At 38.9% G+C, this 120,610-nt stretch overlaps 2 protein-coding genes across 3 annotated transcripts; one reads left to right on the plus strand and one right to left on the minus strand.

The window, feature by feature from the left end:
• Positions 1–37,668: 37,668 nt before the first annotated feature.
• On the minus strand, positions 37,669–97,727 carry CTPS2 (CTP synthase 2). Of its 2 annotated transcripts, none has more exons than XM_066176883.1 (19): positions 97,529–97,727; positions 95,912–96,117; positions 93,960–94,130; positions 93,573–93,673; positions 91,672–91,788; positions 90,901–90,984; positions 88,283–88,363; positions 86,780–86,931; positions 86,396–86,528; positions 84,316–84,404; positions 83,473–83,567; positions 82,582–82,644; positions 81,940–81,983; positions 53,394–53,490; positions 51,548–51,603; positions 50,733–50,829; positions 49,294–49,438; positions 40,866–40,976; positions 37,669–39,282 (listed from the first exon to the last, which is right to left on the minus strand). In XM_066176883.1, the coding sequence occupies exons 2-18, from the start codon at positions 96,093–96,095 to the stop codon at positions 40,907–40,909; spliced, it is 1,779 nt and encodes a 592-aa protein (XP_066032980.1). In that variant the 5' UTR covers positions 96,096–96,117; positions 97,529–97,727; the 3' UTR covers positions 37,669–39,282; positions 40,866–40,906. The 2 variants fall into 2 exon arrangements, with proteins under 2 accessions (XP_066032980.1, XP_066032979.1); XM_066176882.1 differs by having other exon boundaries at positions 97,525–97,727.
• A 153-nt stretch (positions 97,728–97,880) lies between these two features.
• Positions 97,881–116,996, plus strand: SYAP1 (synapse associated protein 1). Its single transcript, XM_066176884.1, has 9 exons — positions 97,881–98,094; positions 101,267–101,385; positions 103,665–103,731; positions 105,106–105,179; positions 105,478–105,617; positions 107,166–107,311; positions 111,164–111,222; positions 112,191–112,338; positions 113,880–116,996. Exons 1-9 carry the CDS (start codon positions 97,899–97,901, stop codon positions 114,005–114,007), a joined length of 1,077 nt encoding a protein of 358 aa, XP_066032981.1. The 5' UTR covers positions 97,881–97,898; the 3' UTR covers positions 114,008–116,996.
• Positions 116,997–120,610: the final 3,614 nt, after the last annotated feature.

The following is a 120,610-nucleotide window of genomic DNA, read 5'->3' on the forward strand; positions in this document are numbered from 1 at the left end:
CTACAGAACTCATTTTTTAGGTGAAAATAGTAGTTACTACCTTTTTTATGACAGAATCACCCAGTCCATCAGTATTTATGATGTATGTCAAAGTTCGCTGATAAACCTTTACACTTCATAAATTTTGAACAGTATTTTCACTGGCCACAATATTACACAGTTATAACTTTTACAAATAATATGATCATTTCATTCTTCAAATTGCTCTTGTTTTTTTCTTTAGGAAGCACTGATTAGTGCACTCAAAAATCAGCCTATGTGACTTCACTTTTTTGTTTTTATTATTATTCAGAATTTTTTTTTTCTGGTCAGTGCAAAGGATTTGTGTAGGCTGAACAAACAATGCCAACAAAGTTATCAGAAAGTATTCTTTTCACCCCAATAGGAGCAGCTTTGGGTGCATTCAACTCACATTCCATTGCATCTCCTTCATTTACAGTATGGTGATGGAGAAAGGGAATTAATTTCATACCACTTGAAGCCTTCGCTGTCACCAAGCAATTTGCAACATTTGATTCCCTTCTCCTTGAGTGGCTAAGTTTACTAGCAGTAGTAAAATGTTATTATCTTCATTCTGCTGTAGTTCTAGGCTATACCTGGTCTTCTGAACATACCAAGACCATTAAAACTACTTACTGAAGAAATTTCAAACACATATATACATTAAAATTATTTATTAGATTCAGCAATTTCTTTTCCCCTCCAGCAACAAATATGGCCTTTAGAAAGTAGTATCGTATGAAGAATAAGCTGTCCATTCAAATACAAAGAATTCCTTTGCCCAATTATATTTTTTTCCTATTTGAAATCCATTTTCAGGCTTTATTATCTAATAAATGCCAGGTCCCAATTTATGTTCAGCCAGAGTATTATATTAGCATTCCTGGAACTCTGTCTCACTATTGAACCCTGCTTATTTTTCTTTAGACACAGATGTCAACCTAAATTGATGAGATTCTCCCACTCCTAATAATTGGTATGAAATTTTTCAACAGCCCCTGCACAGAAATTCACAGCCCATGCTGTAATGAGCCATTCAATTTCACATGAAAAGCGAGCAAGAAAATCACCTTCTCCAAAACTAAAATGACATATTAACACTTGCAAAACGTGGTATTGTATCTAAGAGAATGAGAATATTCTCTAAGGCATTGAGCACAGCAGTGCACACAACCCTGTGTGTGCAGTCCCTTGCCTCTCCTCTGGAATGATATGAAAGGCCAGCATTTAAAATTGCTTATTGAACATTTTAACAGAAGAACAAGTCAAAACTGTTCAAGATTGCACAGGGTCTATATACAGTCCTGGAGTTAAGAGCTTGTTCATTTTTTCCTCAGAGCACCATTGTCTTCAATTTATTTTTCCTGTTTTGCTTTGCTATTGAAATGGATTGGACTGCTCTCTTGGGAAAGTGCTTGTGAATACTGCTATGATCAGCTGGGGAGAAAATCACCTTCAGAAAAGAAATTCAAGAGGTTGTTTGGTCCCTGCCTGCACTGGTAGAGAGACAACACTGTCAGATCAGTCAACACTGCTCAGTCACTTCTTGAAATTTTCTGATGAGGGGTACACCATAGTCTCCCATGTCTCTGTCACTACATACCTATAGAGTAGGGGTTTTTTCTCCAAAATCAGACTTATATCTTTCCTGTAATTAAAGTGAACACTTTTTGCCATCTGTGGAAAACAACTGAACATGGAAAGCAATTAATTGTTGTGCTTTTTTATGTTACCTTTAGAAATGTGCGTTAGAAATCTGTTTTGATCTTCACCACATTTATCCTCTCTGCCAAAGACTAAACAAAGGCAGTACTTTCAACATATCCCTCAGCAGTAACATCTTCAAGTCACCCTTCTTATTAATGCCAGCTTTCAACTTTTGGCATGTACTGGCTCACCCACACCTTTCATCTAAGGGATTGAAAAGTCCAGGTGGGAAAAGGCCAAACACCAGAGTGAAGCAGAAGCTTCCTGTTTGGTTGCCAATTCTTTTCAGAAAGGATCCCCTTCAAGGCACTGGACACAGTTCAGTCACCACCACAGAGATTTCTATTGTCATTTGAACTGTCCTACAGATCTCCCCAGCTGGCAGATGCTGCTCCAGAGGACACAGCTCTCCCGTATGTTCCCTTATCCCACAGAGAGGTCTTGGGCATCAAAGGCAGCAGAAGTGACACCATGTTCAGGTAACTCAATTGATTTCTCTCTGTCTGCTTACAGAGCTGGACAAAAAATAATCTTCCAAGATACAAGTCAGCATCAGTTTACTTCATTCATTTTAGAAATTCTTGTGCTTTTGCAGTCCAGACAGATTTCTATTGCCTCATGTAATGCAGGTTAATGCTTCCTGAGGATCTGTGGGTGCAGGAAGTATGATTGCCTGCTCTTCTCCAATAATAAATTAGTTCACTTTTAACTTAGTCTATATATTCACACGACTTACTCTCTGTCTAAGTACCTTTTTGTTGTATGACTCATTCCACAGGCTCTAAATATTGTTAATTATATCAAGGAGTAGTGTCCAACCCCAAAACCAACTTGCATGAAAGTTTTACTGGAGGAACTGGGTGTTAAAATGAGACTTTGCTCTTCATTTGACTGAGTCTCTGTTCTTCCAATTATGCTTATATCATGTTCCTTGCCACCTGTGGTAGCTATGTAAGGATGTGTATGTGGCCTTCCTAATCTCCTTTTGCAGTTAACAAAAAAAGGCAGAGCCTCCAGACTCTAGGATTGTCAATGCAGAAAATGCAAAGGGGCAGGAAGGAAGTTTATACACTGAACCTTTGAGCATCTATAATTTTCTTTATCCCTTGATATGTTTTTATTGTTTCAATTCATTTACTCTAATATTTCACCCATGCCCAGTCCAGATGACAGCAGAATCTAAAATAGGTGTCCCACTTCAGGACACAGATCTTTTACCTCTCACTATAGGAACACAACACAGATGGTCTAAAACACAGCCCTCCAACTGTCTTACACACAGAAATTGAAATAACACACAAAAGACTAACCCCAGCTTTGGGACAGAGGAGCATCCACATGGGTCCAGCAGAGACCCAGGACCAAGTGCTGTGCAGCTTAGATAGGACCAACCTGGACTAACAGTGGGAGCAATACAGATAGGAGCCAGGCAAATCCTTTACCTGGCCTTATAATTGAAAATTTATCATCTTCCCCAATAGAGACAGCTTAGGACAACAACATGTTTATTTTAGGAGTCACTCTGTACCCAAAAAAAAGCCAGCTGAAGGCCATATATTGCTGGATGATAGTGGCTGTAGCAGACTTGTTGGTCCCATCCAAATAGGTTAAAGGGAAGGTACTGACAACATGGATTTTTTTTTCTTTTCTGCTCCTATCCTCAATAAACAGTCACCGGGAATTTCTGCAGGTAGTTCAAGGGTGAGGACTGACTAACCATTTGAGAAATCTCAATGTAAATTTTAAGAGGAAGAGGGAGGAGCTCCAGCTTTCTGACCATCTTCACAGCCTCCTCTGGAGCCACTCCTACAGTTCCAGATCTTTTTTATGGGAACTCTGGAGCTGAATTTATTAACATGCAGAAATTGCAATGTATAAAATTACAGTTTTAATTGAATACTAGCACTGATACAAGTATGTTGCTGAGAAGGGAAATAAGCATTTTGATACTGATGGTGTTGAACTCCATAGTGGGCTGTGATTGGCTAATGTTTTTATACATACAAAGCATACACCATTAGCAAACCACTAAATAAGTGGGGTGCAAATGTAGTTAAAAATTATTGCAACAGAGAGAGTAGCGAGTACAGGCTTTCTGATCTGCACTTAGGCATAAAGACAGCTTATGCTACATGTGAAAAGATTAGCTCTCTTTCTTTACGTGATTTGCCTTTCTCCATTATCTGTAGAATACAAAATTAGCAGCAGGGACAAAACCCTCCAGCATGATTCAGAGAGCTAAGAAAAGCCACAAACCCCCTTGCTAATGTGATGAGTATTTGCATGCAGAGCTGCTGACCGCTTTGTGCAAAAATCCTGATGTATCTCTGCTCACTGCCTTCAGACCATTGCTTCTGTACAGACATGGCACAAAAAGAACTGCCTCACTGAGGTCAGTAATAGTACTCCTGGTGAGTTAAACAGGGAGCAGAGTTTGCCTCAGGTCCTGAAGTCAGTGTGCCTGTGTAAAATTACATCTTAACTGCAAATCTGTGCAGAGGGTAGGACATTTGCATTTTGGTTTACCCTGAAGGAAACCCTGGGCAAGTCAGTGTGTCAAAAGATTGACATAGTTTTGATACATCACAAGTCTGTGGCTGAGGAATGAAGATCATGACCCCACCACACTGCTGTGATCCATGAACAACCCATCTTTCCCTGCTGCAGCCCAGCCTTTAACCAGATGTGCTGTTCTGGTAGGCACAGGATACCCCAGTGTCACCTTACCTTGTAACCCCATTACAAGAGACCCATGTTAAGAAAAAAGCAAAATCATATTTATTGTCACAGAAGGCAGGAGTAGTGTACTTTATTTATGGAACTGGGAATAAAGCTACAAAAAAAGAAAAAAAAAAAAAAAAGGAAGAAGAAAAACTAATTATTAAAGCCACCTAAAATATTTGTCCTCATCTGCTCTGTCAGGAGTTGTTAGCAGATGTGGCTACATATTGATAAGTTCTCACAAGCAAATACCCATGAGAGTGTTATTTTGAAGATCCCTCTTCCTCTGCTCACAGTCCCCTGTTTAGATGTTTTCTTAAAAGGAAAAATCTCTAAATATTTATGAACCTTCAAAATCTGTTCCATCTCTCCAGTATTCCCCTTTTCAACTATTATTGTGACAGTTTGCATCATGTTTCAGTTTCATTTCTTTCTTTTCTCTCCTGCCAGTCAGCGCAGACAGACCCCTCAAGGCTGGTTTTTTGTGTCACTAGTGCTGTACCTGCTGCCCAGAGCAGCTGGGTGGGTCCCAACTGATGTTTAACCACTGAGGTAAATGCAACAAAGTAGGCAATTTTACTGAACTTTCATACTTCTGCTATGCGTTTCCACCACCAGTTCAGACAGGGCTGTGATTTATCATAAAATTTCAAACATTTTATCTTTATTGTTACTTGAAATCCAGTAGCATGACACTAGCACCCAGTTCAGCAAGTTTCCTTCCCACTCAGATAACAGCACTCAAAATGTTCCTTAACAGAAACAGAAAATAAAGTGGAACAACAGCCTTGGGCTGGGTGCAATCTGCCCTAGGCAAGCCCTGGATTCGGGGTCAGGCTGAACAGGCTCAAGCACTGGAAAAAAGACCAGAAAAAAGAACAGGGCTCAGCTGTGTTCATTCATATTCCTTGCCAGGGATGTTTGCACCCTGCAGACCCCCACCTGCCTGCTGCAAATTCCAGACCTCAGACGGGGAGATGTGGACACTGCTTCCTGGTGTACTGTGTGAAGTCTTGGTCTTGAGCACCCAGTGGGATGCAGGGAGGTCACATTGCCCCTCCATGCCTCAGGGAAAAGCATCATTCTGAACCATCATTCTGGTCCAGCAGCCGCCCAGGGATGCTCAAGCAGCCTAGCCATGCAGCAGTTCTGGATGTCCTTCCCTCCACACCAACTCACTGTGTGGAAACAAAACCCATCACTGAGCAGCAAAACAAAGCACCTCAAAACCCTTTCTGCAGGGACTATGTGTTTATCTAATTAGGGCACCTTCCCAATACCTTTGTTTTTAAGTGCTATGGCAACAGGCGGTATGAACATTAACCAACCAAATGGAATGGGAGGGCAGACTTTCAAATAAAAAGAAAGTCCACATTACAGGAGTGGACTGTGCAAAATGACACAAAAGCCAGCAAGTCTAGAATAGATTTAAAATGTGGTATGAAACAGGTTCAAATTTTTGGAGCTAGTAGATAGGGTAGGAGTGGTAGAGGCTTGTCAGATGAGTCTTGGTAAACTGTTTCCCATCTAATTATCTTGGCATCTGGAATTGCTGATGTGTTGGCTGGTCTTGAGCTGGAAATAAAGACTGAGCTGTGTTTTAGCTAGCAATATTTTCTGCCCTATACAGCAACACAGCAAGAGTATAAATGTTCACAAAGTAAAGCTCTCCATGGTCTACTTCATTGGTTTCAACAATGAAACTTATCTTTCCCAGATGACATGCTAAGTCCTCACAATGCTGAATAATTAGTGTACAGTTCAGAAAAAGAGTTTTGCTCATTACAGGTTTAAATTTATATAGCATGTCCATGAAGGAAAAGGATTGAATGCCTATGGATCCAAACACATTCAGTTTTCTTTTCCAAGTATATGGGTCCTATGCTCAAGCAGTTTGCTATGCGTAAAGTTTTCTAAATCCCTTTTAACAGATAAAAATAACCTGATTTTTAGTTCACAGTGTTCCAAGTTTTATCAGCAGAATACTATGTCTCATGTACTCTTCCAAAGTCCAAACACAAATATATGCTGAAAATAAACTCTACTACTTTGCTGTCTCTACTTACTGAGACATCCTTGCCTGGTTTTTAAACTCAAGCTGTTGCTGCATGTTTATGGATTTGAATACAAACAGCATGAAGAGGAAGACAAGGGAGTTTTCTAAGTGCCTTCTGTAAAGACAGTCCTAAACAAAACTCTGGGAAAGACTGACCTTCTTGCAGGTTTGCCTGTTCATTTATCAGAGTTGCATAGTGAAAATATTTTTTCAGGGCGGAGAAGAGATACTGGACAAAGGGAATTTACTCTTGAGGGGTCTACTTTCCCTCTGGGTGAAGTTATTCCACTGTTCTGTTATGTTTCACCTTGCTTCGTCCCCAAGTCTCAGGACTGCTTCTAGAAAAAATGCTGCAAGGAGTGATGACAAACAAAGCAGCACATAAACAGTAAGAAAATATGTGGAATCATTCCCATATTGACTTTCAAATCTGAAGATGAGTCTTAATGTAAAATGATTGGATTTCTTTCAAAATTGGAATAAGCTGCCCAGGGAAGTGGTTGAGTCACCATCCCTGGAGGTGTTTAAAAGATGTGTGGATGTGGTGGTGAGGGACATGGTTTAGTGGTGGACTCGGCAGTGCTGGGTTAATGGTTAGACAAGATGATCTCAGCAGTCTTTTCCAGCCGAGGAGTCTATGATTCTATGTCTTATGCAGGACTGAAAAGGTGAGTAATTTCCAAGGAGGGCTGCTGTGGGCTCCCATCACTTTGAGCAGAACTGCTGTGAAAGGGGACCAGTCTGAGATAAAGACATGCTGAGCAGTGATGTTACCAGCCCACCTGAGCCCTTGTCTCTGCAGCAGTACAGGCTGTCCCAGTACTATTTCTCCTCTGAACCAGAAAAGTTTTCCCAGCCATCATATGTGCTGGGGGATGCTTCCCTGCCAAGACTACTCTGAAGGGACTGAGGCATTTTCCCAAATGAGTTCAGTGTGAGAAGTAACAGTGCCTTCATCAAGCTGTAGCTGTCCCCATAGCTCTCCCCACCAAACCAGCATAACCCTTGCTGGTGGTTCTTGACCTGCTACCCCAAACCCCAGAGTCACAGATCCTCCACTAGAGGAGCAAGGAGAAGTTGCCCTTTTTGCAGCTTTGAGCGAAAAGTGACACAGGTTTCCAGGCTTTCTCCTCCATGCTTCCCACTTCGGGCTAAATTTCCCGTCTATCACTTCTCAGTCTCTGTTCCCCTGAAACAACCCATTTTCCCAGGCAGTGGCTGGATGAGCTGGCGAAGACAACCCTGTGCTTGCTCTCATGCTGAGGTCCACAGGCAATCAATCACTGGAGTGTGTGCTTGTTACTAACACGGATAAGTGCCTCCTCTTTTCCGTTTTCAAATTATTTCAAGCTACAAAAACAGATACCCCAAACCAATCTCTGGATGCTACTTGAGCAGCAGAGCCAGGGCCTGCAGACAGTGGAAGAGCAGCCCCTGAGCTGGTGATGTGGGGGGAGATGGGCTTGGGGAAACCTCACTGCAATGTGATGCTGCATCAGCAAGGATGACCAGGAAGCCCCACTTGAGGAATCTGGATCAGAAAAATCACTTAGCTGTTTTATAAAGACTTGCCCATAGGAAAGAGAGTATTACTTTATACATGACAAACCTGTGGGGAGAAAGAGAAGCAGCCTGTGGGGAAGGACTGTCCACAGCTCTGAGGTGTGGAGGGAGAAGTGCAGGACCAAGAACATCTGAAAGCCAATGGGTTTGCTAACATACCTTCCAGACGTGAAAAATCTTAATGATAACAGTTACCATCTTGATAAAAGAGCCACGTTCTTGAAAAGTCTGAAGGCCTTTCACTGGAAAGAAGCTAAAAGAGGCCTAGGAAAGAGGTTTTTGTACTTCATCAAATTCTGTACGCATTTTTTCTAGTTTTTGTTGAACCTTGTGTTCCCTTCATTTTTAAAACATAAGCCCCAGAATTCTATACTACAGCTTGTCTTTCTTCTAAAGAGAGAAATCGGTTCAAAAATTCTTTTCAAATATTCTAATTTTCTATTAAGATTATTGAGCGACAACCTGAAAAATTAACATGGACAGAAATTTCAATTGCATAGACACAAGATATGGATATTTTACAGGTGTGAAGCCAAATGTAATAACCCATATTATACAGGCTTCCCCGGTCAAACAATCCATTGGAGGGAATGAAGAGGTTATTTTCTCTACCAAATACTTTTTTAAAATTTCTTTTGACAAATAAAAAGTAAGCATATTAATACACATAAATTGTTCTAAATAAATGTAGAAATCTTATTTTCTTCATCTTCCAGATATCATTAATTAGTTCCAAGCTTCTGCCACCTCATACCAATTAATTTATTAATTTTTAAGCAACCAAAGGGAATGGATTTAGATGATACCTTGATATATAATTGATGAGCTCTGTATTACATATGCTTTTGAGTCAAATAGCTGGACCAGCCTGACTGGAATGTTTTTTAGTGAAATGTCACAAGAGCATGTGCTGAGCTATTGCCTATCCACATGGGCCCTGAGGCAGCAGGTCAGGGCAGGGATGCTCAGAGTTGCCAGCATGCTTGGCTTCACATGAAGACAGAAGTTCAGGGGCTTGTCTAGGGATGGTTGCAGTCAAAAATTCTCCATCCTTCCCATCTCTGAGAGTAGGAAGAGAGAACCAAGTGACCTGAGACATTTCCAATGCCACTGGCCAAAACTATAAAGGAAAGTATTTTTCAACTGCCAAATCCTGTCTGGATTTGGTTTTATGTAGCATGGTAGAGAAGGATGGCCTAGAACAAAAAAGAAGGTGAAATTTCATAGAACCACAGAATATTCTGAGTTAGAAAGGACCACAAGGATCATCAAGTCCAAATCTGAAGTGAATGGCCCATGCAGGGATCAAACCCAAAACCCAGCTGGTGTTACTAGCATTACACCATGACTGACTGTACTGCAAGATATCTTCTGTGGAAATCAAAGCCATGACTGTGGATTCAAATTTCACTGAAGAGACCTTTAGACAGTACATTAGAAACATTTTCCTAACACCAGCAACACCCTTTTCAATTTCTCTGCCAGTTCCTCTCCTAGGGAGACTGAAATTTAGCAAACTACAGGGCAACACAGAAATTCTCCCTCACAAATCAGGGTTTGTATTTGTTTGTACTTTGGCACTATTGTCAGTAGTCATACCGGGGAAAAGACACATTTTCTTTTCCACGGACAGGGTGTGACATGGGCCAGGGGCAGTCCTTTCATGGAGAAACCGATTCAAGTTGAATCAAACGGGGTGAGGGAAATTCAAGCAAGGCACTCCACACCACTTAAGAGTTGGTCGCTTTTCTTGGGTCAGGCAAAGAGGACATCAAGGGGATGAGAAAGCTCTGCCTTACCTGTCTTGTCTCAATTTGGCCTGACTAGTGTAGTTTAAAGCAATTGCTCTGTATTAGCCAAGGGAAAGTCCATTAAGGTCACAGGGAACTGGCAATTTCACAGTGTCATGGATTAGATCCACGTTCATTAAGCTTCAGTGGTCTCCACTTGATCTTTCCAATCAGTGTTTGCTCTCACCCTGGCCCCTAACAGACAAAGTTGGTAGAAAACCTCCTGTCATTACCCATCTTTAAGATGATATTACATTTTTCTCATTCCCACTGGCAGAATAAAATATCTGGGAGTTGTTTTGCACTAGTAGCAGTATGAAAAATGTGAAAACATTTTTTCAAAAGCATAGGAACAAACTCCAGCAATTATTTGGCTTTGATTTGGTGGAGGAAGGTACTGATGATCGTATCAATGAGAGCAGATGTTTTCATCTGCAGCGAGATTTATTCTGAATAGTGAAAATATATTAAAATTAAAGAATTGTGGAGAAGGAAGGAAGGAAGGAAGGAAGGAAGGAAGGAAGGAAGGAAGGAAGGAAGGAAGGAAGGAAGGAAGGAAGGAAGGAAGGAAGGAAGGAAGGAAGGAAGGAAGGAAGGAAGGAAGGAAGGAAGGAAGGAAGGAAGGAAGGAAGGAAGGAAGGAAGGAAGGAAGGAAGGAAGGAAGGAAGGAAGGAAGGAAGGAAGGAAGGAAGGAAGGAAGGAAGGAAGGAAGGAAGGAAGGAAGGAAGGAAGGAAGGAAGGAAGGAAGGAAGGAAGGAAGGAAGGAAGGAAGGAAGGAAGGAAGGAAGGAAGGAAGGAAGGAAGGAAGGAAGGAAGGAAGGAAAGATCAGGTTGGTCTAGCAGGACCTGCCTTTCCTAAAGCCATGCTAGCTCAGCCTGATCCCCTGGTTAGTGTGTGATGGTGCTGAAGGTGATCTGCTCCATGACCTTCCTTGTCAGGCTGACAGGCCTCTCATTCCCTGGATCCTCCTTCTGGCCCTTCTTGTAGATGGGTGTCACATCTGCCGCCTCCCAGCCAAGTGGCATCTCCCCAGTTAGCCGGGACTACTGATACATGACTGAAAGTAGCTTGGTGAACTCTTCCAGCACAGGGAGCTGTGCTGACATTACACAAGAACAGGCACTGACACTGTAAATAGTGGAGCAAGGAACTCCCCTTGTAGGAGCAGACAGTGATGTGATTTTTCTTTCTATGTGGTATCTGCCTCATTTTAGGATCCTATACACTCAATTCACTTGGAGCTATTTTATTCCAGCAGTGGGTGTCACACAACTTGCCACACAGCTGTTGTCAATTAATAACAACGGGATATTATAGTAAAATGAACAGCCTATTAGTTCACATCCTGGTTTATTTTCATGCCTCGCTCTTGAGAAAACCAACAGGCAGCTGCACTGTGACTTTGAACTGGTCCCTATTCATTTCCTACTGGGGTGTGCCTGGACACCAAAATGTATTATGCATGCACACCAGCTCAAAGGAGCCTTGTTCTTGCTTCAAGCCTGTGGAAATAATACATTGGATCTGATGGTTATACAAATAGTAGTAATTATGCAGAAATCAGCCCATGTTCCCTTGGTAATGGCACCTCATTAATTTTGCTGAAACCTCCCTAAATTATAGCAATGAATTCTACTGTCAGGTTTGGGTTTGGGGTTTTTTTGTTTGTTTGTTTTTCCCTTTCATAAGCAAATTGTGCCAGAGAAAAGTAAGAAGGGGACATTTCTGCTGGGTTGCAATGGATGAATTTCCCATCAGCTGAAACAGTGGTGGTGAGAATATAAGTTGTGATGTCTAGTACACACTAAAACTGTGCTTGCTAACTGCTGTGGAGAAAGTATTACTTTGAAAAAAAAAATTCAATAATTAGTTCCAGAAGTGGCAGAGTCCAGTTTCCAATGGATTTCTCTAGGCAGTTAAATTGCATGAAGGTGCAGCATGAACTCACCATGTCAGAAAACACGACAGAACACTGTAGGGAGAAAGTAATAATATTAATTTTGACAAAAACTGCTATTACCCAGTTGGGGTTTTTGTTTTCATTAGTAGTAGTTAATGCCAGACAATCTCCTGAGGAGACAACCTTTGACAGAGGAGAGGACTCTTCACCTGGCCCTGTGCATTGTGCAGCTGAAAATCAGCTATAAAACACAACTCACAAGAGGTCTTGAAGACAGACAGAGCATCCCTTGGCTCTTCACATGGCAAGTGATACAATCTGAACTCAAGTTGTCGTAAGAAAATCAGTGGAAATGCAGTGTCTTTGAGACCTTCAGGAGTCTGGCAAATCTGTTTAAAACTATACAGCAAGTTTGAAAACTACTGGTAAGGGAGCTGATGGTGGACATATCTCCACAGCAAAAGATATTGAGCTCAGTTTCTTCAGGAACCAGGCTAATTAGGAGATACACTTTCATTATTTTCACCTTCTATATCAAGTTTTCTTCACATTTTGTCACCCTGTCCTGTTGATGGAGGGGGTTGGTGGGCACCTGGCACCCCCCCAAGGTAAACCCAACCCATTCACTTTATGTTTTCTGTTTTTCAAAAGTCTTTCTCTGACTATTTACTCTGACAGTCTCCATATCCGATAGCCCTTATTTTCTCTCTCTTCTGCTCAGGTGTTTCTTATGTAAATACATGATCACCCATGTTTTTATTAAGCTTTAATTTTTTTATTTGCTTTCTTTAATTCACCAGTTGGGCTACTTAATAATTTTATTTTGCTTTGCCTTTCAAAGTCCATATTAATTCTTTACAAGTGCAACACATTATTCATTTAATTCTTGAGGTACACATATGTCAATGGGGAAACCAGTTGTGTACCACAAGGAAACCTAATCCTAAGTGAGAATTGAGTGTAAAGGTTCATTGTTTTAGGTATGATGCAGATGGTAATAGAATAAGGGGTGGATAATGTCATGGGTTTTGTAAAGAGCATATTATTCTATTCCATCTGGGTGGAGCAGAATTGCTTATCTTTGCTCAAATGGGTCAGTGTCACTTATCAGATGGTGGAGTGCTACTTATCTCTCTTCATTGTTTCACTCCTTCCATGGGAATGTCTTCTGCTAATGGACCATTAAGAGCTCATCAATGACATTACACATTATACTGCACTATTGTAAGTTGCTCCACACAGGGAGGAGGAGCCAAACCATCTTAACCTAGATAAAAAGGAGCCACAGTCCCACTAGGTATCCAGTTTTTCCACCAGATGCCTGGAGGAAGACCGGACCCATCTCACCATAACTGGACCCCTTTTTTTTTTTCAACAGGACCATCTCTACTCCAACAGAACCACATCTGCCACTCCAGGAGGGCTTACTTTGGACTGCTTCCAACACCCTGACCAACAGGTTGTATTTCTGACTCTGTCAGGGTTTTTCTAGGATTTCTTGGTTTTTTATTTGTTTGCTTATTCTTCTGTACTACAACATCTGTGTTTTTATATCCCTAGTAAAGAACTGCTATACCTATTCCCAAAATCTTTGCCTGACAGCCTTTTAATTGCAAATTTGTGATAATTTGGAAAAGGGGGGGAGGGGCTTACATTTTAAGGGAGACTCCAACCCTCCCTGGCAGATACCTGTCTAGCTAAACCAAGACAGATTTATCTAAACCAAGACAACATAGTACTTCCAACAAATGCAACAATAGTCTTTCCTCTAACAAGCTTACAGCTCAGATGATAGATGATAGAAGAATCCTGAGCTGGGGGCAATCATCGAATGATAAGACTTTCACAGTATACACTTGAAAATGAATTGACCACAGGATGTATATAGATCATCACATCCTTGATGGCATGTAACCATGTAATCAGTGTCTGATAATGGCTTCAAGACATCAAAGCAATGAGGTTTTAAAACAACCTTCTTGTTAGAGTTGTGGGAACAACAAAATAAGTCATCATTAAGCTAGAGCCTGGTGTGTTTCTGAATAGGACTGTGAGATGATGTTGCCCGCAGCAGAGGGGGAGTGGATTTTTTTTTTAATTTTACTTTTTTTTTCCCACAGTATTCTTTTTATTTGCTTGTCGTGAACAGGGAGGAAAAGGGGCTTTTTATAGCGTTAATTTACAGAAGGTGTATGTCAAAGCTGCATGCGTGAGGGACAGCAGTCAAGGCGTAGCACCTTGGGAATGTGTGAAAAAGTGCCAGCATGAGATCAAGTGAGAAAGCAGGGTCATTAAATGCCTTTCCAGTACCATGCCCACGTGCACCTATAGTAGCTCCTGTCCATGCCTCAGAGGTGAAAGTATTTGGTTTATTGCACAGGAGATGGACATTGTGCATTAGATTGATCCCAGACTAACCCAGTGACAGCTGTCAATCTGACTTCAGAGCAGACAGCACCTGGCATTGCTAACTTGCCGAACCACATTCAAATAAAGCATAAACTGTTTTCCAAATAAGCAGTTGTTCTAGCTTTTAGAGAGCAAATAAAAGCAGGAGGAGAAGGAAGGTGGTCTGCAGGTCAGAAAGAGAAGCAGGGGCACACGCCAGAAAATGATCTCACAGTTGACTGTGATCTTCTTCTGAAAAATAGTTTCTATTCCATCTGCTCCAGCATATTTGATGATAAATGATACTGCTGGTAGAGTGGCTAGACATCTTAAGAGAAAATTAAAGGGTTTATTTGATTATATGGGGATAAAGCATTTGTGCAGGCAAAGCACAATTAAATATCACGCTCTCTACAGCCCTCAGAATGTTGCTGCAAGGTTAAGGAATTGTCTTTTTCCCTCCCTTGTGCACTGATTGCATTTTGCCTTCACACATGCACATACACACACATGCACGCAGGGTCTGTCAGCTAGCTGGATTTGCCACTTTTCTCCTGATTTGAAATAGTCTTTTCTTACTGGAAAAAATACATTTGTACCACTGCTGATAGCTTCCCAAATACTGGTAGTATTCAGGGAACAATGACAGGGAATGGCTTATTCATCCTGTGTGTTTCTGTCGCTGATCATACCTAGAGACTGAATCCTGTTTGAAAAACAGATGTGTTTCCTGACTGTTTGCCTAGAAAAACAGATATCTGAATGACAAAGCCTGAAAGAGAACCTGTGGTATAACTGTAGTCTTTAAAATTTTTGTTGGATTTTAAATAGGAAAAAATTTTCTGCAGTGCTTCATGGCAGGATAGTCCAGGAGTTTCTGCCCAGCACCTGCTCGATGGCTTCAGAGCCCCAGATCCCAGGAGTCAGACTGTATGGAGTCTATTTTCTCCCTGTTTTCTGCCATACCTGACCTAACACAACTGGATGTTTCATTGTCACTGCACAGAAGCCAGGCAACACTGTTTGGATGGAGTTTTTAAAGCACCTCTAAGTGCTTTGGCACATAATTATTTCTACAAAACCTCTCCTCAGCTTCCCCATTCTGTGCCTACTCCACTGTCCTCTTCAAGTTGCCTTTTGCAGCATGGCTGCTGAAACTTTGACATGGAAAAGGATACCTGCTGTTTCTGCAATCGCTGTCTACCACCCTGCCCATGCCCACCCAGGGAAGCTTGTCAGCTTATTATATTGTCCAGTGGGGGGCAAGGATAGCCTTTGGTCAGGACCCAGCATGCAGGGACCTTTCTCTGAGCAAGCACTTCCAAGCACAACAGCAACACAAATGTATTGACAAAACAGTATTTGAAATAGAAACAGGATTCTGCCACAAATGCTCTCAAGAGCTCCTTTCCTCTCTCTTTTGTTCTGAGGAGTTTGATCTCTCTCTGTGCACCACCTCCACCAAATGTCTTTCACAGCACACTTGGGTTCTGGGTAATTTCAAGAGTTTCAAGTGCATTCCTCCTATGTTTTGAATGCAAACATAGTAGTAACATCTCCTCCTTGATTTTCTTGAAGAGTTTTGTAAGTGCATTTCATAGTGATTTGACTTGCTCTGTATTTCATATTTTTAGGCGTCTTTCTGGCAATAAAGATGTATTTTCCCTCATGAGAGAGGGGGAGACTGTTTACTCCTCAGCTCTTTAGATCTGCTTCACCTTACTCCATCTCTTTCAGAATAGGCCATTGAAATCAGGGTTGGGGAAATACAGTACATTAAACTTTCTGAAACAAGAGAGGAGCAAAAAAATCTGGGGTGTGATGGTTCTAGCATGGGGTGACAAAACACTTGCGCCACATCTTGGTGATGGAAAGAAGGATTCAGCAGCCATCACTGCTGAGGCTCTCAGAGACACTTGTCACTCAAATCTGGAGTTGACATCCACAACCTGTTTCCCAGAGCACCACTGGTGGTTAAATGCATGGCAAACTATAGCATATGTCTCTTAATTCTTGAGTAAAGTACTCAAAATCCCTTATGTAGGGAAATAATGATCCAAACTCCCTGAAGGGAGGGAGAAATGAGGTAAAATGCATATGGATGAGGAAGCAAGAGGACCAGATGGGACAGCCCCTCTGCCAGCAAGACATTTGATCAGTGAAAGGGTCTTCAGAACAATGGTGCAACACCATTGACCTGGGCATCAAACATCACCTTGCTGTTGAGCAGATATTTTGGCAGTCAATTCTGTGGGGAGGTTTTGTCCCAAAAACTGCCTACTCAATGCTTCATGTCTGGAATAAAAGCAGAGAGCCTGAGGGAAGTTTCATCCTCACAGGTTCAAATGCCTTCACATAAAACATGACTGGAGGTGTCATCAAACAAAGTTCTTCTTGTCCAGTCTTTGTCTGATGATCCAGCTTTCCTCTTGCCACTCCAGACTCCACTTCATTTCAGTCACCTAGAATAGGTAATGCATTATTCCTTCATGTTCATGTACAGATAATGGCCCAGAAGATGTAGTCACTATAGTAGCTTAGATTTGGTTTCAGCTCAGCTTTGTCTCAAAAATAATTATGGTGTCAGATCCAGCCAAGCTTAGCTTTTGTCCTGAGTATGGACTTCAAACCAACCTAAGTTACATGTAAGCTTTTTGTAAGGCTGGTTTTGAACTTTCCGATAAGCAAAAGGGCTCTTTGGATACAGACCCATGCCACTGCATCTGCCTTCATTTGAACTGAAATGATCGCTAATCTCTTGAATCTAAAACATATTTTTTGCTTCTTAAACTTAAAAAGTATGGGAAAAAAGGGTCTGTTGACAGCTGCTGTTAGGCAAGAAAAGATCAAAATGTGCTAAAACAGAGTTTCTTTAGCAGTCTCCTAAAAGAATTGAGCCTTCAATTTTTTTTCACCTAGTAAGAATTTGGGACCGTAGCAAAGACTGATTCACACTGTTACTCTAGGCAATTAAGAAATTTTTATGTTTTGCCACTTTTTGAAGTATCTTAAGCCATAGGTAATTCACTGTAGTTCTAACATCTGTCATTTCCTTGGGAATACTTCACTTGTCAGAAATTAAAATGCATTACTGCTAATGAGATATTCTGATTTCAGATTGTCATTTCCGATTCTAAATATAAAAGTAATTACCAGCACATATGACCCCCCACAACTGAACAGTTTTATCATCATTCCCAGAAGTAACATCAGTAGTTTTGTTTTTTCTTGTAAAAGAAAAGCCTTCACCATAATGACACTCTTATAGTCAAGTGGAAGACATTACAGAGATACAGAGGAATGAAATAATTGCATCAGTGATTTTGCAATATTTTCTACATAAAAGAGAAAAAAATAAATACAAAAGGACAGTTATTTAAGTTCTTATGTACAGTCATATAAGGCAGCTTTTGGGTTGGTTTTCAAATGCATGGAAAAAAATACCTAAAAGCAGAGTCTCTGAAAACTGAGTCTCAGCTTAGTCTCTGAAAACTGCAGGCAATGTTTGTGCTACTTGTAAATCTTTATCAATGAATTGTCATTTCTTTCTTCTTCATCATACCAATATCTCACTTTGCAAGCTACACAGCTGTTCATGAGAGACCTTTTAAAATAGAAGCAGCAAATTCATAAACAAGCTGGATTTCAGGGATAATTTTGCCATATGCAAACCTCATATCTGTCTCCTGCAGCACTTTTCCTTTTTCAGGAGATCCCTTAGGCAAAAGTTTGTGTTGGCATTGTCATCCATCTATCTATTTGGCCTTCTCAACCTTGCATGCTCTATATTGGATATCCTGTATTTGATACAGAGTATAAAATGTCTCAGGAGAGAGTCAACAAGTAAGCAGAAATTTATAAACTCTCTCTTTATCTAGAACATGTAGTTGGAATTATCTAAACAATTGCTGAATTTATACAACTTGTACCTATTCTGTAATTTAATTCCTCTGCACAAGTTTATACATTATAACACTCCTCTGTATAGCCCCTTCAATGTTTTACGCATTGTTTTTAGATGAGTATTAGTAATGGTGATTAAATAAGTAAGAACATTTCTTCACTACTTACTACTTGGTACTGAGAAACTGTATTTTGAACAAACTGTTCTGGTTCATTCTAATAGGAAAATATTTCAGAATAAAGCACTGTACTGGATATCCGATCAGATCAATATTCAGAAAGACACTAACAATGTCCCCTTTTCGCATTTTATGCCCATTTGAAAGACAGGAGAAGTTGGTGGATTTTTGCCCAAATTCTTCTTTTCCTGAGGATAAGACCATGTGAGGGGATTAAGAGAGAAAGGATTTTCTTGGATCATCAGATCTAGTCTTCTGTTATCTCTATTAGCCATGTCACACACATTTTTCCATAAAGAGACAAGTATCTATGTTTATTTTTCACTCATATCAGTGAGCATCTACTGGTTAGGAACACTGGGCTCATTCCCACTTGGAAATTATTCTTGTCCTTGTTTATTTCCAGTTGTTCTTGTATCAGCGTTTAGGTCAGTTAAGTGCAGTGAGGTCCTCTGGTTAGCTGCCAGAAAATGGGGTTTCCTTTCTTCTGATTCTCCTCTCCTTCTTGCCCTTGTTCTTACCCCTCTTCAGAAAGGACAGATCATGACAACCACGTGCTGTGTTTTGGATGGGACCTTATCAGTGGCTCACAGAGGGTAAATAAAATGTTTCCAGTGTCTGCTGAAAGTACTCTGCCTGATCCAGCCACAGGCCCCATGTTGGCCTTCCCACAGTTGCATCTCAACCTGCTTGCTCTGCAGCTGCTTAGAATAACAAAGTCTGGCTCCTTTTTCCTTTGTCTCCAGCTGATGAACTCCAGCTCACAGCAGGAGTTTTAGCTATTCAGCGACCTTGTAATTTTGACTTCTATAATGTCATTATTTTTTTATTATGTCAAGATTTGAAGTCATCCTTTTGTTCCAGTACTGTTCCTCCCTCCCAGCTGTTACCAGCAAGAACTTATCAGCATGTTTCTACTTTTTCTGCCAAACTCTAAGATACTTCTGAGTCCCATATCCAGTACCCAAGGAACTCAGTTCTTCTTTTTTCTACTACAGATTAGTTCCCCTCGCCCCTTGCATTTTGCTTATCAGACATTTCCTTAGTTGTCATATACAAATTAACACACAAAACTCCAGCCCTATTAATCATTTCCAGCAAGGAAATGTTTTATATAAGTCCAGGCAGATTGAAGCTATTTCACTCCCCTTTTATCAAAAATTAATTGAATCATGAGGGCTAAGTATTAAGTTAGACTGACACAATCTACTATCAAGAGATGACAAATCTAACGTTACATTTTATACCATTCCCCATCTAGTTCCTTGCCTTCAATTATTCCTTTAGAATTATGGGATGAATATTGCCTAAGTTTCTAGTTTGACTGCATTCAGCATTTTGAATTCAAATTTATTTACGGGAACTGGCATATTTTATCATCAAGTTAAGAATTACTGGATTCACTTGAAAACACAATAGTGTTTAATAATTTGTAAGGCTTTCTGTGATGGAATATGTCTATTTGAGCACCTATTCTGCTGAATAAACTTCTTATTTGCTTTAAAGTACATTACAAAGTCTAAATGAGTGCCATTTCTCCACCGTCATAACCTTCTTCATTTTCAAATTGTCTTTTTTTGTTGTTGATCTGCTCTTTCATTTTTATCTGATCAGTCTAAAGAATGCCTGCTTCTCTATAAAAAGCAATATACAGAGAAAATCCAGGAAAATTGTGCCTCACTCTTTGTCCCATGGTTCTTCATTCTACATCTGAGAAGGGAGTTTCCTCATTGATATTGCAATTCTTAAAATGTTTTTAACTTGGAGAAGTGCTCAAATATTAATCTACTCAAATGCATCCACACAAGCAAGCACAGATATTAACACTAGGCGAAAAAACAGCCAAAAATGTGTGTGAATTAATTGTGAATCACACAGTACAATAGTACATTTGTTTTGTTTTGTTTTGTTTTAATAGCAAAAAAAGCCTTTCTCACTGCCATTCTTACAAGTGTCTCTATAATCACCGGAAGCATTTAGCTTCACATGTCAGAGAACTAGAGGATTTGACCTAGTTGCTAGATTTAAGGGACACAAGACATACAAAGGAAGAAGCTGGAGGTTTTCAAGACAGGATGTTGCCAGGGTTACAGGAATTTGCTCATGCAATCCTCTCCACCACACTCGAACTCTTCCAGAACTTCTTCGTGTGCCTGCACACTGAAATAAGTGCATACAACAAGGTCTTGAGAATGTCATTTCCAGACGAGGAGAAACATAAGATGCTGTGTTTAACACTGTTTTCAGCTCATTTTGTTCCTTATTCCTTATCAACCAAAATATTCTATGTCCAAAAAAAAAAAAAAAAATAGAAAGGAAAAGAATGAGGTGATCTTGGTTTGAGGGAGCTACTCAGGTGGTCGTGACATTTTGGTACTGTTTCCAGAATGACATCGTTTGAGCAGCATCTTAATATTTCATACTGGACTTCATGGTAGTGCTAAAGAGTTGCAGACATGTAAACATACTTGAAAAGTGTGTATTCATTCATATTTCACCTTATCAGTATCCAATCAAAATAAAATATTTGTTATAAAAGAGTACACTGTAAAACTCCTTTAGAGTAAGACAAACATTAAGATTTGAACCATGTGTCGCTTCCCTGGCCCTTCCTGGGCTTACACCACAGGTCCCCATCCCCCATGGCATTCCCTTGCCACTCAGCATCCTGGTCATTGTCACGTCCCAGTCCTGCCTGCCCCTGCATATTGTGTGAACCTCAAACTCACATTGCAGCAGTTTCTCTGCAAACTGGACATGACTCCTGTCATTCCTGGCTTCCTCTGGGACTGTTGGTGGATCCTGCCACTGTCACCAACACACCCCTACTCTGACCCTGTGGGATAATGCCCATTGCAGAGGGTAAACTAAACCTGAGCTCCAAAGGATGACAATTCTGTACAAAGAAAGCTCAAGTTCTGTGGGAGCTGTGTGAGATTGAGTCTTCCTCTCCCTTTCATTCTTCTAGACTGCTCTAATTTTCCAGGTTGGGGATCAGTCCAACTCGGCACAGACTGTTGGGAGCCTGACACAGCTCTGCTGTTGGACTATCCTTTGAGAAAGAAGAATTATGGTAGCATATACAGCAGTAAACCTTGCAAGGCTGTGGAGAGGTTCATTCTGCCTGGGAAGGTGCTTCTCTTGCCATATTACAGCCACCACACCATAGCAGCTACCAATCATGCCTCTGAGCTTCCCTGGGCACCTACAGGGCCCAGGAGAAGCCAGCAGTGTATGAAGCTTGATTTCATCTCAGAAACATCCAAGTAGATCTCTGGATGCTGATTGCCACAGATCTTAGCATAGCACAGGGTGTCAGAAACTAACCTCATTTTCCATGGGTGCCTCATAAAGCATCCCTTTCCTCAGACTGTGCTTCTAGTTCCAGTCATTGCTTTGTTTTTCATGGCTAGTCATTCATTATCCCATTGATTGATGCAGAAAGCTGTGAGGATAGGTTGCTTTTGGCATCAAGCAACTTTAAAAAAAAAATCTTCATTAAGGAAAGCCAGAGATGTGGTTTGTCTAAGGCTCATATGGCCAGAACCAAAAGACCTGTTAGACCCACTAGTAAGGTTGAGACCAGAATTCTCTCGTGTGCTGTATTTTCATTACAAAAAAAAAAAAAAAACAAAAAAAAAACCAAAAAAAAAAAACCAAAAAACAAACAAACAAACAAACAAAAAAAACCACAAAACACCTGAGCAAAGGGTAAACTTTACTTGAGCATTTCTTATCTGGGTTTTTGTGCGAACACTTAGTGCACTTCCCAGCACACCTTAAATATTGAAGGACTCACAGAGAAAGGGGACAGAAACAGGTTCTGCTACAGGCACTCTGCCACTGTGACTGTATTGTGGTGTTACACAAATGTGATCCAAACAGTCCCAGTGCTGTGCAGGCATGTACATCCAAGTGAAATGCAGTGTTCAGAACAGAGGCATTAGGCCTTGCCTTGCATCATGGCATACAGCCCAGCCCAGCTGCTTTTTGCACAACCTGGCCCCAGAGCATCTGGATTCCTGACTCCACAAGCAACTCCTTGTGCTCAGCAGCAGAGCAGAAGGGCAGAACGAGAGCTGTGCATCTGCCCCTAAAGGCAGCTCTCCTGGTTCCCAGCTCTGCCTTATTACAGAGTAGGGTTTCTGTGGGGCATAGAGGAGGGTTTCTGAATCCCTGGAGGAGGAGATGAGGTCAAAGATTATGCTGGAGTGAAAAGCTGGGGCAGGAGAACTCATTGTATGACCTTGAATTGCAGCAGTGTTCACTGTGGAGACACATCACAGGCTCGTCACCTCTCCTTTGTTGCTGTTCCAGCTGAGCACTCAATGTTCCAATTCTCTCATAATCAGCATCAGCCTTTGTGAGAAACACAGAAAGTTTCCCATTTTCTAGATACATCAAAATAATGCCTTGCTTTCATTTTCTTCCTGTAGAGAAACAGAGGGAGAAAGAACTGCCTCCATCTCAATCCCTTTACTAAGAGCCGTTTAGTGCAGCCTTATTGACAATTCTCAGAAAAAAAAAAATCTAGCTCATTGCCTTCAGAACTGAAAAACAGGACAATCAGGAATAGCATAAAATCCACGCTGTCACCACTTTAAAAGCTCTTTACTGGACAGCTCTTAAACCCAGCATCAGAACAGAGGTGTGTCCAGGCAGAGAATGAGTTAAGATGCAGTAGGAGAAGGTTACAAAACCTAGGCCCCTCCATCTCATTTGTTCTGAAGTTTATCTCCATAGTCTTGGACTCAGTGAGTAACTGCAAACACTCACTGAACAGAGATTGTCTTCTTGAAATAAGGGTCTAGTACTGTGTGACACTCAGCACTGGTAAAACCATTGCTAAATACCCCAGCTGGATAGAGACAATGTATGTCTGCTAGACAATAAATATATTTTTGCAAGCATTTCCTATTGGAAGTCTTGAAAATCATGCAATATCTTTACTTAAATACTTGGCTTAGCAACTGAATAGAGACAACTTCAGATATGAAAAGATAGTATCAGTTTGTGGGAACTTTATTTCATGGTCTGATGGTCTTTGGGGCAGCCTTAGAGAACCTGTGCACAAAACAAGAAAACAGGCAAGTAAGCAATGATCCTGACAAATGGCATAGCCACTTATTCTAATTAACTGAATTTAATTATTGGAGTCAGACAAACTGTCTTTCTACAGCTAGCCAACAAAATCAATACCAAGGATTAGTCATAACAAATTTAGTAGTGCTGCCTGTTAGGAAAGTGGCTGTACATTTCTTATTAGAAGACCTGCTTTTGAGCTAAATATTCCTTGCACAGCTTCATCTGTATGAACTGAAATTCCCCATATGTGATATCTAATTTTGACTAATTTTTCCAGAAAATTTTAGCAAAAAGAGTATAACCATTTCCAAGAATCAAAGCAGGATACTGCTTAGCCATGTAACTTTCCAGGACAATTATTTCCACCTTCTTACACTTTGCTTCAAAGGGGGTACTTAAAATGCAGTAGAAAGTGGAAGCTAGCATCAGGAACTGGAACTGTGCTTCCCATAGGGTCTAGCTAAACCCAGCAAAGCTTCACAGTCCTCAGACACTCCACAGATTCTCTGAAGTGTTTGACAGCTGAAATGCCCAGAGGTGCAGCCCTCCCTGAGGACAGTGCACCCATTTCCCTCACTGACGCAATCCAGAAAACCTCTCAACATGCAGGAGCACTGGGAAACTCCCCTGAACAGCTGCTGTGAGTCATTTGGGACCTACCTGGGATAAACAAAGAATTTGTACTTAATTGTACCTTAGGTGGCACTCAAGCAACCCGACGGGGGGACCAGTTCTTTATGAATAAAGGGATGCAAATCAAAATAATAAGAAATAAAAAAGAATGGCCAGGTACAGCAGATTCAGACCTAGACCTGGGACAGGAGGCAGAGGAGCCAAAGGACCAAAAGCTCAAGAACTGGGCCCATGGGAACCTCATGAGGTTAAACAGGGCCAAGTGAAAGGTGCTGCACCTCGGTCAGGGCAATCAACAGTATCCAAAGTAAAGCTGGACGTGAGCTGGCAAAGTGCACTTGCAGCCCAGAAGGCCACCTGTAGCCTGGGCTGCATCAAAACCAGTGTGGCCAGCAGGGCTCCTGGCCCTCTACTCTGCACTCATGAGACCCTATTTGCAATACTGCCTCCAGCTCTGGGGCCCCTGGCATAGGAAGGACATCAGGTTGCTGGAGTGAGTCCAGAGGAGGCCACAAAAATGATCAGAGGGCAGCAGCATCTCTCCCATGAAGGTGGGTTGGAAGAACTGGAGTTGTTTAGCCTGGAGACAAGGCTTTGGGGTGACATTGTAGCATCTTCCTAAAGGGAAAGGTACCCAAATGGGGCTACAAGAGAGCTGGAGAGGAACTTTTTACGAGGACATGTTGTAATAGGGCAAGCAGTAATGGCTTTGAACTGAATGATGGTAGGTTTTGATTAAATATTAGGAAGAAATTCTTGACTGTGAAGGTGGTGAGGCATTGTAACAGGTTGGCCAGAGAGATGGTGGGTGCCCCACCCCTGGAAACACTCAAGGTCAGGCTGAACAGGGCTCTGAGCAGCCTGGTTTAGTTGAAGATGTCCTTGCTCACTGGTCCCTTTTAAACCATTCTGTGATTTTATCTTGAGACAAGCACCCAGATGGTGGCTGTAGTCCATGTTCTGTGGAGGTTTTCACACATATCAGTGTCCTCTCCAAGGTGGTTTCTGTGCAGACAAAATTCCCTCAGTGAAAGCCAGAGAGAAACTTCAATGCAGTGCAATGAGGAACTCCAGGACAAGGGGACTGGAAGGAGGCAGAGGATATGGCACATCACTAGGCAGGAGAAAATCCTACTGTGAGTGATAGTAAAAAGATTAATATTTCTTATAAAAGCAGAATTCTAATCAATACATATTAAAATGTCAGTAAGCAAAATAAACACATTAATTTTATTAATCCTCTTCTACCATGTGTGCTGACTATTCCTGGTCCACAACAGAAAAGGCAACCAAGCTCTATCTAACCAGGCAACAAAGCCATCAATAACCCTGTCAGCACTATGCCTAAGGGAATTGTCTCCTAACCCATTTAAGTCCCATGATCTTAGGAGTAGCTGTCAGAGCAGACCTTGATGATCTTTTCAGGCCACTGGGGAAGAAATAAAATTGAACACTTTATTATCTGGCTTGCTGTGGTTTTGGGCTTTGTTTTTGTTTTTGTTTTTGTTTTTCGTTTCTTATTTGAGAAATCCAGCCTTTCAAGGACTGTCTTTAAAATCTTTTTACTTATTTCCTTGGGTGGGACCTTCAAAGATAAATATAACCATGATCATACATGTCAACAGAAATGACAAACCATTTTTTATCACTTCCCTGTTGGAGAGGAACACTTCTCCATCCCAATGAGGAGAACTGATTGGAGTTCTACTTAATCAGTCCTGTACCAGCTGTTATGTTAATTTAATATTCACTAGAAGACAATTTAACCTGCTCTGGCTTACTCTACCCTGAGGTGGACAAAAAGACCTCATATTTGCTCCACCTGGGGGAGCAATCACCTCTGAAATCATCACAGGTATTTCAGCAGGAGTGATCTGTCTTCAGCCTCAACTTATGTTGTGCAAATTCTTAGTACAAGTTTGTGTCCCAGAGCATCTGTTTGCTGCCAAGATTTAGTCCTAGTAATACAAAAACAAAACAAAACAAAACAAAAAGGAGAGAAAAATGAGGAAAACACAACAGGTGCTGCTGTATTTCAGTAGTTGTCAAACATTTGGGCTGGAAATGTTGGGTGGCATACAAACACTGAGAGATGAACAAAGTAATCTTCAGTCTTTACTCATACAAGGGTTCCCTGTAATATTTGTCTACTATGGGACAAGCTTAGCTAATTTCCTGTGTCTCCTCTCCTGTGAATCTGAATTCTGAAAATGCATGAAAAAAAACCCAGCAAAAGCAATTCAAACAGGAAATAAGTCATGCTTTGTAAAAAAAAAGTGACATAAATTTGCATGGACAAAAAGGCCAGACGCAGGGAAAGCATCAGAATGCAGCACACAGACAGGCAACTCTCTCTCTCTTAGTTTCATCTCAAAATAATTTAGCTTTAGTGTTCTTGAAAAGCAGGTGTCATTGTACAATAGTGAATCAGACATGCAGAGCTGTGACTGATGAGAAGCTCAGCCAGCAGTCCAACCTGGCATCCCTGCTATTTTGCTTCAACAGACAGAGCCCTGATGTATCTGCTACTTGTCTATAGCGGTCATGAAGGCAGGCATTGTCAGTACTGCACCATCTCCCCTCAGCTTCCCTGTCTGCACTGGTGGGAAACAACTGGAGACACACTTAATTCTTAGAGCCTCAATTCATTCTTAACAAAATAGGCTGAAAACCTGAAATCTTGTTTCAATCTATGCTAGCTATCAGATAACCTGATTTTTTTCAGGGCAGGTTTTTAGCTGGCTCACATCTTGGGGAAAAGCCATGGTGCAAGGACTATTCCAGAGCCACCTTTAGGAAACTGCTGCTGTGGTTTCAGATATAGCAAAGGACTAATCCCATTTCAGACAAGTATGAGAGGGAGGGGAGAACAGAAACCCTCTTTCCTCTCTTCATCTCAAATTGCAGCATTTAATGGTGTCAGTAGTGCAGGGGTCAAGTCTGGCTGAGAGCCCCTCATGTAAGTTGTTCCATGTCAAAGAAGAAAACTCAGGAGATAAATACCCAGGCAGGCATCACACCTGTGATCCTCTTCCCTTGGCAGACACCTCTGGCTTTAGGGAGGGTAAGGGTCACCTTAAGGAAACTACAGCAAGGAGTGTGAATAACTTTTTTCCCTATGCTAGTTCATTTAGATTTCCTGCCAATTTTTTTTTCTTTGGAGCATTGTTGTAACACTTTGATACAAGAAAATAATCACTGATGGGAGCTAGTAATTATTCGTTGCAGAGATCACAAGGAGAAAAGAAAGAAACGACAAAACATTGGCTGCAGCATAGCCCATTAACTTAATGCCTTCCAATTCTCCTCAGCTTTCATCTCTTTTTATTTTAGTTACATTTCTGTGTGGCCTTCTGTGGTTCTTGATCCCTTCCATCCAAAAGGCATATATTAAAACTTAGAACTGTGTCAGGCTTTTTCCCAATGAACAATTATCAGAAAAACAAAAAAGAGAAAAAATATGAAAAGTTGACAATTTTTTTAAGTCACTGCATACCCTTACCCCCTGGCTTATCTTACTTCCAGCTCCAAACATCTCCTATTCATGTAACAATCAAATAGGGAATATTTTTGTTTTCATACAATGTGTCTTCTTGGTCTTATTCCAACATGCATTTGTTGTCATCCTTGTAGAAATAAAAAATGCTGCTGTTCATTATAAGAAGATGTACCTTCAGCAGAAAAAAGCCTCATGGGGTTCCTCTGTGTCTGTTCCCTCTAGTCCTAGTCTCTTCCTTTCATCCTTGGGATGAGAATACAGACAGTATGGCTCTTTGAAGGACACTATAGGCTTATCTTTTCCAACCCCAGGAGGCTAAAATCATCTCTGATTAATGCCATAAGGAGTCCTTCCTTGCAGCTGTCTTGATGCACAGATGCTTGACTCTCTCCATAGGACTGGTTTGCTGGTGACAGGAAAGACCTGTGTGCTCTGTGCCCCACCCCTGAAAGCCACCAAATGAAACCAGAGCAAGGATTAGGATATTTAAGCAGCACAGGCTCTCTAACCCTGAGCCCTGTGAATAATGACAAAGTTTAAATGCCAAAGCTCCCATAGCCTCATACCTTTGTCATCATGAACTATTTCACTGTGATAAATTGCCTTCGTGCTTCTGTGTCTCTCATGGCCAAAGCCAGCCCTGATCTAAAGACTCACCAGTATTGGTGACACTCATGCCCAGATTTTCACAGTGTGCTAAAATCTTTGTAATATCTGGTTCCATTTAAATAGATGAGGAGATCTGGCCTCTTAATGGGTATATCATAGTGAGACTAGAGAAAGTCTAATGAAATCCATGCTGGGATATTTCATTATCCTGCAGGCAATAAAGCCATCAAAACAAAGCCATTCATTATCTTTCCTATTAGGGAAGAAAACAAGTGATCTATATAATTTAGATTATCTCATTGTCCTCCCTGTTCAAAAATGATAGCAGCAAAATGAACATTAAAAAAGGCAATGTATATTACTCACTTGTTTCTTTCCACAGTAAGAAAGCAGTGTCTTAGAAGGAAGAATAAGCTTGAGGGCTCAGCTGCATAAAAATTGCCTATTTTACAGCTCATTGCATTTTTAAGTAATATTATAGTGTAATTTGGCCTTTGGGATACAGTTTTACATAGGGTAGACTAGCACTTGCAAATTTTTTTTAATATTCTTTTCCCCAAATATGTTACACATAGCAAAATTCAATATTTGAATTTTCAAATCTGCACTAAGTGGAAATGACTATGAGCATACATGACGGTAGGCTGCTTCTGGACTCCAATTCAAAAATAAAATTGTTTCTGAAGTGATATATTAAACACTTCAGAATTGCTCATCTCTATTGTCTATCTTTTTAAAACAGATTATAGGATCTCTATGATAAGAGCTCTGTCACACTGACATGCCATAAGGCTGTGATTGTCGTAAGATATTTGGGACATTAAAAAAATACAATTATTATAATAATTTTTGTCCTGTTTTCATAAGAAAAAAATGTTTCTGTGACTGCAGCATTTTTTCCCCTTCCTTCCTCAATCTGCCAGTTCTCACAACTTTCAGGAAATTTTCAAACAAATGCAACAAAGAAACATGGGTGTCAGAAATGTTGAATTCCTCCAAACTTCATGGAAATAGGCTAGAAATACCTAGGTAAAAGGCAGTTATTACTGCCAAAAGACACCAGAGAGCTGGGCAAGTGCAGTGGCTACACTGCTGCCAAAGCAAGCCTTGGTAGGAGCACTTCTGGCCTGAAGTCACAGGCAACTGCTCTGGGCTTACCCCTCATCTCTGATGGCAATGAGAATGCTTGAAAAGGATATTTAATGTGCTCCAAAGCACACATCTTCCACAGCTGTCTAAAACACTGGGGACAAATAAAAATAACACCTCAGCTGCAGAATCCCCATTGGTAGCATGGCAAAGACACTCAGTATAGACACTGTGTTTAATTACACTAGATTAAGATTACACTAGAAATAGACGAAGGCAACTGTGGAGTAGGTTCAGCCAGTGTTTGAATTCAACAGGGCTAGGATTTTACATTTAGGGAATGCCTTTTCACAGTTTCCATGGCATTTTAATTTCAATTAAGCCAAATTGAGATTCTAGTCTCCTTGGCTGTGGGAAATAAACTGAAGCCAAAATATGTTGCTTAGAGGCAGTGACTGAAATCAAATGGAAATTCAGAAGAACGTGTCATTATATTGCCCATTTCTGGATGACTAAAGAAAACAGCATATAAAAGAGCAGAATCATGTATTTTACTTTCAGACTGGATTCTCCTACAAAAAAATAGCAAAATTCCCAGTTGGTAGTAAGTACAACCAGACTGTGTGAAAGCAAAAATATTCCAGGTTCCCCCTAATAAGAAACTGCCCCAAAAAGAATATGACCAGCATACCTAATTTTTAAAATGCTCACTTGCAATAAGATTTTTTTTTTTTTAGTAGAAGAAATTAAAACTAGGAAGCAAATAGTGGTATTTTATCTCAGAAGAGGAAGGGAAATTCTGGATTATGCTCTGGAATTCAATTTTTAATAAACAAAAGCATTATTAAATAATTATTAATTCAGGCAACTAAAATGGCTATCCTGAGATAGCACCTCAGTCTTGTGTTACAGATTCGCTGTAATATACAAATCTTTAATTGTAAGTTGGCAGTAGAAGGTCCTTTGTGGTAATTTAGCTTTAAAACAATTAAGTTCTTAATGCCACTGTAGCATAAATTTTTCCTGTCATTTTCAGCTTAGCTGAAAGGAGAAGGCCAAATGTTGCCTTTGGGCACCTGAAGCTGGAAGTAAGGAATGGGGGACAAAACCTCTGCCTTGGATTTCTGGAGGATGGACTTCGGCCCGTTCAGGACACTGGTTCAGAGGGTCCCCTGGGAAATAGCCCTTAGGGGTCCATGGAGGCTGGACATATTTTAAATAAGAAAATCGTGATGGCAGAGGAGCAGCTCGTTCCTATGTGCCAAAAAATAAACCAGTGGGGAAAACCAGTGTAACTAAACAGAAAGCTTTCCCTTGAACTCAGAGGGAAAGAAGAGAGTTTATGGTATTTGAAAGAAGGGGCAGGCAATTCATGAAGAGTACAAGGATGTCCTTAGGTCATGTAGAGAGTGAATTAGAAAGGCAAAAGCTCAGCTAGAACTCAGTCAGGCCACTGCTGTGAAAGATAATAAAAAAGTGGTTTTATAAATACAGTAACAACAAAAGGAGGGCTAAGGAAAATCTGCATCTTTTGTAGACATGTGGAGGTGAATATTGTAACCAAGGGTGAGAAAAAGGCTGAGATGGAAAGGCTGGAAAATGCCTTCTTTGCCTCAGTCTTCAACAGAAAGATGGGCCATCCCGCGGGCAACTGGCTCTGTGAGCTGGTAGACAAGGATGGGGAGCAGAGTAGACCCCCTGCAATCCAGAGGAAGCAGTTAGTGACCTGCTGTGCCACCTAGATGCTCACAGGTCAATGGGGACAGATGAAATCTGGGGAACTGCTGGCCTGTCAGCCCGTCCTGGGTGCTAGGAAAGGTCATGGAGCCGCTCACCTTGAGTGCCATCATGTGGCACATACAGGTCAGCCAGGGGATCAGCCCAGCCAGCCAACACAGCAGCATTTAGGAAAGGCAAGTCCTGCCTGACCAACCTGACCTCCTTTTGTGACAAGTTGACCTGCCTGGTGGGTGAGGGAAAGGTTGTGGATGTGTCTACCTGGACCTCAGTAAACCCTTTGACACATCTCTCACAACATTTTTCTGGAGAAGCTGGCAGCCCGTGGTTTGGATGGGTGGGCTCCTCACTGGGTTAAGAACTGGCTGATGGCTGGGCCCAGGGAGTGGTGGTGAATGGAGAAAAATCCAGCTGGTGGCTGGTTACCACTGGGGTCCCTGAAGGCTCATTATTAGGGCCAGTCCTATTTAATACCCTTATCAATGATATAGATGAGGAAATCAAGTTCACTCTCAGTCAGTTTGTAGATGACACCAAGTTGTGCAGGAGGAAGTGTTAATCTGCTGGAGTATAGGAAGGCCCTGCAGTGGGACATGGATTTTTGGGATGAAGTAGTGTTTTTATTAGATCAAGATATATTGCTGGGAAAAACAAACTAAATTTCAAGTACACAAGCTCTCCTTCAGATGACCCAAAAGTTTGTCAAAACACTTTTAAATAAATATTTCCATTTCCTGAAGACAGTTAATCTGCCATCAAGTTTGCTTCTCTTCTAACTTCACAGTCAAAGTGTTAACTAATGTGCAAAAAGTCAGCAAAGCATAGAGTATTAGTTCAGACAGCAGCAGACACTCATTCTTTTATCAAGTTCACCTTCCTGAACACTACAGCAAATATTACCAGAATTTTTTAAGTCTGTACAGTAGAAACAGAAATGACATAAATTAGCAGCCTTGTAAATTAAGGCTCCTTACTGTTAAAGAACAAAACAAACAGAATGGGTAATGGTCTTTTATCTTTTTCACACTCACATATTCTTCTCACACAATGAGACAACCGACAGATGTTGAACAAATCATCTTGGAAAAAGCAGTTTCAGAGGACTGCCACTGGCACGTTTTAATTTGTACCTAGATTTTTACTTTATACAGTCATATTTTAAGCTATGATCTTGGGTGAACTTTTATATTTGCAGCACTGCAACAATATAAAAAGCACACAAGCATGACCTTTGTGTGATTCCTCTGACCCACCCTGGTAAGCTTTCTGTCAAGTCTCAACTAAAACAATCCCAGGAGTTCTTCTACACACTTCTCAAATCAACAAGCAATCATGTCTTTATTCCCCAGCAAAGTCAGAGCTGCATTACCCTGAGTAAAGAGCAAATCATTACATGTATAGTCTCATCCCTAATTCGCTTAGTTATGCGAGTAGCAAATCTGCTAGTTCATGCTCCTCAGGAGGTCTGATTCTCTCCTGCTCAAAATATTATGCTGCTATCTAACTTCCTGTAGCCAGGAGAGCTCTGTATCTTCAGTGAGTTGGAGAGAAATCTTCGTTGTCAAAACCTTTTTTCTTAAAGCTTGTGTAAAACTGAAAGGAGTTACTCTCAAGAGTGATATCCCTGTAAGTTTGTAAACAAAAGTCTGGCAGAAAGATAACGCACACAGAAAAATTTTTAAATTCTTAACCTGCTTCAAACACAACTATACACTAGCACTGTCCAAACTTTGTAAAAGATGGCACATTATGCTCCCAAGACTAAACACGGGAAGTACATTATCCAGCCACCAGCCTTAGAAGTCAATGTTTTGACTGTTCAAAATTTTGGATGCCTTTTCAATTTCTTAAACCAAGAGACTCAACCAAGACATATTATTAGGCCGGTATTTTAAGAAGAGTTCAAGCTCTTCCAGGCATTGGAACTATGCTGAGAACAGTTTTATGTGTACAGGCAATGTATGTATGTATCCCTTTTTGGGATAAACTAAATTAACATCTAGGGTAGGATAGATGATGAGTAGCATATCCAGCAGAGGAAAAGATAAGCTAGTGCCTGAGGCTGGCACTAGCAGAAGCACAAACTGGCACAGGCTCGTACAAGCCAGCAGGGACAATAACTGGATGGACAAAACAATGATGCAGAAACTTCCATCCATAGGAGAGAAAAAAGAGGGAAGGTGCTGTCACTCCATCCTGTTCAGCCTCTGTCACTCCAGAGAAAAGGGTTCAAGACCTACTTGCCCAAAACCAGAAAACCTCTTTTTTATGGAACTGGTTTAACAAATGGGAATCCTGTGCTCTGCCTCCTTTTCCAATGACAGTTTCTGTCTTCTGTTCAGAATCTATTTAAAATTCATACACAGTCTAAAGACATGGGCTCAGGTGCTCTCCCTCCCTCCCTCCCTCCCTTCCAAGGAACCTCTTGTTGCCTCACCTGCAGAATCATATCCTTGCTATTTTTCCAGCATAGAATCAGTGGGGATTTTGGCAGATGGCCCTGATACTGTTAGCGCCATGAAGATTGGTATTGAGAACTGGTTTTAACCTTGAGGAGTGGGCAGCCCCCAGACAACAGGGGCCTGGCTGCTTCTGAAACTCAGGAGGAAATTGGTCATGCCTCCTACATCCTGGGGGAGTGCTCTGGGAAGCAGATTGTTACTTTTCCATGGAGGGAGGCACTACATGAAAACTCATGATGACAGATTCTGCTGCTGCTGCTGCTGTGTCTTGTGTGGAGCTGGTCCCAGCAAGGGCAGAGAGAGATATTTACCCAAGCACCCACACTGGGGACACACAGGGACAGGCCCCTGGCTGGGCTTCAACAAGAAGGGGTTGCTAAATTCAAGGCTTTGACTAACACAAAAATGGGTTTGAGGCCCAAGAGAAGAATGAATTTTTTATTTTGGAGAAGTTCAGGCTGTCCAGGAGTGAGACTGCTCAACTGAGCCCCCAGAAACAGGGGGGCCAGATATATCTAGCTGATTAGTAACAATGAGTAGATGGTAGTGACTGATTCCCAGTTCAGCACCTACACCTATCAGGACCTATCAGGAATAGAATCATCTGACCAAACATTTGTATGTTAGCCACTTGGGCCGGGCTCTTTTTTAAGGTGCATGCTGAGAAAGAAACAATTCCCCCGGGTAATTCATCTGATTGCTAAGGCTGACGTAAAGTTCCTGGTTTGTCTGCTGAGTACAAAAGGAGCCTGTGGTGACCAGCTCACATATAGGCATCAATATTTAGCTGTGCAGATACTTAAATAAGCACGGCCCACAAGGCCCACAAGGACTATCTGTGATGCTGTATTTTGCAGTGCCCCATTACTCAAGCAGGACACTTATCAAGCTCAAAGACCCAGGACAGGTGACTCCAGGACTGTGCTGGACTTTGGTTTCTGGTCTTACGTGAGAACACATCCCCAGCAACTCAAGAGCATGCTGCCTGTGTGGAATCTTGAGGAAGCTTTCAACAATTTAAAAAAAAAGACGGCTGCTAGGAAGATAGGAAGATGAATACAACACCCATTCAGGATAGCAAACATTTTTGGGTATCACAGGGTATCTCCATGGTTTGAAAGCTTTCCGTTGGCACACACTCACTGGATGCATATCAGAGGGATTCTGTGGCAGTGTTTTTCCCCGGGTGGGTTCAGAACTGAATTATACCAGGTTTTGGAATGAATCTTCAAATTTTATTTCTTCAAAACGATCTGAGGTCTGGTGCACAACAGCTGCTGTGGAAAATCAATCACATGTAGTACGAAGGTTTGCTCCAAAACTACACAATTTCTCCAAATTGCAAATCTGTACTTAGAGAATGAGGACCATGCTCCAAAGGTAGCAAAAGCGATATTCAAACAAAAAGACACCTGAGGTCATATCTTTATTGCTCAGATTGACTCTGTGAAATCAGGGTTTACTGAACCTGCTATTGGATGAGGATATGTTATGCAGAAGCTCAGAGCAGGCTATCCTAACTATTCCTTTAAATATATGGAGTTTTGCATTACGCTTTAATCCAAGACTTGGGTTGGTCCCTAGGTTATCCAAATGATGCTTCTGTGACTTTCACTAGCATCTTCCAACTTTTAAGTTTCTTAAATTATTATCTGAGGCTCCATAGAAGTAGAAAATATAGCCTTGCCTTTTCAGGAGCACTCCTGAAACACAGAATGTTGTCCACACTTCAGGAAAAGCTGGTTTTCTAGGCTCTGATCCAAATTTGTGAGAGCATGTTACCAGGAGTCCAATAAAGCAACCAATTTCTTCAAGTGAATTAGGATGTTACAAGCAAGGCAAATATTCCATATACAAACAAACCATCAAAGTCTAAGATTAAAGTACACAATTTTTACAAGATGAAAGACATTTTAATAGACTTTATTCCAGCAGTAGGTCAGCTAGGTCACAGCAGGATGTTAAATCCTACAATCCATGAGGTACCTTAAAGAGCAAGAAACCAGACAGTACTCAATATGACTTACTTTTATATGAATAAAGAACAGTAGAACTGGTCCACTTCTGTGTTCCATGAAAAGTTAATTCACATTAAAGAAAAAGAAGTTTAAAAAAATGTTTACAGATAAAATTAAGACAACCAGAGACTGGAAAATCAGAATTTCTGGAAGTGCAGTTCAGAGGGAATTTCCAACTGAGGCAACACAGACATTTTCTTTGGACACCTAATAGATGCTGATGTAAATATTCTGAGCCATTTTAGGGGAGCTACACAAATATGAGCCTGCTGCATAGTAGAACATATGCAGACTCCTTTCATGTCATTATTTTAGATGAGCTCTCAATTCATTTCACCCTGTTAGCACATAGTAGTTACCAATTCAGACACAACTGAATATCTGAAAAATTTAGACAGTACCCAATAAAGGGGTAAATATCTGAGATACTAAGTTCATTGTCATCAAAAATACAAAGGCTGCTACCTGAGAAAAATATGATAAATCCTTGAACAAAGTACCAACCTTGTCAACAGAGGGTACAGGGTGAAGTGATAAGAGGAAGAGTTTGTCTGGAAGTTATCACAGAGGTAACAGCTACTAGTACACTTTGCTAGCAGGGAAAAACTAACCACTGTATGGAATAAAATGCTGAGGCACAGAAATACACAACTCCCATGCAGATGTCCCAGGGAAGAAGCCTCCTTCTACCTGCATGCAAGGATGAGGTGTTATTCAGCCCTAGGTACAGAAACAACTGTATCATTTGTTTACTTCCCTGTCATGCTGAGTGAGTTTCTGCAGAATGCTGGAAGAGGCCACGTGCTCTTCCAAGGGCAATGTTATTCTGATTGGCCCCTGCTCCACCTTGCTCCCTTTCTGAGCAGATTTTGGTCACCTCACATATGCAAACAGCGAAGTTGTAGGAAATGAGTTTCAGCCAGTCCCACACATGTGTCCTCAGCCCCTGTTCACTTGGGCTGATCTGGCTTCGCTGCCAGCTCAGAAGTCCTCTGGGGTGTAATCACACTCCCTACTGTCACTGATAAAAAGAGTTTGGGGAGAAACTTTCATTTGCATTGCCATGGCAGCTGTAACACAGCTCTCATGAGGAGGTTAGCTCAGATTAGTAAGTCATTTTTTGCTTTTATACTTGACTCTCCCTTATCTCCTCACATCATTTGGGGCAGCAAGCCCCTGCCCTTGTGATTGTTGACAACCTGCCTTTTCTTTCCTGAAAACTTCCTTCAGCTTCAGGCTGCAATTCCTGCTTACACAGGTTCTTGCAGAGAACTCAACCTTTACTCTCAATGTATTGCTCAAAATTTTCAGTGTCCTCCTGGCAAGCCAAGGCTTAGATGCCTCTAGAGGGTTTCAGGAAAAGTATGCCAGTCCCATGAATCTCAGGTCACAGTAGGCATTTTTTGGTAGTATTCTGAATCAGCAGTCACACTCTCTGATGTTAATATAGCTTCAGAAAAACAGCATCCTAATGCAGCATCTGGCCCACCCTCCCACAAGAACTCCCTGATGAGGAATAGTCTGTTTGGTCAAGCAAATCCTCCTTTGTTAGATCCAACCTCTGCAGGTGTTACACACTAGCACATGAAGGTTATGTCTCCAAGCAGTTAAATAAGGGGAAGAAACCTCAGCTTCAGGCTAGTACACATTAGGTACGTCAGGCAGGTGCTCAAGGACCTCACCTGTAAAGTTGACAGTGAAACAGGGACCCACGCTGCAATACATGACTGGAGACAGTAAGATACAGCTCTGTCCACAGAATCAGTTGAGTGCAACACCTAGCCTGCAGTCCCATACAAACTTGGATGCTGCTCCCCTTCTTTACAAACAAGCACAGCTTCTGGTCCAACTCAACCAAGCCACCAAACTTTCTGTGCCCTTCACTGCACTCCCTCCAGCTGCACCATGTCTCTCTTATACTGGGCAGCCCAGAACTGGACACAGCACTCTGTGTGTGACCTCGCCAGGACTAAACAGGGGGGAAGGATAGCCAGGATTGCCTTACTCGGCCTGCTGGCAACACTCAAGAGGCAGCCCAGGATCTGGCTGGAAAAGGCTTGTTTGCCTTCTTCCATTTCAGCATGTTGCTGCTTCTCTCAGCTCAAGTATGAGATGGATCCCTTATGGCAGTACACTGCTTTTACATGGAAAAGCACTGGCAAAGGTGCTCTTCAGCTACACTCCAGGTTGGATGTATTTTTGACCCCTTTTTTTTTTGATAAATCAGTTTCTCACAGACAATACAACTGTGACATGACTAAATGATGAATTCTTTCCTTAACACCGCAACTCACAATTGTTACCTATGTAACCCAATTGCCACCATGATTCTTTAGTAGGTACCCAAACACTTCCAAATAATACCATTTATTGAAAATGTTTTGAAAATACATTTGCACATTACAGACAATCTTAGGAAATTCTTCACTTTTCACAAAGCAGCAGCCAGTGTCTCTCATTGGGGAAGACATACAGTGACACCAGTTCTGTTGCAAGTATTTCTAAGGCACATATTCACAAACTACTTTAGGAAAGTGCAGCCATAAAAATACATTTTACGTTTCATTACCATTAAAGCTTCTTTTAGTGAAGAGACAAATTTGCTGGGTAACCTGAGATTTCTAGAGCAATGGACAGCTCTCAAACTTGCTGTTTTACAAAGCTGTAGTAAGGAACATGGTGCTTCTTATTTTTGTGCAATATTGACTTTTGATGAATTAAAGATACTTTGCCCAAAACCAAAATGAAACACGATGCTCAAAATTCAGAATTTTTCTTTATAGGAAATGTGTCCCAAGCATCTGGAGCCCATCAGTTACACAGTTCAGGTTCAGCTTCTGTAACAGGTTTGATGATGCCCCACTGCTAATGGGATCCTTACACCCTAATGCTGCCTTGCACCCAGAACTGCACCTTTCACCTTCCTCTTGTGCCCCAGTGGTTCAGGCTCCAGTCCTGGCTTTGCAGGGCTGCCTGCAGTTGTGATGCAGTGGAATAACTTGTGATTTCTAAATTGAAACACATCATTCTGTTCTACTTGGGAATAAGTGCCACAATGATGAAGGGGTCACAGGTTGCAGAAAAACAAGGGTTAACCTTACTTAACTTGCTTCATACTTATTTACTGACATTAACTGAGTGTGGCAGAGCTGGAGCCCAGATAACACCCCAGGTTTATGACTGGTTTTTCTACAACTCACACAAGTGTTAAAACCAGAGTTTAATACATATGAACGTATTTACTTTCTCTCTTACGAAATACAAAAATGAAACCATCTTCTAATATCACTTCTGTAATTCTGTAGGTCAGAATTATGTTCAGTGTTATCCGACTTCCACAGGAAATAGAGCAAATGAATTTATGTGAAATCAAATCGCTTATAAAAGCAAAGTGAAAAAACTTGTATCCAACATTAACTACTATAATCACATAGAGCTGAGATACAGCAACCATTTTTCATTTGTACTTACTGAACAGCAAAAAAAGTTAAAAAATATATATATACAAGCTTATTGGGAAAAAAAACAGAAACAGTTTTCTACTGCTCAATAGTAAGACAATTTTCCCTTAAATGTTTTAGTGCATTCCCCACCTCATCCCCAAGAACTAAAGTGTTTTTTCTTCTGTTCCAAGGCAAACTGAAACCAGTCAAATCTTCCTTCAAATCAAGAAAGCTGTGACTTAGTGAATTGATACATATTCACCTGAGATCACTCCAAAATACAGGACAAGATAACAATGATTAACAGCTAAGGTGCACAACCGTTTGGTAACTTTTGAAGAGAAGCAGCATTTACACAGAATAGGTTTTGCTACAGAACAGTAAAACTGTCATCTGTAATGAGAATTATAGAACATAGTAGAGGAAGAAACAGTATGAGAACTGCAAGCAGCTTACTCTTCTACTTTCTTCTATTCAATATTGTTCTGTTCCCAAGTTTCTGTAACATAAAAAGAGGAGAGGAAGAAAGAATAAATGTAAAAAAAAATCAATTATTAAAAATATTTCATCTGTAACTCAGTTTATTTCATGCTTATGTAATTTTCACTCTAATTTGTTGACTCATTTCAAAGTAGTCCTATGTAAATTCTACAAGTAGATGCATTTTATCTGCATCAAACAGCCTAAAGTGAAACCACAAAGCTAAATATAGTTTACATGTGTATCCAGCTCTGATTAATGGTTTCTAGAGTAATTTTGTTGAATAACAATTGGTATCCACTAGTGACATGTTCAAACAAAATCAGCTGGGGTACTGATAATCACCTAAAAGCATCAGAAAAGTACATTTATCCAAGCACTGAACAAGTCACGCTGCAAAAGTAAACAGAGAACTACCATTCATAAATTCCACTGAGGAAAGCAAGGGCTTTTCCAGAGGGACTGTCCTGTACCCTGTACTGGTCTCAAGAAACAGAATCATTGTGATATTTGGAGGTGGGAAGGATCCAGGTAAGAGTGAAAAGGAACATTTTGTCTACTTATTTTTTGGTTATTTTAGGACAGGCATCAGTACTGTATGTACATGTACCAGGTCATTAAATCACTTAAAATCCTGTTCTTCACTATCATGATTTGGGGATGGATCATTATCTCCAACATGTGGTACAGGAGAACAAAAAAGAATTCATTTGAAAATCAAAGAAGAAACCCATGCATCTAAGGACTGAACTCCAATTTCTAGTATCACCCGCCGCTACTTTGATCAGGAGACCATCAGGGAGAAACGCATCGTTCATATGTAGCCTTAATTGTCTGTTTGGCACAGCTGCTTAGCATCAACACCATGTGAGACGTAATTAGAGGGGAAAGTTGTGCCCTCCTTACAAAAGTGCTCAGAAATACTGAGAAGCTGAATGAGTGTCATACTAGCTCCAGCCCTGATGAATCTGCATAGCAAAAATAAAGTCAGACCAAGTTTCAAGTCCAGATCCTGCAGAGATCAGGTGTCTCACAGGAAATACAAACCCCAGACAAAAAGGAAATCTATGACTACCATGTTTACAGGTGAATATCAACCAATCCAACATCACTCTGGCAAAGTCTATGGCAGACAAAGCTACAATTTTATAAAACCTATTTATATCTCTATTACTTGGCAGATTAAATACAAGCATTTATGTTGGGATGTCTTTGACATATCAATGCACCAGATGCAATTACAGGTGAATGTTAAGGCAAAATAAAAAGTAATGAAGTGATTCCAAATTGTAAACTGAAGCCACAAAAAAAAAAATGTAATTTAAGAATGTATTTTTAATATATCTTCAAACACTAACAAAACTTGGTTTTGTACAGCATCCCACATAAAAGATGTACCCAAAATACTTAGCAGAGTTTAACATCTCAATTTTAGAGTTAAGCAGCAGAAGAGGAAAACAATTAAATGGTACAGACAAGAAAGAAGACATAAGCTCTCAGATAGGACTTGAAACAAATGGGAGAATTAAGTTAACTTTATCTCCTGTTTTAAGTCTAGAATAAATCAGTGCCACAAAGCAGTATCAAAACATTTCAGTTTACCTCAATAGCATCATCCATTTCTGTGCTCTCATATAATCATTTCAGCTTGTGTCAGAATAAGGAAACTCTTTTTCTGGAGAGCTGTCATCGCTTAGGTCACTGTAGCTGTCACTGTTGGAATCAATAAGAATTCAGAAAGAGCTAAGACAAATATTTTATTTCAAGTCCTCCAACCCATGATGCATATGATCAACACTTTCCTCAAATGCAACCCATTTCCAGAAAACTTCTTTAGGCTCATGCTAAAAACATGGTATTTTAGAACACCTTCCTCTATAGGAATGGGCTGAAGTTTGGAGTTAAAACCTGATGCAAAATTATGCTCTACGTGATAATTGGTATGATCAATTTCTTTTTGCTTGACTCCTGTAGATTCATTCTGTACTTTGGTGGTGCTGTGTGTCTATGATCATGGTTAACAAGCCAGATAATAACAGGTATTCAGAGCTAAAATAAAAGGAATTTCTCCCTTATGGTAAAGAAAAAAACCATGGTTTTAGCAAAAAAAAAAAAAAAAAAAACACCAAAAAAAAACCCCACACCCAAAAAAAAAACCCCTACCAAAACAGTTAAGACAACTTTATTAGCTCACAATTCTTCAATTTATACTTAAATTACAATTCTTGCTCTCCTAGTTAGAACACAAATAATTTTCATTGCACCAAGCAATATCCTGACAATTTTTCTAGAGGTTTTATCCCCTTTTGCTGTGTTCTGAGAGAAGCAGAGTGGTTTTCAGAGACCAAACTGCCATGCAAGTGGTTGCTTTATAAGTGGCAAGAACAAAGAAAAAGTGAAGAACAGGAATCACCACAGTGACTGAAAGAAGTGCCCACAAACCACATTCTCAGTGTGATGCTTATTGGGTCTCCAAGTTTATCTTAGATTTAAGTGTGCTTCAGAAGTGCCTCCAGCCTCAACCCCTCCCTACTACACTTCATTTTTACCGTCTGTTTTCCAGATATTTTAATTTCCCCAGATGAGAAGCCAGCAAAGGGAGCCCAGGGAACTGGTAAGTACTTTTGAGCAGCAGTAACTCTGGTCAGTCCTGTGACCCTTCAGAGCACAGGCCATGGTTAGCACAGTACAGGTGGGGATCTCAGACCTCATTGTGTGGGAACATCATGCCAGCCTTGGCTACCAACTCTGTGCCAGCCACTGACTGCTGAGCTGCCTTGTCCCGCCTCCTCTTTACCACACACCCCTACATCCTCCAGGCAACAGGACCCCACTCATGTCATGTTCCCCATCTCTGGGCATGATCTCCTGCTGAGACATCAAGCACATGACCCACCCAGACAGAGCCTGATCAGTGGATTCCAGTGACTGCCTGCTGGGTAATGCCTCAAGGGAGCCATGCAGCCCCACAGCTGGAGATCTTTGATGAGACTGCACTGTGGAACAGTGAACAAACTGCACTCAGCTACTCTGGTGTTCACTACTGAGCACTGCTTTGTAGCCTGAATTTCAGCCTCTCTTCTTTGAGAGAAAAGGAAAACCGAAGAAAGAATAGGCAAAAAAACAGACACTTAAACAGAGTGGGACAGGAGGAAGAGCACCAACATTCACCCCATTTAATTTCTACCTCTGTTAGGAAAGTCTCCCACAGTTACAGCAAGTCACTGTACCAAATTTGTGTAAAACAACATATATATTCTGCCTGTCCTAACATTAAGACTTTGTCTACAGCATTCTGCCCTTTCTTTGAGTGACACACACATTGCTGATGTGATTCTTATAAAGGGTGTGTCATATCAGGCTAGTATGAAATCTCAATTTGATAATTTCATCAGCTGGTGATCAATTACACAGTTCAAGTGAGGAAAGTGCTGTTAACAGTATGATCGAGCATGCCAGATGCACACAGACAAACACAACACCATCAACATTGTACTTACTTTTTTCTGAAAGAACCCATGGAAACATGGAACAAAAATTCAGTATTATTAAAACAGTTTTGCATTTTCACATTACAGCAAAATAGCAAACACTGTCCACAGAACAGAGAGTAAAACTGATTGTAGAGAACACCGTAATCTTATGACAGCCCTGATTTAAGTCCAAAATCTTCAGAGAACTACTTTTTTTTTAAAATTAGCTCTGCTACCCAGTGGCAATCACAGCGCAAAAACACGTCAGAACTCTGTAAACAACCCAGTATGGGAGTCAGATGCTCAAGTAAAAGTGCTCACCAACCAATGAGGTGAGTGGAGAACTGCCCAGCTTCATCTCTTGAAGGCAGTCAGGTGCTGATCCCCACCCAGCACTCCCATCATAGGTCCTCCCTCACTCAATGACACAGGTTTTAGAGGGATTTGCCCACAGAAGTAGTCACACAGCCTGGATGCTTCTGTGATTTCACTGACTTACCACCCAAACTCCTCAAGCCTGTTTTCAGTTTGCCGAAGCTGAGGCTCACTTGGCCACTAGCGCAGAGGCTAAAACATTTACTCAGCTGAAGACAATTTTGTTCCTGTTCCCACACTGCCCAATTTCAGTATAAAATTTGACACCATATCCCAGGGAAGGGCTGTCATCATCACATTCCTGACTTCTGCATCAGCACCTCACAGTCTCCCCGACTTAAGGGCTGCACTATGGCGTGTAAGTCAGTTTTATGTCTCACAAGCAGGACACAGGGCAAGAAAGGTAGGGGAAACACCCAGGTAAGGATCAGCCCTTGGGATTCAGACTCAGATAGCTGTCAGTCTCTCAGTTTCAGCTGCTTGAATGGTATGTCTAAGCACACCCAGAACCTGTGGCATCATCTTAAAAATAACAACTTGAGTTCCAAGGAAACTGGAACTTCAAGACTGAGCCTGCTAGTGGACTTAAAAGCAAACAGGGACTCATGCAACTTGGTATATCTATGCCTGAGTGTTACAGCTTCAAACCAGCACTGGTGTCAGGTTTCTAAGATTTACTCTGATGTCAAACAAATTAGTATCATGTGTAATTTGACAGAAAACCGTAGGTGGCATTAACCATAAAAAAGCCATCTTTTCTCTTTGGAATAAATGTGTACTTTGTTCCAAATTACAATGAGCTGTACACAGATATTAAACACAAAACCCAAATGGATGCTTCGTTCTCACTGTTGGTAATATTAAGTAACATTATTTAAATCTGCTGGCTGTGAAAGTGGTGGTGGTAAGAAATCAAATAAGACCAGCTTTCCTTAATGAACTTCTTTTTCACACTGAGCCAACCACTGAAAAAATACGCTTACATTTGCCTGAGCAAGTTTTCTCTCAGTTTGTGTTCAAATTAATTAGTCGTTATCTTGAGCAGGAGCCTGACACCCACTTCATCCTATTTGTAACAATTCTTACAACAGTGAACGCCAACAAAAAGGAGCTACTGAGCCCATCTGAGGCCACCAGTTCTAAGACCTAACCCCAACAGTGTCGTGGTTTTGTTTTGGGGGGGGGATTTTTTCTTTGTTTTTTGTTTTTGGGGTTTTTGTTTTTGGTTTTTGTTGTTTTTTGTTTGTTTGTTTGTTTGTTTTTTCTTTGGTGGGACCTCGAGTATAAAGTGGCAGCCAAGGAAAAAAACCATAACAAAACCTTATGCAGCGTCACTGCATCTAGTCAGTCACTTTAGTCATTATGATGAATTTTGGTCACTTCACTCCTGTAAAATGGGTACTCTGGGAACATTCTGTTTCTCACCTGGAAAATCCAGATCAATATGCTTTAGAAACAAAGTATTTGGCAGTTTCAGGGGAGCTTTTCTTTCATTAATTTTTAATGTACAATTGACAAAAAACTCCTTTTCCAGAAATATAAGGAATTAAAACAGTTACCACAGTAATGCTATGCCCTGCAAGGAGCCAAGCTAAGTGCATTTCTTCCTCAGTGCAAATTAAAGATACATGAAGTATAGATAAATTAAGTACAGGCTACAGTTGTTTAAGTTGTTTAGCTTTTAAGGGCTCAGCAAAAGGAAATCTGCAAATTATTATCATTTATTTCCCCACTCCCAAAAGCTGAACTATTAAAATTATTATGTCATTAAAACATTATTTTGAATAAATGCATATTTGCACAATAGTTGCAGTCACACATATTCTTGGTATGTATTTTTATGACCATTATTTGGTCATAAAAATCATAGATACCATTTATGGTCACAAAAAAATTATGTATCATTTAAAATTATGGTCATCATCATTCTGTGCTTCCATAAAACATCATTTCATTTGGGAATCCCTCAGCACAAACCCAAAACTCCCCAGTTTTGACCTGCCAGCCACCTGTACTCAAATAATTGGACCTAGGATAATCATCTGGGATAGAGACCAGCAGTTCCCTGCAATCACTGGAGAGAAACAGGCTCTGGCAGTGTGTAATGTATAACTGACCCACAGAACAGTTATAATGAGCTATTTGGTTCCTTAAAGTGCATTTTCACTTAACAACTACAGAAGAAGACTTAAGGTGACTAGCCCAGAAGGGTTTTCACTGTAAGCATCTAACACTTCAATGACAAAGTTAAATGACATAACTAGCCATTACTAAGTACCAGTATGTTTAAGAAAGGATTTCCTTTAAAACTTTTCCATAGTTTTCTGTAGGAGCTCTGAGGGTTAACAGAGTCTTTGATGCCCCAACCATCCCCACCTGGGACCTGCACCACTGGAAGGTCACTGGAGCCAGAGCACTTGCCTTCTTTGGTGACTGTGGTACTGACTCCTGCCGGTGAGGACACCATCCCTACCAGGACAGCTCCCTCCCCCGGCTCCTGGAGTGTCATCTTTTGTGGAGCAACCCCTCTTGCTGCTCTCTTGACAACCTTCAAATCACACTTCCTTCAAATCACATATCTGGATTCGGCCAATGTCATAAGCAAGATGCTGTGGCAAATGTGTTCTTGACTGGGGACAATGTACAGGGGACAGCTGGCACCAGAACATGTCACACAGTTTGTTTTCTGTTCTGTTCATAGGTGCTTTCCTCCACAGCTGATCTGAGAGACAGCTGGACCATGCTAATGCAGTAAGCACCATATGGGCAAATTTTCTGAGTTTTTTGGTGTTTTGTTTAATGCACCATTCCTTCCGTTCACTGGCCACTTTTGTTCCTTGTCTCTGAACACAGCTCATATGTCATCTTTCATTAAAAATTTGCCCAGAACTCAAAAGAGTACTCCGTGACTAGATGGCATTGGATTGGTGCCTCACATTAGCATATTCACTAATGCTTTGCAAAAGTTTTTTTTGGCAGTAGTCAGTGTTGCCCATACTTACTCACCTAGGAACACCTCTCCTTTCCTACATTCCCTCCCTTGTAGTGGATATTTGTGTTTAAATCATTTATCTTTAGCTTCTTATCCTCTTCCTCCAAAGATGTCATTATATTCAGTAGAGATTGCTAAATTCCCTGCATGTTTTTTTTGTTACTTCTTTGTTCTGAATAGTGCTTTCAGCTCCTATTCAAATGACATTATTTGCAAATATAATTAATGCGCTCAGGCTTACTCTTGCAGGCCATTAATAAAGGTGCTGGTCGTAGACAAAGAAGAAATAAAGCCTGCTGATGCTAAACTGGATAAGGGGAAAAAAATAAACCAAAACAAAACAAGCAACATGGCTTTATTGTACACCTGTGGTTTTGCAACCCATATTATACTGTTCCCAAAGATAAGTCAGCTTTTATTAATTTTTCCAAATGAAATTACATAAGTATCAGTAAAAGCCAACAACATTACATGTGAAGTTCCCCTCTTAATCCACTGGTTTCCTATTAAAACCCTTTGTTTTCTCTTATAAAGCACTGTATTCGTGAGTATTGTACACTTTGGGTCTCATGTAGTTTTGGATTTCTTTGTCTTTGAAAATGAAAATATAAACTGGCAACCTACCACCATATTCTCACTTCTGTATGAAATGGTGACTTCAGTATTTCCATGGAAAGGTTTGGAAAAGGTCATGATCAAAAACCATTCACACAGAAATGAAGTGCAGGGCTTCCATAAAGCACAAGAGGCTGAAACCACAAAGGCAGCTAGGGTGCCCGACTAGTACTTCAGGTATAAAAATAACAATCACTGAGTTACTCTGATCCTTTGGTCAGTTCCTGACTGTCTCTTGGTGTATACATCGAAGTTTCTAAGAACTCAATTCCCCCCACAGGATGCATTCCAGTCTCAGACTAGGTGTGCTCATGCCCATGTGGGCCTATGTCTGTAGCAGACTAGGCCTCACAAAAACTTAAGAGACAGCTTATTCACTTTCATTTATTTAGGGCACTCTCCCAGAAGTTGTAATGCACCCTTTAATTTATTATTAGCTTTGCTTACAAGCTAGGGCTTCTGTCCAGGTATCAAATATTCTAAAATTGCACCCTAATTATGGGGCTGTTAAATGTTCTGGAGTAATAGTTTCCTGTTAAGACTCTCATGGTGAAATACGTATTTCCTTTTGTCTCAGGCCTTCATAATTCACTCTCTTTTTAGTGTTTATGGTAGCCTTGCACAGGTAATCTGCTCAGCTTGCTGGTCTCTACAAATTCTCTTGCAGCTTACTTTGCTCTTGTCAACAGCCCGACTACAACTCATGTGGGTGGTGCTGGATGAGGTGTGCAGAAAATCCTCTCCTCAGATTTCTTTCAGCTTTGCTAGGACATGCCTTAGCTTTACAACTCAATGAAATCACCAGCATTCTGGGGTTTAAAGGTTTACATTGGAAATCTTCCCACTCAGCAGGTGGGTATGTTAATATGAGTGTGTGTGCTGTAATTAACACTGCAGTTCCCTCCTGAACATTCTGTACAAGATCTTCTTCTTTTAGCCTCAAAATACCTTCCTATTTCAGTGCTCTTTCTCAGGGGTATTGCTTGACTGCTGTGTAACTAGGCAAACAGCAAAATCTGCAATTTTTTATACTAAGTTTTGGGGTGTGGATTTTTGTCTTTGCTAAGTGTTTAAGATTTGGTAGGAGTTTATTCTATGAACATGAAGAGTTGAGTATACATTTTGAATGATTAATTCAAGTAAGTCTAAGTGGGGCAAATTCAGTAATGGCTGAAACTTTAGGTCAGGGTTAGATAGCATAGTTGTTATAATGCTAAGGGATGTAAATTAGCAGGACACATGCAGATCACTCATTTAAAAAAAAGTAATTTTTCTTTATCTCAGAGAAATAAATAGGGTTATTTATGGGACAAAGCAGTGTAAGGAAGGATATTGAGGCCTGTGAAGAGAGACGAAGTGTGAGTCAGAGTGCTCACCAAGAGGGTAAGACTGAAGATCACTGTGATGGAAGACCCTGTCTTGCCAAGTACCACAAAAATTTGATCTGTGTATTGCACCAGCACACCTTTTAAAAGGTAGCTGATGTTATGACCACTTCTAACAATAACAGGCTAAGCTAATAGGAGTGTTTCAATCAAGCTGTAGTGTGCAGATCAGAGATTCATTCCCTTTGTAGGCATGTCATTGCACAACCTGACAGAGTATATAAAAACTGATATCCACAAAGGAGTAGGGAACCTAAACAGATTGGTCTGGTCTGGTCTGGCTGTTTTCCCATTATTATTAAAACTTGAATAAAATTTCTATTTCTTTCTTAACAAACAGACCTCATTTTAATAGAACACCAGACTCAGGGAAAAAAAAAAAAAAAGCTCAACCCACAAAATTAATAAGTTTGGTGTCTTGTTTACAGGAAAAGCCAAGAGGCCAGAGTTGGATCTGTTCAGTGTTAGTATTCAGTCATTTTATGATATTTTTTTTGTTATTGCACCCAAGGCTTCCCTCTGACTTCTTTATTATTGCTATAATAATAAAATTTTAACTGTTATTAGTATCATTGAAGTAAAGTAAAATTAGTTAACCCTGGCCAGAAAAAACATTGGTACATTCAATAAACCAAAGCCTCTGTGTCCAGGAGACCAAGGACAGAGTTCTGGCTGAACCATCCAGTTCTGACCTAGATCCAAATCCTTCTGTAAGTCTAAAGGAATCCCAACTGTTTTATTTCAGGCCTGTCTCTGAAAGATTGAATTTATCATTTAGCTCCTGCAAAATAAAATCAGCGTTTTCTTTGTTGTTGCTATCATCTTTCAGGTACAACTAGATACGAATTTCACTTCATTGCTTGATCCTCTAGCAAATCTCATTCCCTATGAAGCTACTGTCAATGGAAGTTAACACAGGAGGCCGCTATCTTCATTTGAATCTATTAACAGTTTTTCACTTTTTTTCTGATTGGAATGTGGAGTTCTGGCTTTAGCCCTAATAGCCTCTGAAAAGGAAGAAGTGAGGAACTGTGCTTCCTGCTTACAGGTTATGACAAGCACACACAGCCACAAGTGAATCAATACATGAAGAACTCCTTTTCCTCTTCTGGGCTTCTGAATTGAAGGATGGGATAATCTCTTCAAAGATGTGACTGTCAAACAGCAGGCAAGCAACAAAGAAAGATTACCTCGGAGACAATTTACATCCACGCTGCAGGTATGCATTCAGCGTCCCAGTTGCTGCTAGCAACAATCCAAGGTATGGAGGTGAAGGTTTCATAGGTCTTGAGGAAAATTCTGGATGGAACTGAACTCCCACAAAATATGGGTGATCTACAAGACAGACATCAAAGAAAATTACACAATGTAGGAAGAAGATAGTAGAAAAATGTTTAGGAAAAAACCTTATTGAAGACTTCAGACTAGTGTCCAGAAGCCAGAGCAGCACATGTGAACTTAAGGGTGAGGCAACAAAAAACTTCTTTCCACAAAAAGCAACTAACAACAGAGGCAGAAGGTTAGTAGGGCAAACTAAGGAAAAATCATCCTATGATTCATAAAAACTGAATAATAAACCTGTACCAGCACGTAAGGGTGGGGGGAGAGGGGCACAATTGGAAAAGTCACAAAGTTTACATTTATCAAGTTATTTTCATAGTATTTTGGTTTCCAGTATGTATTTATGCATGTCTATTCAGAACAATATGCTCAAAGCAGGGACAAACTCAAGTTAAATCTGTTAAATCAAGTTAAATTAAGGTAAATGCTGACAGCTTTGTCTAGTCAGGTTCTGAAGGTCTCTGCTGCAAGGATGAAGATTCCACAGATTCTCTGGGTAATATACCCAGTAATGCCATATACTTTGGCTATACTGGATGTATACACATCTCATATACTCAAGCAAAATGAACACATATTGGGACCTGACCAAGAATATTTGAGGATGCTTAGGGAGCAGGACAATGTCACTGTGAAACTGGCATATAGATAAAAAATCTACAAAAGGCCAGAGGCCAGAACCTGAAGGTCAGGAAGACTGGTACAATAAGCTTGACAAGAATCTGTCTTTGGATGCCGGGAGAGCACTGCTTTTCTTAATTCTGACATTAGCAAAGCTTTTCATATGGTTTCCTACCCTTTAAGTTATGGGTAGACCACAAAGTGTGTTAAAAAAATGGCCAGACTTCTGGGTTCAAAGAACAGTGGTGAGTGGTTTGAAGTCCAAGCAAGAGCAGACTTGGAGATACTCAAAAACTTGACTGATACAACTCTGGAGAACCTGACCTATATTTGAAAGTATCCCTGTGCTGAAGCAGAAGGTTGGACTATATGACCTCCCAAATCACTCGATGATTCCACATAGCCAAATCCCCCTGAGCTAGACTTAGGACCTTTTGGAAAAGAAGCACATTTGTCCCACATGCACAGTCTTTGCAAAGTGTAAGACTTTTCCAAACATACTCTGAATTTTCACCCGTTGTAATACACAGGTGGAGTTAGCAGTATCCTCCGAAATGATCTTGGCTGTTATGACAGCTAAATATTGTGCCTAAATGTCGTTCAACAATCTATACTTTATACAGTTCCAATAGATGCAATAAGTATTACAAACAAATAAGACACTCACTCTCCAGTTCAATAATTTCCATCCTGCTCCCTTCTGTATCATGGCCAACAAATTTCAAACCTTTCTCTTCAAAGCAGTGGGTCAATTCTGGGTTCACCTGAAACATTGAAAGCAGTAATTACTGTAGTTCTGTTTATTTTTCGATTTAACAAACAGTAGCACTTAATTGTAATGGTTTTCACATACATACAAGAATGAAGAGAATTGGGTAAGGGTTAGGAACATTTGCTTTCTTTTTTTAACAACTCTGGCATAAATTTGTAAAAGTGGGTATGTTTATTAAATAAAGAGATTAAACAGTAATTTTAGAAGTTACTATGCAACATTCAAAAATTAAAGCCAGGGTCCCTTCTGCTTGCTGCCCTCCTGAATCCAAGCAGCCTGCATTCCCCCTTTTTTAAATGGCTCACTAGATGTACACTGACCTCCCCTTTGACACTGCATTTCAGTGGTTATGACAAAAGCTGTGCTGCAGCTCTTCCTTCAAACTGAGGAGCTCTGCAATGAGCTCATTTCCTTGATGATGGTTTAACCACTCAGTTAATATCCAAACTTTGAGCAGGTTTACCACCATCGCATTCTCCTCCCTTTTAAGGAAAGTTACTACTGCCTGAATCAGTCACAGCATGCACCTATTGATAGGCCCCTTTAGAGACACTGATGGAGTCAGATCCCTTTTGAACTACCTCAGAGGTAACTCCAGGAGTCCACCTCATGTGCATCTCCTTGAATTACAGTATTTTGAAAGTATTCAAGCACCTCATCTCAGATGTTTGCACACAGAGGAGTGGACCCATATAAACGACAATGCTTACCTCATATCGATGCCTGTGTCGCTCCTCTACAAACATTTCATCACCATAAAGCTTCCCTGAATATACAACAAAAGAGAAATTAAAGCCAATGTGTTGCTTTAATAGTTGCTATAATTACTCCTTGTAATTTAAACCTCAAAAAAGTCACATTTAACACATGTTAAACATAACAAGACATTATTCACCGCATTGCGTTTTTTTGTTCTTCCTGAGTGATGACTAGTTTCTTTTAATTTACTGTTACCTGAGTTTATTCAGGATTCATATTCAACATTCCTTGACTAAAAATAGCTTAGGCAGTCTAGAATCTAAACACACTTTAACTAATTTAAATTGTAAAGCTCAAAAAAAAAAAAGTCTGAGTGAACCAGCAATGTAAAATTCCTTCAGGGTTTTACAACAGTTGCACACAGAAGATGCAGGCAAGGAAGCCTTTTAGTAGCATCTGTTCCATTTTAATAGATTATGCATGGCACCTGGCACAGTATCTCTGAAGAAAAAACAGAGAATATTGCTTTTCTGTTTTCCTGATCTCATTACCCAAATGACTCTTGCAGTCTTCTGTGCATCATCTTGAACACTCCACATTTCACAGCAACAAGGAGCAAGTTAAAGGTATGCAGTAAACTAGATTTTAATCATATCTCTTACTGATAATCACAGCTCAAACTTTGCTCTCAATTTACACTAAGGTCATGAGAATTACTGTCTTGCTAGGGGGTTGGTACATGAAATAAACTGCCAAGAATATCTTCAAAAATTGTAGAATAATAGTACTGCCATTTTACAAAAAATGGTCTATGTCTTAATTTTAAGAGACCACCTTTTCAAAACTATTATTTTCATCCAAGTTTTAAAGCATAACAAAAACAAATCAGACTTTCTGATAAACAACCATAGCTTTTCATGATTATTTCTGAAGATCTAAACAGATCTAAACAACTCTTACTATTGGTCAAGAGTTACAACACATGTTAATTTTTATTAACGTTTCCAAGAAGTGTTTAGGTCAAACTTGCACATTGCGATATGCATACGTGTCTCACACACAGGCAAAGTATCACCCAGGCTAGTTAGATCACTAGTATGGGCATCTCTAGAATTGCAGATTTTTCATTAAATGTGCATATGGTATTACAATTTGGTCTCCTGCTGAAGTAGATGTCATTTTTAAATACTCAGAAGGATACATTCCTTAAGTTTCACATAGATAAATAGAGAATACCTCAGATCAGTATCAGAGGCAGCGCAATATAAGAAACAGACAGATATTTACTCAATGGACAAGAAACTACTTTTTACATCTTTGCAGCATCATCTACACTACTACTGTAAAACAGGCTGATTAATAGGAGACAAGTATTACTTCAATTTTAAAATACACATAGACTAAATTAATTTTTTTGTATATTCTGGTTGCTTTTATTTTGTTATCCAAAGCATCCTGTTACAGCAAATAATTTTCCTTTCCTGCAACAGATACTTTGCTTTCCCAAAACAAGACTGCTTCCAGGGCCAGGCTAGAAAATAGGAAGAAAACACTCTGACCTTCCCAAGAACATAATAAATTAAACTGCCATGAAATGAATTTCAGTTTTCTCAGCATTTTACTCATTGTTTTTTTAAAAAGCATTGGACTCTCAGTGACAGTTTCACTGGGAGTTACAGATGTCTCTCATTTTTTTTACACTCCAATTCTCAGTAAATGTAAATAACAGGATCAGAGTAAATGAGCTCAGGCAAGCTGCCACCTAACTGTTTGCTTAAGATTATGGCATTTTTGATTTTCCATGTTACAAAGCTCCTATCCAAAAGGCAAAGTCATAAGACCTGAAAAATAACTTACTTAAAACAGAATTTTCAGTTTTAAAAACAGTCCTCCTCTTCCCCAGTCTCATTGTTCCTCCCATATCTCCAGGATTGTGTTCTGGCATATCAATAACCTGTAGAGAAAAGTTGTTGAGACACTGTTTCACCGTTTTATTCAACAAATAAAAAATCCTAAAACAAACAATTGCCTAGCAAGTTGCATAGATTTATAAATGGCAACTTTATGTATTTTACCTCCAACCACTCCCAGTCATTATTTCTCTTTTGTTTTTCTAATGTTTTGTTCTTCAATACTGCATTGTAATAGACTGACACTGTTAACACTAATAGTTCATGACAAATGTTTTCATTTAATGTTAAGTTTAACAGAAGCAACTTACCAATTTCTTAATTTTTTGGGGGTGGAATAAAACGCCTTTCTTTTAAAAATTATACCAAAATGTTAGCAATAGGATAACTCTGCCCAAAGCTATTCTCTGTGCTAAGACAGTACATAGATTTTTACAAATTCAAATTCATAGACCAAAAATGTCCACCAAGTGATAAAGACACCACCTCTGGACAAACGAAGTCCCTGAACCTCACAGGCTGACAGATTGTCCTGAGTAAATATTCCTGTACACTAGGCCATTTCTTATATTGCTCTTTCTTATGCTAAGAGGCAGAAACAGCTGTGTTATCAAGGGAGAAGACAACCTCTTTCTTGAGAAGTAGGAAGAGGGGAAGGGCATGCAGCAGCAGAGAGAAAAGAGGACACCTGTAGTGAGACGATAATGTAAAAGCAGAGTACGAGAAGAGGTGACTCCAGTATGTGTGTGCTCTTTCAGATTATAGACACAACTAATTTATCACAGGAAATGGAAAAATTACATTTCCCCACCCCTTCACCTCTACCTAAGGGTTTCTCAGATTGCTGAAGAGTTCAAAAAATACTGGGTTGCCTTGTATGAAGAATATGCTGTTTAACATAAAATTAAGGACAAGGATATACAAATACTGAGTTTGAGGACTGAAGCAGATGGGTCAAAGGGCTCCTACGTGGGTCAAGTGAAACCCAGAATGGTGGAATTCAGGGCACGTGAGAAACCACAACTTAGTGGAAGGAGTTTGCTTAGTTTTGCTCAGTTTGAAAAATCCTGAAGGGCCTCACAATCTAGGTCAGAGGAAATCTGCCTAAGAGAGGTAAAATCGTTCAAAATTGTAGAAACATAAGCTGAAGCTTTGACCTACATACTTGTATTCAAATAAACACAAGTGAGGTATGTAATTGACAAAGTAAAGTTCTAAAAATACAAATATTCACATATATGGGTAATCTTGAATGGATTTTTATTAACCTTAGTTTGCCCTCTGAGAGTAATGAAAACAACATCTGATGATCCACTTCATAAAGTGAAGTTATTCAATTTAGGAGGGATGGTGGAAAGTGTTTAACCTTTGGCCTTGTGCCAATGCATTTCAGCTGTGTAATTATCTCTGTACAACCTTATACCTTCAAAATGTTATTTAGAAGCTATATTCATTGTAAAATGTCATGAGCAGGAGTTGTGATCAAACCAATGGGATATTACAGATTCTTCAATTACCTCTCAAATCACAAAGGTGAGGACTGTGCAAGACACTGAGCTAAGCCCCCCTCCACAAATACAAAAAAATAAAAGAAAACCCATTAATTGAATCCTTACTATTTTAAATTTACTGAATTTAATTTATTTCCTTTAATTTAATTTCACTTTTTTCCTGAAGTAGTGGCCAAAAAAAAGAAGATAGTCTCAGAAGTAGAGCATCTGCTCTGCTGAAGGCTTCTATCATCCTCTGGGTCAGACCACCACAGGATGCTACATGCCCTACAAAAATCTGGCTGGAGAAATGGTCTCATAGGGAAAGTTCAGCTGAGTTTCAACACCAAGTGTGTGTGTATGTGTGTTTTCAGCTCTCCATCTTTCCCAATACTGTTAGACTGTAATACTGTAAGAAATGGACAAGGTTTGATATGTTAACTTTTGTCATCAGGTGAAAAAAGGAGCTACTTATGAATTAATACCTTTGGCTCTGTGGCTTGAATGAACTCCAGCAACTGCAACAGCACAGCCCTCAATGTTTATATATTACTTGAGTTTCTCTGCAACAAAGTCTGTGCAAGAAGCTTTTAAAACCAAAGTGGCACTGCTGCCCTACAGCCCAAAGAAAGTAATGAGAATCAGAAAAGCAACTCGTATCAATGAAATATTTTGCCATATTATACAAAATTTATTTGATCAGAAAAAGATGAGCTTTCAAATAGTGGTCATTTTGAACAACTGTGTAACTGAATAGATTCTTCAAAGGGCTTATGCTTCCTGGCACAGAATAAATCATCTCTTCCTATGCATTAGTTCTTTGAAGGGCAGAGAACAGCACAGAACAGGCACCACAAGCAACAAAAAGTATCAGTAGGGAGGAAGCAAGAATATATAAGGCATCAATTAGGTCTTTCTTACCCAAATCTCTGGAAACTGCCAACACTACAGGGATTTTATAGAACATGTATTACACCAGACAGCCAACATGAAATTAAGAATGAATCACTGTAACACAACACAAAGCCCATTCTAGATATAAAGCAGTCTGATCACTATTTAATCACGGTACTAATGAATAGTGACTTCAACTATCCATGAACAGAAATCTTCTTTCAGATATCTACTGCCTGGTTGTTCCACTCTTGCTAGAAAACATATAGAAGCTAAAGAGAAAACCTTTCAGGCCCTGACACTCAACACAGAGCAGCAGAGGCCCTGAAAGCCCCACACGTATCATTTTAATAATGATGCCAGGACGATTACATTTTATCTTTGTCTTGCCTCGTGTTCTGCAATGCCATTTTGAGAAATTAATCTACTCCGGCTACCTTGGCAGGGGAAGGGGAGGGAGTGGGGGGTGTCTGGCTGGGTTTTGTTTGCAGGCTTGGTTTTTGAGGAGTTGGGGAGGGAGATGAGCATTACTTGATTTGAACAACAGATTGCTAAGGAGCTTTGGAAACATGTTTTTACAAGTCTGGGGTCTAGGTTTTTTTGTCTTTTTACTCTGCCCTTGACTGGTAAGCAAAAGATTTATCAATGCTGAGATAAATTACTACACATGTAAGTGCTGATCAAAGCATCGGGAGATGCCACGGCCCTGGAGATTACCTGAACGTGAAAAGAGGCTCTAAACACAGCACACAAGAGACGTGTAGAGGGAAAGCTGACAGGAGCAGGGAATGCACTGACAGGTACTGATGAATACTAATCCCTGCTGAACACAGATATGAAAAAAAATCCAGCAGCACAAACTGACAAGGACTCAACCCAAACTTAAAGAGCTCATCCTTTTATTGACTCTTCCATCATTTCTCTGCAGGATTAGTCAGTACTTGCTAGATTTAATCTGATCAATCAATCACAAGTTCATCAGTAAACAAACCTAGACATCTACAAATGGGATGTTTATCCTAACATCTATTCTGTTTTAGAAACAAGCTTAGTACAAATATTTTAAAGAAAAAGTTGACAACTGCAACACTATCATGGGCATTGAGAGCTTCGGACCTGGCAAGGAAACCAAAATGACAGACTTTTCTTGTTCATTAAAAAGGAGAGTTACATTTTCAGTTACTGAATGAATGTGCAAATATGACATCTGCCTGAATCCCTTGCTCCCTTTTCCCACGGAGATATCCTAATTCCAAGCAAACCCCATCACTGCCCACCCATTTAAAGCACTCTGTGCCCTAGGACTGAATTAACTGTCAACAAAGCCACTTGCAGATTTCACACTACTCAGTGCTCCATTACTCTGACTGAAGTAATGCTGTTTTTAAAAGGATGTCCACCATCATGTGTAAGATCAAAGCAGAAATTATCAACAGCTGATTCATGCAATTACATATTGATATGAGTAACCAGCTTGAAACATTCCAACAAATACCAATTGAAATTTCTTAAAACTCTTTAAAATCCCATTGAATACTACTGTCAACCATTTTTGCAGTTTGGGTGAGCCTCTTCTCCAGAGATTTGTTTCCTATTTTAGAATTAAGTAACTGCCATGGAGCATTTATTTATTGAAGTCTAAAAGCTCTCAAGGATTCTGTCTAAGCAGAAATTCTGCTACAAAATGTTTTGTAACATTTTCTCTAGAAGAATTCATATAGGGTGTAGCTTCTTTTCAAACACTGCTTACTCACTCATAAGCAGAGTGCAATGAACTGAAGAAGTTAATGGAGATGTTGATATGCAAAGCCCATAAAGGTATTGCTTAACAGCATCTTGAGAACTCATTCAAGTTATTCCAAACACATGCCCCAGAGTTGGCTTAAAGACTCAATCAAGCAGAAAGTTTCAGACTGTTAGCATTAGTGAAAGGCACAGGGTCAGATAGTGCTGGCTACAGAAATACACTGGAGTGTCAGTCACACCAAAGGGCAGGATTTGCAATGGACTTAACTAAAAAGAAGGTGGAAGAATGTTTTCAGACTTCACACTGGTCCACCTCACATTATTATAATTAATGACTAAATACTATTTTTATTTCAAAAAGATCAGAAAATCTTTAGCTAGGAGAAATCTTTCATCCTAGCATATACATATTTCAAAAAATCAGAACTTTGTCACTGCCTTTGAAGAGGACTTCTCCAGCTGCGATTCCTAGTAGGTGAAATTTTTCCCTTACCAAATGCCCTTAAATCTACATCAGGTAAATCACAAAGAGGAAGGCATGAAGCAAGTCTGTCTCTCTGAGTATCCTAAAGCAGAGGGAAGAACCTAGAGAGTAAGGCAGAGCCTGGTGCTCTCTTCATCAAACACCCCACCCACAATGGTGAGAGAGGAACCATCAAACACAGCCTGAGACTGTTGGAACAGTAGCGTGCTTGGATGGTCTCTGACTGAGAGAATTACTATATCCGGCCACAGGCAACTGCCACAGAAGACTGGGCCACAGACAAGCCCCATTGCCTAAACCACACAAAGTAGCCACGGAAACATGAGACTGTCCCTGGCAGAGACAAAGCGCAGCAGAAGTTTTACCCTCAAAACTGTCCAGTGTTCTACCCTTGCTCTTCCCTGAGTTATCATGCCTGAGCAAGCATCCATTCCAGTTGTTTCTCATTCATTAACAGACCTGTGCTAGTTCAAACTACCACTATCAGTTATCTCTGCCTTCAGCAAGCAAGACAAAAGGAAAATTGTTTATTTCAAGGAATGTTAAGCAGGAAAACTGATTATTTCAAGTGGTCACTACTCCAGACCTTCACTGAGGAGAATTACTGATACCAGCTTTCAGGCAATACTCAGTGCCATGACCTACACTACCCTAGTAATTCTTGAAGAAATTCTGTTCATCTGCCATAAAAACCAATATCCTCACAGGGAAGATGAGGAGAACTAGCAACTGTTTTTCATCTCACTTCCCTAAAGTAATCAGGCCACCATCAGACCTGTAAGAGAAACTGCCTGGATTCCAACCACTGATTCTTCGCATGGAATGGTGTCACTACCCATTCTGATGTTCTGTCCACCTTCCAAATCTGCTCAGTGATGATTTGGCACCTAATAAACAGGGACACAGAAACTGAGGTGTTTATTTTAGAAAGGAAGTGAATGGGCAACAAGTAGAAAATTACAGATTGACCCATTTTAAATCTTTCTCTAGTTGGAAAGTATTTTTGTTGTAGTGTAAAACTTCCAGCTATATGTAGAGCTGAGAAGAAATCCCTGGAAGAGGTCCTGGATCAGCTGAAAGACACCTGTAAACTATTAATTTTATTTACTGGATATGGAAAAGCATCCTATCAAAAGCTATTTGAATAGAAAAAAAAGACAAGGTACCTTAGTTGGAAAGTTGAAAAACAAAGTTTTTAAGTAAGAGCTCTACTCACAAAAGAAATAAAAAACTGTAAATGGTACCTAGAGTGTGAAATCCATGTCAGTTTTAAGAACACAAACATCTGCATTATTGTGGGTTTGCTTCTGTTTTAAGAGAAATTACTTAATTCTCTTTTTGATTCAGCCTGATAATTCACTTTTACATTATCTGACAACACACATTGGACTGAAGCTAACTTCTAGCAGCTAAGATGATTTCACGAACTAGGTAAAATATTAAATAAATTTTAAATATATATATTATATTAAATATATTAATTTAATGATATATTAATCAGATGCAACAAGGTTTAGCTGCATCTGATTAATATTTCATTAAATTGAGGTTTTAAACTGAAGGACAAAAATATACAATCACACTGGTTGACACTGATACAAGAAAATTCCTTACTTAAAATCTGGAGCAAACAAATGAAAGAGAAAGAAAGGATTCTAGCTCCACAAGTAGATTTCTCTGCTACAGATATGTAGGAAGAAGCCCAGTACCACTCCTTCTAATTAGGGTATTATGCTTCATATTATGCCCAAAAAATCAGTGGCTGACTATCACTTTAATGGCTGACTGATCACCTTTTTAAAGAGACACCAGAATTTAAAATCTGACATTTCTACATCAAAAAGAATTTTCTACTAGTTGGGATAAATTGTTATCTCTGATAGATGAATATTCTATGAAAATCAGCTGAATAGAAAGAAGAACAATGCACTTACTCAGAATAAAAAATGCTAATGTTTAACTCTTTGAAGAACAAAAACCCCATAGTACAAATCCAGATCCCAAGAAAAAGCAAAGTAGTGAGAAAAAAATCTTGAAATGTGTTAAAGACACCACTGAGCAAGCATGTTAAACTGCTGCAAGATATGTTCCAAGCTGTATGTCTTCGGAAAAAAATCCCACTAAAGCCAACTGCAGACAGTTGTGAAAATAAATCTTGATCAATACCCAGTGGCAAAATCTTGTGCCAATCTGATTCCTTTAACAAGCAGCTCAGCTGAGTCCACTCTGGAAAACCACACAAAGCAGACAGCTCATGCCAACCACTGCAACCTTTAATTGAAGCAATTTGTTCTCATGCACAAGTCTACTTTCTTTTCAACTGTTCTTTTACATCTAAGCTGTAACTTTGTAGAAATGAAAACAAATGTAGATAATGAAGGCCAGAGTAGCTCTCATACTAATTAACACTATAGTCTGGCTTCTTCTTACCTTCCACTCCATTCTCTTCTTTGTTTGCATTTTTGCATTTTGAAACAGCACCTCACAAAGGATCACAACCAGGAAGAACAGCGCAAGCTGAAGTAACTGGTGTTGGAAGGCATGCAGGATCACTTTTACTGTTTAAACTGATTCATATCTACCACGTAGATATCTTGAAATATGTTATATGCATTTTTGTAACATCCTCCTTCCCTCTTCCTCTTTGAAAGCTTCTGGTTTGATTTAATTCCTGTTTACATGTCATTGAGCCAGTTTCCTCACCTCTACTACCTACACTCCACAACAAAGCATACAAAATAAAAGGCCCTCTAGAACTGAAGCTGACCACTTAATTACTTAGTGGTCCTCCCACTTAATTTACTAATTTGAGAAATTCTAGGAATGTAAATCTTATGGATTAAGAGCAGAACAGACATATTATAACAGGGAATACCTAGGCAGAGAGCCTCTAGCTCAATCAGTCTAATTTTAAATACTATTCTTTGATAAAGGCTGCATGGCAGCCAGCGTGTCATAAGCCCCACAAAGGTGTATAAGGCTCTGAGGGTTGACCAGTAACCTCTCAGAAATGGCTTTAAAATAATTGCAAGACTGCTCATCAGGTGTGTTTTGAAAAGCAAAAAGGTTTTAATTAAAGAGGAAATAACAAATGATAGAAAACAAAAATAAAACCCATGCAAAGATGTAAGGGAAGCCCCTTTCACCTTTCTAAGGCACCCCAAAAAAGCCCAGAGCACCTCTGTGCTCCTTCTTAAGTACTTAATGTTTTAGGAGGGCTTTTGGCAAACCACCCAGTAGAAAATAGCTGCATTTCTGAGGAACAGCTACAGAGAGCAACAGGCGCCTTTGTCCTGGCACTGGGCCAATCACGGTGAGAGAAGAACAGAAGGTTCTGGTGCTTCTCCAGTAAAAGTCCTGAGGTGAAACTGAAACTCCTTTCCTTAAGTGAAAACATCTTGCTCGGGCGTGGGGGATGCACTGCAACAACTCTTGTCTTCCATTGCATGCCCAGAACAATAAATGTACTTTGACCTATCTGGTCTTTCATGTCTATAACTTTTCCTAAATTACAGAGAACATGAATGCTGGGTATCTTGTTAGGCATTAAGTATTGACATTTATTCTTCTGGAAAGCTCTCCAGCAACAAGCAATGGGATTTTCTTTCCCCCATGAATGCAACAGCAAATTACTTCCATGAATACTTATCCTCCCACCCACATATACATCATAACATTTTTCTTCTGATTCTGGAAAAACTGAACCAAGAGCTGGATATCACATCGTGGTCATCAAGGTACTGTCTTGTAATTCTAGGATTTGCTAAATCCTGTAGTTTCCTATTGTAAACTATATTAGAAAAAAAGATAGCATAGGGAGATAATTGCAAAGACACAACTTTAAACAGATTATCTTAAGTACTTTGGTATTTTCATTACTGTCTATCCAACAACAGTAAACATCTTTTCAGATTCAGAAAACCAGAAAGAATGATATATATTAATATCATAGCAGAGATTAATTACCTTGATTACCTCTGCCAGGCAATTCAGGGATGCTTTGAGACACATGTTCTACATTACATTTAATAGCTTCCTGCTTCCACTTCAGAAAAGCTTCAGTTGGCAAAGACCATCTTGTCTGGAAGACTTTATTCTGCTAAAACACTTATGACTTACAATACTTTTTTTTTTAATTTTCAGGTAGAAACCATGATGTCTTCCTTCTGAGCAGAATCCCTCCTGTCTCATTTTGTCTGTCCTACTTCCTCCAAAAACATAATAAACATCACTGTTCAGATCATAATTTAATTCAGCACTTCTTGTGATCTTCTCCCCCAGCACGTTAACTCTATCCCCTTCAACATGAAATGAGAAGAATGTTTTGGAATTTGCTTTCCTTAACTGTGTTTATAAGGTATAATCAGGGCGCCAAGTTCAGGCACCATTCAAAAGGACAAGCGGCTTGGCCAGTTGCACCCACGCTATGTACATCAAACGCTAATCGCTTCCTCTCCCAAAAGGGCACCAGTGAGCACCACGAGGATGCCTGGATTCATGAAACGAAGTCCAGAGTTAACATGACAGTACAGACATATCTGTGCAGTTCTTGCTTGCTAACAGACCATAAAACCAGAACTGCAAATCATTTTTAGGGATGGAGATGGTACAAACTTTGAAAATATAAACCAACAGGAAGCACTACCTATGAGGAAGTCAGAAGAGAGAAGCAGAGAGGGTATGTGTATGCATATGGAGAACCACTAACAAAAAGGTCAGAGAGGAGGAGGAATGACTCTTCAGATCACTTCTCATTTAATAACAAGATGGTGAAAGCTTATAGAAAAAAAATTACCAATATTGTTTCCAAGAAAGTAACATTTACAGAATCAACTTCATACTAGTGCAGACCAAGCAGGCATTAATTAGCATGACATCAGCTGAACACACCCAGCAGAATTCCTGACACCCTCTGTGAAAAGTGTGGGTGGCTAGGTACAGACTAATTCAACAGATAATACAGTGATCTACTCAAATGCTACAAATGTTTACTGAGCAACCAAAAGACATTGCCACAACACAGACAAAGTTCCAGGCCACATCACCACAGTGACACATATCAGGCACCTAGCACAGCCAACCTCACAAAGGCAAAGTTTTCCAGTGGTGCTCCTAGAAAAATCATTTTTATCCTTCACCTGCACCTCAGATGGTCTCCAACAGCAGAATGAAGAGGCAGGAAACACGGCAAAAACTTTCAGTTTAAAAGCATCTACAGTGCATCACTGTCAAATCCATTGCAGTTCTGTTGTTCAGTGCCTACCTCCCCAGTATGGAACACTGCATTATCAAATACAATGAAGGATGGGAAGCAAATAAATCCAGAATTAAGGAAACAGAAAACCTGATTAATAAAAAGGTCTTCCTTTTGGGGAGCTTTCATAATTTTCTTATACTTCACTTTATTTTTCTTCCATCACATTAATTTCATGGTTGGAGAGGGGGGCTATCGGGGCCAGAGTATTTATTAAAACTAAAACTTTAGCTAATAGCTTTTTGTTTATTTTTAATAAAAAGTAAATACTTCACAATATAATTAACAGGCCACTCACACCTAATAAAAAACACCTTCCCATACAGCCCTTCTACTGATTTGAATCCTTTATTTTTCATTGCCCATGCACTTCTAGGCACATGTTCAATTCCAGTTCTCACTCCTGGGTGTCTAAAAGGCTATTAGGAAAAGGGTGGAAGTCCTCAGCTGCTGCACAGACCTTTCTCTGCAGGTATCAAGCCACTTTACAAAGGCAAGTGTGTTTCATTACCTCCATTTGGTATGGGAAAAATAAGGCAGATTAAACAACTTTTTTTAACCTAGCAGAACCAGGACTTCTGTGATATCAAAACTTGTTCCTACAGTTTAGAAACAAGGCAGCTAAGGATACAGAAACCACACATTCCCAGGTGACCTTCTAAGAAGGCCAGCACCTTAATGTCACTTGGTCCCTTATCTGAGTAGGAGAAACGTCTACAGAAATGACATTCATAAAATTGGAGATTTCATGTAGTTTTCAACATATGACCTCCAGTAATCTATTGAGTTATGCAGGAATCTGTGAAGAGGTAAATTATTTCATGTTCCTGAAGCTTTAGATTTTTGTTAATATACAATTTCTGCTAAACTGTTTCAAGTCCAGTTGGTGGAGAAGATGTTTTGGAGCTGTTATATTCAGCAATATAATCACAGCATTAAGAGATCTGGACAATTCCCCTTTCTTTACATTATCAACTTGCCAAACAGAACAATGGTGAGGAACTAGTTCACTACTTACACCATTTCCCCTGTGTGTGAGAATAATCTCACATAACTTCAGCTGCATAACTTGTAGATAAATAATTTCAGGGAACCACCCAAGTGCTTCTCTCTGCAGGGACCACAACACAGACAGGGGCCAACACTCAGCTGGAGAATCTCACCAAAACAAGTGGCAGCTTGAAATGCTCCCCTAAGCCATGAGGTAAGCAGTGCTGTTCTGCCCTAACATGTACTACACACCTGCACAAAAATGGTTTTGTGAATGTCCCTTTAATATCCAGTCTTTGTCAACACTCTATACACCATCCCAGAGCATCCTCAGTTCATTCTGAAGTGACACACAATATATTGCAGCGTTACCAACACAGACTCGGGCATACAGTTCTCGATTGAATAAAATGTTCTCTGCTTATTAAATCAAACACTGACAGACACTCACCTACATCCACTTCATCCAGAAATATGTTTTGTACACAGCATAAATTTCCCTATTTGATTTACAATTAGTTAAACATAATTCCTTCTGTAAGTACTGGAAAGGGCAATGCTTTTTTGATAATCCAACATGCCTTTCTACTTAGAAAAATGTTTTTTTATGAAGAGAATTTTAAGAAAGGAAAAAGGTGGGAGGTTATTAACAGCAAGAAGGCATTCTTCACAGAAACTAAATGTCCAAATGAAGAAAACACAAAAACTTTTAAGTTTATATATATAAATACCAAATCATTAATACCATCTGCCAAATATTTAAGAAGAAACTTGTAAAAGGCATCAGTAACTGAGAGTCAATTATTTTTATTCATTTTCATTTATGGAGAAAAATGGCATTGTGAAGTTAATCAATTATCAAGACTAAAAGATAAAATAGAACTCATACTCAGAACTATGACCATGGCAGAAAAAACATGAGCATTCTGCTTGTGTGCAGTGTCAAGGAGTTGAATAACATTGCCAAGCTAAAATTCATCTTCAGGGGGAAATCTGACATGCCCATCTCAAATTGAAGTGCTAAAAGAAGTGGCTACAAAACAGACAAAATAGACAGTAAAAAAGCACTGGAAACAGATGGCACTCATTCAATTTTGAAGCAACTGAAGTGTGAAACAGTACCTGTGGTGAATAACTACCCATCAGCCTTGTCACCCAGAGCCACCCAAGTGGCAAGTGCCCCAGTGTAGATACAGAGACTCATAGTCTGAACCACCTGATGGCCATACCAGGCTGATGCTTTAACGATAATGTAGAAGTACAGGGCACCTGGGCAGCTGTAACAGGCTGGGACACCGCCAACAAGGATTTTGTAAAGGGAGAGACAGGTCAAGTCTGGCCAAGCGGGCCTTTGGTCTAGATGGAGCTGTGGTCTGACCCAGTATGCTCTTCTTAAAGTAAAGGTGATACCATAATATGCACTGTAGAACACCACACACATTGCCTTCCTATGATATAATCATAGGTGTGCTTAGTTCACAAGTGTATTTCATCAGCTCAGTCTGGGTTCTAAGAGGAAAGCAGGGTTCTCCCCTTTTAATTCTGTATCTGAAATAAAGGTCCTCTCAGTGCTATTTGTCACTTGACCTTCACGTTTTGCTAGGTTTGCAAGTATGTGGTGGAATGAAGAAAATAAAAAATTATTTTTAGAAACTTTTTCAGTTGTTTGCTTAAGTACTGGCTCTCTAATTTCTCAAAAAAGACAAATATTATTAAATGTCTCATTACTTAAGTTTCAGCTCAGAAAATGCAGGTAAAAATAAGTTGGGTGAGAATATTAAATATATTCATCACATAATGGTGTTAATGATACTAAATCTCAAAAATTGTAATTTACTTTGTATTAGTTAATTGATACTGTTTCTGTATTGTCTCACTTACAATTCAACATTCACAGTGAGAGAAACAGCAAGACAACACAAACCTTGCAAAAACTCTATTTATCGCTACTTAAAATGGATTATTCTGAGAAAGATTAGAGTATTTCTTTGCCACAAGACAAAAAAGTTGTACACAAAGTCAAGCTGTGCAAGAAAGTACTGTCACTGATCTGTGTCATTTGCAGATGCAGCATATCTGCTGTGATTTGTCAAAACTAATTTTTCATTATACACTTTGAGCAATGCTGAGGTTTTGGTGTTTTCCCCAGGCTCTTGGGCAACTGCTGGGCTTCCTTCTCATCAGTGAACACCGAAGTTTAGAGTTTCATGGCAAGTTACATCTCTGATGCCTACACGGGCCATCCCTAATTAGCCAGGCCAAATGACAATGCCAATGGAAGCCAAAGCTAATAAATCTGTATTATTTTTCAGCTGCAATGCAATAATCACCAAGTGTTTCCAGACATATATTTTCATTATTTTCGAATTTATAATTCCAGATTCCTCACAGCCAGATATTAGGGCTTTTTAATACTAGGATCCAACAGGCAATAGAAGATGACTGTGCAGAGGTGCTGAGAAAAATGGACTTTAGTAATGTCTCCGAGGAAAACCAATGTTCCTCCTTTTTAGACGTTTCAGCATAGCATGCACAAGTATCTTGGGGTTACACAGGTCTGTTCCAAACTGGTGCCAGCCTTAAGGCTGAGTTCCACGTGGCATCTGGTGCACTGCCTCACCAGCTAAAGACACTTAAAATTTTCTTATAAAATTCTCTGCACTCCTGATTCTGAATCCTAAGAATTTACTTAAAGCTACATTTTGTTACAGCTAAGCTGTGAACTCCTGTGTATTACAGGAAGAAAAAAACCAAAACAAAGTCCTTTTGTGTTGAAAAGACGACTAGTCACTAACCTAAAATAAATGAAACTGGCTTTAATGTAAATTCAACTTAATTGATAGTTTGTTTCCTTACTAGCACAGCTGAGAAGTGAGTTATGGCTGAGGTGGATAATTTGTTAATTTCAGTTTACAACAAAATGCAAATCTACTTCTTCGAAGTTCTGGTTTAGAGATGTTTAAATTGCTCATTTGATGCACTTGTGTAAACTGAGAAATTCCAAACTATTATGCCTGTTACTTATTGAACCTAGAATAATTCTGTTTTACTAATCAAATTGGGTAATAAAAAAATCTAAAATTAAGTTAGGTATACAAGCACTATCCTTTCTTAACTACAATTTCTGTAAGTAGCAACATCTTAATTTCTTTCAATAGGCCATAACCACATAAAAATAGTTAGAAAACTGATTGCTCTATATTGTTAGTTAGACAACTGCTACTCTTCTCATAGGCCTCATTAGTTCCTCTAATTTCTTCGATTTTCCATCAGGTCACACTCTTACTTGGTCAAAACAGAGGATAGGGAGAGACTTTTCTAGGAGCTTCTTGCTTCCATTGTCTTAAATTCCCATTAACAGAAAGACCTGAAAGTTATTAATGGATATTTTGAGAGTTTTCCTTCGGAAATAATTTAGCAAACGTCTATTATATCTAGATATTAATACATCAAAATGCTAACAAGATGAGGGATTTCTATGCCAAAGGTAAAGCCATTACTTTATAGCATCATTTTTGTTATGTTTCCCATTGTTAATGAAACACACCCCAGAATATCACTAATAATCTGATTTTACATGGCATGGCTCACTTGCAGACTTCTGATTGAGAATTACTAACTTCTGGAGTTCTACTGGTGTATATAAGCACCTCTTTTTCCATTTCAAAGAGAGAGCTGCATAGCTCTTACCACTGTTCGATTTATTTCTCTGCCTCTGCATTTTGTACTGCTGAGTCTGATCAGGCCAGCAAGGGTGACCATCCAGACACACAGTGCTGAAGGTCAAGAAATTGAAGAGACTCAGATGTTTCTACCAGAAAGTGACCTCCATTTCTTTCTGCCTAAGGCCACCTCTCATGGTTGCTGCTGTTTTCCCCAAACTTACCTTTTCCTGGTGGAATGTAGGTGGTTATTATCTAGCACAAGCACCTCCACCTCAGTATTGTGGCACTATCTGAGTAATTCCCTTCCACTTGAGCAGCAAAGTCAGCACAGCTCCAGCAGGGTCACTTGCACCTAAAGGGTCACTGCAGGACAATTCTGTTAAAGACCTCTATCACTGATCTCCACGGGCTTGAACATGGTTAACTGTGCTGAGAGCCCCTGTCCCTACCCAGTGTACATCCACAGAAGAGTGCACACTGGTCCGTGGGGTCAAAACACCACAATACTCATTCTCCCAGCTTCTGCTGTCTAATAGAAAAGCCAAAACTGTTTTAGAGAACCCAGAACTCAGGATTCCCCATCTTTCCCACATTCACACAAAGCAAATCAAAAGGATCTTATCATGTCACCTCACCATCATCTCAAGCTGTAGGCTTTATAAGAAAACTCCACAAACTCATATAGTATCAGATTCCTGTCTGTCAAATCATTCTAAATAAATTCTAAGAATACAAAATGGATTACACCTGTCAAGGACCAAGACAATGAGATACAATATTTCTGACTCACCAGTAGGATTATTGCATCGACAGACAGTAGTCCTGGACTGACATGAGAACAGATTTTAACTATTTCTCCCTAAAAAATATGCTGGGCAAGGGAGTCTCTTAGTTGTATATTTCCCCATTTGAGAGCAGGCATCTCAGTGTCATGTAATCCTTAAATTATGTGCCCATGTGTCTTATTAGATGCACCTTCAGGCCTCTTTTGAACAGTCCATCAGATTTGCATTGTTGAGAGCAACAACAATGCTCTGAAAATGAATTACAAACTTGATTCCACCTCTCCTCATCGATTTTTTCTTCAGGATGAAGGAAGGTTTTTAGATACAGCTGTCACATGTAGAGGCTCCAGGCAACTCCAGTGTCAAAGGACAGCTGAGAAAAGACCTAATCTCATCAGAGAAATAAACTCACTAGTGCCTCTTGTACAGCATTATTGTACTTATACTTTCTTTGCCCTACCTGAAATGCAACCAAGGCCACTCCTCCATAAATTCATATAAGCTTTGCTGGAATGGAGATTTACACATTTTTGATCACTTGAAAGAATTTCAAAAAACAAAACCACGTTTAGTATGGAACAAAAAGGTTTACGGTTTTAGCAACTACATAACTGTAACTTTCAGCTGTGGCAGTAACAACCACATTGCACTGCTGCATGAGTCAAGGTTCACAAAACGGAAGGATAAAACCTATTATTGAAACACATTCTCCCTCAAAACTATCTTGTGCAATATAGAATATCTACATCACAAGGAGTTTCAGCAATAAATTAGTCTGCCAGATGTGTACATATGGCAGCAACAGCTGACACATATAGTTACAATGAATAACACATCACCAATTTAAAGCTGACTACAAACAATGCATCTTATTAAATAATTCATCCCTGTAGCAGTCGCACCCAGTCCTGTTTAGGGAGACACCTTCAACATCTCATTAGGTCTATGTCACAAGGGAGAGCCTGCAAGAGACTCTTGTCAGGATAACCCATATAGCTTAAGTTTAATTTGTGAGATGAGACAACCCTTTTACATGTCACCACTACAGGTTTTACAAACAATGACAATTTCAACATAGGGAATGCATCACCTGTGACACATAAAGGACTTTACAACTCATCCCCAACTCCCATCTGACAGTTCCGTCCCTCAGAGCAATGCCATGTTCTTTACAATGGCTTTAGTGCAGTTTGCTGAACTTCTCACCCATAATTATTTGATCTTTTTCAGAAAGTTTGTTCACTGAATGTTCCTTTTCTCTCAGTCAGTCCTTTGTCTCCTCCTAGCCTAACAGGAAGGACCAACTGACAACACTGAAATGTTCTATCACAATTCTCCTATTTGCACTACAGAGCTAGTTCCCACATCTGCCAGCCACCACACATCTTGGAAAAATTACCTGTGGGTTAGACCGGCTCTCAGTATGCCAACTTTAAAGCCTGTTCCGTTTTGTAGACAGGTCAAGAATGTCAGAAGATGACTACCTGCAGCTGGGGGACTGATTCTCTTCAAAACTCCCCAAAGCCCTTAGAGCTGAAATGAACACGTATCGTGGTAGCAGCAGACATCTGCATCTCCATGGTTTTCATTATTTGCAAATTATCTACAGTACAATGTATCCCATATTTAACTTCAGATCAGCAGAGGAATTGGTAATTTACACAGGCACAGACACATGTACATTCTATCACTAGTTCTATACGAATTCTGCTCTGCTTTTTTACTCAGTAAGAAATCAAAACTGACACCTGTGCAAGATTTCTCTGCAAATCAGTTAGGATTCTTTTGTTCCACAGAGTCCCCAGTCCAGCCCAATTTACTTTAATTGTCCCATTATCTTTCTCCCACATCCCCCACCTTTCTCTGCTACAAAAAAAATAAGCAGAGTTAACAAAGGGCTTTGATCTAGCAATGGATGTCTGTATGCTTGAGATGATGCACAAGCTATTAAGTAGAAATAAGTGAACACTAAGCACAAAGCCACTTCCTGCTCTTTCTTTTCGAGTGCTCAACATCCACAAAGGTATGTTCTCCATTACAGCAAATTTCAGTTTGACAGTAGATATTTCAATACTGTGGCTAGGCTGCAAAATAAGCCTCACAGAGATTCCTGAAATTGCTTTAAAGTAGCTGGGCTTACATACAACTGAGCATAGTGCTGCTACAATAGAATATACCAAAGAAGGTGGAAAAATACTGGAGGGTTAGGGCGTTAACCCATTGCCAGGCAATTAAACAGGATGATTTGAGATAGTCACTGCCCTCAGGTGACAGCCCCACCCCTGTGGAGGGTGCCCTGTCCCTTCCAACAGTGTCAATGAATGGCATAGAAATCCAGTTTCAAACCAACCCAATTTATAGTCCAGCACATTAAGGTAAACAAGCAGCACAGATTCACGTAACATTCAGCCATCAATGGGGCAGGAAGGATGTGACAAGGGCAAAAGACACAGCACCTGGGTTATCATCCCATTTAATCCATCATTAAATGCACATGACTGTGACGCCATGAACTTCACCCCTGCTACCACCATTGTGGTGCTGCCCAAACTTCAGTCATCCCTGCAGCTTGTGTTCCCTTACTCCCAAATGTGACTGGAACTGCTTGCTCCAAATACGACAACAAATCAGTTTACTAGGGAAGTATTCACCAATAGCCAGTTTCGAGTGAATACTGAATCTGCACACACCATCACTGAAAGAAAATGACACAGAACCACCACAGGAACATGTGATGTGCATCCCTAAACAAATTTACAAGACATCACCAACTTAGTCCTCTTTTTGCTAATGGCTTTGTATCTAAGCTAAAATAAAAATGTCAATTCCAAAAGGATACTGTGCTTACTATGACTTCTCTAGACCAAGGCAAACCCAACTGAATTATATCATGAACTGCAGGAATTATATAATTTCATACATGGAAGAAAGAGCAGCAAGACACTGGAACCAAAGTTGGATTGTTGTTTCTATGCTGGAAGTCAGCTTGCACAGATGTCAAAGCTCCAAGTGCTGTTCTTTAGCACAGATAACACTGCTGTCTGCTAGTAACACATCATCTAACAGCAGCAACACTAACATATCTTCCCCTACTTTTGTTCAAATTCTTAGTGAGCAATCAGAATTCCTTACACCTGGATATCATTCTGCCACTGCAGGGCTGTGCTGTATAAGATGGGTGTATTTCAGAATAGCACTTAAATCCTCCAAAGAGATCTTCTGAAAAAGACAATGTACTGGAGCCTGTCAGACTGAGTTCTTTGGCTGATTCCAACACAGAGTTCAGAGACGCCACACAAACTATTGGAGGAGGGCACTGCAAGCTAAATTAGAATGAAGAGGACAAAGAGTCAGGAGATCAAACCCCAAATCCCAGTTCCACCAGTCTCTCATTCAGTCTCATAGAGTACAGTGCCTTGTGAACAGAGCTGATCTGAGGACACTGGATTCATCCCCAGATTTGGCAGACAACTCTTGAGGAAAGCACCCAAATTTCCAGACGTTGGTCTCTCACTTTCCCGGGAAGATGCTTCAGTAAAACTGGTTATGCTATTTTGCAATTAGGTGGTGTTCTTTAATGAACCCTTAGCATATTCACAAGGCTGATGTGCCGAATTCTGAGTTGCGATCTCTCAAAACGCAGCTTTTCCACACCACCAAGCATCTTACTACTACATTTTATACTCAGGGAGGTGCCTTAGGTACAAAAAGAAGTCATTTGAATACTTAAAACAAATCTTGCAAATACTGTAATGTCAACAATACAGATCAGGCACACCAGTTTCCCGGCACTGCTTCCAAAAGGGATAAAGCAGTAAGGATGGTGAGGCTACCACACAGGAGCTGCAGGGAAGAATTAATAGGTGGGAAACAGAAGCCTTAGAAGATCACCCAGTCACGCAGTACTATTAAAATTTGACCACCTGGCAAAGGTGAAAAAAGGGAATGAAAGGAGAAAGAGACAGGTATTTCTTTTTCATTTAGTTGGCAGAAAGAAAAAGAAGACAAAAGGACTTATGATTATCTGATTGCCATGAACAACCACAGAGTTCATGCCCCAGTTTGGTGTATGGGACTCACCCTAACCCATACAATGCACTCCAGGCCACAAGCCCCACTCTTGCTTGCACTGCTACTCCCATTTCCCATAGCAGCAGGAGAGGTTCTGTTAGTATAGACAGCAGTAGCTCCTGAATTTATGTGGAGCCAAAAAGCAAACATAGGAGCAAGTGCATTTCCAGCTTCGTCCCTCAGCTGGACTGGACAGATACTGGGGGCCACCTTGCACCAGTTCTGTGAATTCTAAGCCAATGCTAAGATTTTGCACTGAACTTTAAATTAGTGTATTTGTTCTCTCCACAATCTTGAAATTAAGTGTCAAGAAACTTGACAAAGACTTCTACTGTTAAAAAACTGTAGCTGGACACCTCCCTGTAAAACAACAGGGATTGTCCTCACCAACCAAATGCCTCTGGAACTATTTAAATCTGCCACACCATGATCACCCAGAGAGGTGAAGTGGCACAGCTTTGGACATGGCATCTCAAGCAGAATGGGAAACAACTGAAGAAAGTCAAGAAGAAATTACCAGATCTAAGCAGCAGGTCTCACAAAGGAAGACTAAACTAGCAAGGATTTCTGCTGGTCTACTAGCAGAAAAAAAGGACAGGGAATTTTGCTGATGTGAAAGGCCGTTTTAAGACGGAAGATGTCTGTTCTGCCTATTGGCAGAGACAGGAGAATCAAAGGAGTTAAGTGCAGCAAGACCTGTGGACACACAGTAATACACTCTAACAAAACCCACAAGGAATAGACCAGATAAGGAGGCTGTGGATTCCACATTATTTAAGGCATTTAAGAATAAGTTCAGCAGGCATCCAAGATAAATATTGATGACCCCACTCCAGGGAAAAGGAAATAACTAATTACACGATCTCCAGGGACTCTTCTAATGCTCTTCTGACACTTGGAAGTGAGTGCAAGCACTCAAATTCAAATGGGCTGCTAATGCAAGGTGTGTATCTACATAAATAATCCACCAAAGTTTGCCTGGTTTTCTCAGGAAACCTCCTCCTTACCTGTTATGGAATCCTACACCCATACATCCTCAGTTCCAAAAACATCCCTTCTGCCCCATCCATCTCCTACAGACCCACAAAGCTCTTGGTTTAGAGTTATAAATGACGAAATGACAACTGCTTCTGAAGAAATGATGGACAGGGTGAAAAATCTAGTCAGTGGGACTGGAGTCAAGCACAAAAAAAAATTACAACAGACAGACAGCAGGCAGATTAGAAACCACAAGTAGACACCACAGCCAGAGCCAGCGACTCAGCATTTGCAAAATTAACAATTTTGGTCATGAAGCATCAACCACAGGCTGATTATCAACTCCAGGATGTCCCACAGACCATCAATGGAACATGAATACAACCATTGGAACATTCAGAATGGAACATGCAGAACCCACAGAACACAATACTCAGTTATAAAGGTGTTCCTGAGAAGGAACTGTTTTTCAAAACCTCGCATTCAACCTTCTAATCTAGAACACTTCACTTTTTTTCCATTCACATCATGGAATGTTTTGATTCTTAACACTAGCAACCAAAATTTTATTCCAGAGGAACTTCATCTCTTTCCTGTGCTAAGAAATAGCACAAAATGTGGAGAAGTGTGACTAACTACTCACACAATGACCAAGTAGCTTCTTAATATTTTATTTACATACTTGGATATTTAAAAAAAAAAAACCTATATTTGCCGATTTCCAAAATGCCACTGTAATAACAAATGCTATACATATCACCATAGGAGTCATTTTCACACTTCTCTGAGAGCAGTTCATCTTGAAGTGAAGAATACACAAATTCAAGCAAGAAAATCTTTCCAGTGTCACCTATAAAGGCCAAGTAAATAGACATCAAGTGCAGTGGAGGATGATGACACATTTCCGAGATAAAAGAATAGTACTCATTTCTACTGCTAAAGTATCCTATTCCTTTGATTACTGAAAACACAATAACTAGTGCACTGACTCAATGACACATGCTAGTTTCATAATTAGGGTGGAGCATGCAAGCAACTATAAAGGCTGCCCCAATGTGAGACTCTCACTGCTGGATACATCTGAAAGCTCCAGGTTCTGAGTGAGGTAAGTATAACCCAAATATATTGGGCCTTTCAAATCCTTAAACCTAACTTAGATAATTTCCTTTCTTGGGAAAGTTGATCAATTTCACAGAGGAAAAAACCCAACTCTTTTCATCCAGGTTAAGCATTACTCAGTAAATGGTTAATTAAACAATGAAGAGAGTGTCAGATATAGTTCAAATTTTGATTGTTATTTTCTGTTTTGTTTGCAGTTATTCTTCAAGACAATACCTGAGGAACATGGAACATTTACTCAACGAAAACCTTCTGAAGTATTTTACCCAGTATGCTTTACAGGAGGGCAGCACCAGTGCACTGTCCATTGGTGGGCTGAAGAATCTACTTCAGAATCAATTTGCACAGTACCTGAAGGTAAGTTTCACTCTCATTGTATTCCCAGTGCTTACAAGGAATGCACAAGAAAAAGGAAATACAGGCAATGATGTTCAGAGCAGATTACTGTGCCCAAATGGTTTCACTAAATCCATAATTTTTAAATAAGGTTTGGCTTATAAAACTTCATTTATGTTGATGAACAGTGGCTCCAAACAGATATTTGAGCACAGAGCTTATAACAAAGTCCTATGAAATCAAATGCAAAAAAATCTAAGAGTTGTTCTGTTTGGGTTTGGTTTTCTGGGTTTTTTTTTTTTTTTAATGCAAGCCAAATTTCACCTGAAATATAGTACCTGAATCTTATAAAGTATTTTTCATTTTATCTATATAATTCATCTTTAATCTATAAAATATATTGAAAAGAATCTATAAACCAAGTAAAACAGTAGAACACATTTAAAAGCAAGAGACCTCTGCCAGTTTCTACCTAGGCTAAATTACCACCATCGCAAAATAAATAATTTTGCCATTCCAGAATGATGTCAAGTAAAGAAAAGAGATACCACCAAGCTAGAGAGAGAAATATCCATTTCCTATAGCTAGGAAAAAAAAACAAAACAAAACAAACAAACAAACGAACAATGTTTTGATTTTATATATATTCTCTGCCAAATCCTTCCTGAACTGTGTCAGGACTCAATTTAGATTCTTCTGCCAGACAAATCTTTAAATACTGTGTTTTGGACATCTCACAAAAGCAATTTTTGCTAAAGGTCTGAAATAAGTGGCACTCCCATAGAAAACTACAGTATTTTGAGAACTACAGCAATCCAATTTAGTCATTTCAATTAACATGAAATGGCTCATTATTAACAGACTCCCCAAAAAACCCTAATAAAACACAAAAGGTTTTTTCTTTCCCTTAAAAGGCAGCTTAGAAATTGATTGCCAAAAATTAATAGAAATGTGAAGGCAAATTCAGAAATATAATGCTTTTTATAACACTGAAGACAATTCAACATCATACCCATTTTCCCAAATATGTGGAAATGGAACTGTTTAGAAAAAGCAATACTGATGTTTTCTGTCTGCACCTCAGAATTTTTCAAACAAATTTGTTTGCAGACATTTATGGCACCAAAATAAATCAATATCAAAACATAACAGGTTGTTACAAAACATGCAGAGATGCATGGTAAGAACAAAAGAAAACATTTTATGAATTTAAATTATAACTCCAAATTTGGTTTATATTATTTAATTAGCCTGATCAGGGTTCCTATCAGAATATCCACTGCATCAGGATGCTACATACAGTCTTACCAGACATGACAAATTAAAAAAAGCTAATAATCTAAACTAAATTTAATACATTAGCAAGATGTTTTTAACAGTGAATACAATATTCCTACTAAAGAGGGAGAAAAGGGAGGGAAAGAAACCCCTCAGATGCTTGCCCAAAGCATAGAGAAAGTAGCAACATGTTTTCAAAATGTGCATGCAGGGCCCAATTTAGTATCTAATAAAGGAGTAGGTCTTATGCATATTAATTTTTCCTGGTGATTATGCACTTGCTGCAGCTATTTCACCTGCTCTATTTCCCAGATTCCAAATTCACTCAGAAGACTGAAGTAACCCATCTGAGTAATACTTCATATTTCTCAAATGGTTATATATATCTTTGTTAACATTTTTGGCAGGCAATAACAGACACTGTCCTACTAGTGTAACCAGTCAAACCAGTAAATACAACACCACCACCAACACCTTCAAGCAACACTGACTGTTATTGACTGCATCATTTCTTGGCAACATTCTTCATACAAAAATGTTCATGGTGATCTCACTATTTCTTTTTTTTTCTTTTTTTTTAATTCTTGTCCTACAAAAACAGGATCAATTCTCACTTGATAACATAATTAAATCGTTGGACAAAAATAAGGATGGATCTGTCAGCTTTGATGAGTTTATGATGATTGTAAAAAGGATAACTAGTCCAGGACAGTGAGGCACCTGAAAGAACAAGTATCACTGCTTTGAAGAAGAGCCAGCATTTGTTTACATTATGTGTACATCTAAACCCACTGATTTGTTATTATTTTAAAGCATACGGAATAAAGATTTAACAGATAAGAAAGTACATTTGTATCGTGTTTCATCCACAGTCACCAGCCACACATTCCAGCTAAATTGCCTCCCAACTAGATCAGAACTACTGTTTCTATGTCACGCTACATTTGAGGTGTTATTTAAGAAATCCTGCTTTACACCTGGGCTATTATTTGAACCTCTAAAGAAATACAAATCACACAGTTTTAAAACACACAAAAAGAAAGGTGTAGCACTCCACTTGAGGAGTATTTCCTAGAGTATACTGTCCAATACTCCTCACAGTCCAGTTTCATCACTCACAAAAGATGACACTTCATAAAATAGGCAGTTCAAATTTTTAGAAAATGAAGTACTTATTTTCAATAGCAATGTAACAATGCCAAGTATGATAACCACAACATTAGATGCTCATTTTAAATTATATTTATGTAAGTATGTTCTTTTTTTGTAATAACTCTGTGAATGGGGACGTGTAAGTACACATATAAACTGAGTGATCTTGTTACAGTTTAAGTTCACTAGCCATATTTGGAGCAGTCTTAACCTTTTCATTGCATGATTCCTGTAACAGATGGGTTTTCATGGGCATTATTATTCACTTCAAGAAGAAATTAGTGAAAGAGAAATATGAAGAATAGACATTTTGAAGACAAGTAATCAGTGGATTAGGCACTAGTCCTGCTAGAGAACTTGGAATTTTGGACTGAATTTTAACACCAACATCACCCATTATCTTGATAAATCACTTAGATTGCAGAGTTACTTAAGGACTTAAAGACAGCTTAATTGCAAAGCCTGTGAAGTGCATTCAAGATCTCATGCTACTGTGGTTCCTATCCCTGCATTTACCCTCCATAAAATGGGAAATAAAGTACTCCACACTACTGATGCATGAATAGAAGGCTTAAAAAATATGATGTTTAAACATTATATGATTGTCCTAGCATGCTCCCAGGCCGTTCTTTTACAAAACCCCTTTAATTGTTGAATGTGTTATTTCTTGTAAGAAAGAAAATCATATGTATTACTTTTTTCCTGGTTTAAAAAAAAATATTCTAAATTCACAATAGCTTTGATTTCAAAAGTAAATACACTACATGCACATTATGCTAACAAGGGTCCACTAGCAACTTTACACACAGACCTAAGTATAATCACAGAATTTTAGGATATGCTTTTGCATGCATGAGACATACATTCCTTTTCATCTGTTAGACAACCTTAGAAATTTTGGAATTCAATCAAGTTACTGACATCCCAAATAGGAAACACGGGCACCAGGAAACTAACATGCTTTAATAGTGTCACCTACTGGCAAAACATACTTCTGCATAATTTCTTAAGTATATAGAAAATGCAGTTATTTTACCCAGTACAGTAAGTTCAGGTTCATGATCCTATACAAGGTGTAATTGTTCATGAAGATCAATGATCACAATTAAAATTAACTTTCTTAAATCAAAGGGGAAAAAAAAGGAAAATATTTTACAGAGTCTTTTTCTTCTTCCAGAATAGTACTGGATGCAGTTGCAATAAAACTGACATACTGTAAAAGGATCATTAAAAAAATCTAAGTTTAATAGTAGAGGAAGATGAGGGAAATGAAACAAAAATACTTCTTCCTCCATCCAGTGAATCCAGTTCACTAGCAGTTGAGACCATACAATTTCCCTTTAAAGGAGTTATTTTAGAAATTGCCATTTGCATGAGAAAATTCATACCAAGCTCTACACTCAAGCAAATGCATTACCTTTCTGAACAGCAATCATCCTGCAAAGAATACTAAAAATTTACCTATCATTGTTTTTCAAAAAGGCTAGGAAGTAAAGCAGAAAGCTAGAAAGTATATAATGGGAACATCACCTGCAAATAATCAACCAAGATGAGACCAAGAACTTGGGCTGTTCTCAGAACTAATGTACCTCCCTCATCTTCCTTACTCAACTAGGGCAATGCTCCAAGCTTGGGGGAGAGTGGCTGGAAAGCTGCCCTGGGAAAAAAGGGCATTGAGATACTGGAGTATGTCCAGAAAATGGCAAGAGGTCTGGTGAAGGGTCTGGAGCACAAGTTTGTCATGGAGCAGCTGAGGAAGCTGGGGTTTAGCCTGGAGAAAAGAAGGCCCAGGGGTCACCCTATCAATCTCTACAACTGCCTGACAGGAGGTCGTAGCCAGATGGGGATCAGGCTATTCTCCCAGGCAGCCAGCAACAGGATGAGAAGAAATGGCCTCAAGCTGTGCCATGGGAGGTTCAGGTTGGAAATCAGGACTAATTTCTTCACTGGAAAGGTTGTTAAGCATTGGAATGGGCTGTCCAGGAATGTGGTGAGGTTATCATCTCTAGAGATGTTCAAGACACAAGTGTACGTGGTACTTAGGGCCACGGTCCAGTTGACAAGGTGGTATTTGGTTTAAGGTTGGACTTCACGATTTTGGAGATCTCTTCCAACTTAAGTGATTCTGTTATTTTGTGTAATACTGAGTTACATGAGTACTTGATAATTGTAGTTTTTATTTGCAGCAAAAAGGTTCAGATTTCCATAGATGCAGAGAACAAAGAGAAACACAAGAGACCAAAGTACTTTCTAAGTTCTTTAGATGAAACCATCAACTGCAGTAGTACAGTTCTGAGCACCTGAATGCTTAGCAACTTAAGAAGTGATGTAAGTAGCTGCATATTTTATGATGCCCCTCAGTTCCCCTGCCAAACTACGTGTCATGTTTTGTCTCTTTTTAAAAAATAAAAGGAAATGTAACTACTGCTTCACCAGTACCTTTCTCCTCCCTCTTCAGGTTTTGAAGGAGAGGAAAGCAAAAGAAAAGTACACTGCTTCAGTCCTAAGTTAGCACACAGTGGCATCACAAGATATTATCAGTGCAGATATACTCCAATTAACTTGCTTGGATAATGAAACATCTACATCAGTTTGATAGTTCAAAAGCTTCAGTAACCTACTTCTCTTCCAATTGTTTCTGTTGGTTATACAGAACATCTAAACAGCTTTCGGCACAAGATGGACTCTGCTAAGGCAGAGTATTTAGCAGCTGTAATTATTGGTAGTGCATGTCTCCCACTTGGAATGATTTAAATCTGTTTCTTGCCCAGAACTGACGTGTCAAAAAATCAGATTAAGATGCTGAAATACGACTGTCAATAACCAATTTCAGAACCTTAATACAGCTCAGAAAAACAGAATATCTATTACACATATTGCAATGATAACACTTCCATTGTAAACAAAGTATTAATCTTCTATGACACACACATTCACTCCATTATTTTGTTAACTTTATGTCGACATAATTTTCTCTTTAACATATCTATCTTACTTGCCCTTGAAAGTAAACTGCAAATCTCCCAGGTAAATACCATTAAGTAAAACTGGCACGCAAAAAGCTCTAGAAATAAGGATGCCCCAGAATCAGTCTTCTGGGCTCTATCTTCTTACAACCAAATTTTACAGTAAGCTTTCAACATCTTCCACATTTTACAACATATTGCTATTATGAAATTGACCCCTGCAGTGAAAGAGTACATCTTTGCACATAGTCAAGGAAAAAGGAAGAGACCTCTAACTACGGTAAGGCCACAAATTCGATGCCAAAAGCAAAGTTTACCTTCACTCACCTGAGGGCTTCTCCAAATCCCCCCAAAGTTCTAGCAGCAAGTCTCACCCTGAAACTCTGAACTCTTTAATTTACCTCCAAAAGTTCAGACTAGATTATCTTTCCTATGCAAATAAGCAACTTTGACAAACTGAACAAATACTCTAAAAATGCTCTTATTTGCACATTTCAAACTAAGCAGACATGAAAAAAAGTATGTTTTACTTGCAAATCCCAACCAAATTCTTTTGAAGGAAATTCATACAGAAACAGTAGGTCACTGTGAGGATCCCACCTAATTTGTCACTAGGGCAAATGTTCACATCTCACACCAAGATACTGCTTTCTCATATTAATTTCTGTTCTTTTTTCATTTTCTTAAAAACCTTCTTTCCCTGATCACTTTTAAGTTTTACTACATTAATAATGTGATGAAATCAACTCTAAAATGCTATCATCAGCATACGATGCAGAGAACCCTGCCATATCTGAGGCATTGACATTCTTGTCAAAAGAAAGACCGTAAGATGCACAGGGAGGATGGGTGTAGTGGTTATTTATACTATATATATATAGGAGATATAAGAATTTTTCAACCCATTTCCATTTAATCCTTATCTTGTCCTATAAATTTTTATTTTGGTAATAGACTGTGTTACACCTTTCAGCTCCCTTTTATATTTTATTACCTAGCAAAGCCAACCTAATCATTATTGTCTACCCCCAGCATGAGTTTACACACAAGGAAACTATTAGAAAAATTACAAAAATAAAGCTAAGGCAATTGACAGAAGCAAATGGGCAATAGCAAGAAACTATCAAAAGAAAATATCTTTTTAAACAATACTGAGTAAGGACAGCAGATATCACCTCATGTCCTACCATGTAAAAATATAGATAGATCTTAACACAGAAGTAACTCCCTTTGTCACAAAGATGTATGTTCACAAAACACATGCAGGGAAAAAAACAGTACTTACAACTGGGTTTTTTGTGTCTGGGTCAAATTCTGTAGAATTTGCATCTGGAACAGAAGTTCAAAGTAAAACCAGTACATTTGCTCTACATGCACTACAAACTTGTAACAGTTCTGTGGCATTTCAGGGCTTGTCTATATTTATGTTACAGTCTCACATGTTGAAACTTTGAAGCAAACACAGGAAGCATATGACCTCAGACACCTAAGTTCCCTTTTCTGCTTTCCAAAACACTTCCCTCAGTTCTTAGTTTTAGAAATTCATTGATAAATTAAATCTCTTCATACTCCTACTCCAGCGGCTCTTGTTTGGTCACTCTGGCTAATGAAGGCAAGTGAGAAAACCACTTTTCAGTTTTTACTTCTCCCCACCAGGACACTTCAGAAGACCTGAACTCTAAGCACATGTTCATCTACACTCTTTAGATCAAAAAGCAGGTTTCAAACAATCTGCATAACAGAAAGTTCTAACTCCCTTGCACAGAGAGGCAGCACAGGGTACTTAGCTGAAAATTATCTTGCTGCAAGAGCTAAGTATCTAACAATCACAGGATCTGTAAACAGCTCTAATAATGGACATACATTTCACATAGAGAATAAAAAAGCCTCTTATCAAATCATATTCACACCAGAATACTGAGCTCACCTTCCCAATTCAAACAGTTTCTTGCAAATTCCACAACTGCTAACTGCATTCCCAGACAAACTCCTAGAAGAGAAAACAAAAACTCCAGAATTTCCAGGACAAAGAACAGGACTGACTAAGTACTTGCTGTTCTGTCTTAAACTTGATTGCTTTGAAATTTTGGTATTCATTGCATATACACAGACTTACAAAACGCTAAACCAAAAGTGGCTTCTCAGTGTAAAACTCACACTTCAAATTTGGCAGACTATAAATACATGTGACACAATTACGTGCTTTAAGCCCCTTCAAAGATATTTTATTTCTCTCATCTATTTTACCAATAATTACTGCAATGAAAAACAGAAGCTGAAAGCCTGGGTATATCCAAATTCAAACTCTGCTTCGGCAACTACTCAGACACTTCAAAAAAAAGTAAGAAATGTGGAGTAGGAAGCAAAACCTCAGAGGCACTTACACAAACAGCACTTAGCTTATAGGCCAGATGACGTCTTCGGACTTTACCATAATAACACATACCAGTAAATCAAAAAAACCATTTAATATAGCAAAAGTGGTCCAAAGACACCTATGTTTTCTGCACATTGTTCAATAAAGAGAATTATACTGATATAATTACAATGAGAAGCAAAGGCTCTCCATTTTTGTACATGCAAATTAAACCTTTGCAGAAAGGATTGTCTTTCTTTCCTTCCTCATACAGCATATGTGGTAGAGGACTATGCTCCTGGGGATTCTTTACATGGCAGATAGTCCCAACATCACACATACTTCCCTAAGACAGTATTCCTTCCCTAATGTGGGGGGTTGGGTTTTAGGGTTTTTTAATCAAATCAATTAGCTTGCTATACAACTCCTAAACACAGTAATTCCTCATTCTAATGATCTTACCAAGAAAAGGTTTTTTCTTTGTTCTTGCCCAGGAGATAGCTTGGAGTTTGCCTTCTGTTCCCCTAATTCCAAAACCTCCTGGGACCAGAATGCCACTGTAATGACAACCATATATAAAAGAATTAACATGTAGAATCAAGCCAGCAGAGGAATCCACACAACTTGAAGAAACTTGAGGTTATAACTAAGCAAGCACAATTCACAAACAGCATGTTTTATATGACCATTCAGAAGATAAAGAAACTCTACATTTGGAGATTTGTTTCATCTACCCACCCCAATTCTCATCTGATCAGTATCACACTTCACGGTGAAATTCCCACTGCTTAAATAAATACTTTTCAAATAAACTAGCTAGATATTCACTATGTAAAATCCTAAGACCCCAGGTTTAGATCTTCTAATACCAAAAAACCTAAATGCATCTAGACAAGAAAAAACATCCCTTTAAAAATACAAATTGAAATCCTAGCAATCAGTCTTAACACATTTGCAGTGTACATTTACAAGCACCTTTCACTACGTTGCATGTTTTGACAACTGATCTACACTGTAAAGAAAGTCCAGAGATCCAAAAAAGCAAAACAGCAGCAAAAAAATCAAAACCCTAAACCAACAACCAAAAACCTGCAATTTGTCTAAAGAAATTAAGCAGACTTTTAGGATATATACTGATACTTCAACTTGCTGAAGCTTTTCACCACTCATGCAATTTATCCTTTCACATAAGTAACAGAAGTCTGGATGCATTAAGAAATTATTTGATTTATTGAAGCATTTTTCATCACATGAAATAAATATCGTGGCCTGCATTTGGGATACAGAATGCACAATGTCACTTACTCTGCTTTGCACAGTTTGTGCCATGCCTGGTGATATTTCACTGAGTTCTCTGCTTCCGTAGAACGTTCGAGTTCTGTTGAATCTATATACTAATAAAGAAAAATATGCAATGAAATGGTCTCTTCTTCCACAGAAAGAGCAGCAGACAGTTTATAATCTAAGTGTTAAGAGAAATTATTAAGAGTTTCAAGTGAATTTGTCAATAAACCTGTAACAACTTCGCTGAAGACCCAGTATTTGTTTTTAAGACTGTTTGCTCTAATTGCAGCAATCTGTGCCCTTCCCCTGCACATAGCTCAGGAGCTGTGTCTGCCTACAGCCCTGTTTAGCACCCTCAGGTAAGCAGACTAACTAGAATGCTTTGTAACTCTGAACCCAGGTTACCCTCCTATGGCAACCAGGGCCAACCAAGGAGTAGTGCTGACCTCACCCCGTCATCCCAATAGGATTCCATTATAAGACTGGAAAAATCTGCATTGTCTATGAGAAAGGTGCGTCTGGGGACTCTTGGGTAAAAAGGGAGAAAAACTCATTATGAATGGCCTACTAGAAATACTGCATTAGAATCTGTAGTGTCATTAAAAAGCAAAGCTCCTGATCCACCCCTAGAGTGAAGTGAGGGGACAATGTACTGCACTGGGGACACAAAAGATCAGAGTTTGATTCTGGGTTTTGTCAGTCTTTTTCTCAGATTAACATAATTAACCACATTCTGATGTAGAGTTCATCCTCCATAAAAATGAGATCATCTGAAATGGCAGAACTCACCTTTGTACAGAGAAAGACAACTGGCAAGGAGATTGCTCAAAGTTTCCCAGACAAGACTGCTTTCTAGCAAATACTTTCTACTTTTCCAAACTCCAGAAGGCACCAAAAATACAACAGAAGAATAACTACTTTTGAATGTTGCTATTCTATACTAGAAGAATATTACACAATCAACAAAAAAAGACACGATGATACTGCAAGGTTGGAAAGAGAAACTAATGACAGAGTTAATGGTATTTTCCTTGCCAAACATATTGAGAAGGAGCATTTATCAGTTAAAGAAGCACTAACATTTCATCATCAGATTAAGCAGTTCCTTCAGAGCATGGGATTCTACTGAGAGCCTTTGAGCATAAACACTAAAAGGAGATTTGGACAGTGGGACCGGTGTCTGTTAACATTTCAACACTGCACTGGAGCTCAGCAACCATAAGTTTTCATGCCTGTTAATGCAGAAGCCCCACCAAAATTAAGACCAGCTGCACATGAAGCTTGCTGTGCATTTGCAGACAGGGCACCTTTCACCTTTTTTGCTAAAAGCAAAGCTATTTTTCATATCATAAAAATTTCCCACTCTGCAGCTGTGAGTATGAAACACTACAGTGACACAACCACGTAGGTCAGAAAGGACATGGGGAAGTCTCCAGCCTCGCTACCTGCTCAAAGCAAGTCAAATTAGAGCAGGCTGCTTAGGATAATTTCCAGTCAGGATCTAAAAATCTCCAGGGATCAGTTCTGGCTGTTCCCACTTTCTTGTTTCTTCATGTACACAGAAACACCTTTTTAGAGTATTAGCTAATAATCTTCCCAGGGAACAAAAATAGCTGACCACCTGCCATTTCCCCAAATCCTAATTTTTGTCTTTTCTTTTTTTTTTTTAAGACTGGTACATTTGCCCTTTTCTAGTCATACAATAACTAGGTTGGAAAGGATGTTTAAGATCATTGAATCCAACAGTTAACCCAGGACTGCCAAGTTCACCATAAAACTATGTGTCATGAAAACAAGTGAAATCTACTATGACAGTAAATATAAATTTGCAGATAAAGTCTACTTTTTCATCAGATCCAGCGTTGGGTGACTCCAGTGTTCCTTTCAGGTAAGTTTAGTTCCAAATAAAATAATTAAATCTGTAAACATTTACTTTAAAAAATGAGATGCTTGGCCAGTCTGTATTTATCTGCATGCTTCATCTTCTAATTTTCACATGAATTAAAACTGCCTCACATGATGGGAACTAGTAGATTACCACAGAATGATACAATAGTAGAATCAAAGTATTCCTAAAAGCAAAAGCCAGAAATATGCTCACCATTAAATCCAGTTTGTAATTAATTGCCAGTGCAGAGTGTTCCAGAGCTTTGAAAACAGATGCATAGCAGTCACTTAGTTTTGTGTACTTGCCCACGAGAGCTATGGAACACACCTTCAGCAACCTTTCATACCTGACAAAAACAAGTTCTTCAGTTACTGCACCAAATTTCACAAAAAACCCCCATTTTTAACAATGTTTGCTTTTTCTTTAACTCCACAAAATATCTCCTAAAATTTTGAAACTGCCCACAGTTTTAAACCCAGACCATCCACAGGTGTCAATCAGCACTACACCCAGTCAGTCCAGTCTGGTGACTCCATAGCAGCTAAAACCTAACTTGAATTACAGCACTTCTAGAGAAAGCAGCAGGACATAAAATACCTGCAAGCCATTTTCTTCCACTTCATTAGAAGATCACTTGGCTGGTCATCAATAGGTAAATTTAGCCTCTGTTTAAAATACTTAATGATGCCTTGCTCCTCCAATAGGATTGGTACACGGTAAGTAGAAGAAACATCATGAATAAATATTACCTAACAAAAAAAGGCAGAATATAAAAAAACTTACATAAATTTTTCATAGGAAACATTCATTCTGCTTTTGGATACCACATGCATTTTCTATTCTACATTCTGGCTTTTAAATACCTTCCTTTTGAATGAGCAGGACAGCACAGCTAATATTTAAGGTTCCATTAAATCTACAAGAAAAAAGTTACTAAAAAAGTAAATATGTGTTTTACTTCTCCTTCACACCATCATACAGGCTTGTCAAGCCTACCAATGCATTAGTTTTAATGCAAACATCCAGCCTCAAAAGCACTCATGTTTTCTAGCACTTCCTTCCTGCCCTCTCACAAACCTGAAGAGTATTAACCATGAAAGCAAGAAAACAAATTAAACATAACAAAACAGACCGAATTTGGTTGTGACAATCTCCTAGAAGTACTTTGTTAATGAATTAGGCTATGCAATTATAGAGTACAGTCCATTTAAGGACCTTTTTGTTAAGAACTCACTTATAAACTGCATCCAAGCTGCCAGCAATGAAGTTGGTTGTGCTTGGTTTACCTGACACCACAGAGCTCAGAATCCTGAGAACAAGTGTTCCCTTTCCTGAAGACATGAACAGTAAAGGATACTCTCTTTGTTACCCTGTTCATCACAAACTTTGTACATGTGCATGCTGCCCCATTCAATCTGAAATGTCACATAGCCACTTGCATCTCTTGTACCTTCAGCATTACCCATTACATTGAAGAGTAAAATTCCCTCACTTGCAAAAAAATTAAAGAGCAGACAATTAATCAAAATTAATATCGGAATAGCAATTAATTGCAAAGTATTAAGGGAAAAACCACACATGAATTCTAGAAGAATATATAACTACACAGCAGATGCACCCTTAAAGGCATAAACAGCCTGTTACATATTATCACAGTAAGAGTGGTCATGTGGCTGTCACTATCTGTGGACATAAGCAAATCACCACGCTTTAACCACACTTTGTTCATCCAATATTATAATCACCTGAGACGACTTATGGGTAATAAATACATAATAATAAATAATGAGTAAAACCAGCCATAGTTGTGAAAACTGTACAGTTTTGTGCTATGTATAACAACTAACCATGCATGCAAAATCTCTTTTTATTAGCTTTTACATAACATGTAAAATATATACATAGCATTTAAATTATTAATGGCTGTTTGACATAAAACTTCACATATATACTCCTGATACTCTGAAAATGCTATAGCATCCATAACAGCAAGATAAAAATTATAAAGACAATTACATATGAATGAAGCAGTCAGAAGCTGAAAACAGAAATGCACAGAGATATTTGTATACTTTCCACACATAATATTGAAATACAGACCTGCTCAGGCTCCACATGACAAAACATGGAAATCTTCTCCTTCACAGCCATCTCTATAGGTTTTGCACTTCTGCAGACAATCTGTCATAACAGAAGGAAAAACTTCAAATATTTACTAGGCAAACCAATAGAAGATCCTGAATATTTCATAGAGAAATTTATCTCCTTTGGAAGCAGAGCACCAACAAATGTACCATTTTTTTACTCCTTCCCCTCTTTTGGAGCTCTACTCTCTATCATAGCTCACAAATATCTACCAGCAAGGCAGAAGTAAACCAGTCACCTGCCCATACTGACCAATTTTCATTCATGTTTCATTGGCATTCTCCATAATATTGCTGCCTCATATTCTTCTTTCTTGCAGCTACCATTGTAATACTCTTTGCCTCAAGTCTAGCAGCTCTCTGAATATGATGAATCAAAAAGAATATTGTAATCTTATCAGTAAGATCAGATTTAAATTGAGAGCAATAATATTTAGCTTACATTCATGAGTATTTCAGCATCTTTTTAATTTACACATCATAACAAAAAGGAGGCCAAAGAAAAGAAAACTAATTCATAATTATATGGAGTTTTTACTGGTGCTAGTATTTTGCTGATACATTTAAACCCCAGTAATTTTAGAAAACATTGATAATTTTCAATCAAAGAAAATAATTGTATGCTTTGGTGTTTGTTGGATGGGGTCTTTTTTCACATTATGGAACTCCAGACAACCAGATTAAAATGCAGAACTGCTCTAGGAAAGTGCCTACTCATTACTCAGTCTACTCCCTGAAGTTACTTTGAAACCTGAAAGTGTAACAAAAAGTAGGATGATCCTGTTAGGAGATCATTTCTTTCCCCATCTTTCCAGCAAATGCAATTATTTAATTTATCAAGCCCTTTTGCTCAGAAACTTGTAGCTGCCCTTTGATCACCTTGCTAATGCAGCTTAGCTACACTGATACTGATGGAGTCTAATTAACTTACCCTGCCCCTAGAAGTAATTCTAGAAACAGAAAAAAAAAGAGCCAAGTATAAGGGAAAATTAGTGCACTTTTAAATCAAAATGTAATTAGGGAACAATTTGTATATTCCATTCAGTTAAGCACAATTCATATGTAAAATTTGGTACAGTTTGAAGCTGAAGGTGTAATTCATAAACATTGACAGTATGAGCACGTGAGAAAACATGTTTTGAAATCTGTTGTGCTTCTTGCAGAGACAAATTTAAAGTTAATGCAGACTTGGAAATCAAAAACATCAGAATCAGCACGAAAATAACGAAACTACAATAAAAACAGCAGAGATGCACTGTAAAGGAACACACCACACACAGATGAGGGACAATTGAAACCAAGAGGGCAGCTGTGACAAGTGCATACTCAAAGTGCTGCACCAGAGTACAGGATCTCTGCAGCCACAGCCTGTTCATTTGGCACTCAGAACCCCCTGGGGAGAACAGAGAGGCTGGGGCACACAGAGCTGAGCAGCCACTCCAGGGATGCCTGGGAGTAGGCAGGGAGGCAGCAGGGATTCAGCTCAGGCAGCCTGGCAGCACAGCTCATGGAGGAAGCTTTCGTGGCTGCTGCTGTAAGAACAGCCTCATGTGCTGCTCTGGCCAAGACAGCAACCATTTAAATATTATCCTGAAGCAGCACTCAAGGAACTTTGTAAGGGCACCAAGAGGTTGCACCCCGAGTGAGATCTGTCCCTGCTTCAGGTGTCAACAGCAGCAGTCAAAAGACAAAAATGGTGCTGTGCTCCTGGCATCACAAAACTGTCCCAGGCAAGAGACCAAGATGCAAGACAGTGACTATGTTTGCCTGTTCTCCTTTCATTATACACACCCACTTAACAGGCTTTTAAAAGAAAATTACTTTTTGGAGGGGACAGAGAAGTCAGCCCCTGGCAATTGCCTTAAAGGCCTTCAAAATGCACAGGTAACTTTCCCTATGCTAATAGCACTACAAGAGGGATTTTGGAGATTAGGCCCTGAAACTTGGAACACAATACAACATTACATTAGTAAAAGTCCTTCCTTCCACAAGCTGGTTACAATTACCATGTCACAACCATTTGACACCAAACACATCTTTCATATATCCTACGTCCAAATCCATTGGTTTTGTAGTTAAAAACACACTCATTCAGAAACATAAAATGAAAGAGTTCAAAGAAAAACAGAAAGAAGCACAACACAAAGTTTAGTTGTGTGACTATCTTCTTAAGAATCATTTTTCTTTTTTGAGGATATACACATTGCTTCTTCTTAATAATACATTTAAAAATTCTCAATGTTACAAGATAGAAACATTCTAGGTCTTCCTGCAAAGTGAAATGAGATTTCAATTATTTTTAGCAGAGAAGAATTATTTTTGTAAAAAGATGCCTTTTGAAGAACATAGCTACAGTCCCAAGATACTGCAAGAAGTTAGTTGAATTAAGTCAGCTTAGAGTGATTTTGAGTAATTTGATTTCCTGTGGCTTTAATGGAGCTATGCAGCACATATTTTGCATTTCTTCTAAAATTCTCATCTCTCCTGAGAGACTACAGCTTATTCTTTGAACACAGGTTATGCAAGGATATTTCTAGATGACCTATAAATAAAAATCTGTATTTATTGACTCACCAAATCTGGAGACAAGCCTAGACCCCTCAGTGCTCGAACACTGTTCTGTGTTGGTTTTGTCTTCTGTTCACCAGTAGCATTAGGCTGGAAAGGCACATTTTGAAAGCTCAAAAAGCAACTAACACCTACTAACAAAGCAGTCACAGATTAAAAGAGAAAATTTATGGCAACTAATAATATTTGCAGGAAATAAATATATCCAGAGAGAACCATAATATGCCAGAAACAAAAATGGAACCACTGTTATTACTTGGACATGAAATACTGTGAAAAAACCACAGGGTTCCAATTCAAGGTCAAGTTTATTTAGTTGTTTTTGTTTTCAGAGAAAATTCCCATATAATTGGCTCAGGTAGAAGAAGGCGATTGCAAAAGCTGGATTTGGCTAAAAAATAGAGAATGTCCAACACAGCACAAAGCCTTCAGTGCCTGTTCTTGGAATATACAGATGTAGTAAATAATTCTGTTCTCAATACACAGAATTAATCCTACCAATTGCTGTGCAATCCTCTAATCCACGGGTGTAGTTGGTAGTTATCTTTTTGTCTGTAGAAGGTGAAATCTATCATCATTACAAACCCTTGCTTACCAAAATATCCCCAGTGAGTAGTGAAGCAAAATTTAGAGTTCAAATGAAAAAATACTTTCAGTCCTGTACAAGGAGTTATAGTGGTTTCGACCTAACTGCAGCATGAAAGGGTTAATAAGATAAGTAAACAAATACAAAGCCAATATAGAGTAATATTTATTTTATTAATTCTAATAACTTACCTGCGGTACTAGACTGACATGTATATTACAGAAATTCTCTCTTTTTGCTTTGAACTGAAACTGTCTAAATGCTTCAACAAATGGCATCCCTTCAATATCTCCAATGGTTCCACCCAGCTGAAAAGGAAATGGATATGTCAGAGTTGCAGAAAGCAAAAACAAAAGAAAAAAAGTCTCTTATATATTTCAAGATGTTTTCTGAAACTTTTACCTCAAAAAAAAACTTGATAATTGAAATTTGCAAAGATACTCTACAAAGTGCTTTCATCTACTCTGCACAGTTTGTTTCTTGTGGAAAACATTAAACAATATTCCAGCTTTGTTATGTTCATTTTCCACCAAATACATAAGCTTCCCACGGGAAGATGTGTGGTGCTGCTGAATAATACATGCTTCACACTGCCTTCAAAGTGGTGAACCAGTGATCAATAGCTAAGCTGATGTGAAAATTTTCATACAGAAAAACTTTATTTTCTGTCAGATTAACAAATATTTGTGATTAACTAGAGACAGACATTCCTCAGTATTATCATGGCTTTCCAACATCAGAAATTGTTTATTACCAAACCAATGCAAGATGAAGTCAGACTGAAATTTATTTATGAAGACAGAAATCAGATGCCTTTCAGAGACACTGAGAGCTATAGCAGAGTAAGCCCTGAATAAGCAGCTTTGCACACAGGTCTGATGAAACAGTTGTATTTCAGAATGATCTTTTTGTGCCACCAAGTGGTTCTTGAGAGAATTACATATTTCTGTTCATCCAGTACCAGAAAAACTGTCAACTACATTTGCACATCACGCATGTTTAGTCTACCTCCTCCAGGATTTTATGACCAAAAAATGTTATAATTATTTTTAAAGTACTGAAGAAAAATAATTTTATCAGGCTAGAGGTATAAGTGTGTAACAGAAAGAACAAAACAAAACAAAACAACCCCCCACAAAAAAAAAAAAACAAACCACCTGTTAAAGGACTGATATCACCATCACTTATTAATATTTTTGTGCAACTTTTGTATTTACTTTTTCATATTTATTTGACTCTCACTGTGAACATCATAAAAAATCTACAGCTATAGTGGTAAGTATTTCAATCAAGGCAGATTCTTCTGCATAAGAATTCTGAGTAATTCTCCTGCTGGGTCACAAAGCTTATTGTACTATTGATTGCAGTGGTCACTGCTGGTATTAAATTAATTACATCTTCTGTCAAATTCTCAAGTATAATCTTTTTTCATAATTTTCTGTTGTAATAGTACTACTAGCAATTAATGGCTTTCATCCAGTTGTCTCAATGGCCTACTAATGGTGGGTAAAAACTCATTGGTTCCATTGCGCAGAACATCAGCAGTTCAAGTAATTAACAAAGTTGCCTTCAAAGATCTTAACATCAAAAAGTGGGAAACTAACTTAGACATTGTTTAAATACATTCCTTTATGCATGACCACAAGCAACAAGATGAACATTTGAAGTTCTAGGGAAAGCTAGAATGTTAAAGGCTCTCCTACCGACCATAGGAGATTTCAGGTATTACACAAGTTTCCTCAATACTATTAACAGTGTAAAACTTCAGTCAAACATCCGGACCTTGGAATAAACAGTTCACATTACAGTAACTGCTTTAATTCCCTAAGTTAATAAACTCTCAAGAAGCTCAATTTCAGCTATATTCTAGAGTGGATTTAGTCAAGTAAACAGAAGCTGCAGAGTGAAGACCATGCCTATCCCTTTCAGAACAAAACAAGAAATACAGAATGTGTCTTTGAATTTCTGCCCTCCATAAAACTTCAGTCTGACCTTTTTATAGTAAGGAGCAAAGAGAAAGCAAACAAGCTCATTGTTCACTGGAGCAAACAAGTTCACTGCAGATAAACAACCTAAAAAGTTCCATACTTACCTCAATTACACAGATTTGTGGCTCTTTTTTGTCATCATCCACTGGAACTTTTGCCTGATTCATTACCCATTCCTGAACTGCGTCAGTAATGTGTGGAACAACTACAAAACAAAACCAAAGAAGGCAAACACAGCTTACTTTAGGTCCATATACTAATTTTTGCATGCAAAAGGGATAAAGTGAACAGAAAGCCAAGAAGAAACTACTACGTCCTTTGTCTAGTTCTCCTTTCCTTGAGCCCAGAAGCCAACCATTAAAGGACTATGCCCATATCTTTTGGAAGGGAGAAAGAAGTAAGGTGGTGGAGCAATAAGCAGCCTCTTCTAGCTGATCTCTTCTTTTGTGAAGACTGAATGGATTAACATCCCACAAAATTAAAAATATTACCTTGAACGGTTTTTCCCAGATAATCACCATGTCTTTCTTTATTAATGACATGCTGATATATCTTTCCAGTGGTGATATTGTTATCTTTATAGAGATTGATGTCCAAAAATCGCTCATAATTTCCCAAATCTAAGTCAACTTCTCCACCATCATTCAATACAAAAACTTCACCTGAAAAAAGAAAGCAAAAACAGAGAGAAAAACAATAAAATAATCAGAAATTATTAAATACACAGCAGGAATACCACAGATATCTTAAAATAGATGAAAAAAAATTAAAATTATACATGCCAGTATATCAATAAAGTCCATACTGCAACTCAATCTGCACTGCCATTCTGTATGACTTAATATCCAAGTCATTAGTTTTACATCTAATGTCCATTCCTCAGACACATATAGTTTTGCAAATAAAATGTAAATTATATTGCCAAAATATTTAAGCAACATAAATATTTAACCAGCATTTCAACAGCAGAATATTCCTTCATTGGAAGAAAACAAACTCTAGAAATCATAAATCAGTAACAAATAAAATATTCATTTACTTGCAGGAGAGGAAAAACTATGCTTTTATAAGCAAGAATTACTATACATGTTCAAAGTGTTTCACTATAAATTCTTGTTGTTTGGATCTATTTTAATGATTGAGGTTTAGATCAGGAGTAAAGTTATGAACAAAAATGTTTCTTCAAATGTGATCACTGCTTCTGTGTCGGCTGTTTCACTCAGTATATCTGGTTCACTGTGTCCACAGCAAAGGTTATTTCTGACCCTGAAAAATCTACTTAAAATACCCTTCAGGTTCACACTTTTCTTGGCCCTCTAAGGAGTCTCTAAATTCTGAATCTAGTCAACTTCTGATAGAACTCAAGTGGCTAGATCTTGAGGTAAGGCTGGAAAGCTCTTCAGAAAAACTGTAAATATTTAGCCATGACCCAATAAATCAACGGCAAAACAAGGAATGTGACTAATGCACAAAAAAAAAAAAAAAAAAAAAAAAAAAAAAAAAAAAAAAAAAAAAAAAGTGGACTACAGATACGTATATCCCACCAAAATACAAGACTCCACTTCAATGAAATGCCTAACAAATTACTCCAATGTATACAACAGAGCGATTCTGTGAGGCACTGAATACATCCTCTATACTAAGCCATCATTTCTGCCAAGAAGCAGTGGAATCAACATTTCTCTTAAGCAGGCCTTGGAAGAAAAGAATAAAAAAGAATATTATTAAAAAGCCTCTAGAGTTTACTTGAAATCACAAAATTAATCATATCATATTTCTGTCAAAATGTTAATGAAGGAGGCTTGCCATTCCAGCTCATGTAACTTCCATCTACTAGACAGCAAGCCAGTGTTTCTTCACAAGCAGCAAGAAAATTTTCAGTGAAAAAAGAATTACATGCCATAATGTTCGCCCTCCCCTGTACCTGGTCCAGGGAAGGAATATAACCTCACAATCTCAAGTCATCACAGGAGTCTTAGGACACACTCAACTGCTTAAGCAGCGGCACATCTGCTCCGTAAAGTGCAGCAAATTTTGCTTTTTAAGAGAGGTCTGATTTGCTCTGCTCTTCCTCTACTTAAAACGCAAAGTAGTGTTTTTTCAGTTAAGGAAATACACACATTTATCTTCAGTTCCAAAAGTTTTGGTGTGGACTAAAAGTAAGCAAATAAATGCAGCTAGGATTTTCCAAGTAAAGTGGTATTTTTGCATTAAGTGGAGAAAGGAAGTGTCTGCTTATAACAGCATCTTCAAAAAAACAGGCTTCTGTTTCTTAAGTTAGAGCAGACAGTGTCCTTGAGAACACAGAGTAAGCAATAAACTTTCAAAATAATGATAAAACAACTTGTAAACACCACACTATTGGTTTTGAAAAAATAAAACCAGAACACATTATTATAAATACAAATGTTTATGTGAAAGGGAACAGCACTAATCTTCATACCATGCTCATATGGTGAAAAGGTTCCAGCATCTATGTTTATGTAAGGATCAATTTTGATTGCAGTGACACGTAGACCACATGATTTCAGAATGGTGCCAATGCTGCTTGCAATGATCCCTTTGCCAATGCCCGAGATGACACCACCAGTTACCAGGATGTACTTCATTGGAAAATCAGCACACATGCACAGACCTTGAGCTGGAAATCTAAAAAAACAAAGATGTACGTCTGGTGAACATCACTGTCTGGGAAGATCACAGACTCAACCTGCAAAGAATCTAAACTGAAATGACCTTCAGCAACATACAATAAAAATTACCATTTTGGAATCTGGAAGCAGGATTCACCTCTCCCAGGTTATACCCCAATATGTAAGATAAACAGCTATCTTGTCCCTAAACAGGTCCTGATGAGGCTGATTGACACACAGAGCTAAGGTATTAATTTACAGTTCTACATGGAAAGGGATGCTGGGTGGCAAATCCACAAAAGGACTACAAAAACTTTTTACTATTTATACATTTCAGCAAACAAAGGCACCAGCGTTCATCAGCTACAAGCTGCATTTTTCCACCTATCTGAGACAGGATGACTTGGATCTCATCTGTAAATGGAATCACATTCCATGCAGGTGGCTATGGAAGCTAATCACTGAACAATTTCTGACCAGTGACAGCATGGCTCCCCATAGAGCAAGAACTCTAGAGTCAAGAAAATCTTCCCTTATTTAAACACCCAATTCACCCAAAACAACAAGCAACAGCAGGTGATCTAATGACCCTCAGTATAAATCAAAGCATGAGATTCTTCAGCTGCTGGTATAAAGCAGTAGATGGTCAAGAAATAGTTTAATTATTCTTTTTATTATACTAAAGTAACATAAATAAGGCCTGGTTCATCAGGAGACTGAGTTCAGCAATGTAACAATGCTTGTTATCAAGGCTCTTATACTTCTGGTAATAGGAATTAATAAAATATTTGCTTGTCAATATGATCAAAAGGAGAACCATAACCATTAAAAGTATTTAACTCAGGAGAAAAAGGAATATAAAAAATTAACTTTTCCCTGCTATTTCATTTTAATATGTAATTTTTTTAATAGCAAAGATTTTGAGACTTGGACCCTACAACCTCTGTTTCAGACTATTCCTTCAAAACTCAGCCGACTTAGCTGTAAGCATTATCATAATCATCTAAGGCATTTTCAAAGCTCTACTCAGGAAAATAGGGGGGCTAATTTCAACAACGGTATAAATATTGAGTAGATGCCACTTTAGAACTCTTAAACCTTGCTTACAGAAACCAAAATGAAAAGTTTGCTGTGATTTTAGCAAAAACAGCGATATCCCAGCAGCTCCGGGGAACGCGGTTATTTGAAATGGGTGCAGAGAACTGCTGGCGGTCTGGGAAGTCACATGTAAAAGATGAAGGAAAGAGAGTTAGGGGAGGGAGAGCTGAAGCGAATACTGGAAGAAATCACTTTGCTGGGAAGTGGCACACGGATTACTGTGCCCAGCCTTATCTACAGGAGCTGCCGCCTCCAGCAGCGATTTGTGGGCGCTGCACCCCAAACGTGGGCGCTGAGGCCGGGGGGGGAGAGGCCTCTGACTTACGCACGTGTTAAAGGCGGCTGCTCCGACCGGAGCCCGGCAGCGCGGACGAGGAGAGCCCGCCGAGGGCGAGCCGAGCCCGACCGCACCGCCGGCGGGGCGGGGGCGGCAGCGGCACCTGCCCGGGCGGCACAGCCTCTGCAGGTAACGCGCCTCCGAGCGCAGCGGGGACCGGGGACTGCCCGGCTGGGGACGCACACGCCCGCCGAGGGCACCCACGCCCGGCGCGGCAGGTGCGGCGCGCCCCGCTCCGCCCGGGCCCGCCCCGTCCCGCGGCCGCCGGCGGAAGTGGCGCACGCGGAAGCGGCGGCGACAGCGGCCGCCCGGGTTTGCGCAGCGGCGCCGGCGCGGCCCCGGCACGGCCGCCGCCCGCAGCCATGTTGCGCGGCCTGGGCAGCTGGCTGGGGCTGGAGCGGGCGGGCGAGGAGCAGCTGCTGCCCGCCGGCAAGAGGAGCGGCCCCGCAGAACAGGAGCAGGAGCAGGAGGAGGAGGAGGCAGGGTTGGCCGGGCAGGAGCAAGGCGAGCTGCAGGGGGACTCGGAGGCGCTGCTCAACCAGGCCAAGGGATTCGGCAGTGAGTGTCCCAGGGCTGCCGGCTTTCAAATATGAGCTACGGAAACAAGGCTGCAAGTGTGCCTTTGCGTTTTCCCCTCTTTCAGAGCTTTTTTTAAAGGAGTAGCGTTTCTTAAATGTCTTTTCTGTTGCCACTATGGGAGGAGGGCTGTGTGTGGCGAGAACAGATCTGTCTACGTGGAGTAATGTTCTTCGTGGGTTGGCTATGGGCGTTTGTCATTTTCTCGTAGGAAAATAATAATGGGGCTTGATGATTTTGTCGAACATGTCTGCAGGCTTAAAATCACAGAATGGGTTGGAAAGAACCTTGAAGATAATCTCATTCCAACCCCTCTGCCATGGGCAGGGACACCTTTTGCTAGACCAGGCTTAAAGCCCCATCCAGCCTGGCCTTGAACGCCCTGCCAAGGATGGGGCAAAGCTGTAATTTGCTATAAGTAAAATTCCTGCTCTATTGTAGTGAATTCTCGGGTAAAATTAATCCAAAGTACAGACCTAAACTCATGACGAAAGGTTTTTTTTAAAGCGGGGGGTTGGATTTTTTAAAAAATTGATGCTCTGAAATTCCGGATCAGTGTCATCTGAGAGGTTAATCTGAGCTGGTTCTTTACTGTGCGTTGTCTTGGGCAATCTGAACTGCAGCAGTTTAATCTGTGTGGTTTGGTCAAATGCCTGTCTAGTTGTGGTAAATTGATTCTAATCTGCTGCTTGCTCTGATTGTTCAGGAAGGAAAAAGGACTTTGAGTTTCAGGGGAAGAATAAGTATTGACTATTATCTATATAATGATCTGTCCCATAACTTGGTCTGTAAGTGAAAATTTTGTTTAGTGGTCAATGTGTCCATTGTCTGTGACACCAGATTAGGTTGAGGTGGAAAGGCTTTCTTGCTATTTTAACACATAGTCCTAGAAACCTCTGCATGGCTGACAACCTGGGGAGCTGTATAAAAAGAATGCCCTGGCAGATAAAGAATTTTGCTGGTAAAACCAAAGCTTTATAGACATTACTTTTTGCTCACGTTCATGCCATTACAGAAATTATGAGTGTTTTGCCAATGTGAACTAATAATAGAAATATTGCTAGGTACGTATTCTCAATACAGGCATACACTTGTAAGATGGAAGATGAGTTTCTTAGTCATTTGAAAGTGGTTTTCCACCACTAATCCTATTTTTCCAAGGCTAAGTACCACCCTTTCTGCAGTTTTATAAGTACCTTAGTTCAAAAGAATATTTGCCCTTGTTGGAAATACAACACATTTTGCTCTTCAGTGTGGTTCCAGGACTGGCCAAAACCACTTTGTGCAATAATGCCAGAATGTCACCAGACAGTCTTTGCACATTTTGCACCTAAAACAATAGGATATGAGAGACTTTCCAGGGATACATGAAACAGCCAATAAAAGCTGGTAGAGAGTAAGCAGTCCAGTAGGTTGCTGCTTCCTCTACTCTCATAAGGGGAATAATGTATGTGTCTATATCTAAAATATAGAACTTGACCTTTTTTTATACCTGAATCTTGTGATGGGTGTGTAACAGATATAAAAGATGCTAGTAAGTACTTGAAGGATGTTTGGTTACCTCCATTCTGTGACTTGTAAGCAAAAGTTGCATATAAAAAATTATCTTAAGGCTTGGCTAGACCTCTGCATACTTTGGTATTGGTTTGGTGATATCATAATGAGAACATTTTATCCACCACAGAGAATAGTCAGCTTTGCAAAAGGTGACATCAGTGTTCCAAAGTAACTCATTCTACCAGTGGTTAAGAATCTTGTGTTAAAGGAACTTTTTTTTTTTAATAAGATTATTTTTCACATTTCTAACCCATAGGGAAACTGGATTTTTTGAGAGTTCTTGAGAAGGAAGATGGTCTTTTGTTTGAAACCAAAGTGCTAGGTTTTAGTGGGGGGAGGATGTTTGTTCGGGGGTTTTTTTGGTTGGTTGATTGGTTGGTTTTTTTTTTTTACAACCCCCTGTATAAAAGTCAAAGGTGATATTCTGGAATAACTGAAATATCTGACCCCTTTTGAGCTGACTACCAAGCAGCACTCCCAGATCCCTTTCTGCGGGGCTGCTTTCCAGACATCCCTCTCCCAATTAATATTCATCCCACGTGCAGAATCCAGCATTTATTCTTGTCAAATTTCATGCCATTGATGTTTGCCCAAATGTTCCAATCTATCTAGATCCTTGTGCAATTATTTTATTTGCTATGGCACTGACACAATGTGTATGTATGTACTGGAACTGAGGTACTGCAGTCGTAATGCAACCATTCAGATAGAATTAAGTGCTTGTGACATCATACCATCTGAGAAATAGCACCAATGTTTTAAAATCGCTTGTCAATAAGCTGATATTGATGTTTCTGAAGGTTTATGATATGCATCTTGCTTCTTGCAAGTTTGTTCCCCTTAATTAAAATAGAATAGTACAGTGCAGATGGCCATGCTATGTGTATGCAGTCCTTTCCCTGCTACCTCTCTTCACTTCAGCGTTGCTGATACAAAGAATGTGACTCTTCGAGAATATTCTTCATTGCTGTTCTGACACTGAATATTTTCAGAAAATATGGCTCAGAAAAATGAGCCAACAGGGCCACAGTGCTTTTCATGGAGCTAAAGAGAGGAAGACAATGCAAAATAGATAAGGGCAAATGTCAAGAGCAAGCTTCTAGGCTAAGATTTTTGAAGGAGGTGTTACCTGCCTGAAATTTTTCATGGATTTGCTGCCTCAGTTTATAAGACTTCGTTGTGCATGTTGATTTTCTTAAAAAATGTAAGTCTGTTTTAATACTGTGGCTAAGTTACTTTATGGCTAAATGTCTCCAAAATACTTACATGAAATCAGGAAAGACGTGTTGCTTCAGAAAACTCATTGGAAAGGAGTATTTCGAGGACCATTAGCAATGTTTGATCTAGTAAACAAGGTTCACGTACAATTGATTTACAGAAAGTTGTGATCATCATCATCATAGTTAAAGAATATAAACTAGAAAAGGATAAATGGCATTTTAGGAGTTTTTTGTAGGCCAGAAGCTGGGTTAAGTTATTTTTAAAGAAACCTTAAAGTAGGTGTCCAAATGTCTAAAGAGAAGGAAAAGTAAATGTACAAAGAGAATTGGATGTAAAGAAATCTATTCTCAGGTCTTTCTTTTTTTGTCTGTGAAAGGTTACCTCTTCAATTTTGCCTCTGCTGCTACAAAAAAGATATCTGAGTCTGTTGCTGAAACAGCGCAGACAATAAAGAAGTCTGTAGAAGAAGGAAAAATTGACAGTATCATCGATAAGGTAATTTATTTCTAGACACTTGATCTAAAAGATCTGTTTGCTTACCATTGTTACAACATGTGGCATATCTGGCATTTGATAACATTTTTTTAAGCTGTCTTTAGATACTTTGTCTTTCAAGAGATACTGTATATCTCCTGTCAGGATGAATGTGACTGAAGTGTTTATTCATGGTACAGTTGCCAAAAAAAGATCACCCTGCTTTTCTCAGTGCTGCACCTGTGTTTGTTCAGTTCCCTCGGGATGTTGATACCCTGGAGAAAGACCAGAAGAAAATATGAAAAATGCTGATGTAGGTGGAAGGGCTGGAAGAATTTGAGACAGGCAGTTGGGGAATGTTTGTCTCAAGACGTGTGGACTGCTTTCTTTTTGCCCCACAGCTTATTTAGTTGGGAAAAGGAATGAGGTATCTTAAAAGCACCTCTGTGCAAAAGTCAGAATTAGTTTGGCATTATACATATTGTACCTTAGGACCCTAGGGGTATGCAGGTACAGTTTCGTAAGAACCAGTGGGCTGATGAAACACCTTGTTACTGTCCTGTTCTTTTCCCCACCCTGACCCTGCCACGTAGTTCTTGCCCTCTCTGTTCCTGTCTGTCAGCTCCAGTTGCTTAACTTGAGCCAGAAAGTGTTCATCCAGTGTTTTAAGCCACAAACTTGGCAGAAGGAAAAGGAAAAAAAAAGAAAAAGGCAGTAATAAGTGCCATGAAGTGTTCTGTGTTTGCTGTTGAGAGTACCTTGGAAGGGGAAGGGAACTGGTCCAAACCATCCCCACTGTAGTAGGGCTGTGCAGCCAGGAGTGTCTGACACAGGCAAACCTCTTTTCCTGCTCCTGTCTCTCAGACAGCCCTTCCGGGGAACTACAGTATTGCCTGTTTATTTTTTTAAATACAATAGAATTCTGCTTCTTGATATAATTAGTGTTCATGTTGTCTTCCAAATGAATCATCAAATGACATCAAATTAATTTCTATTACCATCACATTTTGCATTTTGTCTTCAGATTTCATTGACAGTTGTCCATATAATAATAGCAGAGATCTTTTTCCTTCTATAGTAATATCAGAGTCTAATGTAATTTTGATCTACATCAGAGAGGGAAAATCAAGTAACAAGATTATTTGTTAATTTAATACACTATTAATAATGCTCTTAAGAAACTGTAGCTAAGTACCTATGGCATATTTCATGCCTAAAATACCATTTTCTTCTTTTTTGTAAATGTCTTAGAGTAAAATGAATTCCCTGTTCCGATTAATCAGTATTACATACAGGAGAAACAAGATTATACCTGTACCATCACAAAGCTTTCTTCTAATACCATATACATTATTTTATTCCATAAGCAGAAAAAATTAACATAATTTTAAGCCAGAAGGAACCACAATAATCTTTTTTTTATAACTGACACTACTGTAGTTCTCTCACTGATAGTAATTTTAAACTGAAATACCGGATCACTGAAGGAAAAAAAATGTATAGGAATTTATCAGGATTTAGCTTGAAGACTTCTGTGCATTTTGGCAACTTGTTAATCCATAGACCTCACCACATAAAAGTTGTATTTTGTGAGTGGTTTTAAGTATTCATTTCTAGCTTCATCTTTTTTTGCCTCTGTTTTCAAGCATAGAACATTTGCATTCTTACTTCTGGATTATGACATTCCAAATTCTGAGACCATCCTCCATTTTTTAAATTCTAAATTCAACATAGAATATTTCTAAATTTTTTTTTCATGAAAATTTGTCAACAACCTAAGTGGAGAAGTTACTTTGTTTCAGCTAAGCAGGTGTTCTGAAATCCAACTTTACAATTTTGGAAGTCCACGTTCTTGCAAGGGATATGTTTCTTAAGCAGCTCTTGAAACTTCTGTAAGGCCAAAGATATCTCTAAGTGTTAGTGCTGTAAAAACATGTTGAAATAAATCTGAACAGTCTGTGCTGTCTGTGTTTGTTAAGGTGAGACAGTAAGCGGATATGCAGAGTACGCCAATGTTCAAATTACCCGCTAAGATTTTCCATCTCTTTTCCTTGTTCCCTGAACTTAATAAAACTATAAATATAATTCTGAAAGCATATGCCATAGTTTTAAATGCAGAATCAAATGTTTCAGTAAAAGGAAGTGTATGATTGACATGAAATACTTATAACTTACAAGAAGGGCCACCATGGATATAAGAATATGCACTGTATTTGAAAGCTCTTTCTGACTGAACATAAAACAAGAAGAGTGAATTTTATTTTATTTTTTTAATTGTGGTTCCCTAATTTTTATTTTAGACAATTATTGGAGACTTTCAGAAGGAACAGAAGAAATTTGTCCAAGAGCAGCAAACCAAAAAATCAGGTAATGTATGCTTTTTGTAATGATGCCTAACACCACAGAAGTGAAACCTTGATGAAAGCTGCATAATTGAGCTATATCTAGAACTAATCTATCAAAACACTATTTAATGAAGTACATTATTACAGAATTCAATGCATATGGTGGAATAGGAAGACGATATTTTTAAGTGAAGTTAGCATTATGTTATGTAGTTGGTTTAGGTTTGCTTTTTAACCAAATTCTGCTTTGTGAAATAAACTCAAAGATCACCATGCTAGCAAAGTTATTTTCTCACATTGTCTTTCATCATTGACTTTCATACTTTCTAATGTGTTATGTGAATGCAATAATTTCTGACATTTTGAGTGCGTAGTGACTCTGTTAATCTTTAAAATGAGCTGGTTTTAAATGGATTGTGATAAAAATTTTCACAGTGTTTTTAGTTAGTATATTAGTCTGGTTTCTTCTTGCAAGATTGCTTATGGGGTTGTGTTGTCTGTATTTCTATCTTATTGTCTGTTAGTAAATTTGGGATTCTCTTAATATATTTCAAAAGCTTCATGCAAATAGGTTGCTAGATTGGCCAGAGGAGGAGTAACAGATGGCCTGACTGAAAGTAGCATCAGCATCTGATGTGGATCCATGTGGGTGAAAAATCTTGCTGATATCAGCTGCACAGACAAATAAGTGTTGTTAGTTTAAGGGCACAAGAATTATTTATCTGCTACAGATGCATCATTATTGTCTCTGTAGGCTGAATTTGCATTGACAGTGAAGAGATTGATAAATATCTATACATCTGCAGCAGTTTATTTTCCTCTCTGTACAGCCCAAAGAAGTATTTTGAAAGTATCTGCATAATGATACAAACCAGCTGAACTGGAGTAGGCTTACTCAGGCTATAACAGTTTGTAATTCATAACAAATTTATAACGTTTTTCCCATTGTTAAACAATTGGCATCTTCTGGGTATAAATAACTTTGCAAACTTAATTTAGACAAAGTTTACATATTTAAAGTGGATCTGGAAATACTATTTGCAGGCAATTTAATCAGTTATACAGCACTACTTCAGTAGCTAAATTAAGGGGCACCAAATTCTGACTGATGCATGCTGAAAAGAATTCCCCACAGTTGTTTTTTTTTTTTTACAATAACAGAGATCGGCAACTATTTAGTGATTTTTTTTTTTACGTCTGGTAAGCAAAGATCCATTCCTAGGGTTTCGCTTACGCCATGGACTTAGTTTAGGAAAAAGACACCATGACTTGGCCAGCTGGTGTGACTGTTTATTTTTGTGACACTCTATGTTGTTACCTTATGTAAGGTCTGTTACTTGGAGTGGGTTTTTTTCAAGTAATATGCATGCAATTATCTTCCTCCTTTTAATACTAGAAGCAGCACTGCCTCCCTGGGCAGACAGCAATGAAGAAGAGACAATTCAACAACAAATACTGGCTTTATCAGCAGTAAGTATTTCACTTCCTGTAAGATCTGAAATTTTCTCTTGGGGAAATTAAAACTACTGTTTTTTTTAAAGTAAGTTTATTAAATTTCGTGTTTTCAAGATACTTTTAATATGTCTGTTACCACGCCAATCATGTGCAAGAGTAAATAGTTCTATGACTTTCAACTTGAACCCAAGCAGATCCCCAATGTAGTTTTTAGTTTTATAAGGGCTTTACAGATTGCTTTGCTGCTCTTGTGTGTGAAATATGGTGTCCTTTTTCTGATATCATTTAATGGCCATAAATATGTTCTTCAAAGGATAAACGGAATTTTCTGCGGGATCCTCCAGCAGGTGTGCAGTTTCATTTTGACTTTGATCAAATGTACCCTGTTGCACTGGTCATGTTACAAGAAGATGAGCTTCTCAATAGGATGAGATTTGACCTTGTTCCCAAACAGTAAGTAATTTCTGCTGGTGACTGTACTATCATGCTTTTAATGTGTCTGTAAATACCCATAAATTACTCCTTGTTCCTTTCACTTCCTTCAGTTCTTTATGTTCTTCCGATGTGTACATATATTTTTATGCTAGTGTCTAATACATGGAGTATTGCATTGCATTGCAGTTTATCTATTTGAGGTAAGGAAAAAAGTGTATCTGTGAGACAGAACTAATAAGGCCCTGTTGATTCAAATATGGGAGAGGCCCTCAGTATTTCCATGCCCAATGTGCTAAATTAAATGATTTTTTTTTCTCCAAAGAAAGGTAAAGGCAAAAATAAAAATGTTCAGGTCTGTTGGTGTAACTGACATCCCAGAAAGATGCTTACAGAGACCACCCCTGGAGAAATGGTAATAGAATGTGTCACCAAAAAAAGGAGCAATACAAGCAAGAAAAACTGGATTTTGAGAGGAAATGGGAAAAGCTCTGTTGCAGAGCTTTGTTCCTGTTATTCCTTGTCCAGTCCCAGACTTTGTTCCTAGTGCTTGTTTCACAACTCAACCTTATATTTAAGTGAGAGTTCCCAACATTACTCTTCTTGTCTAAGGATGAAAACAGAAAGAAAATCTTTTCTTGCGACATTTTCTGTCTTAAATCTCCTCCTCTTACAAACCTTCCCAGCTCCTCATTCTGTTTACCTTCTTCTCTGTTGTCAGTTCTGAAGATTTGTCCATATTCTCTGATGCTGTCTTCAGCCTCTGGTCATGCTATCCTTGCCTTTTCTACCACATTGCTTAGTATTTTTTTCACCTGTTCTTAGTCTCAGTGGTCACTGTTTGCCTGAATAGGTGTGAAGGTAACTTCATTCTTTCTTAACCTACGCAAGTTCCTCCCCATAGATCTTGCCATTTCTGCCTTCTGTTGCCTGTGGGTTAAAGTTGGGTCTTTTCTTTCTTGCTGGATGAATTTCAGAGGGAAATGTTACCTGAGGTAGGGGATAGTCTCCCACTTACCAGAGCTGGTCATTTCCAAGTTGGCAGTTTCTGGTTACTAAAGATTCTGTGGACTTGCTGAAAGATGTACAGATAATGGAAAAGTACTTCCGCAATGTAGGAATGGCTTCTGCCACCACAGATGTTCCAGTTCCACCTGATGTCTAGGGAAGATGTAGGCAATTATAGTTTGACAATAATAGAGTGTTTGGCTTAGAGGGGAGGAGAACGAGGTTGTCTGGCTTCTTGGGTTTGTTTACATAGTTTGTCAGGAGAGATGGAAAGCATCATATTTTTCCATACCATGTATTGCTGCATGCTGTTAAGCTTTTTCTAGAGTTATAACATTACTATTTTAGGTTCAAGTCAATTGCAAATACCTTGTGAGAGATAAGGAACTTCTAAAATGGTGGACTTTTTAGAATGTGTTAATGTCACAGATTTCTTTTTTAAGTTTTTACTTAAATAGCAGCTATGTGTACTTCTCCTCTCTACATATTTTATTTCAGTGCTAGATGGTAAAAGGAACCAAATTCCAAATGTAATAATCAAATTCTGTTTGTTTTCTCTAGTGTAAAGGAGGAGGTATTCTGGAGAAATTATTTCTATAGGGTATCCCTAATTAAACAGTCTGCACAACTCACTGCACTTGCAGCTCAACAGCAAGCAGCAGGAAAGGAAGAGAGCAAAGGCAGAGAAGAGGACAGTGAACTGAAAGGTATGGGAAACATTTGTTTTAGCACAGTTTGTTGACTTAGTGTCACACTGTTGCCTAAAATTGGAAGAAAAACTTCCCAGAGAATATTAAAATTGATAACATAAAGAGCAGTCTTTTAATGAAAGCTTTCATTTGCACATTTAATACCTATACGCATGTGCAGCATTGCATTTTCACAATTTTTATAAGTTTAATTAATTATCATGTCTAACAAGTACATCCAATAGAGGAACAGTTACCCTGGTAATACACCATTCGATCTGCCCCATTGGAGCCCCTCCAAGTGTTCTTAGCCCTATATCTTGTTATATCTACAATGTATTCTATTATTTCAGCTCATGTGCTGGTGCTAGACAGGATGTCCTTGCTAGAAACTGTTCTGGAAAATAAAACCAAACAGAATTTAAAGAATGTAGCATAATATGTGAGAAAGGGTAACTACTGTTTTGAAGTGTGAGAAAGTGCTAGATATATACATCTATATATTAAAAATCTACAAAGCTACAAATATATAAAAGAAGCTAAAAATCTTTAGGCATCAATAAATGCTCACTGTATACATCAGGTGCCATTACATATTTATCCTAGATTGCATATTAAATCAGGGCTTCTCTCACCATACTTGGTGTCTTTGTGTAGACTGGGGACAAGGAGGCTCCTGGTGCTTTTAAGCTGTTTTCCAGTTTCAGCCAGCTTTGTCAGAAGGGTGAAAATCTAAAGAGAAGAAATGTTGTACTTGGCTTCTAACAGCTCATCACCATTAGTGGTCTTAGATGTGATTTTTGACTTGTCAAAAAGAAGTAGGAGATGCCTTTGGTTCACTTGATCAGACCACAGGTACTAGCCAACCCAGCCAGCTGGCATATGGTTTGCTCTTGGCTTTTGCTCATCTCTCATGCCAAACAGAAATCAGTGAGAGTAGAACTACTTGTGTGTGGTGGTAGGATGTGGAAAGGCCCATAATGTATTGAGAAACAGAAAAAAGGGGGACCAGGAGGCTACCTGGGACTCAGCCTTGAGATGAAAAAGCTGCTTCAACAAAAGCATCTTCAGTTACATTGATCAGTTTCTACAGGTGATTCTTACTGACCCTCTTATGAACCACTGGACCTCTTTGCATGTTTACAGATTCTGCAAGCAGGAATATCTGTGGCTTAAAAAGAGTGTAAAGCAGTTAGTTGCTGGCAGAAACACAAAAGATAAGCAGTAGCTCATTAAATCTTAGCTTAACCTAGGTATACTCACCACCCCTGGTAAGACACCTGAAGGATCTTGGCAGGCAGGGTAGGCATTGGGCAGAAGGAGAAAGCCTTTGCTGCACCTTGGAATGGTTCTCGTATTTCCTATATCAATGAATTGTCATCCATGAAATCCACTAATACTTATGTCCTGTTGATGCTGCTGGCCTGACTGACAGTCAACTGATCACTGCCAAGTTAACTCCTTTTTCCTCCTTTTTGAATATAATATCTTTCCAGGTAGGTATTTTTCCTCTTGAGTCACCTTTCTTTTAGTCTTTTTATAGACTTTTTCACAGGTCTTTTGCACAGCTTAGTAGTCTTCTGCACAGTCTGAGCTAAGGTTACTCAGCTGGGCCTTTGCTCCTTGGATGAACTTTGGGGTGTAGGAGAGGCTTCAGGTGGATTTACAAAGCTGGGCTTCCATGTTGCATATGTGCCTTTGTTGTCAGTTTGTCTTGTGCTTCTCATAGCTTCTGTTTTGTTGGAGTGTCTTTGTGTCAGCCTAGGCAAGGTCCCCACCTACACTGGAGAAAGTAGTTTTCTCTGAGTAGATTCTGTAGTAGCCAATGCTGACAGGACAGGCTACTCCAGAATATACTGTAGACCAAGAGGCACCATTTCCCACTACTTTTATTCAGGACAGTTGTTCACTATCCCAAAACTACAGCTGTTTTACCTGAAGTGTCTCATCTTTACAGGAGAGATGGCATCGATCCTATTAAACAACAAAAATGTTATGTTTGAGTCATCCAAACCCTTGGAAAGTACCATTCAGTCAAAATGAAAGTTGCTGGGTTCTAGTAAAATTCCCATTGTGACTAAAGCAAAACATATCCTCATTAAAAAAAAACCAAAAAAACCTCCACTGTCTTTTGGCCTGTTGCAGCTCTTCTACCCTTCAAACCACCAGTGTGATGTATGCAGATAGATTTTCTAATGACTGCATGTTCTGTAATGACAAAGATACATGTACCAGACTGTAGTAAATGCATGTTTTGTTTGACTCAGAAATTGCATAGATTTGGGAAGCTCTGAATCATATGTGTTATTTTTGGTTTAAGTAACCTTTTTGAAAGTTGGATTCCCTAATTAGAGGCTAAACGTGGAAGTAATTGCTTGTTGGTAGTTCTTCATAATGTTCAGGGTTTATTCTTAAAGCTGAGTGTCTATAGAATGGAATTGTTAGCCTTCCATTTCTCTGTCTCCTCCTTAGCTGCTCTTTTTAGAAACTTTAATGAGTGTGGTTGATGTGAAAGGAAAAAAGACAAATGGAAGACATTTCATACTCTAGTGTAAAGACTTTATAAGATCTATAACAAAATGCCAAGCTCTAGTCCTTCTCTAGGTATTAGTAGCTCTGTAGTTAGGAACTAAGTCATCTTGGGATGAGAGGACACCACAGTGGAAGAGATGATGCCAGGCCAGTAGGTCCAGAATGAGGCTAATGGTGCGTCAGTCACACCTGACGCATGGGCCAGTGCAGAGCAGCTGTGTCCCATCTGCACCCGTGCAGCAGGTGGGGCCTGAGGCACCTCTCTTGAGCAACAAAGCATTACTGCCGTGTCCTACAGCTTCCCCAAGCAGGGAATGCTGGAGCCTCTTTTGCTGCAGTGTTGGGTTCAGTGACAAATCCTCTGGAGATAGGAAAATTGAAGGAAAAGAGAAGATGGGACAGAGCAGCGGGCACTGAGTAGATGAGCTATAAAAGCAGTGACAGCTACCAATTGGAGAATGGTTTTAATTAAAACTGGTCTTAATTTTAAAAATTAAACACAAAAAAATCAGAAATTGCTGAGTTAGCAAGAAGAGTCCACCTGGGCACCCTGTAGGAAGCAGAGCTGCAAGCTCAGAGCTGCTTTGCATGTTTAAGCAAAGAGAACTGCTAAGCAGGCACTCCACCACTACCACAGCCCCTGTATGTTAATTGTTCTTGCAGCCACCTGGCTCTTCATTGTAACTTCTCTTCCCTGAGAGCTGCATGAGGAAGAAAACTGGGATGTTCCTTTATCTGCCAGGGAAAAGATCTAACCTTGCTTGTAAACAATCATTGTCTTCCTAGCACCATGCTTAAATAGAGAATGCACAGTGAGTTTTCTTAGGAAACTGAGACCAGCTTCTAGGGTTTGTTTCTCAGTGACTTCCTTTACCTGTGTGAAAGGTAAGGCTGCAGAACATTGTTCTCATGTGCCCTTAGGGGGGTGCATAGTACGTGTGCAGTCTGGTCTGCCCAAGAGCTAACTGGCACTCATATCAGCAGTAGCACCCAGCCAGGGGAGTTTGAGAACTTCTGTGATAAACAGTGACTGGATTTCATGACCAAGTCTATGTATTTGTAACTTTAAAGAGCTTGGGATGTCATTTTGAGGGTCAGAGGGGTCCTGTGTATTAAGTTTGGAGCCATAATGAGGAAATGGCTTGCTAAATATGTCCTTATTAAGAATAGAAAATTGTTTCTCTCTGTTTCTGTAAATGGTTCACCTGTGGCTAAATTCAGCCTTTAACCACAAGGTTACAGTAAAATACAGTATTTCCTTGTATATTTAATAGCTATGCAAATTAAATGAGATTTTTATATATTTAAATTTTATCTACTTTTTTTTTCTCTTGATAGAAACAGTACGGCCAAAAACACCGCCTGTTACAATAAAGCCTCAAATAAAATCACAAGAGGTAAAAATGCTGTTATATTTTATCTGAGATTTAGTATGTGAAGGTGTTCCTTAATAATTAATTATGCATCTTTTTGAATAAGTTCTGCTATGAAACCATAATAATATAGTATCTGACAGTCCTAACTTGCTGCTGTTTTGCTGTGATTTTAATTTTTTGTATATGATCTTGAAACTCATTTTCAGTAGCAGAAAAGTAGTTTATCTGAAGAATGTTGTCCTTAGTATCCTGCATATTATGATGTGATTTTACTGTCAAGAGTGAAATTCCCAAAATGTTTGGAGTAGAAGGTTAGCATTGCATTGAGACACTAGCAGTTCCTTCATAAAAATATATTTGTGTGCCATGTTTTGTCCAGCTCTTCAAGCTGTAGTGAGGCTGAAGTGTAAAAAATCTAAATTATGCATTTCAATAGCAACACTGTTTTATTTCACTTTTGCTTGGTACTGCAAAAACCTTTACCTTAGCCACATAATGACCCTTGTTCATTTCTGGGTTGTAAAATTGGTGCCAGAGAACACTCTTGGCAGAAGCAGAGCTGTGTATTCTCTTGCCAATAATACACAGCAGGCAAAGATTTCCAAAGAATAGTCCTCTCTTAATCTTACTTTGGTGTAGAAAACTATTACTGAATTGTGGTGAAAATTTTAATATTTAGGTCCTGTTCTAAACTACTCAGGAGTTTATTATTGTTTCTGAAGATTACAAACTAAGAGTTAAAATAGTTAAGAGAGCACAAAAAGACAGCCTAGAATGTAAGGCAGATCATTTTCATTACAGCTATGTAACATTTTGGTTTGTACAAAAAAAAACTTAAGGAAAAGTAGCCAATAAAGAAAAACAGTTCTGAGAGTAATGCGTTTGGGTTTAGTCAACTCTATTTAAAAGCAGTCACATGAATGGAAGTATGTATTGGTGACTTGTTTTACCCTGTCTGAATAAGTTTATACTAAAGTGTCTTCTTGCAGGATGAGGAAGAGATTTCCACAAGTCCAGGTGTATCAGAATTTGTGAGTGATGCTTTTGATACCTGTAATCTGAATCAGGAAGATCTAAGAAAAGAAATGGAACAGCTAGTGCTAGATAAAAAGAAAGAAGAGACTTCAGCAGTAGAAGGTAAATCTATTATTACCTCTGTTTCTTACATAGAGCAATTCTAAGACAGGTTGATTTAAAAGGAAAAAAAAAAAAAAAAAAGTTGTAATTCAATTTAGAAAAGATCTGTGACCATTTTTTCCAAAGTGTATGAAACAACCTTCAATGAGATATTGCAGAAATAAATGATAATTTTTGCCATGGTCAAACCACATCTTCTACAGAATGTTAACTGTGAGTGGTTTAAATCCAAAGAACATAGGAGTTTTAGTTTGCTCTTATATGAAAGTGAGTGTAGGGTATTTTTTTTTCTTTCCTCCTTTCTCTTTCATAGGTTCTTCTGCATAATAACTGTTTTCTTTAACTGACATCATGTAGGTAAAGTACAGTATTTGAAAGTCAGGCTCTGTTTTCTTCTTTTGGCAGCAGCTAAAAAGGCAACATTTGCAACAGACTATGAGCTTGAAGTGGCCTCTGCCTACAAAGGTTTACAGGCATTTGGAACAGTTAAAATTTAACAAATAATTCGAAGAATGATGATAAGAAATTAAGTGGCACTTATTAAGTAAAATAATTCAGAAGAACTAATATCAGTCTATAGAGCATAAAAACAGTCTGTGGTGATGTGACTCTGGCCATACATAATTTACTATGACAACACTTCTGTAGGTAGATGCATATCACAAAATTTGCAGAATTTTCTTAAAATGCATGTTGGATTTTGCTGAATCATTGTTTTCTGATTTTTCTTCTGTCCAATACATAGCCAAGCTTGAGAAATTGTAATGAGTAATAGCAGTTTCTTGCATCTAGTTCTTTGATGAAAAGTGTTTCAATAGGTCATTAATGTGTTACTTGTCCAGAGAAATCTCAGCTGGCTGGACTGACTTGGACTCTGGAATTGCGTACGTCCCTATCTAGGCTGAAGTACCAACCAACGTGTAACACATCAAACGCCCATCTCCTCCCCCACACTCTTGCCTATGATAGGTAGGGCTAATTAAAACAGAGATTAACAGCACAGGAATGCCTTCTGATTCATTTTTTTGCCCTGAAGTATGAAATATGATTACCTTTAACCCTGATTAAATGAGCTTGCCTAGCTACGAATGTCAAGTGAGGAAAGTACCTTCTTCTTGGTTCTAAACTAGCTGCAGTACTTGATCGTGATTTCTTTTTTCAGTAACAGTATATCCACACTTTTACAAACTTTGTTTTTTTATGGAGATTTAAAATTGCAAAGGGAGATTCAGTTGATAGTAGAGTGAAAGACTGTAGAAAATGATATTGCAAAGGGACACTCATAACGACTTAATTGTGTATTTGCTCTTTATATCTTTATTATAGTATACATATAGGAATATAGCTTTGTATATTAATTAATTCCTACCTGTGATCAATAGGGAGGTGAAATTTCTGAAGTTCCTTTTGTTTCTAAGGAGTATAGTCCATAAAGTTTAGGGGGCATAAGAGCAATTCAGTGCAAATTCATCTAGTTTTATATAAATAAGCAACATTCAATATTATCCGTTAAATTCTTACACATCATTTGTCTCTTTTAGAAGAAACTGCTGATTGGGAAAAGGAATTACAACAGGAGCTTCAAGAGTATGAGGTGGTGACAGAATCAGAAAAGCGTGATGAAAACTGGGATAAAGAAATAGAAGAAATGCTGCAAGAAGAAAATTAAACATTTTCACAAAATCACTATAGCCCAAAGCTCTTTCGGAAGACTGACATAGATTTTTGCTTTCATATTTTGCTTACAAAAATATCTTCAGAAGACATAAAAAATTCTAAAATCATTATAATTCCATATGGGAATACAACCAGTATTTCTGTTCTTTATATGAGCAGTTTCCGAACTTTTATAGTCTTCAAAAGAAAAAAAAAGGAGGTAGATACTGCAGGTTATAATTAAAAGTGATGACATTAATACATGAAGCAGTGGTTCAGTTTGAGGCATTTTTAGGTAATCAAGAAGCTCTTCAAAGAGATTTCTAAATCTAAGAACTGCAATTTTTTTTGTGTACAGCCTTCTGTTAGGGATGTAAAAATGGATGTTTTGAGTAACTTAGTCCTTGACAACAATTCTTTCTTGACATTTGCACTCTGATCCCTGTATAATCTGTAAATGTGTACTATTTTTAAGGTACTTGTAGTTGGTAGATTTCACATGTATTTAACTTTGTTAATGTATGTAGCCAAAGAATTTATAGAAAACCCTATCGAATAACTTTCAAGGATTTGGTAAAACATGCTAATGCAGACTCCAAAAGAAGCTGATTATTTATCAGTCAGGCAGCAAATATTTAAGCATTTAAATTAGGATAGAGTTAGTAACTGCTTGAATTAAATTTGGGGTTGTTAATCATATTGAGATACTGAGGCAAATGGTTTAATGCATTCTTTCTGCAGAAGGAATGTTATGTTATTATCTGTTATGATAACAATCTGTTATGTTTTCATTTAATTTTACTGTCTTGAGAGCAAATTAAATGCTTCTCCTTATTTTAAGTGCTGAAACATTTATGTTAAAACTTTCACTGGTTTGGACATCTTTATTAAATACTGTAAATATGTGTAAAATTGGCTCATTTATTTGGAAGGAGGGCAGTGAGGAGTAAATACGCTTCAGACACAGATTTTTAAAATACACTTTTTTACAGTCCTTAAGACAGAATTTAAATTAAAAAATAGGGGGGTTTTCTCTAAAAGGTTTTTTATTCTTCATAGGCACCTGGATGTCTCCTGTGGTTATACCATTAAGTCAGTACCTTTATATATAGATAAATGAAAATTTTATTTTCTGTTTGTCATATATTTCATAAATTTCTGTGACAAAGCATTCATGAAATTCCAAATACAGAGGAAAATGGGTAAAATTAAGTAGGTCAGAGCCATTAAGCACAATTGAATTAGAGGCCTGTTACATACAGTAAGCTCTGTCTTAATGACATAATTCTGCAGAAAACTTTTGTAAAGAGACTGAAGAGATTATAGCTGTAATTACTCAGTCAATATTCATCTCCTGGGAAATGAAAAGAGCTGAGTAGTTTCCACTGCTGTTACTGTAAGAAAGGACTATTTAAAATTGTCTCCATTAGCAACTTGGACAGAAAGTTCTCCTCTATTTCTCATTATGGAAAAGGAATGGATTTAAACGTGCATACATTTGGCTTCTCAAATTGGTTTATTGCCATACACTTTCTCAACTGCAAACCATTTTAAGCACAATTTGTATTTTTATACTGTTTTTCACTTAGTTAATAGATGCGAGGTAAGTCACAGTAAATAAGAGGTACTTAAGGAGCTTTTTGTATCTGGGATTAATTACAGACGACAAAAATTAAACCTGTTACGCTTATAAAAATAAGACTATTCACAGCTCAATGGTTAGTCTTGATAAATGCAACTGCTCTAGATTTAAGATGCAGGTATTAGGATCTGTCTGCTGTACAGTTTGACATGATACCGTCTAAAAAGATGGGTAGTTGTATTCTGATAGTGGCAAATATTCCCCGGATGACTGAGAGCTCCAAAAGTCTGCTTTCTTAAAAACAAGCCTGATCATTTGTAATGTCTTCAATATGATGGCCTTATTTGCATGGGGCTTGTACATCAAGCTTCATCTTTCTTTTCATGTAAGCATAACCTATATAGTGGTCATAGATATTAAATTCCATTCCTCATAAAACATGGTTCCTTCATATAAAATTTTCTTTTTCCCCTTTTTGTGAAAATCGAGTATATCTATGAAATAAAAGAAACCAACCCACTGCTTAAATTTGCATTTAGAAAAGACAATAAAGTAGCAAGGCTGAATCTGACTTGAGCTCTGATATTTAAAGTCTATTATCAAAAGTCATATTAATATTTTCAAATCTGGGTGTCTGGTTTTAAGCTGGAAAACGGAAGTAAATTCTCCATAATCCTGCAGTTTTCAGGCCTGGCCTATTGCCTTTCATTTAGGTAGGTGCTACAAGTGCCTAGCAGTTCTTACTGTGCATGGGAAGAGGGAAAGTTTCTTCATTCCACTTGCTACGTGGGAGGAGCACACGTAGACCTTTTCACATTCATGGGGAATTTTGCATGCCTTTGTAGCCAAATGTGTCATAATAGTATATTACATAAGCAAGTGTGCTAATCTTTTCTTAACAACATCGTTCCAAGCACTGGGATGGTGCAGATGCTAAAATCCAACAAAACAGTGCTATGAAATCAGTGACAAAACCAAAAATGAATGTAAATAACATCATCCTGTGGATACAGTGTGACAGAAAGTACAGTTTGGCAACAAATCAAAAGATAGTTAACAAATTTTCTTAGAAGATAAACTTGCAGATTTTTTAATTAACTTTTGGGAAACGGGGCAAAGATAACCCAAGAATCATGTAAGTTATCTTAGAATAGTTCTGGGATACCAACATCTCTACTTATCTGTGCACTGAAAATCATCTTCAACTATTAGTTTATAATTCCAGTTGGTATTAGTTAATACCCATAAGGAATCTTTAAAATTTAATCTGTCTGGATGAAGAGGAAAGATTGTAAAATCTGGGAATAAGAAAAGTGTAGTGAAAAGTTCCCCTACATTTTTATGTAATCACTTAACAGGTGATCTGTTATCAAAGCTTTCAGTTTCCTGAATTGTTCTAGTAAACTTTTCATTTTTTTCATTTTTTGCCTCAGTATTTTTTTGTCTCTGCTGTGTGGTGATCTTGGTGGTTGGTGGGGTGATACATGTAGTACTGAAATGCAGGATGTCAATTTTAACTTTGTGGATTTAAAGAATAACCCTATGTGCGGGACTCTGTTACTGGACTCTGAGATGCATCCTTGAACTCTTGGCCACTCACATATTATTGACTTTTACTTTGCAATATCTATTACATAGAAAGGAGCAAAGTGTGTCTGGTTACTTCTCTGTGCCCTGCCAAGCAGAAGCAGCTGCATCGGGCCCTCAGTCCCAGGGCTGTGTCAAGAATGTGGTTGTACCATTGATGCCTTTTTCTCTGATCCTAAAAATATGAGCCAGACACAGGGTGATAAAAAGGCGTACCTTTATATAAGGATCCTCAGATGCACAGCTCGTTAGGTGGAAGACACCAAAGATGCCTCACGTGATGCACGTACAATTTTTATAGATTTTGCAAATTGGCATATCTGACAAGAGCCCCACATTTAGCAACACGCCTGGTGAAGTAATCCCCCTACTTCTAGTAGCTTCTAGATTCTACCCCCCTTCAGTGGGGACCAGGCCCTGTTTACAAAAATGTCTCAAAAAGCTGGTTTCAACTTTGGTTTCTAAGGAGAACCAAGATAGAATAGGGGTCCTGGAATTTGTTTTGTCTTCCTGCCTAGGAAAATGCTGAAGCTAAGCTACAAAGCTACAAATATATGTGTAAAGAATACAGAAAATATATAAAAGAAAAAAAGGTAAAAATCAAAACTGTTTACCATCCTGATAATGGCCTGGGTTTCAATTCAGCAGAAGTCCACAAGATGTATTATTCTCTGGCCTGACATGTTTATGTCTCAGTAAGTGCAGACTGATAGATCTGTAACAGCAGTACAGTAGCCTAGCCTTAAATAATATTACCCATTAGTAGATTTTCCTTCCAAAATACTAGTTTTCAATGCTTTACTCTTTTAAGTATTTGAAGGTTTTTTTGTGTTAGATCATCATACTAACTTTTTTTACCAAAATGGCAAGTAAGTCAACTAATTTCTTGCTATGTTTTCTTTGTATATATTGCAGTTAACTATTGGAGGTAGCAACAATTTCTACAAAAATATCAGAAGACATGCATGGCTTTGTTTTATTCTCAGTATAGCCCAGCAGTTGCAATAGATAGATAGGTAGATAGATCAAGACCATGCATACATATAAATGCAAGCCCACATGTATCAGTGTCTAAATATATTAAAGAAATTATATCGTACTTTACAGCTGTTACTTTTAACTAGATACCGTTGAGAGATAAGGGGCAACCAAAATAATTAGCATTTGTTTGTCTCACTATCATTTGTAGTGAGATGGCTCTCTGTAGAAATTACGAATGCAATCACTTGCTTTGTTTCCTAAAAGACTGGTTTTCATTATGGACAGGTTGGGGATATTTTCCTTTGCTAATTCAGGAATCTATGACAAACCTCTCCAGATAAACTTGGCAGGTATAATTAACCCGAAACTACATAGGTAGATAGGTTACTTTGTCTCAGTGTGATCCTGGCAAAGTAGGGAAAGACAAGAAAATGCCTTTGGTTAAGGACTTTATGTAAAATTAGAAGAATAAATATTTGATCCCCTCTTTGATATATGATGCTCTAAAGAAAACCATGCTTAGTGTTTTGGGGTTTTTTTTACTTGCCTGCATAAAACCTTAATTCTGCAGTTGGTTTTATTTATTTCTTCTCGTGGCTATGGTTTCCGTACACAAATGTGAAAATATAAAACTGCTGCTTTTCTGCATTTCCTCTCTTTCCCAGTTAAACCCGTTAACCTCACAGTCAAATAATGGCCAGAGAATGGGTTGATATACTCAGTTTCTTGTCCCACTTACTTCAGAAATGTTTTAATGCTGGCCCTGTGCCCTTTGATGCCAGCAATTTAAACATCAAACAGTTTTGGTTGTGCTGTATCATCACCACCTTTCATCCTGTATCATGTGTAACAAGATTTTCAAGCCCATCATGTGTTGGGTGGATGAAACGTTCTGCTGTAAGGATGTTACTGGGGTGGAGAGGAGCTTCCACAGATAATTGCTGTGGATGGGGAAACGATCTCTTGGTGGGATGTAGTGTCAAAAAACTAGTGGGCATGTACATGAAAGAGCAGGAACCATTGCCTAAGCAGGTGCAAAGGATCCTTCAGGTAGAGGAATGTTGTTACCCAACCCACCTTGGGTTTCTCTAGCTGTGGATTTACTTACTAGTCAGCTGACATGTCTGAGCACATGTTGAAAACAGGATGGCTACATGCAATTGGAAAGACCACTAATAATGTTTGCCCTGAGTCAGCTGGCAATCTCTTCATCCCAGCCACTGCGCTATTCCCACTGGAGATGACAAGCAACCCAGCTTTGGAGGCCAGGTGCCAAGGGGTACAGTAGGGAATGGTCTGCATCCCCTTGGTCTGGGGAAGCAAGCAAGAAAGAAGAAAATCACCAGCATATTTAAGTCACAAGTGCAAGAGTAGCTTCTGGCTTGGGTGTCAGGCCCCCAGTCCTGGCTGCTGTAACCCAGGAGAGGAGCAGTGTCAGAGAGCAGTGCCAGGCTCACCCAAGCCCCACACCAACCATCTGCCTCCTCACCGTGGGCCACAGCGCCCCTTCCCCTTCCTTTCAGTGGCTGACATCTGAATTCTATTGCAAAGTATGTTTACACAAACATGCAACTGGCTATTGTTCTTAGTCATAAAAAAGTACAGCTCCTTTTTAAAACCAATTCATTACTTTCCTGGTATTGTGGGATAAGAATTTATTGATGTGTGAAGGGGGGAAATCTTTTAATTGGTTTTGAATTTACCTGAGCAATGTGTGACACGGGAGAACAGAAGAACTTTGCCTTCTTTGCATGTCTCACAAGTTACTTTCTTGAGCCAAGCAAGAAGTTTCAAACTTCACTCTTTTCAAATTTCAAATTTTAATGGGGGCAGTTTTCCATATACCAAATAGTGTGTAGCAGTTTCTTTAATACTCACCTTTGGAGGTAATTTTTTTGGGGGGGAGATGTGACATGCAACAAGCACATGGGAGAAAGCACCACCGAGCTGACACATCCTGGTTTTTATTTTCTGTATTTTGCTTCATCTCATTCCACATGTACCCCAGCATCTTGTTTGTTTTTAACTACAGCTATATAGTATATCCAGCCAGTACATATTTGCAGTTGTCCACAGTAGACCCCAGGCAACTTCCCTAGCGATCATGGAATTTTAGGATCCTGTGAAGTGTGGTGATTTGGGTTGGGTTTTTGGTTTGTTTCTATTTTTCTGTTTCCCACTTGCCTTTATTTTAATTTCCGATTAGTTAATCTGTGAAGAGTAACATTGGAGGAATTACTGCTCCTACTCAGTGTCACAGAGGGAAATGTTCCAGTAAAAATTCTGATAGTCCTGACCTTCTTCAAAGTTCCAATGGAAGCAATTATCATAATGATCATGAGAAAGGACAAAATTAAATAGTTTCCTGACTGCATTGTATGTTGTAACAATACCGTAAGGAAAGAAATAGTATCTTTATTTCACAGTTTCTCAGTTGTCTTTGGTTAAAGATTTGAACATCTTGTT

This window comes from Chamaea fasciata, unplaced genomic scaffold (genome assembly GCF_029207755.1).
Source record: "Chamaea fasciata isolate MVZ Bird 193981 ecotype frontalis unplaced genomic scaffold, bChaFas1.0.hap1 SCAF_2, whole genome shotgun sequence".
Taxonomy (NCBI): domain Eukaryota; kingdom Metazoa; phylum Chordata; class Aves; order Passeriformes; family Sylviidae; genus Chamaea; species Chamaea fasciata.

Excerpts from the sequence above, each read along its gene's own strand:
- CTPS2 (XM_066176883.1), bottom strand. The coding sequence starts at position 96,095 with ATGTGTGCTGATTTTCCAATGAAGTACATCCTGGTAACTGGTGGTGTC. Across the intron at positions 83,568-84,315 it reads CACAAACTGTGCAAAGCAGA|TGGCATTCTGGTCCCAGGAG; the intron begins GTAAGTGACATT and ends TTGTCATTACAG. Across the intron at positions 53,491-81,939 it reads CAGACACAAAAAACCCAGTT|GTTATTGATATGCCAGAACA; the intron begins GTAAGTACTGTT and ends TTTTCTCTACAG.
- SYAP1 (XM_066176884.1), top strand. The coding sequence starts at position 97,899 with ATGTTGCGCGGCCTGGGCAGCTGGCTGGGGCTGGAGCGGGCGGGCGAG. Across the intron at positions 98,095-101,266 it reads CCAGGCCAAGGGATTCGGCA|GTTACCTCTTCAATTTTGCC; the intron begins GTGAGTGTCCCA and ends TGTCTGTGAAAG. Across the intron at positions 105,618-107,165 it reads TTTGACCTTGTTCCCAAACA|TGTAAAGGAGGAGGTATTCT; the intron begins GTAAGTAATTTC and ends TGTTTTCTCTAG.